This window comes from Betta splendens, chromosome 3 (assembly GCF_900634795.4).
Source record: "Betta splendens chromosome 3, fBetSpl5.4, whole genome shotgun sequence".
In the NCBI taxonomy this organism is placed as follows: domain Eukaryota; kingdom Metazoa; phylum Chordata; class Actinopteri; order Anabantiformes; family Osphronemidae; genus Betta; species Betta splendens.
Window position 1 is genome coordinate 7,696,322 of NC_040883.2, and position 139,158 is coordinate 7,835,479.

The 139,158-nt window shown below is 43.5% G+C and overlaps 14 protein-coding genes across 31 annotated transcripts; 4 read left to right on the top strand and 10 right to left on the bottom strand.

Annotated features, from left to right (window-relative positions):
- Positions 1 to 2,288: 2,288 nt before the first annotated feature.
- Positions 2,289 to 4,225, bottom strand: LOC114852414 (P-selectin-like). Its single transcript, XM_029144777.3, has one exon. The coding sequence runs from the start codon at positions 3,483 to 3,485 to the stop codon at positions 2,727 to 2,729; it is 759 nt and encodes a 252-aa protein (XP_029000610.1). The 5' UTR covers positions 3,486 to 4,225; the 3' UTR covers positions 2,289 to 2,726.
- Positions 4,226 to 7,153: 2,928 nt separating this feature from the next.
- LOC129603892 (secretory phospholipase A2 receptor-like) lies at positions 7,154 to 11,312 on the bottom strand. Its single transcript, XM_055507438.1, has one exon. It carries the CDS (start codon positions 8,657 to 8,659, stop codon positions 7,871 to 7,873), a length of 789 nt encoding a protein of 262 aa, XP_055363413.1. The 5' UTR covers positions 8,660 to 11,312; the 3' UTR covers positions 7,154 to 7,870.
- Positions 11,313 to 11,451: 139 nt separating this feature from the next.
- Positions 11,452 to 15,093, bottom strand: phospho2 (phosphatase, orphan 2). Of its 4 annotated transcripts, none has more exons than XM_029144691.3 (5): positions 14,959 to 15,093; positions 14,724 to 14,820; positions 14,185 to 14,268; positions 13,795 to 13,889; positions 11,452 to 13,704 (listed from the first exon to the last, which is right to left on the bottom strand). In XM_029144691.3, exons 3-5 carry the CDS (start codon positions 14,253 to 14,255, stop codon positions 13,139 to 13,141), a joined length of 732 nt encoding a protein of 243 aa, XP_029000524.1. In that variant the 5' UTR covers positions 14,256 to 14,268; positions 14,724 to 14,820; positions 14,959 to 15,093; the 3' UTR covers positions 11,452 to 13,138. The 4 variants fall into 4 exon arrangements, with proteins under 4 accessions (XP_029000524.1, XP_029000520.1, XP_029000523.1 ...); XM_029144687.3 differs by having other exon boundaries at positions 14,185 to 14,271; XM_029144690.3 differs by lacking the exon at positions 14,959 to 15,093 and having other exon boundaries at positions 14,724 to 14,947.
- A 65-nt stretch (positions 15,094 to 15,158) lies between these two features.
- On the top strand, positions 15,159 to 19,139 carry syap1 (synapse associated protein 1). Its single transcript, XM_029144686.3, has 9 exons — positions 15,159 to 15,360; positions 15,506 to 15,624; positions 15,872 to 15,938; positions 16,909 to 16,982; positions 17,110 to 17,249; positions 17,363 to 17,517; positions 17,977 to 18,026; positions 18,134 to 18,290; positions 18,437 to 19,139. Exons 1-9 carry the CDS (start codon positions 15,159 to 15,161, stop codon positions 18,565 to 18,567), a joined length of 1,095 nt encoding a protein of 364 aa, XP_029000519.1. The 3' UTR covers positions 18,568 to 19,139.
- Positions 19,140 to 22,858: 3,719 nt separating this feature from the next.
- Positions 22,859 to 34,360, top strand: LOC114852008 (adhesion G-protein coupled receptor G5-like). Its single transcript, XM_029144007.3, has 15 exons — positions 22,859 to 23,194; positions 28,154 to 28,226; positions 28,906 to 29,162; positions 29,368 to 29,554; positions 29,699 to 29,741; positions 29,997 to 30,090; positions 30,591 to 30,710; positions 30,786 to 30,902; positions 31,232 to 31,274; positions 31,357 to 31,463; positions 31,561 to 31,676; positions 31,768 to 32,027; positions 32,113 to 32,212; positions 32,303 to 32,577; positions 33,086 to 34,360. The coding sequence occupies exons 2-15, from the start codon at positions 28,154 to 28,156 to the stop codon at positions 33,220 to 33,222; spliced, it is 1,929 nt and encodes a 642-aa protein (XP_028999840.1). The 5' UTR covers positions 22,859 to 23,194; the 3' UTR covers positions 33,223 to 34,360.
- Positions 34,361 to 35,203: 843 nt separating this feature from the next.
- slc7a6 (solute carrier family 7 member 6) lies at positions 35,204 to 40,190 on the top strand. Of its 5 annotated transcripts, none has more exons than XM_029144009.3 (11): positions 35,204 to 35,430; positions 35,966 to 36,078; positions 37,052 to 37,641; positions 37,796 to 37,921; positions 38,017 to 38,161; positions 38,228 to 38,351; positions 38,468 to 38,571; positions 38,634 to 38,730; positions 38,815 to 38,964; positions 39,067 to 39,250; positions 39,345 to 40,190. In XM_029144009.3, exons 3-11 carry the CDS (start codon positions 37,164 to 37,166, stop codon positions 39,410 to 39,412), a joined length of 1,476 nt encoding a protein of 491 aa, XP_028999842.1. In that variant the 5' UTR covers positions 35,204 to 35,430; positions 35,966 to 36,078; positions 37,052 to 37,163; the 3' UTR covers positions 39,413 to 40,190. The 5 variants fall into 5 exon arrangements, with proteins under 5 accessions (XP_028999842.1, XP_028999843.1, XP_028999846.1 ...); XM_029144013.3 differs by lacking the exon at positions 35,204 to 35,430 and adding an exon at positions 35,438 to 35,566; XM_029144010.3 differs by lacking the exon at positions 35,966 to 36,078.
- slc7a6os (solute carrier family 7 member 6 opposite strand) lies at positions 40,186 to 43,264 on the bottom strand. Its single transcript, XM_029144015.3, has 5 exons — positions 43,028 to 43,264; positions 42,118 to 42,444; positions 41,813 to 42,016; positions 41,326 to 41,458; positions 40,186 to 41,092 (listed from the first exon to the last, which is right to left on the bottom strand). Exons 1-5 carry the CDS (start codon positions 43,214 to 43,216, stop codon positions 40,977 to 40,979), a joined length of 969 nt encoding a protein of 322 aa, XP_028999848.1. The 5' UTR covers positions 43,217 to 43,264; the 3' UTR covers positions 40,186 to 40,976.
- A 58-nt stretch (positions 43,265 to 43,322) lies between these two features.
- On the bottom strand, positions 43,323 to 48,689 carry LOC114852010 (adhesion G-protein coupled receptor G1-like). Its single transcript, XM_029144008.3, has 12 exons — positions 48,412 to 48,689; positions 48,024 to 48,084; positions 47,627 to 47,702; positions 47,296 to 47,415; positions 46,909 to 47,061; positions 46,771 to 46,825; positions 46,592 to 46,683; positions 45,779 to 45,897; positions 44,812 to 45,086; positions 44,489 to 44,582; positions 44,025 to 44,335; positions 43,323 to 43,931 (listed from the first exon to the last, which is right to left on the bottom strand). The coding sequence occupies exons 1-12, from the start codon at positions 48,491 to 48,493 to the stop codon at positions 43,804 to 43,806; spliced, it is 1,566 nt and encodes a 521-aa protein (XP_028999841.1). The 5' UTR covers positions 48,494 to 48,689; the 3' UTR covers positions 43,323 to 43,803.
- Positions 48,690 to 49,227: 538 nt separating this feature from the next.
- On the bottom strand, positions 49,228 to 55,283 carry LOC114852298 (adhesion G-protein coupled receptor G4). Its single transcript, XM_029144617.3, has 13 exons — positions 54,751 to 55,283; positions 53,665 to 53,871; positions 53,408 to 53,576; positions 52,804 to 52,969; positions 52,605 to 52,727; positions 52,370 to 52,492; positions 52,254 to 52,293; positions 52,018 to 52,124; positions 51,741 to 51,856; positions 51,222 to 51,490; positions 50,794 to 50,899; positions 50,082 to 50,410; positions 49,228 to 49,974 (listed from the first exon to the last, which is right to left on the bottom strand). The coding sequence occupies exons 1-13, from the start codon at positions 54,809 to 54,811 to the stop codon at positions 49,862 to 49,864; spliced, it is 1,929 nt and encodes a 642-aa protein (XP_029000450.1). The 5' UTR covers positions 54,812 to 55,283; the 3' UTR covers positions 49,228 to 49,861.
- A 3,138-nt stretch (positions 55,284 to 58,421) lies between these two features.
- On the bottom strand, positions 58,422 to 64,408 carry LOC114852021 (adhesion G-protein coupled receptor G2-like). 3 transcript variants are annotated; one of them, XM_055507366.1, is made up of 14 exons: positions 63,841 to 64,408; positions 63,396 to 63,484; positions 63,211 to 63,277; positions 62,883 to 63,021; positions 62,319 to 62,435; positions 61,325 to 61,450; positions 61,177 to 61,222; positions 60,958 to 61,052; positions 60,397 to 60,512; positions 60,011 to 60,279; positions 59,829 to 59,925; positions 59,542 to 59,671; positions 59,198 to 59,336; positions 58,422 to 58,801 (listed from the first exon to the last, which is right to left on the bottom strand). In XM_055507366.1, the coding sequence occupies exons 1-14, from the start codon at positions 63,879 to 63,881 to the stop codon at positions 58,695 to 58,697; spliced, it is 1,578 nt and encodes a 525-aa protein (XP_055363341.1). In that variant the 5' UTR covers positions 63,882 to 64,408; the 3' UTR covers positions 58,422 to 58,694. The 3 variants fall into 3 exon arrangements, with proteins under 3 accessions (XP_055363341.1, XP_028999868.1, XP_055363342.1); XM_029144035.3 differs by having other exon boundaries at positions 58,424 to 58,801; positions 63,828 to 64,407; XM_055507367.1 differs by having other exon boundaries at positions 58,424 to 58,801; positions 63,571 to 64,407.
- A 198-nt stretch (positions 64,409 to 64,606) lies between these two features.
- On the bottom strand, positions 64,607 to 70,943 carry LOC114852022 (adhesion G-protein coupled receptor G2-like). 4 transcript variants are annotated; one of them, XM_029144036.3, is made up of 14 exons: positions 69,908 to 70,943; positions 69,495 to 69,595; positions 69,329 to 69,395; positions 69,010 to 69,148; positions 68,494 to 68,610; positions 68,080 to 68,205; positions 67,382 to 67,427; positions 67,168 to 67,262; positions 66,716 to 66,831; positions 66,334 to 66,602; positions 66,152 to 66,248; positions 65,785 to 65,914; positions 65,431 to 65,569; positions 64,607 to 65,165 (listed from the first exon to the last, which is right to left on the bottom strand). In XM_029144036.3, exons 2-14 carry the CDS (start codon positions 69,592 to 69,594, stop codon positions 65,056 to 65,058), a joined length of 1,551 nt encoding a protein of 516 aa, XP_028999869.1. In that variant the 5' UTR covers position 69,595; positions 69,908 to 70,943; the 3' UTR covers positions 64,607 to 65,055. The 4 variants fall into 4 exon arrangements, with proteins under 4 accessions (XP_028999869.1, XP_055363344.1, XP_055363343.1 ...); XM_055507369.1 differs by having other exon boundaries at positions 68,152 to 68,205; positions 69,495 to 70,943; XM_055507368.1 differs by having other exon boundaries at positions 69,495 to 70,943.
- A 141-nt stretch (positions 70,944 to 71,084) lies between these two features.
- On the bottom strand, positions 71,085 to 79,937 carry LOC114852023 (adhesion G-protein coupled receptor G2-like). 6 transcript variants are annotated; one of them, XM_055507361.1, is made up of 17 exons: positions 79,798 to 79,937; positions 77,231 to 77,372; positions 76,598 to 76,672; positions 76,408 to 76,440; positions 76,190 to 76,255; positions 76,028 to 76,100; positions 75,585 to 75,723; positions 75,187 to 75,303; positions 73,566 to 73,691; positions 73,390 to 73,435; positions 73,161 to 73,255; positions 72,768 to 72,883; positions 72,378 to 72,646; positions 72,196 to 72,292; positions 71,829 to 71,958; positions 71,611 to 71,749; positions 71,085 to 71,465 (listed from the first exon to the last, which is right to left on the bottom strand). In XM_055507361.1, the coding sequence occupies exons 2-17, from the start codon at positions 77,304 to 77,306 to the stop codon at positions 71,362 to 71,364; spliced, it is 1,701 nt and encodes a 566-aa protein (XP_055363336.1). In that variant the 5' UTR covers positions 77,307 to 77,372; positions 79,798 to 79,937; the 3' UTR covers positions 71,085 to 71,361. The 6 variants fall into 6 exon arrangements, with proteins under 6 accessions (XP_055363336.1, XP_055363337.1, XP_055363339.1 ...); XM_055507362.1 differs by having other exon boundaries at positions 77,231 to 77,401; positions 79,798 to 79,934; XM_055507364.1 differs by lacking the exon at positions 73,566 to 73,691.
- A 71-nt stretch (positions 79,938 to 80,008) lies between these two features.
- Positions 80,009 to 100,102, top strand: mmp15b (matrix metallopeptidase 15b). The gene is made up of 10 exons (XM_029144033.3): positions 80,009 to 80,143; positions 85,261 to 85,409; positions 85,777 to 85,899; positions 86,106 to 86,413; positions 89,184 to 89,345; positions 89,431 to 89,627; positions 91,954 to 92,092; positions 94,371 to 94,521; positions 95,036 to 95,154; positions 95,493 to 100,102. Exons 1-10 carry the CDS (start codon positions 80,030 to 80,032, stop codon positions 95,996 to 95,998), a joined length of 1,968 nt encoding a protein of 655 aa, XP_028999866.1. The 5' UTR covers positions 80,009 to 80,029; the 3' UTR covers positions 95,999 to 100,102.
- Positions 100,103 to 131,086: 30,984 nt separating this feature from the next.
- On the bottom strand, positions 131,087 to 135,235 carry dhcr7 (7-dehydrocholesterol reductase). The gene is made up of 8 exons (XM_029145193.3): positions 135,084 to 135,235; positions 134,306 to 134,416; positions 133,854 to 134,076; positions 133,679 to 133,769; positions 133,343 to 133,556; positions 133,039 to 133,243; positions 132,801 to 132,932; positions 131,087 to 132,717 (listed from the first exon to the last, which is right to left on the bottom strand). The coding sequence occupies exons 2-8, from the start codon at positions 134,392 to 134,394 to the stop codon at positions 132,253 to 132,255; spliced, it is 1,419 nt and encodes a 472-aa protein (XP_029001026.1). The 5' UTR covers positions 134,395 to 134,416; positions 135,084 to 135,235; the 3' UTR covers positions 131,087 to 132,252.
- Positions 135,236 to 139,158: the final 3,923 nt, after the last annotated feature.

Here is a 139,158-nt window from a genome sequence, read left to right on the forward strand (position 1 = left end):
GGCTGGCACATACGTTGGCAGTGACAGCCATGGGGCGAAGGCTCAGCTTCCGCACCGGCGCCGGCGTGGACCCGGAGCCGTCAGGCCGCCGCGCTCCAGAGACTTGCTCTGGCACTCACCTAGATACACATCTGCTCTGATTAATCGCCTGCTTCGCCTAGTGCATACATTTCATTATCAGCTTTAAGTGGGTGAAAACAACAAGGATCAGGGCATCGAGCGTGGCTGCGACAAAAGGGAAGATGAATCAGAGGAAATGTGAGCGGAGTTCACTGACGATGCCCGTTCCACGCGGGTCCTTCTCGTTCTTCTTGGAGGAACTTTTAGTCATTTCTGACCTTTATTATCATCTGCAATATCACGGAGCTCATCTGTTACTGCACAAAGGAGCCTTTCATGTCTCTGAGCTACTATGACTTGCTATTTCCACAACTAACAGCAAAAGCATGTATTAAAGAGGCAAAACACCAAATTAGAGCACTGCTTAGTCATTGGAAATTAGAACCGCGTGTGAATGTCTTGCGTCACAGCTTGTGTGGTTGTTGCAGCGAGGCCCTGTTTAGCGCCTGCCTGAGACTCATCAGTGGGATCAGTGGAATCGAACCCCCTTAAAAAGCAGCCACGGACGCATTCAAGGTCAAAGACCGCCGCCCAAGGGCGACTTGACAGTGGGTTCTGAGAGATGATGAAGGCTGCACACAGCAACACGTTTGCTCTGAAAGCTGCATTCTGCAGGAGGGAAAGCGCTCCCGACACATTCCTGGGGCCGGTTCTTGAAGATCGTCTTGTCCGCCGGCGCTTGCATCGATTTTATGATTATTGGCGTCCTTGCCTGTCAGGAGCAAACGAGCTCGGTGTCAGAATGTGAGAAAATCTCACGAGGGGCACGATGCAAACTATTCTTACAGACTTCCTCTTCGTGCCAAAGCCTTTTTTTGGGGCTCCAGCGTGGATCAACGCTGCCACCCTCTGGCCGCCGCCGCTCATTGCGCTCCCTCATGCACACAGAGGGCGACGCCAAACCTTTTAAGACAGACCAGAGTTATGCGGGCGTGTTACGCAGCCCTCAGAGCACAGCAGTGGAACGTGAAATGAAATGAAATGGGTCAAGGAGATTTAGATCTAGGACATATTGTCAAAGAGAACAATGAGCGCGGACTTGGGAGTAATTGGTAGAAAAGGGTAAGCATTTGTCATGTTAGTTCAGACTGGGCTCGGCGCATACCTAATAGGGTCTTGCACAATTTACAGCACAATTTAAAGCGGCCAATGCAAATATGGCGTCGGCTGCTTTATTACAGCCGACGCCATATTGGCTCTTCACAATGATAATTTATATGTGTCGCCCTTCAGCTGCTCGTTAAGACGCGCTCTCGCTCATGTTTAAAATGCCACCGATGACAGTTTTTACTGCAGCGGCGGTGATTTCATATTAAAACAAATGATCAATCAATCATGAATGTTTCTCTCTCTCTCTTCGCAGCTCGCTGTCATTCAAACATCAAGCTGCCCTTTCGGAATCAACGGCGCGCCCTCATGATGGCGTTTCTGTAAAACTAAGCTCCAGATGTGCTGAATTAACTCTCATCACGTTGCAAATATACATGTCACTGAACTTGGCTGAAGAACAGGACTGTTAGACTTTTTACTGGCACTTACAAATGCTGGTTAAGATGTGGGTAAAATGATGCCAAGTAAGTCACCAAGACACTTACAGTAAATAGTATCCAGTAACTGTTACTGAAATGACCAGTCGTTAAATATTTAATATTTTTTGAGTATACAGTATCTTCCCAACAAAACTTCCCATCGGGTCCGATAAAAGCATCCGTTTACCACTGTCTCCAAATCCTGATAGACACGTTTTTGGAGGGATGAGAATGCATGTAAATATTCAGAAAAGCCTTTGTAATGAATGTCGATGTCACGCCATGCTCACTCAGCAAATACTAGTAGCTGTGGTTGCAGTTCAGTAATGGAAGTACTACTACTAGAGTACAAGGAGGCCAGTAATGTTTTGACCGAACTGTTTGGTAGGTTGGCGACTACAGGACAAAGTAAATATGAAGCTGACAGACAGGCAGCTGCTGACATAATTTAATAAGCACTTAGCGAGACATGGCCCCTAACAGATATTTTATTAAAGGATTATTGAAGTAGAAATTTAAATATGTGGGTCACACCAAGTTAGTGCGAAGCAAGGCACCACAAGTTCAAAGTAAGATGATGAAAATCACACCTCTGACAGCTCTTACTGTAAGAATTATTACATAAGTAAACATTAATATTTGTATCGAGTTTTTCACCCATAGTGTTTCATCAACGTACATGTTTGATAGATTGTGCAAAACATTAAAAATATACGTTATGATGTACGTCCTGGTGTTTGATCCACTCTTAGAAGCGTCCTTTGTCCTTTTTGTTGGGGAAATCAGGCACCAGGCAAATGATCCCTTCCTGATATTCAAAGATCTTTTTTCAAGACCAACATGATCAAGGTCAAACACAAGTGATAAGAACTGAGCCTACAAACCAACTTCAAGAGTGAGAAGGTTCAGAAACAAGTTTGACCGAACCGCGTTTAAACACAACTGCAAATCCAACTAAAAACCATCACAACATCAACAATCTGTTTACTACCAACTTGTTAAAAATCCAATCATTCGTATTTGTTAAGTTCAACTAATAAGGCATCTTAACATCCAGCTATATAAACTACATCTTCTTTAGTTTGTTGAGCAAAAGAAAAACCTTTTTGCTGCACAGTTGCTGCCTTGTATTTCTCCCCCCTTTGTAATTGTGCCACAGTAATTCCCCGCTGCGGGGCAGGAGGGCAGGTGCACCTGCAGAGGGTTGTTTTTCAACCACAGCCACGTTCCTGTCAGGTAACGGAGACCGATCCACACGTCCTGGGTCTGAGTAGTGACCATGGCATTTTGGATGGTTGAGAAGAAGTCTTGGGAGCGCATTTGGTAGAGGTCGTAGTTGTGTTTGAAGTAATTGTGAGTCAGATGAAGATTTCTGCAGGTGTCCAGAGCCTCCTCCCATGTCTTGTTCTGCCGCACTAAGATGGGTTCATCCACAAAGCACAGAAAACTGTAGTTTCGAGCACATGGTGCATCATACCAAAAACTATCTCTCAGAATAACACAGTTTTCTATCGACAGCATGTTGTTCGGTTCTCCGCTCTGCCAGTTGGTGACGTTGTTTGTTTCTCCGTCGGACCAGATCCAGAGGTTTGAGAGGTCCGCCAGCCGTTGGAGACCAATCCAACAATCAGACGCGCACGGATTCTGCAGAGCAGCAAACTCAGCTGAGCTGTTAAACGTTGCCAGGTCGGTATAATGGGCTCTGCAGAAGCTTCTGGCGTCCGTTTGGTTTTTTTGGGTTTCTATAAAAAAGTAGAACCTGCCTTGGTGAGAGACCTGAACGAGCAGAGAGGCTCCGAAGACGAGGCAGAGAGAGAGGACGCTCCTCGTCGACATGATTTCCCAGGGTCGTCGTGACTTCGCTCGGTGGCAGCCTGGACTTGCAACACATTCAATTACATTCTCTGTTAAACACCTCCTGAATGAAAACCAAAGGCAAACAAATAAGCACAGCGTGCACCACTGCACATTGGGGTTGCGGACATTGTGAGGTCCCAATACTTTGCCTACAGAAGGAGCTTAAATACTGACCGACACTCGGTGTCAGATCTCAGATCTGTGTTTAGAGCTAAGTTTACATTCAGCACTTAATACTAACCAATCCTTTTGGATAATGTGTATTAGAAAGCTAAATAAAATGCATGTACCTTGGTATTGTCTGCAACGCAGCCACTTCTCTTATATTTGTTAGGGAAATAAGAGCGGGCACATCCTCCAACACTCCGAAAACAAATCCGGGTTTGTAAATCGCAGCTCACCGTCAGGACGCCCGGGGTCAAACGGTGAAGCTAAGCAGTGTGAAGTTCCTCGAAGATGTGTTTTTATGGATTTGAGTGAATGCATAATAAACAGATTAGGCTGCTCACATGTGTAATGCGGTAAATCGCAGGCAGGTCGGCTTCCTGGTACCGCAGCACAAGCCCAGCAGCCAGACTAAACAGGAGTATTTGTTAGAATGATCAGCTGATGTGTCAAATAAATTCAGATTCCTTCATCCCCACTTCGAGTTTCTCCTGTTCTGATAAAATATGTGTGGCTAATAAGGGGCTCATCACTGCTACCGTGAGCCAGTCCATGCACACCCTAATTTAGCCTCAGCTTCTTCTATGACATCATCCACTGACCTTCCATCTTAATTCATATCCACACTAATAGGTACAATCTGACCACCCTTGGCTCGTTGGCTTTAACTCCTTCTGCAGTACTTCACTGTCGTACTCAGGATCCTGGTAGCTTTCCAGCCCCTGCCCATCCACTGCCACCTTCACTTTGAATTGACATGCTGTGCTTTTCAGTCCCACACATTCCAGTCCTTAGTTATTCACAGAGCATCAAGCAAGGCTTTTTTGTCCAGGGCCTTGTTGATGACACCAGCATTGTGTGGAGAAGTCCTTTGCTCTTCCTGCCTCTGCTACTACTGGTCCTCTATTAGTAAGTTTACAGCCACAGTACAAATGGTGGCAGCTTTGGTTACTGTACATTAAGGGGGCAGTGCCATTGACTGCTCTTTAGGGGGTGACTTGTTTATAACATCCTATGACTTCTTATCATCTTGTTGTTTATGAAACATGACGAAAAGTCAATTTGAATATGAAAAAGAGAGGGTTTGCCTTGTTTACCTAACAAATACATTAGAACAAAGGAAAATTGTCACCAGTGATGAAGACAAATCATTGCATTTGGTTTTAGTTTTAAAACATCGCTCACTGGTAAATGAAAATGATTATTGTTAAAAATCAGCAAAAACTGTGACCTAAACAATCTATTCATTTATTGTATATTACAAATAAATGTCAATATTTTTATATATATTTGCTTAAAATAGCAGAGGAACAAATTGTGTTGTAGTAAAGAGAATATTTAGTATTTAATATCTCCCTCCTGCTCTAGACTCGTACACAGAAGTGGAGCCTTTGAGTGGGTGCGTTCCATAGGTTCTCCAGCAGATGGTGTCCTCCTCCAACAATTTGCCCTGAGCTGGCGTTTCAATAACCTTGACCAGCCTGCAGTTAATGGGTTAGGATGCACAATAAAAATGGATTGGAGCCCACCGAGTCAACATCTGTCAATAATTAACAAAGAAATATATCAGTCAGAAGATGCATTTTGCTGGAATCACATGATTGATTCATTTTGCATTTCCCTCAGCCTAAGCTTATTCTCACCAAATAGGCTCGTTCTACTTCTCTTTATACATAGCCTTCCACCACAGAGACTTCGGGTTCTGTAACCTGACCCAATATGACTGACAATCTCTATTGCCATGCACATTTTTTTGAGGCAAAGTGCTTACTATGCTTTAAAGAGGTTACTGTACATCTAGCAATCATTTAACAGTCATGCTGTGGAACAAGGAACGTAGGTCATAGTCTATTCGGCCTCTAGATGTCAGACGTCTGAAAGAAGCTCATGTTTATGTTTTAATCTTGAAATGAAATTGTTCAACACTATTTTGTCAGTCCCTTTTCAGCCCAGTATATATATATATATATACATATATATATATATATATATATACATACATATATATATATATATATATATATATATATATATATATATATATATATATATATATATATATATATATATATATATATATATATATATATATTTAACGCCCATTAATAGGACAAATTAAAGTTACTTTTGACATTTGGTTGTTCAGATGACCAACACCTGTAAAAGAATTACCAGGAGTAAGTTGGAATTTAGAGCAAAAGTCTTTTTTTCTGAACAGTCGCTGAGCTGCAGCTCTGCCGTTTTTGACAATGAGCCACAGTTCCCTCCAGCTGCAGGACAGACAGGCGGTCGGACCTGCACAGATCCATTCTCTGGCCACGAAGCGCAGACCGCTCCACACGTCGTGGGCCTGCGCTTTGAGCATCACTTTCTGGGAGTCAAGTTGAAGGCATTATAGTCCTGAAGTCTGAGGTTTGAGCCAGGGGCTATAAGTGGATAAAGGTTTTGCTTAATAAGTGGTAGTTCTAGTTCATTTAAACCGTAGAGGGAACAGGTTGGAGAAAATTGTTAAATTGAATAGAATGCTTTTATTAGTTTTATTATACACTCAATGGCCACTTTATTAGGTACGTTTTTTCAGTGCAACAAAGACGCAATCATAGAGATCTAAGCATGTAACATAGTCTGAGCCAGCGTTGCCAGTACACTCAAAGCAAAGCTCACTGACTCACTGCAGAGGGATGAGGCAACGGCAGGGACCAAAGGTCAGGGAGAGGTCAGAAAACAGGATCAGACGTAAAGAGTAGAGCACCGGTGCAAAAGGTGCATTCAAGAAACGTGTGGCATCGGAACTACATCTGTTTTTTTTGTTCTATTCTCTCGTCTCTATTCTCTCAACACGAGGCGGCTGATGACCGTCCGCCCTCTTTCTGAATCTGCTGTCTTCCACTTCTGCTTAGTGCTTTTGGGATTTGTTGGGTTTTCTATAAAATTCTGTACATGAGGTGACTTTTGCTGTATGTTTGTGCTATACAAATAAATTGAATTGAAATAGAATATTAACAAGTACTGGTGTTGATGGAATTATTGCTGATGATTGGACAGATTAAAAGACAGTTGACAAGATCCAGAAAGATCAAATTCTTATGTAATCCAACAGTAAACCTTGTAGAGCAGCTTTTTCACTAATCATGAGTCAGAACACAGTAGTTTTACCTGCAGTACTGTAGCTTTAGGCATGTGATCAGTTCTGTATACAGTACAAATATTAAAATATTGAAAATATAGTATATATAATATTGAATATTCTGTCTCAATGAGAGATGAAGGGGCCGCTGTTTGTCAACATAATTCCCCGGAAGTGGTTTCGACTTGGCCCACAGGGACAAAAAGAGGGTTGGAAAGAAATGGGAATTACATACGTTACATCAACAAAATAACCTATTCAAAATGTTATAGATATTATAAGATACTTTTCTAAAAACACCAGGCACACGTATCGAGCAAAGTGGAACTTGAATGAAAACAGTCAACATACATGCATTTTATTGTTTTAATAAAGTCAAGTAAGCATTTGGACTCCTGCATCCTGTGCTCACTGAGTCTCTGGTTCCTATTTGCTAAGTAAATAGGATTCTAGTCAAATGCTAAGCGACACGTAAAGTGAAACTTAATATTATTGAAGTATAAATTAGGGCTGTGAAAACAACTTGAATCCAAGCAAAGCGTGTTTGCATTTGGTTTATTTAAACCAAACTGTGAAGTTTTAAGACTGAGGGCGTTTCTAAACTGTTACAAAGCTTTTGTAATGCCTTCACTGCAGTTCAGTAGTAAACACAGACATGTGACCAGCAATTTAAAACAGATACACACGACAAACGTCATTTGTTTCACTCCACCACATTGTGCAAAGAGGGTTCTGGTGGAAGTTTTGGGATCCTGTCCTGCTGCCAGACTATCAGTTCATTGAGCAATAATAAGGCATTATTAAGCAGATGTGTTTGACTTGAATCGTTGTTGTATAAACCTCAGAAAGAAGTGCTGGACTAGAAAACTCCGTAAAAGGTAACTAATCCAGATGGATATTTGTGTCAGATGTCCCATTCCCCTGAATTCTCCTAAGGTCATGGTGATCGTGACCTTTCACCTGCTGCATCACCAAACCCATCAGCAGCAGCAGGCAACCACGGCATCCTTACAGTGTCCCAGCTGTATATTTTTTAAATGATACAAACAAAACTACCATCTCCGTGCGTTCTCTAGTTTCTTGAGCAAAAGTAGTTCCTGCTCTCTGAGCAGTTGCTGAGCTGTATTCGTCCCGTTTTTGTGACGGTGCCACAGTGATATCCGTCCGCGGGGCAGTCGGGCAGCTGGATCTGCAGAGGGTTGTCGTTGAGCCACAGCCACTCTCCCGCCAGGAACCGCAGACCGATCCACACCTCTTGGGTCTGAGCTTCAGCGATCACCCCCTGGGTGATAGACGTGAAGTTCCCAGAGCGGATTTGATAAAGGTCGTAGACGTGTTTGAAGTAGTTGGGGTTTGAAAAGGGGGACTGGTAAAGAGCGCGGCAGTCGTCCAGAGCCTCCTCCCATGTCTTGTTATTTTGTACTAAAATAGGTTCATCTTCATAACACAGAAAAGGTTCCTCATTATGACACTCTGTGTCGAACCAAACACTGTTTTGCATCCCAACACAATTCTCATCCAAATGATTAGGTTCTCCTGTGTCCCAATGTGTGAAGCCTTTTGCTTCTCCGTCAGACCAAACCATGGTGTCAGAACCACGCGGGACCCTTTGGAGACCGATCCAGCAGTAGGAGTCTGTCCGACATGGAGCCTGTAGAGCGTTTAATTCACCTGCGTTTTGAAAGGTCGCCAGGTCAGTGTGATGTTCCCTGCAGTAGCGTCGGGCTTCCCATTGCTTCACCGAATAAGGCACGTAAATGAAGACTCTGTCTTGCTGAGAGACCGGCATGAATGAAAAGAGTCTTAAAATAAAACAGAGGGTGACGACGAGGCGACGCCTGGAGCTAATCCCTTTTAGCATGATTTGCCAGAAGTGTCTCAACTTTACCTACAGCCGATTTCACTTGCAACAACCAAGTGTGAGTGGTGTTCACTGGTTAACACCACTTAAATACCTGAAGAAGGACATTTACATGAACTGTACCTGCCCACATGTGAGTTTGGGTCAAGGTTCACTACGGTCCAGTTTCAGGTTATTAAAGTAGCTATTGGTGGTTTTTCTTTTTTTGCCATTTTGTATAATTGTGTACATCTTTTGTATGTTGGTATGTGGTGTACAGTATATGATGGCACAATATTTAAAATATTAAGAGTCAATAAAGTATTTTTATATATTATATTATTTCTGCTTATACATTTGTAATTCTAGTCTGACTTTTAAGCATCAGTAGATACATATAGAAAACTTGACCATCAATTTAAAAGTCTAAAACACGGAACAACCTACAGTATGGACAAGGATCATATAACATATAACTAAAATAATAGACCGTATGTACCCAGGGATTACATGCAGCTTACTACGCATCTTATTTGTTGTTAGGAAAATTAGGAAACCAGAAAGCCGTGTAACTATTCAAAACATTTTAATATATGCAAAAAATTCCAAATAAGCTCAGACCAACAAGCTCCACAGACCCACAGACCAGATCCTCGGCCACTAGAGGCCGACAAACTAACTAACTCCCCCACTAGGATTTTTTCAAACCACTAAGCTCGTTCACTATAGAGACAATGCCAGACTAACAAACTGGTTCAAAATAATGCAGGGCAATAAAAATAAATATAAAACATAAGGCTGAACCACAGCTCAGGTCATGGACATGTCTGAAGCAGTTCTGTCTTGAATAGGGATCTGAGAGTGAAGACGAGGTGACGCCCCGACCGCCTCCTTATCATAATTTACCAGAAGCGTCTTAACTTTGCCTACAGCAGATTTGACTTACAACAACAAAGCATGTGTGGTATTCTCTGATTACCATCCCATACCTGAAGAAGAACATTTACATGAGTTCTACCAGCTCACACTTGAACACCATTTTTTTAGCACCATAGACTGAAGGTTTAGATGTCATATTATTATTACATATAGTTTTCATTACCGATACATTGCAACAATTTCAACTAATACATTTGTAGTTGCAGGATTAGCAGCAGGAAGTAGCTGCTACTCGGGGCCCACCCCAGTAGCATGATCATAGCCCCTGGCCCCACATCGGGCCTGCAACATGAGGCGGAGGTGGAGTTGGCAGAAGAAGAAACCATCCAGGCAGCGGATCCACGCACCCTGAACAGAGAACAGATCCCCCCCACACACACACACCCACCGCACCACATACATAAACGCACACACACATGAACACACACTTCCACAAACATCAACTGAGTCATATGTGAACCCACACCATTCGCTTTTATCTCGTTCATGGGGCCCCAGGCAGGCCCCCAGCACCTCCTGAGCAGTACCCCCACCCCCCGCCACACTCAACCAGGGAGAGGCAGGGGACAGAGGAAAAAAAGGAACCCCAGGGCCACACAGCCCTCCAAAACCCTGGGTGAGTGTATATGGCTCATGCAGTTAAAACTGAGGAGCATCCTACTATTTACCCCAGGCCTCCATCAGCAGGACGCCCCCTCACAGACCTAACTGGATGAGTAATATAGTTGGGAAGCAAGGCACTGGGGTCCACAGAGCCAGGCTCCCGTCTAGCTCTGCTAGCCATCCCACTACCCCCACCACCCCCCAGTCAGAGACAGCCCAGCCAGATCCAGGGGCCACGGTACTACTGCCTGGGGCACCACAAGCTGCACAGCCAGAGCTTTAAAGCACATTTAAATCTACCAAAGTGCTGTGCAAAATTAAATACAGTAATACAATCATAAACAAACAGTAGTTAATACAGCTTATATATTTGTATATATGTTTAGAGCTACACTGAACTGATAATAAATAATAATTGATACAGCTGAATGACTAAATATTCAACAACTTTCTGAGGCATCACCTGCATCCCAGCTATTTGTTAGGTAAAGTAGAAAACCAGGCAAATCATGTCACGATTTAAATGCATATGCTACATGTAAACTGCAGCTCATCATCATGATGGTCACGTTAAAACCAGAGCAGTGACAAGACTGTGTTTGTGGTAAGGTGATAGTTCTAAGTCCGTTCTCAAAATTTCTTTGAAATTTTGAGAGTTCTTGTTTTTGAAATTTCATTTAATAAGGAGGTTCAGATATAAACTGTAGCATTGCAGCGCCAATATGTATATGACACTGCATATCACCAGTAAATCAGCTTCGTATTAGTTTCTAGACTAAACAAAAAAACCTCCCAGGCCTTGTTCCTCAACGACTTCTACGACAAGTTAAGATTAAAATACAGAGACGTACAGTAAGACCAAACGTAAAGAGGCTGATCTTCTTCAACATGATCCCTCACAAGTGGCTTTACAGCAGCTTTGAAGTGGGACATGGGAGTATTTCTCCTTAAACCAAATGGATCTACCTGTATTGTGCACCCACACATAAAAAAATTTGTCACGTTTTTATATATAACAGACAGACGATATTCCTGATGACATAACATAATATCAGTAGATAAGGTTTCAGCTGGAATGCTCACGAAATGTAATATTTAAATTTTTTAAATAAAAAACGTCTTTATTTGGCAAATATCAAATATATATATAAAATATCAAATATTCAAATAGGCCTTTGCTACTGGATGTACAACCTAAGACACCATCTTTGGGAACGTTCATCAATACAGGTGTCTCATTGAATGAGGGGAACAAAAAAGAAACACACCCACCAGCTTTCTTATTTTAATGACATTTAACATATAAACTTAAAAGTAAACAAATGTTTTCAAATATTTTTTTTGACAGCATCAGTACTAAAAGTTCTCAACGCATGCCCTCCATGAACAATTACAATCCCTTTGAAGCCTTGTTTTTAAAGTGGCAAAGTCAGTTGAGGTAATAGTTGACTGGAACTTACTAGGTTATGTAAAGGTTCTCTATGCATTTCCTAGAACTAAATAACATAGTACTACTGTAAACAAACACATAAACACTACACTTTTGTCCAATGTTGAATATCTGTGTGTAGCATAAGTCTGTAAAAAATTTAAATTATTGATTGATTTAACAGAGAAATTAGAGGCAGGTAGTTAAAGTCAAATAAGAGGAATCAAGGTCATTACTATGACGTATACAACTGCTTTACAGCACACATGTAAAACTCCATCATTACCCTGGAAGAAGACATTGATGCTGGTATTGATTAGACAACTCCTTATCATCTTATCTTCAATGTGAGTCTGATTAGATTAGTTACTGGAAACATTTAAAGCCATATAAGAGAGATTTACAATTGTCACGTCTGGAGGTAACCAGGCTATTAACAAGGATAGCAGCTGAGTGAGTGGTGGGGGAGGGACGGAGACGACCGATGTTTCTGGGATGGAAACAGGCAGACGGAGTGATACTATTAATACGGGAGTGAAAGGAGAGAGCGCTGTCTGGGACAACACCCAAGCTCTTTACCTGAGTGGAAGGGGAAAATCGAGAAATTAGATTCAAAACTGAGAAGGTTTTAGTTTTGCTTAGTGTTGATTTTGTAACAAATAGTAAAACTTCATTCTTGTTGCTGCTTAATTTTAGGAAATTGGTAAAAAAACAGGATTTAACTTCCTCAATACAATGTGAAAGGAACGAGGCTGGAAGCATATCAGATGGTTCAGACAAGGTGTTGAACTTCATGAGGTAGCGGTTATAATAAGCCATCAATTGAGGGTTTGACTTCAAACTCAGCTGCACTGAGCTGCAAACATTAAACCCATTGCAAAAAAGCTACATCATATGCTAATAAATACCAAAATTTAGCCAAGATTATTACATAATTACTTGATTAGTGTGTGCGTGGGGGGGGTGTCTTGCCCTAAAAGTTCTAAACAAAACAGAGTTTGTATTTCCTTTAAAATTGTGTAAATACTGTCTCACTTCTTTAAACTCAGTTAGTCAATTAGGAAACTTTGCGGCCAGCTCAGGGGAGACTGACATCACCTGGTAGCTTTAAGCAGGGAGAAGCTGACTCTCCTACTTTGTTCTTTAAAAAGTATAAGCCTTTGAAAGAACCCCTTCATCATTCAGGTCTAATTTAAAACACTATGTTAAAAATAACTTTAACAAAATCACAGGCTACAATGTTTTTTGCAACTTGCAAAAAAAAAAAAAAAATCAAAGGCAAATCAATAATAAGGTGCCCATGTTTGAGGTGGTTGTTTTCCTGAGCACCAATACTGTAAATAATAATAATTGAATAATAGAGATTTCTAACAAGTTCAAAAATCTAATTTTGTCATCAACATTGTACATTTGTATAGTTAGAAATACTGCTGTTTTAGGTGAGTAGGAACAGTCCCCTAAACTTCATATTTGCAATATTTGTGTTAGACCTGAGACGTCAGCTGAGCACTGCTCTCCTCGTGTTCCGGCTACGACTGTGTACTTGCTCTCACTTCCTGGAGGATGTCGGTGCCACATCTCCAGCTGACGACTCTCGCTTTCAAGGAGGAGTTTTCTTCCTGAGCTTTCAGTTTGCCTATCATTTTCTCAAGCGTGTACCCCTTCCTTGGCATCACAACATCCTGCCCTCTCAGACAGGACGTAGGACAGAGATCATTCCCGCCGTCTCCCACGTAAAACACCCGCTCGTAGTCCACGCCTCCGTTCGACTTCTCTGACAGGAAAAGCTCCAAGACCTTTCTCTTACAGAGGTTGACAGGGCATCGACTGCAGTCATGGGAGTGGTAGGGCTGGACTTCCATGTACCCGTTGTCATTGAACTTAGCAGGGTTGGAGAAAACCTGATCAACAGCCGCCTGGAGCCCAGATGAATGCAGGATCCAGTTTATGAACATGGTGTTAGAATCAGAGAGAACTATGCAGTCGATGGTGTTTTTGTTTTCTATTATGAACCTCAGCAAGTCTGTCATGCCAGGTGTAAGGGGGATGGTCTCCATCACATTTCTGATCCTTTCAGGGCTGACCTCCTGATCTCCTGCATCACCAGACAAGATTTAGCTCAGAATGACATTAGCAAGGTTTTAAACATAAGCGGAAGGAGGAAATATCACGTGATTATTTTCACCTATGTAGTGCATGACTCTGCCCATGAACTCAGTCCAGTGGCCTTTTCTGTAGGTGTTCTCCACAAAGTAAGGTAAAGTCTGATCTGGAAGGCATCTGCAGATAAATATTTATATTACATCTGCAATTTTAAAGAGTTTTTTTTACCCATGTTAAAAAGAAAAAATGTGGTCGATCTAAATAAAATCAAAGAATATCCTGCATGTTCCCAAGCAAAGGTCAAAAATAAAAGCATTTACAGTTTAGTGGCTTCTACAAAAGCAACTTATTACTATTCATTCATTTGCTGATTTAACAGGCAAATTTGCTTACTTAAGCAAATACATTAACAAAATTTACACAAGGACTAGGCGTTGTTCTCTAACTAAACACATGATAATTACTTTTTTACCTGACAACCCAGGTGTCACTGTTGTCATCGATCAATGTGTCGTCGAAATCGAAAACCATCAGAGTCTTCATTTTGAATAAGCGCCTGCTAAAATATATGAAATGTTTATGTGCAAAATTAGAAGCTAACACGTAACTCTCTGTCGTATTGTTGATGAACAAGGCGCATTTTACTTCGTATATAATATTTGATTTAAGTTACCCAGAATTAGGTTTTATTTTCAATAGTTTTGAGTAATTGACGCTTTGATTTCAGTAAAACGTTTCTCTCTATATGCCGATTGCATCATACCACTATGATTAATCCTTAATCGTTTAGTTCACTGTGTGTTAACGGCGGATGTAAAGTTTATACTCTATAGATTTTTAAAGGGCTTTTTTGTGATAAGGAATCTGGTGTAAACAACTCGTAAACACGGCCTACGAGACCGGCAAACCCTCATAAAAACCTGCTTCACGTTAAGAGGGAATAGCGGAAATCGGAGTTTCTGCACTAATGTAGATTATATTTAAATAGATAGAATTAGGGAGAAAACCTACCTTAGTCAGTCAGTTTAAAGGGAATCCAATCCGATATGCTCCCCTGATGTTGGGTCAGCTCGACGGATGTTCAACAGTTCCGGGCTCATTACCGCCTCTGCTGGTCAAGTGGTAAAACTTCATATAGGAGTAAAATGCCTTTCTTGGGTTTGTTAATAAACTAGCTCAGTACACGAGCGAGTTTTAAATTCACATTCTGGCAGGTTGACATTTTTAAACGGAACTTCGTACTTACGGAGCTAGAAACCTTGCATTCACCTTCACGCCTATATTGACCGCTGGGAGGCAGTAAACAATGCAAATCGCTCAACAACCACAGAAGAAGAAATTCTGTCGGTTCACTTCCTGGTTATGTAAAAGTAAAGAATCACCTCACTGTTCAGATTGTTGTTATTCTCGTCTTTAGCCCAAACAGGTTGTCTTGTTTCAACCACGATGTTTAAAGGCTTGGGGACGTGGTTTGGTTTGGAGAACTCGGCGTCCACGAAGGCGTCGGATGACAAAGACAGCCTGAGCGTAGAGCAGGAAGAAAAGGTGGTAGAGGTGCAAAACGAGGTAAACAAACAGCAACCAGCTGACCAGGATGGAGGACGAGAGGCCAACCAGGAAATCTCCGAGCACAGTAAAGGACTGGGCGGTGAGAAAAACAGCTGTCCACGCTGGTTTTGCGTAATATCTATGTGCCATTTAACGTGAATCAGCTAATTATTTTTGCTTGATTCCATGTGGTTAATTTCCATGTGATACTGAGACTCATCCATTTGATCCTCCTCCATGTGTAGATTACTTCTTCAGCTTTGCCTCCAGTGCCACCAAGAAGTTGTCTGAGTCAGTGGTAGAGACCGCGCAGAGCATCAAAAAGACTGTGGAAGAAGGCAAAATCGATGGCATCATTGATAAGGCATGTTGTGTTCCTTTTTCACTTGTTTGACGAGTTGTGCAGCATATAGATCACGTTTCTGGCTCCTGTGTATAATTTATTAGTTTTTTCTTGTTGCTGGTGAGGGCATCGACTTGCTCGATACCTTAACGTAATCACTGTAATATTATGTTGTCAAAGGCTGACAGAGACTTCTATACCAAATTAGTCCTTTAATGCATATCTGGTTTCTAGTTTGATTATATGTGCTTTGCTTGTGTATTTGCAGACAATTCTGGGGGACTTCCAAAAGGAGCAGAAAAAGTTTGTCCAAGAGAAGAAATCAAAAAGATCAGGTAACAAATATATGTAATACCTTAATGTTTACTCTAAGTAACATAATACTTACCTCTCCCTTATTTCTCCCAAATTAATTTTGTGCTTTTTAAGAACCCTCTAGTTTGAGATAAACACACTTTTTCACCTATGAATCCTGTTTGCTGTAGCATTAGAACGAGTTCTGGGTTTTGATCGGCAAACGGTGAAGAGGTGGAAATGAGCAAGTATTGTATTACGTAGCTATAAAGTGAAAACATTATAGTGTGTCTTTCTTCAAATGGGTGAAGCTACAGCTAAATCCAACAAACGTATACTAAGTAGAATATGACAACCGCTCCTCCATTAAGAAACCATTAAATCATTGTCATTGCTGACACTGCCCTCAATTGGCTGACTCTCAAGCCCTCAGGCTGCATTGCACAAGGAATTGTCTTGGGTATATGCAATTTGCATATTATATATTGTTATATTTCAGTACATCGCAGAAACAACTGAAACAAAGATCTAAAAGCAGTTTAGCAGCAAACTTTAGCAAAAAACTTATATTTGTGTCATTCTCAAAACTTTTGACCACAACTGTAGAGCCGCTTGGCCTCAGGGGTATTTTGCGGTACATTTTCACACAACACTGCCCACTTCTTCATCCTGAAATTCAACCTGAAACCTTATAATGCATAACAGGAAGCCTCTTAATAATTCTGTACAAAAATAAGAACCTATATAAGAGGAAGTTATTCAGATCAATTTGGAGAATGAAGTTTTTAAATAATGGTCTTTTATTTTTGACTTGGTAAAACGTTAAAAATATTTGTTAAGATGATTAAAATCTGCAAGTTTGCATCACCAGAATAAATTACAGTAATCGTTAACTATACGTTGTTCCTGTAAATTAATTTATGAAACCAGCTCATATTACTCACTGGCCAAGTCAGGCACTTTATTCCAATAGTTTGTGGGTGTGTGCCTATTGTTGATTTTTGTGTACAGAAGCTGCGGTGCCTCCTTGGGTTGGCTACAACGAGGAGGAGACAATCCAGCAACAGATCCTCGCTCTGTCTGCTGTAAGCTAATATAAAATCTTCTCATTAATCCAGGTCATGTTTATCCCAAAGGTGTAGCTCAGTGGCCCCTAAGGGATAAAGAGCCCTGTTTCAAACTCAATTCTTCGGTTGCTGATTCTTTTTTTAGGACAAAAGGAACTTCTTGCGGGACCCACCTGCTGGTGTTCATTTCTACTTTGACATGGAACACATGTATCCACTGGCTGCAGTGATGCTGGAGGAAGACCAGCTTCTCAACCGCATGCGCTTCGACCTGGTTCCTAAGCAGTCAGTAATCCTTTTGCATTGTTGTTGATTGCAGCTGTTTTAACACGGTTATTATCTGTGTAGCCCGTAGTCGCTACATTAAAATGTTTTAAAATCGATGGTGTGTTTTGCAGGGTGAAGGAGGAGGTGTTCTGGAGGAATTACTTCTACCGGGTGTCTCTGATCAAGCAGTCAGCTCAGCTCACAGCACTGGCAGCGCAGCAACAGCAGCAGAAGGACGACGAGGACAGAGGGGCCAGTGTTTCACCTGAGGACGTCGTGTTAAAAGGTCTGATCTCACCTGACACTGTACTACACTGTACAAAGACTCTCCTCATGCATGCACCTCACAGGGTTGGTAGATCCCAATTATGCTTCTCTCTGCTCTGTTTGTTTGAATGGCTGGTATTCTGCAGCCAGATGTTTAAGTGCCATAAAATGGCAAATAAAGTGTGTACATTCAAGGGTTTTATTTCATGCACGCATTTTTTTCTGATGAACAAGGAGAGAGGTTTTCTTTGGGGGGAAAGCAGGAGAATTCAAATATGAGCTATGTATGTGGGAAAACTATGTATTAAATGATTTTCTGTGTCTTGAAAGTAACTAGTAGCACGTTTTCAAGGTTTGACAGCAGTTACCAACTGCTGCCACTCAAACCAGCTCAAACTGTGGTTTTGGGAGGAAATCAAAAGGCCATGAGCAGAGTAAGACTCTCCTGCGTAAATCTCACAGTGTTGTTTCTTTATAGACAACGTCCGACCAAAAACACCGCCAGTTTCCATCAACAACATACAGAAGGTAACAGTTAGTGGTGTATTTCTGCAGATTGTAATTTCTAACGTCAATGCAAAACTTAAAAGTTGTAGAATGAGTCACCTTTTTATTCCTGTCTGCATCATTTGCAGCCGTCTCATGAAGAAGAGGAGGAAATATCAACAAGTCCTGGAGTGTCAGAGTTTGTGAGTGACGCCTTCGACTCGACGGGCATCAACCACGAGGACCTGAGGAAAGAGATGGAGCAGCTGGTGCTGGATAAGAAGGACAGCGTTCCCTCTGCCGACGGTCGGTTTTTAGAAGCAATGCTACTGTTTGTTCAACTCTGTGCTGATAGTTACATCAAGCATTCTACACTCTTTGACTGTAAATAAAAATTGCAGAGAAAGCACTCTTCTCACATATACAAAAACCCCTTGACCTTTGAATTTCAGACGAGTCAGCCGACTGGGAGAAGGAGCTGCAGCAGGAGCTCCAGGAGTACGAGGTGGTGACCGAGTCGGACAACAAAGACGACCAGTGGGATCAGGAGATCGAGAAGATGCTGCAGGCAGACGACAGCTAGTCAACAACCGAGTCTTTACTGTACATGAAGGATCTGGACCACACTTAATGAATAGTCATGAATGATGCTTTAAGGGGGCAAACCTTCACGTCCTCTAGCCCCACCCAAGCGTGGTTTCTGTCTCGCAAACAAAGTGGTGTACCTGATGATGGTGTAGATCCGATGATAGCAAGCGTGTGGTTCAAGCAGTGGATAGTAATGAGGTATTACTTCATTGATTCTTCCAAAAACAGTTTAATTTCTTGTCTCTTCTTTGGTCTGAAGGGAAACGCTCAACAGAGGGCGCTCTAGTACACGACCCTAGACTTTTATTATACACTTCAGGTTGTTGTCACTTGTTTGTTTCCACTGCAGCTTTCTTTTAGTGGGTTGTACAGTGAAGTCGAGGTGTAGCTATAGTACAAGTCTTGCCACATGTAAATAAGATTCTAACACTATACTATACAAGCTTCGTTCCCCTTTCGTCATGCGGCTTCACAATTTACATTTTGTATCTAATCTTCAGTCCTGCATTTGGGCTCCTGTGTGTACGTCTGCTTCTAACGCTGCAATTAAAATACTGTACATTTCTAGTTTGAACTGTCGTTTATTAATAATCGTTTTCTATTCGGGCAGTTTGTTCATGTGCTATGTTTGTTTGAATGTACAGTGTACACAACCAAACAGTTACGCAATACATAATACAACAATAAAAAAGCTGATATGCTAAATATGAGGAACAGGAGGAACCGTGCGAGCGCTTCCTCTGCGGCCTCATCACACTGTTTGTTAATGGTGGTTTATCAGATTAGTTACATTTTGTTTAAGATGGCCCATTTTTTAACATAAGGTCTCTTCATGCATATGTGTGGTAGAATGAGGGCAGTTTGCGGAGGCGGGTGAGAAGAAAGGCCTTCAACAGAATGAGGAAGTGTGGAATGATGGAAAGGGGGATGTTTGGGTTGTAGAAAGTCTGTAATCATAGCATAGCGTTGACGAACAGTCACTCAGACTTGTCCCAGCATGCATTTCTATCAGCGAGATGACTAAAAGGATACGACCGGTGTGTCAACACTACCCCCACCACAACACAGACAGTAAAATGAATTGGAGAATAACTGCTCATTGACATGAAGGAATCAATGAAGGGATCAATATGTTAATGGCTGCTGTGCTTTCTTTCTCCTTGCTTTATTAAAAGTGTGCTTCCAAGCATCTAATGTGAGAAAACAGATGTTTCATGAAATGAAGTAAACTCGGAGAGCTGCATGGTGCGTTGTCTTTGTTTAGTCTCTGTTTTCATATGCGCACACGTCACCTCCATCACAGAAGCTCAGCCAGAGTCCACCAGCTGGTCTCCAATAGGAAAGCCGGTCGTCGCCATGGAGACAAAGCTCAGCAGATGAAGACCCATGTGTGCATTTTATCGCTTGTCTGTGATCTTGGTTTAACAATCTTTTAATAATACATAAAGGTGTGTGTGTGTGTGTGTGTGTGTGTGTGTGTGTGTGTGTGTGTGTGTGTGTGCGTGTGTGTGTGTGTGCGTGTGTGTGTGTGTGTGTGTGTGTGTGTGCGTGTGTGTGTGTGTGTGTGTGTGTAGCCCCCAGACTGCCCTGTCTGTGTTCCAGACAAAGAAAAGGGTAAAATACAGATTTTTAGTATTTTATTTGTTCACACTTCTCAGTTGTCAGTGGATCAGAACACAAAAGAGTCAGAATGTTTTTGAGATCTTCAAAATAATAGAGGTTGAAGAGTTGAAAAGGGCATCAAGAGTGAAACAGAAGCAACGGGGAAGGGAGGATGTGAACAAGGGAGGATTTTCGACCCAGGAGGAGTTGCACGGTTCCTCAGATTATCGGCCGCTCGTAGCTCAAGCTCACTGAAACCCACTGTGAGCAGTAAAACCTAAACAAATGAATTTTAGTCCTTTCTCTATATGTGCTGCATATTTCAAATACGAAAATTGACAGAAACTCCGGAATAATTTTAACGATTTAAGGATTTATAGGTCTAATATACATATTTAATGTACAGCATTGAAATAATTAAAGACATTTTTTAGAACTAGAATTGAGAAGTTTTGTCGGTGCAGCACTTTTGTTGCAGTTTCATTGTGACTCAGTTTGCTTCTTGGGTTCCGTGATCTACTCGTCACTGCGTTTTTACCCTTGGGAACAAACAGCAGCTGATCTGTGTCATCATTGTCTTACACTAATGAACGGGTTGCAACAAAACTGGATGAATGGTGTGAATACAGACCTCCACGCTCTGCAAAGCTCTTGTTGCTATGCTAAACGCCGGACTTTCCTTTTTTATGACACTGCTGTAAAACCATTTAAAGCAAAATGGTTGTGTTGCTCCCTGACCCCAAAAGGCCCAGAGGCTGTTGTTGCTCCTGACCCTGTCCCACCACGAAAACACAAAGGTGTCTGGAAGAAAGTGAGATAAACGCGTAACTTCTGGGCAGATATTAAATGAACATCTCACCAAATGTGATGGGATTTATTTCCTACCTCACATATCAGAGGCAGTAAACAGGTTATTCTATGAATGTGAATGAACGCTGTGCTAAACCTGAGCTGGTTATGGGAAGGGTCATTTAATCAGGCTCAGTCAGTCTGCTGTCGTCTGTACATCGCGATGGCAGATTTATGTCAACAAACTTGTGTGAACTTGCTCTTCGCTTTCCAGTTACTCTCACTAAAGCAGCGTATTCTACTTGTCCTGTTCTTTTTCCTGCCATCTTTCCCCTTTTCACTCTCACTCCCGCTTTTCAGCCTCGCAGCAGATCTTTTGTGTGTCCACTGTATTCCCACTGTTGTCTCTGACCTTTGTCACTGTGTGTGTATGTGTGTGTGTGTGTGTGTGTGTGTGTGTGTGTGTGTGTGTGTGTGTGTGTGTGTGTGTGTGTGTAACTCCAAGCACACCTGCCATCGCCCAGACAGAGTCCCTTTATTACCCACACAGTTCAACTGACAAATCCAGACATGCACACACACACACACACACACACACACACACACACACACACACACACACACACACACACACACACACACACACACACACACACGCTCCACCACTCTTGTAAGTCAGACCGTTGAACAGAGAGCCAGGTGTTGTGTTGTATCTACCCATTTCCTTCTTTCTCCCCCTCCTCCTCAACCACCTCTCTGCTCAGCTTACATTTTATCTAATGTTATTTTACACGTGCAAGAGGTGAAGTTCAATTGGAGAATGAGCCTTAAATGGGGAGGAAAACGCAAACAATGACCTGATGTAATACCGTGGGTTTAAACATTAACTCTGGCTCCTGCAGCTTTAGGTGTGTCATGCATATTTGGAGCACAGTCTGGTACAAATACAGGAGAATTTTATTAGGAACAAACTACAATACAATATAATTAGAAATGCAGCACAATGAAAGCAAGAGGAGCTTTCACATATGTTCTTATCATAAAAGGAAAAAAGTACTTAATAAAGACATCAGAAGGTTTCAGTTCTCTTTTATTTTGTCTAAATATCAATCAGATGGTTAAGTTGAGCTTTTTTCACTCTGCAGCTACCTGTTTTTTTATTTATTTTTTGGGAAGTGGTACATACTACAGTTTTCCCCCAAAAGTTTAAAGATTCCTGACGTCGACGCTGCGGTTTGTGGTAACGCGTGAAAACCTGTCATGATGCCAGCGACAAGCACTGAGGTGATTTCAACAATGTGACACGAAAATGAAAATAGAAAATAAAATGAGCCTACTGAAGAAAAGCTTATTAAGACTAATATTATTCCATTACGTTTAAAGGGATTACAACATGTAATAGCAAAGCCTATTAGAATAAAGGACTAAGTCTATACCAATTATATAGGGTAAGCGAGGGCTACGTGATGCTGATGTTTGTCTGCTTGTCTGAGTGGAGTGAAATGGAAAGTGAAATGACTGATAATGGCGCCACTTGACCCAAGTAGTTCTGCCTCAGTGATCCCATGCCTTTCCACACGGCCCCCCGTCCAGCTTCCCGGCGATCACCTTGATGCCATGACAACAGTCAAGACACACGGAAGTAGCTCTGCCTTCAAATTAAAATGCCTAAAGTTTTATCAGAAAAGAAGCGAAAACCCTGCTAGAAAAAAAGGATCTTACACCAGTCATGGCTTGAAACTACTTGAAACCAGTCAATGTCAGCAAAAATATTTGCGACGTTACAGAGTAATAATGTTATTTACGCAGCCTCTTCCGTGAGAGTAGTGTATTGTGAAAGGCCTGGAACGGAAACAGCGCTGTGTTCGTGGCAGCTGCCTTCACTTCAGCCTGGTTCCCACTTCACTCTCACCGTCGCGCCGTCGACGGGAACGGGCTCCGTGTGACGGCTCCTGGCTTCTTGCTCTCCGGACTATTTTTAAGTAATCACACAGCGTCTCAAGTGCGTCGACGGCGTCATAATGACAAGAAACACAGCACGTGCACAAGGATAAATAGTTTTCCGTGCCCTCTGGTCGCGATAAATCGGTTTATCGTTTGAGTTCATTTGCGAGTTCATCCCTCGTCTCGAGTTTGGTTTTTGTTGTTTGAACCTGTTTCTCTTTCTCACTGGACCCAGTTTGTGGAACTGGAAGATTTGACGGGACGTCTGCTGACAACAGCTGCCGAAGGTAAACCCGCTCAGCCCGCACACCTTTACACAAACCCACCTTTAGGCAAAGTGCGTTCGGCCGGATATCAACGGTCTGACATCAGTTACTGTACACTTAGATTATGGCTTATAATAGAGGGTTTCCTTTTAAAATGTAAATAGTTCAGTAAAAAATAGAATTGACATCATGCATTAAATGACAGTATTTAATATGATTTGATATGATGAAGTTAGTGTATTTGGGGGTCATTGCATCATTTTCCGTATCTGCTGTAAACCTTTGCTTGTTGTGTGTTATTATCATTGGCGTTTCAACGCAGGCACAAAAGGCGACGAGGGCGCCTTCACAGCTCTGCGCACAGCTGTAATTGTGCGGTTTCCTCGCCGTGTCCTGACGCACAATCAAAAGTCTTCACTCGCCCAAAAAAAAAAGCAGCGTGAATACAGTAGAAGTTGGCGTTGCCCCAGGTAAAGTGTGGGAAACACGATGCGATCAGAGAACTGGTGGATGTTTAAAGCCAGCAAAAGGCGAACAAAGGGACTTTTTTCGTCTTCATTTTGCACTTGTCGACCTGCAAATATGAGCGTGACTCATTGTGCGCCTTTTCTGCCTAATGAGGAAAACCCGGCATGTAAAGAAGCATCAGAGCATGACCCTCACCTAAGGTCACACATGGGGCGACCGAGGCTTGTTAATATTCTGGCTATTGTCTGCGTGGGTGCGTGTGTTGTTTTATTGATTTAGTCACAGCCCCGAAGGAAACGTGTGCAGCGTTCCACCTGCTCCTCCGATTTCCCCACGAGCGCATCGAGATGCAGATAAAGGGGCGCAGAGACACTGTGTCGCCTCCTGCGTAACTATGGCGCCTTCACAAAGAATGCAGTGTCCCAATACAAACGTAGCCCAGGGAAAATTCCCCGGTGCACAACATGCAGCCTTCAACCTTCAACTTGATACTTCTATGCACAGTGAGACACTGTTGTAGCGCGTTTGCATCCGACGACACAACGAATAAGCGCTTTATGAATATGGATGCGTAGTGAATGTGAGTAGAAACGTGTTGTGTTGTAATAACAGGTGAGTTTTCCGCTGCAAGGTGAACTCCACATGTCCTGAACTGAATTTGCCCACGCTTTGAAGCGTCATTCGGACCCAGCAAGAGTGCGTGCGTGCATTTCAACTGTCGGCTTAAACAGCCACTGATCTTTGACCCTCATTCACACTCGCCGGCGCGTCAGCCCCGAGCTTTTGTTCGCAGAATTACTCGTGTGTGTGCATTGTAGGCGCCCGTCCGTCGTACTGCCTTGCCTGCACAGGAGTCAGGTGAACGCAGCGTCAAACCCGCAACCAGCCACGAAGTCAGTCTGCTCGAACACGTCTCGAATGTGAAACCGAGACATGAAGAGTGCAGATGACGGAGACAATTCGGCAGACGGCATGGGTTTCCAAACCTACTGTCTGCTGAGCATTCAGACGCCTCGGAACTCTTCAGAAGGGGAGGGAAGGAAGTGGTATAAAGTCTTCAGCAAACAGGTCCTGTCTGATCTGATCTTTGATATTTAGATTTGATGTCCCAAAAGCCAAATGAAAGGGTTTGATTTGATTTTTTTGTAGTGTTTTTATCATCTCTGTAAACCTTCGACGCTGCACATTGAATTAATTGAATTTATTTTTCCCAAGTTATGGCATTAAACGAAAAGTTAGTGAGTCAAGAATATTATTTACCTTCACATTGTAGAAACCGGCCACCCGGTTACTAGTTCAGTGAATAATGTGGTGAACACAACAGATGTTAAAAAATGGGCAGCGGTTAATGAACCAGGCCAGTTTGGTTATGTCGGCTTAAAAACTGCAGGCATGTGTGGTTTCAAAGAAAACAGAAGGTGGGTGTTGAGCTCATGGGTCCTCTTTGGGCAACTTGCTACAATTTGCAAAGATGATTAATATACTGTATGTGAGTGAGTCATATATACATGGGGAATTTTACGGGTAAAGCACAAAGCAGCAGGCTGAGTGATCATAAGGGTCGTGGCTCCCAGTGATGATCGCGTCTGCTCACAGGGTCCACTGCTGTGTGTGATCCTCCAACATGTTGTGACTGACACATTTACAGTACAGACTCCGCTGAAGCAGCGCGTTTCAGAATGACGTGTTTCAGAATGCCTGCTGGAAAAGGGGAAATGCAAAATTGACGGCCGCATGGCACGCACACGCACGCACACACACACGCACGCACGCACACGCACGCACGCACGCACGCGCACACACACACACACACACACATGCCAGGCTTTGCTCAGCGCCTCTGGCTCGCACACGCTCAAGAGCTGGGAAGCGAGAGAAAAGGGGAAATTCTTGCTGCTGAATTGGTGCCGGGGCGCTGTGCTAAACAATAGAGAGGGAGTGGGGGTGTGGGGGTAGAGAGAGGCCAGCGCAGTCAGTTAAAACGTGTCGGAGGGGCAGAAAACACAGGCCTGAGTCAAGAAAAATGAAATAATCGTCGTGTCATTAATGTCTCTTTCTGATTTGAGCCACGCTCTCATACACATGGGCAGAATATTCCTACACCGGCTTTAAAAGTGCTCTTCTTACTATAAGTCACATTTGCAGATGTGCACAGAAAGGTCCTGTGTCGATGATGGGGGTCGATCGCTCGTGCCTTATCTCAAAACAGCGCTAAAGAACTGAGCCCTCGACTGTGCGGTGGCACTGAGCGTGGGTAGGACGACACTGGGGCCCTGTTTGGCTCCAAACAAGTGGACGTCTCTATCAATACGCCATCTATAGTCTGAGATCCGTCTGGCTCAAGCTGATGTGAGTCACAAACTAAAGCTAGGTGCGAATTCAGCCGCAGTGAAATTTTGACTGTTATGTGTCATTGCTTCATTTGGAAAATAAAGGTGAGTTCTCCTGTCTCAGTCTAAATTTAGCTGAGTATGTGAAGCTGTTATGCTTAAATTACTCATTTTACCGACGAACTTACTGAGTTTATGTTACTCCTTTTACTAAAGCAAATCTAAACTGACTAGACTGACTCAGTGATGATCCATCTTATGCTGCAACGGTCCTCTCAAATCCTCTCAAGGCACCTGACGAAGAAATTAATGAATGAATTTATTGTAAATGTTTAAGTTTTTTTTGAATCATGGCTCGTATGTGCGTAAAACCACCACCAGACTGTGTCTGCTTGACTCCGGAGAAGGAAGGAGAAGTTCTGTACCGCAAGCTCGTGTTATTAAAAATGAGCAAAGTCTGGAGTTTTGAATAATGAATGCTGCCTGTTTCACAACAGCTGCAGACTAAAACTGATGTCATGTTTGTCCGTTCTTATTAGAACAGAATGAAGAATCAAAGACATATAGACATAAGCAGCTCAATCCAAATTAGATTATTACCACTAAACCCGCTGAAATGAATGTTTTGTTTTTAAATGTAGTGAAAGTAAAAATGGCGTGTGAAAAAGAAGAAATGCGTTTCGCATTTGGGATGATTGACTCATTTTTAGCTCAATGAGTCAAATTATTCAAAAGCACAATACAAGAAATGAGTTTAACCTGCACGCAACAAGGCAGATGCCGTGTGAGTCCGGTTGGTAAATGCTGACACTAATACAGTCTGGCTTCAGCTGTGGCTGATGGAGCCTCGGCCTCATAGGAGCACGTCTGTAAAGCCTGAACATATCTATCACTTCGCTCTCCACAAATCATTCCATCTCATGCATTATTAGAAAAAATAATCTGAAGTGACCTCAAACTGCAGTTATGTGCAAAAAACTCCTGAGTTTGCATATGTTCCAAAATACATTGTTTGCTGATATTGATTTGAGGAGAGATTAAAATTAGCTCTGCTCACTTTGTTTGAACAAAATAATATCTCATTATTGGACTGTTTGCAGTAAACACCGCTGCAGAATGGTGAAATGTTTGTGGTTAATGTTACAGTGTGGAAACATCACACAGCACAAAGATTCTTTGCAGCTCGTCTGTGAGTTACGCAAACGTCCTCCCCCTGCGTGTGCTTGTGTCCATCACTGTGTCCAGATCTCAGGTTTGTATCGAGTAGCAGGTGTTTTGTTTCAGTGTGTGAGGTTAAAAATAGCCCTTTGACCACTCGAGGCCGTGCAGCGCGACGTCCCTCTTCCCCCGGCCCGGTTTCTTTGTGTTCTGGTGTGACTCTCTGCCTGCGCTGTGGTTCAGCTAGTTCCTGTGAGTGTAGGGGTGCTGCGGCTGACACACACACACACACACACACACACACACACACACACACACACACACACACACACACACACACACACACACACACACACACACACACACACACACACACACACCGGCGCCCCTTTCCACGGGCCTCATCTTTCTCACAGCACTCGTCTCTGTTTCTTTCACTTCGACGTCATGAGTGGGAAGTGGGTCGTCATGTGGAAGTGTCGCGCGTGATGACAGCCGTCTGGAATGAGTTTGCGCCTTTCGTCGGAATAGAAACGAAATGCGGGTGATGTCACGTGCGCGCGCTCATCTCTCGTGATCCTCAACATTATTTAACATGATGCAAAGTTGTCGTCATTGTTTTTTTTAATGACGGCCTTTAATATATTATCGTGTGTGCGCTGGTGTTTGGCAGAAGGAGTGAATTATTAGCGTGCAGGGAAGTTAAAAAGGAAGAGTGTTGCCATTGATAACGGCACAGAAAGGCCACTGTGAGTATTTTGAGCCTGAACTCATTTGTATTCTTTAGAAAGAATCCTTCTGATAACGAGGCCGGGGTCCATATACCAATAGTGTCATTACAGCGGCTGATTAAGTCAAAGGTGCCGCCTTGTGATATGCCCAGCTTCTGTTGTACATGTGATACGTGTCTGCACATTTAGCCTGATTGGGAGAACCCTCCGCTCCATCAGAACCGTGTTCTGCTGGTGGATCCAATATGCTGTTTGCTGATAAACTGCACTGTGCTTCGTGTTTCCTGTGGCAGATGTTACAAGTGGCGCCGGCACTGACAGACGGCCTGACGGCTGTGGTTCTCGTGGCCGCCCTCCTCGCCTTAGGTAAGTAATTATATTAGACTATACTCCTGTTAACACTATGGCTGTGGATTCCCTTTCGAACTGGTGCATCACCAGTAAAAGCAGAAAACTGGAGGAGGTGCTGACAGGGCGGGTTCTCACTGAGAACAGGACCCGGGTGCTGAGGCCCGGAGCTCGCCGCTGTTCCAGACACATGACAGAAGCCACACAAACCTCTGCGCTGCTTTTGTGTGCGACATTGTGCAGCCGCGTTCCTCGTCGAGCCGACATGTGATCACACATCCTGTTTTTAGAATTATTGTCAGCTTAACAGAACCGAATTGGTGGTCGATTTGGTGAATCAGGCGCCTGAGCAGAAACCGTCGGCCATTGAATGTTGACACCAATGAATCCATCCCGATCCATCAAGTCTAGCTTTATGAGTCACCGTCCAAAGCTTCATGCTTTTACATGCAGTGCAGTGGGAGTAGACATGACTGTGGCTATCATCATCGTCATAGATCAGGTGACTCTGACTGGTAAAGAAATAATAGTTTAAATCGCAGGTGCCAGAATTATGTTCTGCTTAGTTGCAAATACAGATAGATAGCAAAAATAGCAGATAGAGCATTGGAACAAATGCTTTGTGAAATTAGAACAAGCTGCTGAATCCTTCACGCTTCCTTTTTGAAGTAGTGAGTGTGGCCTCTGTCCCCCTCAGGTTCAGGTGAAAACGACTTGGACCTGAACTTCTCTGGGACCTGGGTGCACGGCGCGGGCCCCCTGAGCCTGCGCATCAACCTCTCCACCGGCTGCAACAAGCTCTCGGTCTCTGCCAACAAGGGCTCTCTGACCATCGAGGGCCAGATCACCTCCCAGTGCAAACGCTCCGACGTGCTCCCCCTCCACCTCCCGTCAAAGGAGAAAAGTGACTTCTCTCTGTACTGGGACCCACTGCTGGACCAGATGAAGCTCGAGGCAAGCTGAATATGATCTGCATTCCTGAATGTGTGTGTAAAATGGAATGTGTCTGACTGAAACATCAGCACTTGCTCTGACTGGTCCTGCCTGTGTTACTGGTGACACTGGGATGCATGTGTACGTGGACGCGGAATGAGCATCACTCATTCTACTACCGGAAGCCTAACAGCATTTGTTGGTGTTTTTCTGTTTTCTTGCACAGATCGGGGGAAAGAACCTGACTCTGTGCCGGCCCGTCAGCCTGCAGGGCTCCTGCTGCACCGACCTGTCTCTCGGTCCCAATGCACCAGATGCAGATTATGGCATCGTCAATGGATCCATCAAGAGTGATGTCATCACAGAAAAAACTCGCAGAGCCTACACGTTTCTAGGACAGTCCATCAGCTGCTGTAAGGAAGCACTTTGAGGCTAAGATATTAGCAAATCATTTTTCATCTATTTTGTATTTAGACATCATGAAAAGGCCTCGGGGTTCTGAATTCTGAATGCGGGGTCAAATTCAAACTTGTTCTTGTCTCTTTGTTTGTTTGCAGCTGTTTTATGTGAACAAGCGCTCAACAGATCCAACACCGACAAGTAATTTTCCTTCCTTTTTTTTTATAAGTATCACACTTGTTTTTTCAACATCTTCCTTCCTGCGTTTATTGCAAAGACCACTGCTCTGAAACTTCATAGGAAGCGGCGGTCTGTCAACCGCAGGCTGTCGCTTTCTATCCGTGGCGATCTGAAACCGGTTTGAATTGTGTAACACTGGGGTGACGGGTGCTTCTGTGTGTGTGTGTGTGTGTGTGTGTGTGTGTGTGTGTGTGTGTGTGTGTGTGTGTTTCACAGAACGCGAGGCAAAGCGAGGAACGAGCATCTGTGCGCTGGGACGTCTGAGGTGGAGATGAAGGACGACTTCAAAGGCTACGTTGTCACGTCGCCTGTAAGACCGTAATCAACAGAGCTGTAAACTTCATCCACGTTTACACTAGATTCAGAACACACACTCTGGTGCAAACGTGACGCACTTCTCAGAAAGGGACTCGACTGTAAAAATACCGTTGTTCCATTTGTTAGACAGAAAAGGCAGCGAGTACTCTTCACGTGAGAATCTAGGCGAGAGGTTGGCCACATGAAGGGGAGTGATAGCAGCATTTAGCCGTCAAGTACAGGACGGATGTTTAGCTGCCAGCCCTGTTTGTGTATGCACCCAGGCGTCTACATGCGCAAGTCACCAATTAGGTCAGAAATATAAAAAACGTTGATTCTTTTACATCCTGAATTTCCCTGAAAACTGAGAAGTGATACCTTGTGATTAGTGAGTCTGCGGTCAGGCGTTTCCCCGTTTACTAAGCAAACGTAATCGCTTCAAAATAAAGGTTCCCAGGCTCCGACGGGCTGCTCCTCATTATAACCGTGCCTTCTTTCTTCTTCTTCTCTTAGATTAAAGGTGCATCCGCTCAGTCCGCTGCCATCGTTCATCTCCCGCCTGCGCTTAAACAAGCTGCGAGACAGACCAGCAAAGTGACCCTCAGCTTCTTCAGCGACAACCACCTGTTCCAGGTGAGGCTCCGCCCGGCGGTCAGAGGCGCCGGCGTGGATTCACGTTCAGTCGCTCACGTTCAGTTTGTGTTTCAGGAGGGGAACAATGACGTTAAGGTCCTTAACGATGTGGTGGAAATTACAGTGGAGAATGAAGTCATTGCTAATCTGCCTGAGCCAATCAAGATCACCTTCCACCATGAAATTATAACTGTAAGTGTCTATATTATTATTCATTTTTTGAGTTTGTGCATAGGAGAGGACACGTATCACATCAACCTGCCAAATGTGTGCAAATCTCACATTGCAGATGCATGTGCTTCTGCTTCACACAGCGAAAAACACAGAAACCACACGTTTCTTGTTTTACCTCACGTACCAATAGGTGCTTTTCACCGACTTTACTTGCATGACTTAAAACACGAAGGCGATGTGTTGATTTGCAGCAACCCGGCTGTTTTTTTAACGAACGACAGGTAAGTACGCTGTTTGGCATCGACTGTGGACCGCTGCTCATGATCGTGTCTCCCTTTTCATTTTAGAAAATGTATTCAAGGAAGTGCGTTTCATGGGACGCCAGGAAAGGTAAGCGACATTATAGAAGCCAAGCGTCGAATTTTCTCCCACTGTAATTCGGAGAGATGATAATTGAGCGCTGCTTTTGCAGATCCACTGCAGGTCAAATGGTTGGAGGACGGATGCGAGACCAAGCAGGTCGGAGGAAATCACACCGAGTGCCAGTGCAACCACCTGACTTACTTCACTATACTGGTGGTAAGACGAGCCAAAGACGAACTGCTGAACTAGAACTAAAAAAAAAAAACTACCACTGCGTATTAACATGCTACTGTAACTTCTCTTCCTTTCACAGCAACTGAAGCCTCGACCAGTGCGCCACCTGCTGGCACTCACTGCCATTACCTCTCTGGGCTGCGCCGTGTCTGTGATCAGCTGCTTCGCTCTCATCATTTATTTCTGCAGGAAGAAGTAAATAACCCTGAGCTCTTTTCAGCACCAATTCACCATAACATGACACCTTTACGTTTTAATACCCGTTCCATCCTCCCCGCACCCACAGGCAGCTTAAGGAGCAGTCCAGGCCCATCCACCTCGGCCTGGCCGTGTCGCTCATGTTCCTCAACCTGCTCTTCTTCTTCACCGGCGTCTTGGCCAACGTCGCGGGGGAGAGTTTGTGCACCTGGGTGGCGGCGGGCCTCCATTACGCCCTGCTCAGCTCCTTCACTTGGATGGGAATCCAGGTGTTCCACACCTTCTGGTTGGTCTACAGAGTTTTCACCCCCTCCCCCAAGACCTACATATGGATGGTGGTCGGCTTCGGTGAGCGATGCTTCTGAAACCAACCGTTGCAACTCATGAAGGTAAATCAGGAATAATCAGCATTAACCTCTGAACTGTTTCCCAGTTCTCCCAGCGGTTCCTGTTATAATTCTGACGGCACTGGGCGGCATTTACGGCGTCAAGAAGGTGACGCCCAGCGATGATGTCTCCAACCCATACCTGATGTAAGCGAGCTCATTTAGACAGAGGTTCTCACGTGTGTTTGCCTGCTCTAAAGTTCTACGTCTTCATCTGCCACCCCCGGCTGTGTCCAGGTGCTGGATGACGGACACAGAGCAAGCCCTGCTGGCTCACTACTTGACCAACATCCCCATCATGATCGTCCTGGTGCTGTCCGGCGGCGTGATGCTGTTCGTCATCTACAGGGAAATCAAACCCAGAGCCGAGTGGAGCAAAAATCGCGTGGCTTTTCTCAGCATCTGGGGCCTCAGCTGCCTCTTCGGGACAACCTGGGGTTTGGCCCTTCTGGACTTTGGGCCCCTGCCTGACTTTGTCTTGTTCGTCTCCTGCACCCTGAACTCTTTCCAAGGTGAGTTCATGCTGTTAAGCCTGAAATTATTTATATAGTTTATCAGCTTTCAAGTCAGATTTGCTGGAGGCTACTTATAGTATTTGTGTTATTAGGTTTTATTGGTCAGTGGCTCAGAGAGTGGCTGTGTGTCTGGATCCAGTGGAGCCATTGTATCAGTGTGGGACTGAGACAGTGTCCAAGGCTAATCAAGGCTTTGTGGTGCTGGTGCCTATCAGGAGAAAAGCTGTTTCCTCCCACAGGCAGCTTGTTTTTCATTCCACAAACCTTTCTGCTTAACCCCAATGTTGCTGCACGTTTGTACTTAGGGAGGACAAGTTAAGAGTAAAGGGAAGAAAGAAAGAGCCTAAAATAATTTGTTTGCTATTAAATACCGATATCACTATGACTGCACATTATAACAGGGTTTAGTATCGTGGAGAATGGAAAGGCTCTGAATGTAGCATGGACCTGCTTTCAGTGTGAAACAGACAAAGCAAATGAGTGATTGTCATGTGTTCCGGCCCAGGCTTCCTTCTGATGCTGCGGTTCTACATGCTGAACTGGATGAGGAAACAGGCCGGCCGCTCCGGACTTGGCAGCACCAGCTCGGGCTCTGCCAGGCAACACATGCTCCAGCCCCAGGAGAAGAATGAAATGAACTGAAAAGACTTCACGTTTCACATACGACAAGACTCACAGCTTTCAAGCTACCGACTATTTGATAGTAGAATGTCAGAGTAACTCTAAGGATCAGTGTGGAAGCTCTCTGTACAACTTACACCTCTCACTCGTCCGGGCAGTTCACAGACCTACTAGACGCCTTTTATACCCGCTTTAGTCAGATGTCAGATCCGCTCTCTGCCTCGTGCACCTTTAAGCCTTGCCCCTTGAATACTATTGTAATAGAGGACAAGCGGAACCACTTAGTCGAGGTAAAGGGGCTTCGATGACTCTGTGGTTGTTGAAGGAGCGCATTGTGTTCATCGGTCCTCCACCAGCTACAGACGATGCCCCGGTTCTAAAGCACATGAACGAGCTAAATATAATTAAAGCCTTGTTAAAAGGGAAACTCCATCCACACGTGGATTAAGATGATATGTGATTCTTGTGGGGGGGCAGTGAGGAGGACATGACCCCATCACTCAGGAACTAATAATAAAGGCCTGGAGCCTACATTTGTACAGTATCTAGACAGGGTCTGGATGTACTGGGAGATGAATTTATTTGACCTTTGACATTGTAAGCTGGGGACAAGCTCTGCTTTCTTTTTTAATGGACAGAGTAACATGTATGACATAAACTCTTTGATTGCTTATAATGTATGTAAAGACAAATGATCTATTATGAAGCTTTCTTTAAACCCTAGCTAAGCTTTAATTTTCAGTTTTGTACATTTTTTTAAAGGTGAAGGTTTTTGTAAGTAGCACTTTAGATTTTCAGTTCTGTTCTTTAACGTGGACCAAAATGCATTCCAGGATTCCACACTTTGTTATTCCCCAAGGTGAAGGTTTGCAATTACTCTCTATTTAAATGTGAAACCACTCCGTACAAAATAAGATAAAACTTGCAATAAATGCAAAAACACTGAATGATAGTTTAAACCAACTTGTGTCCCATTTAAAATGGCAACAAAAATTCCTTACTTCTTTCCTCCCACAAAATCAGACAAAGGAGATTTTTCTTAAATGTTTGCACTGTTTTATGTGGTTAAGTGAATTTGAATGCCACGTTTTGTTGCGTTTGTATATATGAGTTATTGTGGTGTATATTTTGTTTTAATAAATATTTTTCTTTAAAATGAGTGTGCCTGGTTCGTACTGTAAGTGTGTCAGCACATTCAGAGCCTGTTTTCCTGTTTTGTTGTCCCTCCTTATCTGAGCCTGTGTATTTCCTCCCCGGGGGGTTTACATTTGTTGTTCACTCCACGAACCCGCTGCCTGTTTGCCTGTGAATTCGTCATAGTCTCTGCTCCAACACATACACATACCAACACATATGCAGAGGGGTTTTATTTAGCTTTTTACCAAGATACTTTGAAAGAAGAAGCTGATCCATATGATCCAAACCAACTGCCTTTCTCTACTTTGCTAAACGGACTCACAGTGCCACCTAGCGGTGACACGTGGAAGGTCACAGCCCACAGCTCAAACCACAGCTTCAGTGGCTCTTCAGTGACCTTTCACAAGCAATCTGTTTTCCTGACTTCTGAGAATTCACACGTTTGTCTGTTGAAACTCAACGTACTGTATCTCAAACAGAAAAATGTCAAAAAATGTCCTCAAATAAGTCTTTGAATAAAAAGACAGGAAAGAGACGCACTTACACATAATTCACAGACAGAGTGTCGCTGGCTCTTAAAGACGTTTGCCTTTCGTTTAGTTAATTATAATTCTTTAATTGTGTTACAATGAAAATAAGCAAACAGTAATTTGTGAACCATGTTGTGTTGGACAGTTTTACATCTTTTGTGTGTATTCCCTAACACATAATTTACACTTGGGGCCTATTGTCAAAGGGCCCGTGCCCCGTGCTCCTGACAGGTTTATTCTAATTGCATCAGTTCCTCACACAAGCACCGTCGGCCTTTAATGAGTCTAACTGATGCCACAAGCCAGATCTAGAACCAAGTAACTATTTAGTGCAGTGCTCGAAGACCTATAAAACAGGTGAAGTCAATTAGACAAACGTCCGTGAGACCTTTCCACTGTCCCGTAGCTCGGGGCTCGTCCCAGGAGAGACAGGGCGGCAGCGTCACGCGTGACGTGACTCCGAGCAGCAGCAGCAGCAGCAGCAGCTGCAGTCGGTTGTTGAGCGGCTCTGATGCGTTTGTCAGCGGACACCGCCGCAAAAGGAGGAGGCGACCCGGCGCAGGTGAGACCCCACCACCGTCACCGTCATTCTCACCAGCAGCGCCGGCGGCTCGTTCCGCCGAACACTGGGCGCGTCCGCCCGCGTTCGCCGCCGCCAGGACTTGATGTTTGGACCCGGCGTCGCGAGGAGAGGAAGGGTTGGTTGTTTGCGCATTTATTTACGGGCGCGACGAGCCGCCCCGGGACGAAGACGCGGTAGTCGCGGAGGTGACGCGGTTTCATCACGGGGAACGGGAGCAGGACTTCTATGGGATGGGGTTTAGCATCGGGTTATGGGTTACGATGCGCTGCCGCAGCCCCGTGCGGACGAAGACTGAGCTAAGCTATACGGCGCAAATAGCGAGAGTAGCATGTGCAACAATGCGCCAAAACCTTTAGAATTAGCACTAACACATTATTAGTATTGAACAGAGTAAATTTAACCCCATTCTGTTCATACAAAATGTTGCGTTCCTATTAAACGACTAGACTATTTTCATAAAAATTACAAATAAGCACATGCATAATGAAATAAACGTATTCCACTGTGATTGCAGGTCTAATTAGGGCTTTGTTTCGACAATCTAAAGCGGAAGTCGGGGAGATTAAAGCAGCGAACCCGGCCCGTGACCGGGACCGGATGCTCCATAACGGGGGTTCGTTGCTTGTTGTAAGTGATAATATTTATTATTTTTGCTAAAGTATGTTTTAATGTGGGTATCTCTTGTTTCTTGCTGACAACACCTTGTGGGTATTTGACAATTTGGAAAACACCTCAGTGACACGAGTAGGATGTGGTGAGTGAAGGCAGAGCGGACGCGCTTCTCGCTGGGAGGGAGCGTTGGGTGTTGATTACCTGGTGCTCCCGGACACGTCTCATCCTCCTCCGGTGCCGCAGGTCTGTCTGGCAGGAAGCCGCCCTCTTGTTTTTGTCCGACGTACACGGTTGAGAATGTCCAACCTGCAGGTTGAATGCGGGAAAAAGGAAGACGGGCGAGTTAAAGAACGCTCAGCAGCTTTTGCTTGGAAATGACCTGGATTCATGATACAGTCGTTATGTGGAGATTATTATTCTAATAATGTTATTCAGCTTTTCCCTTTTATTCTCGTGACCTTTCATCAGCAGACTAAATGACCACACACCTGACTTTCTGCATTTCACATCACGACGCACGCAAACGCGACTTCACACACACCTGCTGACTCACCCCCGGGCCTCACCCCCGCCCCCTCCCTCCAGCGACACGCTGTTTGTTGAGGTCTGGACAAACAGGTCGCCCGACGCCGCAGCTGCTTTTTCGCCTGCTTGTTGTTGCGTGACGGGCGCCAGGTAAACGCGCGCGTGATCGTTCGGATCCGCCTCGTGCCGCGCCGTCGTCGGACAAACAGGCGGCGCGTGGGGGAACAGCTGTGTCATGTTTGAACAGAAGCACGCACACTCTCAGTGTTTCTTCGCTTCTATTCACGATTCGATAGTACAGTTGCAGAACACGCTTTGAGGCCAAACTCTGCATTCAGACTGTGACAAGCGTGTTCGACTGTCAGCTTTGAATTGATTGATTTGGATAAAATATTGGATGAACGATCAACATGATCAGATATGGGTGCTGTTGCTGCTACTAAATGGTTTCGCCTGTCTCCAGTTTAACACAGGTGAATGTGTTGGATCGGCCCCTCCACGGGTTGCCAGATAAGGACGGGTCCCAGTAGCTCCCACAGCCCGTCCTCTTCCTCCTCCTCCTCCTCTTCCTCAGCATGGACGACCCCCGCGGCTCCAGCAAGGCGACCGGCGGCCCGGACCACGCGGCGCCGCGCGTGCAGAGCGTGCGGCTGAAGAAGGAGATCTCGCTGCTCAACGGCGTCAGCCTGATCGTGGGGAACATGATCGGCTCCGGCATCTTCGTCTCCCCGAAGGGCGTGCTGCTCTACAGCGCCTCCTACGGCCTGTCGCTCGTCATATGGGTCCTCGGAGGCCTGTTCTCGGTGGTGGGGGCCCTCTGCTACGCCGAGCTCGGCACCACCATCAAGAAGTCGGGGGCGTCCTACGCGTACATCCTGGAGTCGTTCGGCGGCTTCGTGGCGTTCATTCGCCTGTGGACGTCGCTGCTGATCATCGAGCCCACGAGCCAGGCCGTCATCGCCATCACCTTCGCCAACTACCTGGTGCAGCCGCTCTTCCCCACGTGCGAGCCGCCGTACGCGGCGTCTAGACTGCTCGCCGCCGCCTGCGTGTGTGAGTAACGACTGGCTCCGTGACCTGCTGCTGCTGTCTTTTTATTTTATTTTATTTCTTTATTTTATTTTATTTTATTTTTTATTTTATTTTATTTTATTTTATTTTATTTTATTTTATTTTATTTTATTTTGAAACCGCCTCTCCCCCGCAGGCCTGCTGACGTTCATCAACTCCGCCTACGTGAAGTGGGGGACGCGCGTGCAGGACGTCTTCACCTACGCCAAGGTGGCGGCGCTCATCGTCATCATCGTCACCGGCGTCGCCCGGCTGTGCCAGGGTGAGTCGAGTCGGCGCGGCGGGGACCGGATGACGTCACGCCCCGCGTCACCATCACGGGCACCGTTCCCCTTCTCGTTTCTGCCTCCTTTGCAGGGTACACGGCCAACTTTGAATCCTCCTTCCAGGGCTCGTCCACGCGTCCGGGCGACATCGCGCTGGCGCTCTACTCGGCACTCTTCTCCTACTCTGGCTGGGACACGCTGAACTTTGTTACTGAGGAGATAAAGAACCCTGAAAGGTGGCGTGTGTGACACACACACACACACACACACACACACTTTAACCTGCCGTCCCGTCCTTCCAGGAACCTGCCTCTGGCCATCGCCATCTCCATGCCCATTGTCACCGTCATCTACATCCTCACCAACGTGGCCTATTACGCTGTCCTGGACGTCACCGCCATACTGGCCAGCGACGCCGTGGCCGTGGTGAGTGGACCATCCGTTAGTATGTACATGTAAGTAGGCACATGTGGCCTGTTCCTTCAGTAGTCTGAGATTACTGTGTGTGTGTGTGTGTGTGTGTGTGTGTGTGTGTCACTCAGACGTTTGCCGACCACACCCTCGGCGTGATGAGCTGGACCATTCCCATCGCCGTGGCCCTGTCCTGCTATGGAGGCCTCAACGCCTCCATCATAGCTGCGTCCAGGTAGAACCTACAGTGATTCATTCCGAGCAGTGGGAGTTTCCTTATCGGTGCGTCGTGTCCAGGCTGTTCTTCGTGGGCTCCCGTGAGGGTCACCTGCCCGACGCTCTGTCCATGATCCACATAGAGCGCTTCACTCCCATCCCGGCGCTGATCTTCAACGTACGAACGCACGCGCATCCATTACCTTACGTCGCACCGCCTCAGGTGTGCCCGCGGTCACGCGTGTGCTCTGTCTCTGTCCAGTGTGTGATGTCGCTGATCTACCTGACCGTGGAGGACGTCTTCCAGCTCATCAACTACTACAGCTTCAGCTACTGGTTCTTCATGGGCCTGTCCATCGCCGGGCAGATCTACCTGCGCTGGAAGCAGCCTGACAGGCCCAGACCCCTGAAGGTCGACCGACCCGCGCGCCTCCAGTCATTCACTCGCTGGGACGTTTAATGGGGCCAGTGAGCAGTACGTTTGTTGCAGTTTTCTGCTTTCTCCCCCCTTCAGCTGACGTTGCTGTACCCGGTGGTTTTCTGCCTGTGCACCGTGTTCCTGGTGGCGGTGCCTCTCTACAGCGACACGCTCAACTCTCTGATCGGCATCGCCATCGCCCTCTCTGGCGTCCCCGTCTATTTCCTGGGCATCTACTTGCCAGAGTCCAAGCGACCGCCCATCATCACCCGATTGCTCCGTGAGTTCGTCGCGCGGCGGTGGTTTACTTTTGAAGGCTCCGTCCGTCTGATCTGTCAAACTCAGCTTGTGTCTTGTTGTGTGTCTGATTGCAGGTTCTTTGACTTACTTCACGCAGTACACCTGCTTTTGTGTGCTGACAGAGAGCAGTAAAGGTGAATAGCATCCCACGGTCGCCCGGTCGTTACCCAGCAGTCTTTGCGGCATCGCCATGGGGACCAGAGGCGCTGATTCTGCTGAGAGACAGAAAACAAGCGAAAAGAAACACGTTACACTTTGTACTGTACACTGAAGCTCAGACTTCACCCACTTGTTTACAACAGATTTACTCTGGAAATTTAAAACAGGCGGGACTGATGTGTTGCGCACGATGGACCAGTTCAGTAAACTGTTTACCTCTAGTACATGTATTTCATTGCCACAGGGGCCTAAAGATATTGAGAGATGAATAGTAAAACTTCCTGAACTAATAACGATTTCTCTGCTGCTATTTTAAAGGAAGGAGGGACTCATCACTTTATGCTGTTGCATTCATGAACTTCTTGTGCCACTGTATGCAAATGTTTTGGTTTCCCTTTATTGCATTTGAACTCCTGTGAAGGGTGTTTACACTATGATTTGAATGCTTTCAGTCAAACCTTGTAAGAAGCCGAAGGCTTCATGAGTTTTGAATCTAGTGCTCCCTCCCGTTGCATTGATTAGTTTACACATTTACTCGTCCTTCACATGAGGGAGAACATGCACCTGCTGCTGCTGCCCCACAGAAACACTGCAGTGCCTAAAGGAAAGAATCTGTGCTAACCAGCTTCAGGCCTGCTGCAAAGAACACACCTGAACCCAGGTCTTTGTTTTGTTTTGATTTTGTACAGGACAAGCAATACATTTAAAAATATATATATACAAGATTGTTTTTTTTTCTGCACAATAAACACAAAATTTCAGACCAAGATGCTTTATTTTGAAAGATTGCCTTTTATACACATCTACATATTTACAAAAACAGTTTCATTAAACAGACATTCAGAACAGAATCAGAACTTCAAGCTGAGCCAAACTTATACCCCAAAAAAAAAAGACCACGCTTCCACATATGCAAAAAACTAACACACCGTTCTATGAACACACGCGCACACTATTCATGCACAAATGCAAACACCCTAGATTGCAAACACACGAGCCGAGACGTCTCACTAACAGAAGTGTTAACAGCACGAAGCATACAAGGCATAATCACGCTAATGTGCAACATTTCTAACACACACATCCACTTTGAACAAACACCCAGACACAAATTTCACTCCACCACACACACACAAAAAGACACTGGACCCTTCTGGAAATAACACCTACTCTTTCAGTCTGTGGAGCTGAGAGCATGGATGGATGGATGGATGAATGAATGAATGAATTAACTGCACCTTTACTGGTGGATGCTGCCCTCTGGTGGTGGACATGATTCATTTTTAAACTTTGTAAACATTAAAAATATACAACCAGATTACTGGTCATACACAGAACCAGATGCTTGTCACATAACTGTAGTCCTAGAACCTGATGGTGCAGTTATGTCAATTGCTACACTTTAAAGTGGGAGTTTTTTGTTATGCATTAAGTGCTATGCTCTTTTCCTCCTCTCTTCTCTACACAGAGGTCGACAGAGTGCGGTGCCATTTGCGGAGAAGGTGTTTGGGAAGAGCCACTAACAGGTTGTGTGTGTAACAGATAGATCAGTCAGAATCATAGTCCTCCCCCTCATCATCCTCATGGTTCAGGTCATTGAGAACATCTTTCTGGTAGCGCTCCCAGCTCCTCCGGCTGTACGAGTGTTCCTCCTCCCAGTAGCCTGTAAACATGTGGCAGAAATAATCGGCCAATCAGTGACAAGAAAACCTTTAAATTGATGTACAGGTAGGAACTTTATTATAAAACAGTGTTGAGTCTATAAATACAGTGGCATGCTTGTGTCTTGTAATAGATGTGTCAGTAGATTAAAACTAAACATATTGTCTGACCAGCCACCAAGGAGCTTCACAGGCATTAAGAATATACTATTTAAAACAGGTGTTTACTACATACCACCATAGCGCTCCTCCCGGTCACTGTCCGCATCACTTTCTTCATCAGGGTAGTCATTCCTCCAGTTGCCTTCCTCGTTTTCATCATCCTCATCTTCATACACCTCTTCTTCGTGAACCACAAGGTCAGGCACCTATCAAACAACACACATTTAGCCCCACGTCTGACTTCTCCAGATCTGTCATGGTTCAAATACAAGACCTGCTGTAGGTCTTTAATCTAATTATTAAAAAGCAGAGTTCAGGACTGGTCTCGTTTCCTCTGTCATTTGGAGTTTTAAGGGATTTGTACACATCACTGCAACCAGGCATTTAGCATTTTATATTATATTTGCGACATAAAGGCAACATACATGAAAAGGTAACAGAAAATGAAGCTATTCATAACCTCCATGGCTTTCAGTACCTACTCTTTTTACCCAAGTCTTCATTCACTCACTCCAATTTTCAGCACTCATTCATCTGTCCGTCCATCCATCCACACACACCAGTTCTCCCTCATCGGCGTAGGCTCTGACAGACAGAATGTCTTGAATCCAGCCTGGTGTGACCGTTTCTTGATAGTAGAGATCATAAACGTAGTCGTCATCCTGCTCCCGGTGTTCTTCCCCCAGTTTTTCTCCAGATATGCTCAGGCGCTCACGTAGCATCTTCATGTTGTTACACAGGATCACTTCTGGGTCCAAAGCGGACTATGAGTAGAAGGAAAAATAAATAAACTAATAAATCCATACTCAGCAATCAACTTATGCAACACAGGTAACTGATTTGCAAAAGAAAAAGTGTCATTTACCTTTCCAGACTTGTCCTGATCATCTAGATTCTCATGTACGAGATCAACCACCTGGACTTCACAGAGTCCCCAATGTTTGTCCTCCGCTTTCCCACTTTCCTCTGCATCCTCAGGAGCGTTTGTCTGAAGGTTTTGCTGCTCGGCTGGATTTGGTAAACCAGTGCGGTGACTAGACAGTATTCTGTAGCGCTCCTCTCGCCGGGTGCTCCACTTCGTGTTCCGTAGGTCCCCGATTATCCGCTGAGAGCTGGCAGCAGAGGGGCGCAGTGCGTGGGCCATCCTGGGTCGGGCCAAAGCCTGACGAACCTGCGTCTGAACCGGAGCATCCTGGTGACGGGATTAAACACATCAGAGTCTACAGAGTCTAGGTTTTTCTGATGTATGGAGGCTGTAGGAAACTCAAATGCACATTTATTTTGAGATTTTCTGAACGTAAAGACCCTGATTTACCAAAGACACAACGCTTTAAAGCTACTTAAAAAATACCGTATATTCATCAGGAGAGTTGATCGACCTGTATAACATGCAAGAAACTTGGAAAATCCCACGTTGAGTGTTCAGTACACGGCAACAAGGAAAATACGACCTTTTGTAATTTGGATGATGTCACATTTCTGGGCCTGTAAACACGTCACGGCTACGCTAACTCAAAATGAGCTAACGATAGCAAATGCTAGCCCGCTAACGGTGGCTAGCTGCTATGCTAACAACAACAAAAACTAGCGAACAGCGGCGAAATGGTTTCCCACGGTCGCGATCGCGTCAAGTGGTTTCATCTTTACCAAACTGTTCCGCATGTACCACCGCACTGGGTATTCGTCTTGTGCCACGAGCGACCTCCGAGCGTCGCGGAGGCGCGTTAGCCAGCGCGGCGGCTCCAGCAGCAGCAGCAGCAGCACGGGCCTCTCACCTGTGTCGCCACAGTCGCCACGAGTTTGAAAACAGAGTTTTCCACCTCGGCTTCATTGGGCTCCGGGACCGGCTCGCCCGAGCTCTGCGACGCTTCCGGCCGAATGCGTTTGCAGGCCAGCAGCAAAGCGTCGGCGGGATCGGTGCCCCGTTTTCTCTTGACTCGCAGAATCGTGGTGTTTGGATCCATATTGTCCCTCTGTCTCCTCTGTCTGGCACGCAGCACCGAAACGGAGAGGTCTCACTCCGCTTTTATTTCCGGGTACCACAGGCGTCAAATGACCGTCTGTCAACAATTTGTCCGTGACGGAAACCATCTTTAATGAAATTAATTTATGTTTTCAAGAATACTATATATGTATAATTACATTTCATACGTTCAATTTGTATTTATTAATTAAGTAACTAGCATAAATTAGAATTATTAATCTTTGTTGTCTGAATCAAAGCTAGAGGCACAGATCAATCAGGAGCCATCAGGTTCTACAGCTGCTGCTCCAGATGTGAATGGCAGCACTTTCATGTCCTGCTACTGTCCTTTAAAATAAGTCCATCATTTTTTGTTTGTTTTTATTACAACAAGCATTTTATTTGTACCATGTTTATTATAAGAATCCATCTTCATGAATCTACAACACTGTAGCTGGTGATGCTGCTAGTTATATGTTTTTGACAAAAATCAATGACCATCCTATGTGGTTCTGTCTGCTGGCACTAGTGTCCACATCCGGGAAAATACCTAATATAGGCAATAGACAACACTTGATTTAGCCGTGTTTATGCTGTGTTTGAGTTATTGAGACTAGTCATCATCATTTTCTGAGTGGAAGGGTCCTTGACTGAAGAGTTGTTGTCATCTCGAGATTTGCAGGTCTGAGCCACAGACCACAGGAATATAAATACACCTGTAAGAGACGAGACAGATTGTGAGAACGGTCTCTGTCAGAAAACCATAAAGCATCACAGACATTTTGTGTGATGATGTTGAACACACTGACCCTGCAGGGAGTTTAATACAGTGAATATGTAAATCCCAGCAAGGGAGACGTAGGTTGTTGCTGTTAAACCCCAGGGCAAGCCCAGCACAAAGCTGAGTCCCACCACGGTGGCGCAGTCCTTCCATAACGTTGTCCCTTTCTCTTTGTGTGTTTTATTCCAGCCTCCGTAGGCTCTTCTCAGCCCCCAGAGCTTAAACACAACAACTCCAAGCATGCAGGAATTACACAGTATCACCAGGGAGGGGAAGCCCACCACAGTGATGTAGCTGACGACATTAAGCTTCTGCGGGAACTGGCTGCTCATCCAGCACCTGTAGGTTTTAAGAAACAAACAAAACAGGAAACAGGAGAACTCACTTTAAATTGCAAAGCATCAATGTACAGTACACATGTGCTTGTACATGTATAAACATAGCTGGGAATCCTAGGAATTCTAAACTTGACAAGAAATTGTGATTTCTTACATTGTTAAGTTGTGATTGGTGTCAGTCAGTCCAAGTTTGTATTTGCCATAAACGCCTGAAAATCCACAGACTGCGGCAATCAGTGTTGGAAAACCTGCAGAAAGACACAAAATGAACGCACTGGTCTAAATCCACAGATCTAATTTGATCCAGAGGTCTTTAAAATCTTTAATACATAATATGTTTATTATGGTGTCTGTGCTGCATGCTTGGTTTTCCTGACTATATACAGATACTGTAACAAGAACTGAATCTAAAGACAGTACATGTCAGATGAAGTTGCTCCACTCAAGGGCACTTTATGACAGCCAGGCCTCACTCACCCCATCCCACCAGGCTGAGTTTGAGCAGATATCTCCTGACATAGATGTTAAAGACGCGGACGAGGAGAAGGTACAGGTGGAATCCCTCCAGGGCCATCCAGGTGATGGAGGCCAGCAGGGACCAGTGCAAGAACAGGCCGAACGCCTGACACACCTTGTCCTCGTCCTCATCCAGACGCACCCAGAAGCTGCACAGCAGGAAGCTAAGGTGGAGGCAGAGCAGCGCTACCGTTAGCTGCAGATGCACACCGATGGCCTTCTCCGGCCGCTTGCGCCTGAAAGATGAACAGAACGCAGGTATATCATCAACACAACCAACTACAATACTTAATATTTAGCCCCTGAACACACACCGATCACCTGTAATGCTCAGATACAAGCCTCCTGCTCAGTTATTTTGGGAGGATTTTAGCACACTGACTTGAGACATTTCCTGATTCTATTTCTCTGCCATCAGTTTTGTTTTTAATGCTTAAGAGGAAGTAAATAATGTGACTTGTTATCAAACCTCTCCAGAAGGCAGAAGTGCTTCTACAGTACCTGTTAGGTTTCACTTACAGACAGTTGCATGAACTCTTTTTTCTCATCTCAGTTGGATATATACTTTTACACTTTTTAAACAGTACTTTTAGCTGACACTAGAATCACGACACCCCTAAATCCACTCCATTTCATCAGCTGCATTTTATCTTCCCTCTTTCAGATGAAGCATACGAACTTTATTCTTAACAATCTATAAAAGTTTGCAGTATGACACAATATACATATGCTGAAAATAAAACAGCTTGAAAAATAGCTGTTAACATGAACCTCTTTAAACATATAAATAACATTTCTCTTTAAACAGTGTGTGCAGTTGTAGGTCAGGGGTCACGTAACCCGGTCCCTGAGAGCCACTGCTTGTTTCCTGCAACCGTCTATGCAAAATTGACCTGTAGAGTGGACACAGCCAAACAAAAGAACTCACTGTAGACATATATAGATGATCAGGGTGATGATTGTGAGGAAGGCGGAAAGTGCTGATCCAATGTAGCTTAAGTAGCTAAGGTATGTAGCATTATGCTTATCCAGCTTTATTGAAGGGTTCTGGAACAAAAAAGAAAGCAAGGAAAGTTCAAACTCAAGGCACAGCAGGAGGTATGCATTGGTTTCAATCTGTACACGACCCTGCTGTTCTATGTGCATTTTCATTCTTTTCCTATTTTTAGGCATTTTCAGTTTATGTAAAACCAAGAATAATGGCTTAATACTGCATATCTAGACTAGAGTTTTATGTCCACCTTTGTTGGCAAACTTCAAAGTATTGTGTATATAATTACTAAATAAATGTACTGTTATTTGTCATGTCTTAGGATAGTGATCTGAAGTAAACACATCTAAATGTTCAACTTCCGTGAGATAGAGATTGATGCACGTAGACACTGCTCTGACACAACTTTACTCAGTCTCTCTCTCTCTCGCTCTCTCTCTCTCTTTCAAATCATCAGCCAGTTTTGAGGAAGCTACACCAGTTTCGAAGCTTGCACTAGGAAGGACCTTGTTTGGTAAAATAGCACCACTTGGCTGCTGCCAACTATCATTTTAGTATTGGATTAATTAAACTGTCCTTGATGCTGATCTTTTCTGAGAAATGATTATTCTGATTAGTACTAACTATAACTTCGGTTTCTGACTGGATGTGTGTTTGCATGTGACTGATCAAGAGATACTGAGCCTCGAAGCTGCTCTGACAATCTGCCTTTCATGTAGAACAATGTTCTGTAGGGGGTTTATTTTTTACCACAAGAACTGCAAAGAAGCTCAGGTGGTTGCAGCTGCAAAGAAATCCTGTTCCCACGTAACTGGTGTTACAGCCCTCTGTGCTCCAATAACCTAAAGAGCACAAATGATGTAAAGGCTTATTGTACTTAATGATTTGAATTAGTTTACAGCAAAATGATTACAGAATTTGCAGCTCACCTGTCCCGTTGATTGGGTCTGACTCATGCCAAAACACACAAGTTCCATTTTTCACCTGAAACAAATTCAAAATAACATCACAGACAGAAGAAAGGAGATCTTTTGGCAAATGTTGGTAGAGTTAGTTGTGTCTTTTACCTGACTGCTACTTTTGAAAGTTAACGTGATGGGATGGTCGAGGTTTCTGAGAGTGTAGTTGACTGTCTTGACTGCCAGGACTAAGTTATTCATAACAGACCCGTCCACACGAGGAGGCTGGTTTATTTTACGTAAGGACCTCCTTTGCGCGAGCTGTAACCACAGGACGTGTCAGCGTCGGGTTCAAGTAACGTGAGAACAACAACATTATCCATTCAGTAAATGTTCACCGTACACAGAGGCCGGATACACATGTGGAGAGCTCAAATGAAAAATGAATGAAGAAGAAATGGAACAAATGCAAATGTAATGCAACAGAATCTAGAGCTACTCAACAGGTTTTTGTGAGTTTCAGCCAGTCAACGCTGTATCTCCTCAGTTACTGACCTTGAAGTGCTCGCTGCTGATGGTAGTGACCACCACCATTACATTTCTCCGCGCTCTGCCTCTCCTGAACACTGTTGATGGAATGTGAACGTGGTGTCCAGAAGGCTCCTCCACATTGATCTACAAGCCCCAAAAGTAGATACAAGGAACACATTTTGAATATGAAGCTGTAGGAAAACTATTAACTGTTGGGATTTATACAGTGTACAAGTGTAAGATTGTATACACTGTACTGTATGTAGTATGTGAATGACGTCAATAGAAAAATGTATATATGTGCTAAAGAACAATGTGAGACAAGCGCTGTCAACTACTCTAATTATGATCTCACCGATTGAGACGAGTTCCCCCAATTGGACCCCTCATGCATTCTTGGTTGGCAATTTGCGCTTTGCTCCTCAAAGCACCTAAAGACACATTTGAAACAGCCATGAACTCATACAGTGGATCGTACTATCAGCTGCACAAACAAGACATTTGTTCCTGGTCGTATACAGTAATAGTACAGTAACGTAACACCAGGTGATCGGTAATGCATTGAAGACGAATGAACACAAAGTTCTGCTTCTGAGTGGCGGACACTGAAAGTTGACAGTCTACAAATAAATTGTTCTTGACGAGAGCAACATGTCACGTCAAGGGATCAGGTCACAGCCATCTCATTACAAAATAATAAGAGACAGAAAACTAATTTTAAAACTGTAACATGTATTTATTGTATAAGTTACCTGATCCAGGTAATATTTCCCTTGCGGCACATTTTGGGGACATTTTCACAGTAGACAGGGTCTGACACAGAAAAGTAGAGTGAAGAAATAAACACACATCACACAGCTGAGTTGGATACAATCTATACAATGTACAAAGTGTACTTTTGGTCCAGAGGATGGTATGAGGCATTGGTTCTGCCGTAACCATTTAATCACCACGAGTTTAAAATAACTGGGGGTTTTCGTGTTGCATAAGTGCTTGGGTAAATGTTCCTCACTGTGGGTGACCTGACCTTCCCTTCCTCCTTGTCAAACAGGTCAAAAGCTCGATACGTTAACAAAAAAAAATCCTATTCATCACACAATCACACATCTGAAACTACAACAAACAGGTTAAAAAACTCACCGGCAGCTCGGATTGTTGAAAACCTGATGAGTGCGATGAGGAGAAGAGTAACAGGCAGCATTTCTGTTCCACAGACGCTCATATGATGTGACAGTCGCTCACACACTGTCGTTGTCTGCCTGTGTTTGTGCGTGAGCAGAGAGTTTCACATCTGCATCACATGGTAATGTCGGGCGGGGGTGCAGGGTAGACAGGAAGTGACAGATTTCTTTCGAAGTTGCAGTTCACTAGTTTCTCTAATTTTTAAGAAAAATGTTTTATCTTTTTTTTTTTTACATCTCAAATAAAATAGAAAAACTATTTATTTAAAATAATGCTATATTGTATATACTTGTATATGAGAAAGAAATGAGTGAGGTAATATTGGTGAGTACTGAAACAACACTACATTTAAGGGTAATTGTTATGTAAAATAAAATCTAGAGTGAAATAGTGCCGTAGCTACTTTTACTCCAATAGTTGACCTGACCACTGGTTGTTATATCGGTCTCCCCCAGTTGTCGTCTCACACTTCACACACCAACCTTTCTATATTTAATAGGTGACGTAAAAACAGTGACAGCAATTTCAGCTTTTGATGTAAAACTTGTGGCTTGGCACTAGTAATAAATAAATAATATATGTAAACGAGGCCAGCTGTATATAAGCCACTATATATATACCACATATATATATATATATATATATTACTTATATTTATATAATATATTATATTATATTTATATATTTACTTATTTTAAAAGTATAATAACAAATAATAATAGCTATACACTATATTGCACTGATCTAGGTAATCAAGACAAAGTAGAAGGTAAATTCATAGTGTCTGATATATTTACATGTTATCTACTTAACTAGCAAGTTTACTATTTTGATCACAAAGCAAAGGATGAAGCATCATGACAGTGGCTTAGCAAAAGTGGAAGGGAGACATTTGACACGTCTGCTGACAAGTTGTGCAATCCCCTCTGTTTCCTTGCAGTCAGTTAAAGTGGTGTCTGCAACAAAGAAAAACCACCTGCTTTGATTGTGTGACAGGAAACTGCGTGACAGTAGATCATATGTAAACAGAGGTCTCTACATAAACAAACATTTTAATCAAACACTCAATAAAGGCTTCAAATCAAAGAGGAAAAACTGCAGTAGATGAGTCTGTGTTGATTTAAAAAATAACTTGTGATGATTCTATATATTCTAATTCTTCTGCTGAAGGAAGAACATGTGTTTACATACAGCCACCTATTGTGTTCACCTGGGTTAAAGTAAGTAAGTAAATAAGGAAAGGTTAAAATAAGCAAAGCTTCAAGGCTGATTTGTGAATCAAGTCCATTTCTGACAGCTCTTATGTCAACAAGCAGTTAGAATGAGTGGATGTCTGGGCAGATTCTATTACTGAGCAATTAGTTTTCGACTCGGCTTTATCATCCAGACTAATGGCAGGATGGAGATTCTAATTAGTTTTGGTGTCTAAGGTCTTCGCAGGAGATGAAGTCATCCTGTCCTCCATGTATTTCTTCCTCTGCTTCTGGGCTGACAGACAGATCCATAGGAAGATAAGGAAGCCTTGATAAAGGGACACATGCTGGGTTACAAGATGAACGGATGGATGTCGTTGTAAACTAAACAAACATTACACATTACATTCATGTGGTCAAAAAGTGACAGAACACCTTGTAAGGAGTTGAAAATGCAGAAAAGGTAGAGGACAGGATAGTTGACGTATCCTGAGCCCAGGAAGGCCAGACCCCAGGTGGTTCCCATCAGGCAGGTGAGACCCATCACAGTGAAGGCACTAGTGCAGGAGACCCTGAACCTCTCTGAGGAAGTCCCAGACTTTCCTCCAGCAGCTGCTCCACGCTTCAAGTTGCTCCTATACGCCTGTTTCATTTTACATATGCTGGAGGCCACTGTGACCAGGATGCCAGTGTTGAAGATGAATATTAGGGTGAAATACACCAGGTTCACAGAGTAGAAGAAGGTGTCGTCTGTGATCCAGCAGCTGTGGGACAGGAAGGAGATGGGGAAGAATGTGGTTTCAAAATATTAATGTCTTAAATATTAAGTGAAACTTTACTACACTTACTCTACTGCGACGTTCACATCATAACAGGCTGTAATAGGAGACCTACAATTTGTTGACATCAACAACATCACCATCATCTGATTTATCTCATCAACTCTAAATTGAATGACCTGAACTTTTATACTGCTCTTTGCTCTGTCTTCTGCCATCACTATGCTTTTATTTTTTTAAATGTTACTTATATTCAAAATTGCTTGGCACAAGGCCACCTTCACCCGTTGAGGAGCTAATTTGAATCACGTGAGTCTGTTAATACTGAACATGAATCTCTTTTGAAAAGGAATTTCGAACGCACTCACATAGCGTTAGTTTGGTTAGTGTCAGCCATGGTCATTTCTGTAACACCGTAAAACTGTTTCATGTCCTTCACTGATAAGGAGACGGCCACAATCACTCCAGGGACCCCTGAAAGACACAGTAAACAATAGAGACACCACGTCTGCTGCTGCTGATAGACTAAACTACACATAATTATGCCATCATGTCAAAATGTTTCAAAATCATGATACCATGAAATATGTTGAAAACATGCATCTGAAAAACTGTCATTTTTCTAGCTAGTTTCAATGGAACAGAAGCTGAGTGTGTTTTGTCATAAAAGGTTACTTTCATGACAAAACTAAAACATATACTTAGAAGTTCCTCAAATTCTTTTCAACTTTAACCACAATGACCTGGCTGTTCATTGCTCTCTGACACACACCACAGTGCTGCAGGAAGTACTCACCCCAGCCAACGAGAGACAGTTTGACCAAGTAGTGTTTGTAGTAGGTGTTAAACACCTTGATCAACAGTAGGTACAGGTGAAGCGCCTCAATAGCCATCCAGGTGAAAGAGCAGAGCAGGGAGTAATGGATGAGAACAGCAATGAGCACACACACCCAGCCTGGCTCCATCGTGGCCCCCCACTCGCTCAGCAGGAAGGTCACGTTGAGCAGGAACAAGGCCCCGCTCAAACATACGTGAATGAAGATTGAATAATCCCTTGACTGGTGTCTGAGAACAGAGCATCGGGACATACAGTAGGGCTGTTAATGGACACGGTAAATGGACGGCTCTTACAAAATACTGATTTCTTGTTGTCATTCGCACGCTGATGAAAGCAGAGGTGGGGGGACGTTTTTTTTTTCATCTGAAACTTGAACAAGTAGCTAGAAGGGGCACGAACCGAAGCATTGAACCCACCACAGAGTCGTTCAGACACTAAAGCCACAGAATATCAACATGGTACTACCACTGTACCCACCGGGTGAAGACGTACATCACGACGGACAAAGCAGTGAAGAAAGCAGACAGGCCGCAGCCTATGTAACTGATGTATGATAGTATTATCCAGTGGATCTCTGCAATTGGGTCTCGTATCTGCAGAAAAGACAGTTTGACGGTTAACAGTCAGCAATTTAGAGGTCAACTTTGATGCTGTGTCCCTTTAAGTGAGGGATACCAGCAATAACAAGCACACAGATGTTGAACAGGGATAATTTCATTTGTATTCATAGTTAGCAGATCGTTAGGAGCCTCACCAATAAGACAGCAAAGGGTGTTGAGTGGTTGCACCTACAGGTGATCTCACTGTTTTTAGAGAAGTCAGTGCTGTCAGTCTCACAGCCATTTGTTTTCCAGGTCAAGTCTGAAACATACAAAAAAACCTTTTATGCCCATTTATGGATAATACAAATGGATTTATTGATAATGTTGTCCTCAGTTGTGAAGTCACCATGATTTTCTATCCATGCTGTTATATAGTAATTGCTCTCACCTTTCTCATGAAAATAGTGACACATTAGCCTGGTCTCATTCTGTAGAAAATACAGAACTACATTGTTAGATGTCCTATGCAACTTTTCTTTGACCAGCTGTCGCAAACACACTTACATCCATAGCTCCGTCTGTATCGACCCTAAAACGCATTTTGATGGGCGGAACGAGATTCTGAAATGGGTGTTCGTCTAGTGGTTCTATCCTCAGGATCGCTGATGAGATCTCTTCATTTCTAAACTAGTGGAAGGAAACATATTGCAGATCAGCCAACGTGCACGTGGCACGATCTGTAAATACTTTGCTCGCAAATGATGAGGGGATGAGGTTGAATAAACAGAGTAGGGTTTACTTGGTAGGGGCTGTGCTGCAAGTAGTTGACCAAACTGATGACCCTCTTCTCCTCGGGGATGGAGCTCAGTGCATGTGTTGGCAGCCATACTTTAGGGATACGTGAAGGATTCTGAGGCAAGAGCTGAGGAGGATACAGGAAGATGATGAAGTGAAATGCCTGCCCAGATGTGCACCCCCCCAACACACAGCTCCATTACCTGTGGCACTTCCTTCTGGATACTGCCTGTGGTTGGTACAGAGCTGAGTTCACCCTCACTGATGCTCAACACGTTTAGAGCTAGAAAATTCAGATTGTAGTTTATGGTGTCCCCAGGCTTGGGTTGAGAGGTTCCCATGATCTCATGGATCATACTTTTTTCCACTCTGTAACAAGAACTAGTTAGAAGATTTGGAAGAACGTCAACCTCGACCGACGCTGACACTGTCCCTTTCTGTCTTTTAAAGGACAACAGATAAGCGTTTGGTATTTGAGCCTGCTTGTTATATCGCCACCTGCTGGGTAATTGGGGTAATCCAGTGGGTCGCCATCTAGTGTTTAGGTGGCTATAGAAAGTAATAAGGCATTAACAAGAAGAAATACAGCAAGGAAACATAAGGGAATATAGAATTGTTTGATTGAATGTTTGCTTTCAGTCTGCTCATGGTACAAAGCTGACTGGAAGCTTGCAGAGTATTTGTCAGTCTTCTTATTTGAGTTCAACAGTGATTCTGTATCGGAAAATTAGAAGAACATGCACTAACGTGACCAGTACATGTTACTGCCACTATATGACCAGAAGGTCAGGCAGCTGCAGCCCTTACGTTATAAAGGCTTCCTTGATGTCAAGGTCCTTGTTGAAGAGGTCTGGACATGACGCCCTTACATTGAAGAGTTGCATCATTTCCTTCTGGTCATCGCTGTTACAATGCAGTGATTTAATCATCGTCAGGATGGTCGTCTTGTTGCATAGGAAAATGGTGCAGTTGGTATCTAGCGAGAAAGGAAGGTGAGCTACTGTAACATTGACTGTATGTACTGTACTGTACTCATCAGTATATTTTAAAGACAGAGTATTTACTATTTTTTAAGTGATAGTCAATCTTGTCACCGGAATTTTTAACATCAGCCTCTATGCAATCAACCGATTCGTTGAGCTTCTTTATGAACGTGCACTGAAAGTGGCAGGCCAGTCCTGTGATGTCGCACGTCATGTAATCTTTATGTTCGAGAACCTCCACATTTGATGCAGTGACATTGATGGCACTGTTTGAAAAACTGAAACAAACTGAATACAGAAACACATCATGAGAAAGAAACACTTACATTAAGGATGATGAAGACTAACACCGTACCGTGTATATATATATATATATATATATAAGTGTGTGTGTGTGTGTGTGTTACACATATTGGCCTGTAGGTGGAGTGCAACTTACAGTTTAGCACAGAAGTTTAGACAGCTTTTTCATAACGTCTGCTAAAACAAGACTTTATGTATGTTCCATGCAGACACATCCACGGTAGTTACATTACAGAGAGGTCATTATTGGGCGTTTCTTCCCATAATGTGGTAGGATACTTTCAGTTACAAATGTAAATAGAATACTTCAGTGTCTGTTCACAGCTGCTTTACAGGTGAGGCTTTTACATCCTGGAACAGTATGATTTGAGTTGACTAAGAGAGGTAACTTATGAACTTTAGTTGTTGATTTCAATGACATATTTTGGGTCTGCAAAACGATGCTGAGAATCAATGCATAAAATACAGTAAGTTGTTAAATACAGCATAACTAATTATTGTGATGGTGAATTGGAGCATCCACAATATAATGCAAAGACACTGCAACTTTCATTTTTAATAATTTACTGTAGCTGGATATATACAGTATGTTGTTTTAGCAGCAACATCATCCATCATGTTTGGCCAGTCGCTTCACAAAAACATATGTACTGACCAAAAATATAGGAGCAGCTCATGGTTTCATGTAGACTGGACACACAGCTGCGACTACAGTTGCAGTAAAACTGATGTTGAAAGAACTGATGTGCTGCGGTTAGCTCGGCTCATGGCAAGTTGTAAAAAATGGAGGGCAGAGTTTAAACTAAGCCAGAGGAGCTGTGTCATAACATCTGCTCATATGTATTGGGTGAATGACTTTCATACCTGTATCTGTTTCAGCCAGTGATCCCGGCAGCAACAGTAACAGTAATAAGGGGACCATCATTCTCTGAGCTTGTGACTGATAAAATAAAAGGCAAACACATTTTAGTGTGAAGATGATCTTTGTCTTATGTCAGAAAACCAAATCCAAACAAACACAATACAAATGCTGTACTGATGACAGACATTCCTCTCTTCACATGACCAAGTTTTTTAGGTTGGATGGAATTAAATGATGATTAGGTAAAATATACAATATAAATTCGGTTACGTGTAACAATAGAACGACTATCCAACAAACAACTTGTTTTCTACCATTTTTACAGTAAAAGGAAATAATTAGAACAATCCCATTCTTACACTAATGGAACAGTACTGTTAGGTGGTAACATATGTCACACTTACCTGTGAGATGAACAGGAAGTGAACAGCACTGAACCGTGAAGTCTGGTTATGACTGCGAGGCTCAGAAACGTACAATCAGGCTTCTGTACAGTCAGCTGGGGGTATTTGTTTTATGCAAACAACATGACTGCAGTTAATATTCTGTATGAAAACAGGTGTCACAGTCTAAGTTCCACTGCTCTCACTGAACTAATCCTGAACTAATATATATATATATATATATATATATATATATATATATATATATATATATATATATATATATATATATATATATATATATATATATATATATATATATATATATATATATATATATATATATATATATATATATATATGTGAGCGTGTGAGCGAGACATCGACTCGCTGATCCACACCACCAGGATTTACAGCTCGGACATCGGGATGTCATTCGGACTCGAGAAATGTGGGAGGATGGTGACAAAGAGAGGCAAGGTAATCCACACAGAAGGGGTCTCACTCCCAGAAGGAACAATAGCAGACATTGAGGACAATTACAAGTACCTTGGAATACCACAGGCAAACGGCAACCTTGAACAGGCAACAAGGAATGCGGCAACAGCCAAATACCTCCAACGAGTAAGGCAAGTCCTAAGAAGCCAGCTCAATGGCAAGAACAAATCCCGGGCAATAAACAGCTACGCTCTGCCAGTGATCAGATACCCTGCGGGAATAATAAGGTGGCCAAAGGAAGAGATACAGACCACAGATGTTAAGACACGAAAGCTCCTCACCATGCATGGAGGGTTCCACCCCAAATCCAGCACCCTGAGACTGTACGCTAGCCGCAAGGAAGGAGGCCGAGGACTAGTGAGCGTGAGAGCCACTATCCAGGATGAAACATCCAAGATCCATAAGTACATCAAGGATAAGGCCCCGACAGATGACGTGCTGAGTGAATGTCTCAGGCAGTGGAGAACAGAGGATGAGATGCTGGAAGAGGGACCATCATGGGAGGACAAGCCCTTGCACGGGATGTACCACCGGAACATAACTGAAGTGGCTGATCTCAACAAATCCTACCAAGGCTTGAAAGGGCTGGGCTGAAGGACAGCACAGAGGCACTCATCCTGGCTGCACAGGAGCAGGCCCTGAGCACCAGAGCCATAGAGGCCCAGATCTACCACACCAGACAAGACCCAAGGTGTAGACTGTGCAAAGAGGCCCCAGAGACGGTCCAGCACATAACTGCAGGGTGTAAGATGCTGGCAGGCAAAGCATACATGGAACGCCACAACCAAGTGGCTGGCATAGTATACAGGAACATCTGCGCGGAGTATGGACTGGAAACCCCAAGGTCAAAGTGGGAAACACCTCCCAAGGTAGTAGAGAACGAGCGAGCCAAGATCCTGTGGGACTTCCAGATCCAGACTGACAGAATGGTAATGGCGAACCAACCAGACATTGTGGTGGTGGATAAAGAGCAGAGGAAAGCCGTAGTGGTGGATGTGGCAATACCAAGCGATGGCAACATCAGGAAAAAGGAACATGAGAAACTAGAGAAATTATATATATATATATATATATATATATATATATATATATATATATATATATATATATATATATATATATATATATATATATATATACGTCCCTGGGTCTCGGCTGTCCCTTCCTGGCTGGGGGTTGTGGGGGTGGTGGGATAGGTAGCAGAGCCAGTCGGGAACCTGGCTCTGCGGACCCTGGTGCTCTGCTTCCCAACTACATTTCTCCGCATTCAAGGGGTGTCTGCAAGGGGCGTCCTGCTGATGGAGGGAACGGGGCTACTGGGAAGTGGTTCCGTCCCTTCCAAGTGGGATGCTCTGCAGTTTTAATTGCATTAGTCATACACACTTGTCCAGGAATCTGGGGACTCCTTCCGGGGGGGCCAGTAGACGGAGCCTTCCCATTGATGGCTCTGTCTGCTGGACCCCTCGGAGAATTGGGTATCTCCCAAAGTTCCTCATACTTAGCCACATACACATACATTTAGGGCCGGGGGTGGGCTCCTTCACTGGGGCCTGGGGCTGAGGCCAGTTGTGGCCTTGGCCACTGGCCCTGGTGGAAAGATCACCACCCAGTTTTAACTGCAAAAAGACATTTAGGGCGAGGGGGGGCACTGTCCGGGGGACACACCGTCAGCCAGCAGTTGTGCTCCTGGAGGTGTCACCCACCTTCAGTGCACTTTAGTTCCACACACTCACGTCCAAGCTGGGTTGCAGGGTTCTGGGGTACCTTTTTCTGCTGCCCTCTGCCTCCCCCGGGTTGGGGGGGTTGGTCGGGGCTCGGGAGGAGCTGCGGTCCCTGCCTGGGGCCACATGGACGGCAGGCCGGAGACCTACCCTCCCCACGAATGTGATCAAGCGAATGGTGTGGGTGCGAGAATGTATCTGAGAGTGCATTGGTTCACGTATGATTGACTAGTTTGTTGTGAGAGAGTCTATGGTGTTTGCGGACAGCGTTGACCCCCGGTGGCCCACTCTGGCCTCGGGTGCTGTCTCTGTGGCTGCTGCAGCTCTACCTGGGGGGCTCTGTGTGGGCGGCTTGGTGTCGCAACACCTGCCCTCCTGGAACTGAAGGTGTGTGGGCTCCCTGGCTGCTGGGATTCCTTCCTCTGCTTGCTGGATGGGCGTAGTGGCCGAGCCCCTCACATCACCCTGGCTTCCACAAGTGGCATTGTTCATGCACCAACGTCTGCCTCACCCTTTGGGTGAATAATGTTAAGCTACAGCCTTACTAACCTTGTAGTGGGACACTTACCAAATCCAACTGTAAGTATTATTGATATTTATCACTACCAATATAAATAATGTGTGAATATGGAATTTGTGGTGTTGTATGTCATGACTTTATTAAGTAGTATGGGATATGTATAATAATGCACATATGTATGTATATTGTATTTATATGTTTGTATTAGTATGTGCACATACCTTAGCACTATTATTGGAATTAGTATTAATCTCCAAGGTAAACCACAGTACAAAAATTGTTTAGTTATGAATGTGTTAGCCTAAGGTACATCCCTGCTTCTTATTAATTTTTTTTATTTTTTTTTGCTCCGATTGTTTACTTAACAGATTTGCTTGGTTTCAGCAGCTGGTTGCACCCCATTGTGTTTATATACTGTGTATATATACACAGTACACAGTATGTGTGTGTGTGTGTGTGTGTGTGTGTGTGTGTGTGTGTGTGTGTGTGTGTGTGTGTGTGTGTGTGTGTGTGTGTGTGTGTATAGTTCACTCTCAGATTGTAAAATTCATGTAGTTTGTAGTAGTAGATTGTAGTTCATGGTGTGTATATATGAACAGGAGTAGAACATAAAATAACCACGGAAATACTTTAATTGTTGCAAATGTACAACAAAATGTCAGCATTTATCAATGCAACTGACCAACAGAAATATACATAACTGAGAATGTTTTACAAATAATAAATTCTTTGCATTACTGTTTCTTCTTATAATGCACAGTAATAATAAAGACAAGCTAACATTTAGATTTTTTACTAATAATTGCAGTCATCCACCTGATGTGTTACTTGCTTTTAGGTCCACTGGTGGTTTGTGTGTCATTTCTTATTTCAGCAGCTGCTTTTTGTGCTTTTCTTAAAGACATCACAAACCACAGAAAGATTAAGAAACCTGTGAAAGTTATAAAAAGAAAATGCTTACATTAATATTGTTTAAAGGAGATAGAAATTAAACTGTATCAGGCCACTGTTAATACAACAGACTATATTATCAGCTGTAACTGTAAAATTTCCTCTTCATGATGTAGCTGATTTTCCTGAAAAGAGACCTAACTCCATTTTGTCCAAAATTCACAGTTGTCGGTTATTTACTGCCTGAAGTGCAGTGCTCAATTATGAAAATGAGTATTTCCATGACACAGTTATAGCGGGAGAGTCCTGAGTTGGTCCAAACAGGAAATAAGATATTTCCTGTTCCTGGATCAATTACCCAATTCAGACTTTGCATAAACAAGTGTACATTGTAGGTATACTGCCACATAATACTGTTGTGGATGTATGTACTGACCTTGCAGAGAGTTCAAGATGCAGAAGACATATTGACCAGCAGTGGTTACTGAGAAGAAGCCCACACCCCATGTGATGCCGAGCAGAGTGCTGATTCCCAGCAGAGTGAAGATGTCTTTTGTGGTACTAGAACGGTTTGTCTGCGCACATTTGACACATTAACACAACAGATCATAGAAAATTAGAAACTACCTAATAAAGAATAACAGTTGATTGGATGTACAGTAGTCCAGTAAAGTGCTCATCATATCTGTTTGTTTCACAGTATGTAATCGTTCAGACTGGAATGTATCACTTTAACAAGATCTAAAAACATAATGGAATAAAGAGACAATTGGCCCTTACCTCTTGGCCTTGTCTCAGACTTATCAAACGTCGAACTGTCACCCCCAACATGATCACATTAAAGAGGAACACCAAGCAAATCATTCCCATTGTAGTCACCATCATCGCTGTGGTATTGGTTACATAGCATCTACAGTAAGAAGAGTATCAATTAGATTTTGATATCATGCACTGAATTATCTAACCTTCTGTAGTATGGCTGTAAAAACAGGAAACATGTATTTTTTTGGTAATTATTAGTCCAGACTGTACATACTAATTTGTTACCACTTCTCTCATTGCATTACATTGCGGTGCCGTTTGGGTTAGATGAGTCCACAGGGGTATAACCATACGCTGTTTGGTCTATTATGACCACCAGGGACACAATGACAGCAGGAACACCTGCAGAAAACACAGAGAATATGTTTTTAAGTCTACAGTCCTTCCAAATGTTGTCACATGACAACCTGGTAGTGACTCTACTCACCCCATCCCACCACACTGAGTTTGAGCAGGTATCTCCGGATGTAGATATTGAATACTCTCACTAAGAGAAGGTAAAGGTGGAACCCCTCTAAGGCCATCCAGCTGAAGGTGGCCAGAAGAGAGTAGTGAAGAGCAAGAGCCATGTAAACGCAGAGACTATTGGAGGAGAGTGCTGCCACCATCTCACTGGGGAGAAAGTGGACGTTGAGGAGAATCAGCGCGAACACAAGGCTGATGTGAACCTTCATGGAAACATCGGCTCTGAATTTCCTGTTGTAGAAGAGAATTGATCAGTAAGTGAAATATGCAAAGTTACAGGAGCAAAGATTTTAAAAGAAACAAAAAAGTTATGAGGCTCCTTGTTAATATTAAGGATTAATGAATTACTTATGTGTGATGAAAAGCAAAACCGCGATACTTAAGCCAAAGAGGGAAAGACTGCAACCAATCAGTGTGATGTATGACAGAATCTTCTGGTTACTTGGTGAAGGAGAAGAATTCACCTGAAAGAGAACATTGTGAGAGATGTTCAACTGTCTTGTACTAATAGAACCTGAAGCAGTAGAGAGTAGATACTTTAAGGTACAAAACTACGTGACATCTTAATGTTTTAAAGGTATTTATGATACCTATAGAAACTACATGCAAAAAATCTCTCAGAAACACAAAGCAAATGACAAAATAACATCTCTTTAGGAAATTATAAATCTTTGTTGTAGTCAGTTTCCATGTTTTTACAGTCCCATTGGCGTTTATGTGGACAAAGTTTTGCTGAATATTTTTTGAAAATCACTTGTACTGTATGTTTTTGAGTGGGTCTTTTACCTGAACTCCAGTCTATATGTCTTTATTTCTAACATTTTAGCATTGCGACAAATGTCCTTTTTCTTCACAGAAGGTTATCTGTTTATTCGTTTATGTAGTTCTACTTTGTATAAAGCATATTACTATGAGAACGGTGAAGTACGTGAGGTGGTCACAGGAACAGGTGATGTAGGTCTGATCACGTTCCCACAGGGTTTGGCAGCCTTCACTACTATAGTCTAACCAAGACAAAACAGACAGATTAAGTAAATGATGACAAGTTAGATTCATCAACTACACAGTCACAAAACATTTTTCATAAATTAAATTAGATGAACGTAAATGTGATGCTGGTTTACTCACTCTTAGTGGTAAAATTGAGGAACACACACATGGGTTCCTGGGTCTCCTGTGACAGTGATATAGCAGGTTTAGAATAGTTTGTACTTGTGCAAAGTGTACACTTCCATAAAATATTTGACAATGACACAATGTCTGAAGCTGTAATTACATTTATGGTTGTGGTCATGTTTATAGTGATGTTCACACATTCCTGTAGTCCTGAGACAGGCGTCCCACTCACACTCAGGCCGACCAGTCTGCCATCATATATCAAACCTGGGCCTCCCCACGTGAGCTAAGAAACAGCATCAGTACATTCAGTCAGGAAGCAGTTAATTTAAAACAACATCTTTATGAAATCAAAATAATATAACCCTTTTTACTTTTTTTGTATCAAATCTGCTGCACAATTTTCCACCGGAATAAATTAATACCTTTAGAGTTATATGCACAAAATGTGTGGTTTGTATCTAAATTTAACATTTACCAAAATTTACAGCAAAATGAAAAAATGAAATGTCCCATATCTCATTTTCATTTTAGAAAATAAAATGTTCATTTTTAACAGTATACTAAGTTTAGATCATCAGATTTCTACTGTAAAGGACAATTGTAAGTAACTAAAGAGCAGCTACATGTACTTGTTGAATAAACTGACAGTTGTGTGTTCCTCTTACTAAAAAGAAGTCATGCAAGTTAAATGCTTTTAGGGACATTGCCTTTTGTTTCAAATTTGCATATCTTCCTCTTTTGTGGTACATTTCTGTCTATGTCAACTGTTGTTCAAATGACAAAGACAGGCCTTTACTACTTTTGCACTAAGGCATGAACAAATCGAGTCAAATCACTATGGGCACTGATTGGTTTCATTAGGTGCATTACAAACATCTGGTCATATAACACACGTACAAGAACATAAACAGAAGTCACACAGTTGTCTAACATAGTTTACAGCCACAGGTCACTCATTACAGATGACTTGTGTACACTTTTGTTTCTGTTTAAAAGTAGAGAAGTATAGAGGGTAAATGAACAAAAAGAATGTTAGTTTCTGACTCAGTCCAGTTTGTGACTGATTCTTGATTGTACTTAGATTATTAATGTAAAAACACTTTAGATGTGAATGTAAACCCTGAGCCCTTCAAACAAATGTAAACACTAACCCTATTTTGTTCATTCAAGATGACCATGCAGAACACAACTGTGTTGGTTGGTCCAGCACCCAAACCTTTTGGCAACTGAACAATCACTTTGCTGTTGGAGACAGCCTCTAGCTTTGCCTGTGTCAGAGACATGGTGCCAAGAACACAAATAGAATGATGTTAATACTACTGTAGTTACAGAAATAAAACTCATACAGACGTTGCATCTTTCATACTGTAGGTACAGTAAATGTGTAAACAAACCTGCCTTAAATCATTTTAATATCTGCTAATGACAGTGACTGATGTGGCTGATTGATAGAATGTGACATATTTCAGATATAATGAACATATAAAAGATTCACTGGGTTAAATGTTGACAAACACCCAGAACATACAGTACAGTATCATGACTATAACAGCAACATACTGCTTTATAAAGCTACTCTGATTTTGCAGAGTCAGATGAATTCATCATATGGAACTGAAAAATGACTTTATATTAACTTACTTATCCAGTCAGTAATAGATACAGCATACCCATCAGTGATTAAGTGACGTTCAGTGTAAAAAAACAATGCTTACCTCATTATTATTGGCGTGAATTTTGAGGCTTGTGGAGGGGTTGGCTTTGTTAAGAAGAGCAACCAAATTACCAGCAGACATGGATGTAGTGCCCATCACATTTGTATTCTCTAGTCCTTTTTGCAGGCTGTCAATGACTCTGATAAAATAATAGAAAATATGATGTTTTTCTAAATCCCGGTTTATTCCCTTTTGTTAGGGTAACAAAGAAAATATGCTCTGGATTTTACCTCCGTGTAAATATCTGACGTACTAATCACCACTAATCACACAATAATTCACACAATAAAATGCATATAGACAGAAAGTATATAATTAAAACATTTACTTGATAAAATTTTGAAAGTCTCCTTTAGTCAAATTTGTGCTTACATCTTCCATACAATGTCGAGGATCTGTGGCAGAGCAAATCAAAATAGTCGTTATTCATATTTATTGTACATAACGTGACGCTTGTACAGAGACACTGACCTGAAAGGTCTGTTAAACTATGTGTTGTATGTTTACAGTTACCTGCCGAAATTTCTTCAGCATCAGCGTTACAGGTCATTGCATGACATATCAAAAACTGAACCAACCACCAGTGCAAACACCAGGTCATTCTGTGAAGAGAAGAAAATAAGCAATTGTCTTTTTCAAGCAATGTAGAAAAAGGTAGCCATCAAAGTAAACACAAGTGTTTTATTACCGTTGCTAAAATGCTTTTTTAAAGCAGAATTGGTGGTAATATCTATGAAGGCAATGATTTAATTAAAATAAATAGTACAAACACTGTAAACTACTGTAATATCAAGTGAAAGCAGAGTACAGGACAGAAGCAGACACATCAAGCTTGATGACCAACAACATACACTCAAAACACAAACAACTTTTTTGTAACAGCACTGTACAGACACAGTAGCTACGTCTGGTGTTTGAGGTAATTACAACCATAATGTTTCCTACCTTCACTTCTTACCGGGTTTCTGTGAAAATGAACTGCAGAAAATACACAGTCATTTGTGTGACAATAAAAAGAATCCAACTGAAGGAAACCTGTGCATATAAGCGTCATATATCACAGTAAAAAAAACATGTAAATGACTGTGAATAAAATGAGGAAGCTTTTAAAAAGCTGCAAAAGTGTCTCCTGAAAGTGTCTCATAATGCAAACAGTACATCTTATTTATTTACAATTGGATATTTTGCTTCTATACTTGACTCACTATTGGTCTGTATGTGAACTAGACACGTTTCAGGGGCGGTTTCAGGCTACAACTGCCTATCACCATTTCTATCAATGGGAAAACCAACAGAAAGAATGGATCCCAAAGCCTGAGACCAGTTCCTCTTCATTCACAATTTCTTCCTCTTTGGAAGGAAAATGCAAACCACACTCTGGGTGGTTAGATAACTGCAACATTTTCCAGTTTGGTCTAATGTTTAGATGTTCAGTATTTGTAAATGAAACTGATTATGTAAACCTGAAAAGTTACTTTTTCCAGAAAAATATTTTTATTTTATTTAACCCACTCTGAGTTTGCTCAACTCTTCCATTCATCAAGGCTATTTTAATCCATGAAAAATTATTATTATTATTATTTTTATTATTATTATTATTATTATTATTATTATTATTATTATTATTATTATTATTATTATTATTATTATTATTATTATTAATAATAATAATAATAATATGTTTCATTCAAAATAAAATACAAAACAATAATATGAAAGGGCTTAGTGGGGTGGGGTTTTTTATTATATTTCAGTTGAATAAAATAACGTAGCAGCTATGGAACATTTTTTCTAGTAACAAATATACAAAAATAAAATGTACAGGATTCAGCTAATGGTGGGTTAGTTGCTGCTAAAACCTAGAAATAGCGGGAAAAATGCAACCAACCAGCCAAGGAGGCAGGCCAGCTGGCCGGCCATTGTCATGGGTATCAAGCCACTAGTGGAACCTTCTACAGCTGCAAAGTATAAATATGCTTTAAGGTTGGACATGGAGGGACATGTTTTACTAGGATGACTGAATGAAACTCTACCATGAAGATCTTTTGATGTAATGTTTAACATTGACAAGACACAGACAACAATATAATTGTGGGGATGTTTTACAAGTAGTAAGTTCTTTTAACATTTTTAATATTGTTTTAGTGATAATCCCATTAATCCTCTTGACGTGTTACTTCCTGTTCTTAGGCTCAGTGGTACTTTGTGTTGCATTGCTCACTTCAGCAGCTGATTTTTGTCCCTTTCTTAAAGACATTGCAAACCATAGGAAGATGAAGAAACCTGAGAAAGTTAAAAAAGAAAACAGATAAGTAAATTCAAGGACAAAAAATAAACTTGCACTAATAAACACACGTACTGTAACTATAACAGTGTTTATACAATACAAAATTTAAAAGTGTAGCTATACACTAGCTAATATGAAGATTTTACCACACATTTTACACAGTATTTAAAAAAAATAACTCTTTCTGTTATTGAGAAAGTAGGCTTCCCCATAATACTGTTGTGGACGCAGGGCCAGCCCTGTGTGAATGTATGTACTGACCTTGCAGAGAGTTCAAGATGCAGAAGACATATTGACCAGCAGTGGTTACTGAGAAGAAGCCCACACCCCATGTGATGCCGAGCAGAGTGCTGATTCCCAGCAGAGTGAAGATGTCTTTTTTGGTACTAGAACGGTTTGTCTGCGCACATTTGACACATTAACACAAAAGATCATAGAAAATTAGAAACTACCTAATAAAACAAAACAAAACAAAACAGTTGACTGGATGTACAGTAGTCAAGCAAAGTGCTCAACATAGTTGTTTTTTGCACAGTATGTAATCTTTTAGACTGGAATGTATCACTTTCACAAGATCCAAAAACGTAATGGAATGAAGAGGGAATTGGCCCTTACCTCTTGGCCTTGTCGCAGACTTATGAAACGTCGAACTGTCACCCCCAACATGATCACATTAAAGAGGAACACCAATCCAATCATTCCCATTGTAGTCACCATCATCGCTGTGGTATTGGTTACGTAACATCTACATATAGTAAGAAGCAGATCAGTAAAATTTTAATATCATTCACTGAAAAATCTAACATTCTGTAGTATGGATGTAAGTTTAGGGACCTACAGTATGTGTAATTTTTAGTTACTGTTGACAGGGATTAAATACAAAGAGACTCCAAAAAGTAATGCAAAACAATTTATAATAACAAATTAATTATTAGTTCAGACTGTACATTGTAATTTGTTACCACTTCTCTCATTGCATTACATTGCGGTGCCGTTTGGGTTAGATGAGTCCACAGGGGTATAACCATATGCTGTTCGGTCTATTATGACCACCAGGGACACAATGACAGCAGGAACACCTGCAGAAAACACAGAGAATATGTTTTTAAGTCTACAGTCCTTCCAAATGTTGTCACATGACAACCTGGTAGTGACTCCACTCACCCCATCCCACCACACTGAGTTTGAGCAGGTATCTCCGGATGTAGATATTGAATACTCTTACTAAGAGAAGGTAAAGGTGGAACCCCTCTAAGGCCATCCAGCTGAAGGTGGCCAGAAGAGAGTAGTGAAGAGCAAGAGCCATGTAAACGCAGAGACTAGTGGAGGAGAGTGCTGCCACCATCTCACTGGGGAGAAAGTGGACGTTGAGGAGAATCAGCGCGAACACAAGGCTGATGTGAACCTTCATGGAAACATCGGCTCTGAATTTCCTGTCATGGAAGAGAATTGATCTGCTGTAAGCGAAGCTAACTCATGAAATCTTCCTCTGTTCTACTCTGAAGTGTACATGTATGTGCAAGGTGACCAAATATTAATAAAGTACTTGTGTGAGATGAAAAGCAGAACCGTGATGCTCAAGCCAAAGAGAGAAAGACTGCAACCAATCAGAGTGATGTATGACAGAATCTTCTGGTCACTTGGTGAAGGAGAAGAATTCACCTGAAAGAGAACATTGTGAGAGATGTTCAACTGCCTTGTATTAATAGAACCTGAAGCAGTAGAGAGCAGATACTTGCATTAGGTATAAAATGATGGCACTTCTTAAGGTTTATCTTCCTTTCTTTAGATTAACATCAAAACAACACAAAAGCTTTTTATTTATGATACCATATTTGTCCTTTAAGTACATTACATAATTTATATCATTATTGCAACAAATTAATAAACAGAAAATGGAATAAAAAACACAATAAATAATATCTTTTATCTCTAATGTCGAAGGTTATCTGTTTATTTGTTTGTATAGTTCTACTTTGCAGAAAACAAAACAATTACCATGAGCACGCCAAAGTATGTGAGGTGGTCGCAGGAACAGGTGATGTGAGTCTGACCACGTCTCCACAGGGTTTGGCAGCCGTCACTACTATAGTCTAACCAAGACAAAAGTGATGAGTTAGATTCATCAATTACACAGTCACTAAACATTTTTTATAAACTTGTCTCAGGTCAAATGTAAACGTGCATGGAAATGTGATTTTGGATAACTCACTCTTAGTGGAAAAATTGAGGAACACACACATGGGTTCCTGGGTCTCCTGTGACACAATTATAAAGCAGGCTTAGATTAGAATAAATTTGAGTGTTGGAGTACCTACCTGTTTGGCTGGGATTCAAAGTCCTATGTATAGGTTAATGTGTAGACACTAATGAATCAAAGTACAGAAATGTACCTAAATGTACCTGTACAAGACTACAAATAGTACAAAGGTACCTGATAAGGGGTGACAACAATAATAGGCATTAGATTATTTGAAAAGATACAAAATCCGACAGTCAGCAAAGGTGCAGTGGTCGGACTGCACACTCACACAATTATACTAAATCATTGTTAATTGTGTGTACATATGTACCGTATACATATGTATGTATATATGCACTGTATATATACTGTATATATAGTATGCATTAATTTAATTTAATATGGAGTGTTACTTTACTTTATATTTTGTTTACTCAGTATAATTGTGTGTATGAATTGTATCAGTCTGTATTGTACTAAATAATTGTATGTATATATGTACTGTATATGTAACAGGTTTGAATGTATACTGTATATGCACTGTATGAGTACGAGTTTGTGTGGGAGTTCTTTGAAGGTCTCTTTTTAGTTGTGTCTAAAGTTGAATTGAATTGGATTGAAATGATCAGAATTGAACTGATCTGTACAACGACTGAAGCTATATTTACATTTATGGCTGTGGTCACATTCATAGTGATGTTCACATGTTCCTGTAGTCCTGAGACTTTCTTGCCACTCACACTCAGGCCGACCAGTCTGCCCTCATAAATCGAACCTGCGGCTTCCAATAGGGTCTACAAAGCAGGACCAGTACAGTTATATATTAAGATTGACTAGTTTAAATTAAATTGTCCTTACTAAACTGTACTATAGTGGTTATTATAAATAATAGAAGGCTACAAGAACAAGAGTGAATCTAGACCCTATTGATGACATGTAAACAAGAGTAAGGCAAAATATACTACAGGTCTAGAGAACAAGAAAACCAGGACTAACCCTTTAACTTATGTTATGTACTGTATACTGTATCATTTATTGTTGTGATAGCACTATTTTCTACATTAACAAATATAAACTCTGACCAGATTTGTTTTAGGCACAGTGACCATGCAGAATACAAGCGTGTTGTTTGGTCCCGCACCCAAAACGCTTGGCAGTTGAACAATCACTTTGCTGTTGGGAACAGTGTCTAACTTGGCCTGTGTCAGAGACATGGACATGAATAGGAGGATATCATGCAAATACTGGCTACAGAAAAATAAAATTTATACAGCTGTTCCATAAGGTAGGATACATGAATTTACAAACAAAGCTGGTTTTAGAGCTAATTATAGATGGTAATGACAGTGATTGTTGTAGCTGATTACGTAGGGTTAAAAGGTTAACTGGGTATAATGCTAGCAAACACCTGCAACATTTTAATGATCATAATGGCTAACAGACTGGTTTAAAGAGCTACTCTGATGCTGTAGAGTCAGCAGAATTTATCATGTGGGACTGGCAAATTATATAATATTGGTATAATATTAACTTCTACGCTTATCCAGTCAGTGATATACAAGTGATTAAGCAATGTACGTGTGAAAAACAATGCTTACCTCACTATTATTGGCATGAATTGTAAGGCTTGTGGAGGAGTTGGGTTTGTTTAGAAGAGCAACCAAATTACCAGAATAAATGGATGTCGTGTTCACCACCTTTGTCATCTCTAAAACGTCTTCCAGGTTCTCCATGGCTCTTGTAAAAGGATAGAAAATATGGTTCTGAATTACAGCTGATTTTTTTGTTCTTAAATGGTTCAATTCTTTATAAAAATGTCTCAACCAAGATTATATATTACATCATATATATTAATCATTAAATTTCAACCTTGATTAGCTGACGTCATGTAAAAATAAGGGGTTGTTTACTGCTTACTTCACAGAGTCCTGAAAATCTCCATTAGTCAAATTTGTGTATACATCTTCCATACAATGTTTAGCATCTGTGGCAGAGAACATAGAATACATATAATATGTGACAAAAAACATACAGAGTGTTTTCTACATGGCATATATACAGTACCTACTGTACAAACACTGACCTTCCCCTGAAACACTACTTGACAATTGACAGTGGCTTTCTCCATTAATATTACAGGTCATAACATGATGAATCAAAAAGAAAACTAAGCACCAGTTCATCCTGTAAAGAGAAAATTATGTGTTTCAAAATAAGACATATTAAAAAATGTCAATAAAAGACAAGTAAAAGACTTGTCTTTTATTGACATTGCTGAAATGTTTTCTCAAAGCAGAATTGTTATTATTATCCATCAGGACAATGACTTAATTCAAAACAATAATATAACCGTAATATCAAGTAAAAGCAAATTACAGGACAGAACCAGACATATAAAGCTTATTACACAAAGCCAACAAATATTTTGTAACAGCACTGGTACAGACACATTTGGTTATTATGACCTACAGTAAGTAAAACCTTAATGTCTCCTACCTTCACGTCTTACTGGGCTTCTGTGAAAATTAACTGCAGATAATACACTGTAGTTTGTCTGAGAGCAAAATAAAATGCAACTGATGGAAACCTGTGAACATCAACTTCATATCATAGTAAAAAACATGTAAATGACATGTAAAAATAAAAGTATCTCTATGGAAACACTTCTTTGAATCTGTTTTGGTCATTTTGTTTCTATACTGGATTCAGATTCAACATTTATAATTTTTTTAATAAAAACTTTCTGTATTAGTAGTTTATTGGTTGTACGTGATCTAAACTTTTTTCAAAGCATCTTTCAGGTTATGCCTACATATCACTGGTTTCGCCAACAGTGGGAAAAACAGCATAAAAAAATCAAGCAGAACAAGGTTATGCAAGCCTGATACAATCTCTGTTTTTTCAATATGCAATTTGGTGGTGGTGATTTGAAAATGCAGTTCACATTTTGCAATTCAAAAGTAAAAGTGGCAATTCAATATTCAGTTTTATTAATTTAAAGTTTAAATAAAAACTGTAAATAAAATCAATTGTGTTCCATCTGGTCATGGCTTTTTGTGTTCAAATTGCAATGCATTTTGCTATAGACAATTCATTTATTGACAATGCATATTTAAAATGCATTTTGCAATTGATAATACAATATTAAAAAGTCCCCAGTAATAATCCCCAGTTTCATTTATCAAAATATAAAATCAAAATATAATCCCCAGTTTCATTTATCAAAATATAAAATGAAAGTCAAATCAATTGTATTCTACTTTCATATTGTTTGGGGGAGTAAGTTCAATAACATTTATGTCTCTCACACCCACAAATGCATAGGACATTTCCCATGAAAAAAGTCAATAGTCAGTTACTATTGTGCTGATCCTAATTTTAATAAATCAAGTGGTTTTTAGTTTTTTTATTTTAATATTGTGACAACCTCAGGTTTGGCACCTGCCACAAGTAGTTGAAGCGCTACTCTGCCTAACTTCATTTCCTTGCATACGCCATTGTCTGAGAGCTTAAGAGCTTACTGTATGTGTGCACTGACAGGAACTAGTTTAATGACTCAAAGCCATGGATGGCTGTTTGCAGTGCAAAAGCCCAGCCAAGCATCGTCATAGGTCAGTAGTGGCAACAGTTCAACTTCAACAGCTATAACGTACTGTTCAGTATGCTTTAAGGATTGAGATGGCTGGACATAATTTATTCGGATGCTTGGATGAAATTCAACCATAAAGATTAATTTGATGTAATATTCTGGCATTAATTTTTTTTAAAAAGACAACAATATAATTATGTAAATGTTTTGCAAGTACAGTAATATCAGATTGGTTAAACATTTAAGCAATTAGCATACTGTTTATAACATTAGAAGGTATGTACAGTAAGAATAAAGACAAAACAAAAGCAACAGTTCGATTTTTAGTAATAATCCCATTAATCCTCTTGACGATTTACTTTCAGTTCTTAGGCTCAGTGGTACTTTGTGTTGCATTGCTCACTTCAGCAGCTGATTTTTGCATCTTTCTTAAAGACATCACAAACCACAGGAAGATAAAGAAACCTGAGAAAAATTTAAAAGAAAATGATTAGGAACAACTTTTTCACTTTAAAACATTTATAGCGGGAGATGTTGATGAGGTGAGATGTTCACAGTATTTCGAAATGAATGAATTTCACATATTACTGTTGTGGACGCATGTACTGACCTTGCAGAGAGTTCAAGATGCAGAAGACATATTGACCAGCAGTGGTTATTGAGAAGAAGCCCACACCCCATGTGATGCCGAGCAGAGTGGCGATTCCCAGCAGAGAAAAGATGTCTTGTTTAACTCTGGAACAGTTTGTCTGTGCACATTTGACACATTAAGACAGCAAATCATCACACCCAAAATCTTGTAGGAATGGAGAGAGAATTGGCCCTTACCTCTTGGCCTTGTCGCAGACTTATGAAACGTCGAACTGTCACCCCCAACATGATCACATTAAAGATGAACACCAATCCAATCATTCCCATTGTAGTCACCATCATCATTGTGGTATTGGTTACATAGCATCTACATATAGTAAGAAGCATATCCGTAAAATTTTAATATCATGCACTGAAAAATCTAACATTCTGTAGTATGGATGTAAGTTTAGGGAGATATACAGTACAGTATGTGTAATTTTTAATTATTGTTGACAGGGTTCAAATACAAAGACACACCAAAAACTAATGAAAACAATTTATAATAACAAATTAATTATTAGTTCAGACTGTACATTGTAATTTGTTACCACTTCTCTCTTACATTGCGGTGCCATTTGGGTTACGTGAGTCCACAGGGGTATAACCATACGCTGTTCGGTCTATTATGACCACCAGGGACACAATGACAGCAGGAACACCTGCAGAAAACACAGAGAATATGTTTTTAAGTCTACAGCCATTCCAAATGTTGTCACATGACAACATGGTAGTGACTCCACTCACCCCATCCCACCACACTGAGTTTGAGCAGGTATCTCCGGATGTAGATATTGAATACTCTCACTAAGAGAAGGTAAAGGTGGAACCCCTCTAAGGCCATCCAGCTGAAGGTGGCCAGAAGAGAGTAGTGAAGAGCAAGAGCCATGTAAACGCAGAGACTATTGGAGGAGAGTGCTGCCACCATCTCACTGGGGAGAAAGTGGACGTTGAGGAGAATCAGCGCGAACACAAGGCTGATGTGAACCTTCATGGAAACATCGGCTCTGAATTTCCTGTCATGGAAGAGAATTGATCTGTGGTAAATGAATTCTGCACATTTATAGGAGCAAAAACTTTAAAAGAAACAAAAAAAGTTATGAGGCTCCTTGTTAATATAAAAGATTAATGAATTACTTGTGTGTGATGAAAAGCAGAACCGTGATGCTCAAGCCAAAGAGAGAAAGACTGCAACCAATCAGAGTGATGTATGACAGAATCTTCTGGTCACTTGGTGAAGGAGAAGAATTCACCTGAAAGAGAACATTGTGAGAGACGTTCAACTGTCTTGTACAAATAGAACCTAAGCCAGAAACAGTAGATACTTGAAGTAGATACTGTACACTGTATAAAATGATGGCACTTCTTAAGGTTTTTAGCTAATATTACTTTCTTAGATTTACATCTAAATAATACAAAAGCTTTTTATTTGATAGCTCAGTCTTTTAGGTGCATTACATTATTTGTATCTTCTTTTTATCTGTTTATTTGATTATATACTGTAGTTCTACTTTGTATAAAGCATATCACCATGAGCACGCCAAAGTATGTGAGGTGGTCACAGGAACAGGTGATGTAGGTCTGATTACGTTCCCACAGGGTTTGGCAGCCTTCACTACCATAGTCTAACCAAGACAAAACAAAGAGATTAAGTAAGTGATGACAAGATAGATTAATCAATTACACAGTAAACATTTTCTATTAATTTATTTCAGGTCAAATGTAAACAGGTATGGAAATTTAATGCTGGGTTACTCACTCTGGGTGGAAAAATTGAGGAACACACATCTGGGTTCATGCGTCTCCTGTGATACAATGATATAGCAGGTTTAGATTTGTTTGTAGTTGTGCAAACACATCAATTAAATATTTGATTATTACACAAGCTCAGAGAATCCAGTAAATGATCTATACAGTGATTAAAGCTGTAGTTACATTTATAGGTGTAGTCACATTCATAGTGATGTTCACACGTTCCTGTAGTCCTGAGACATTCTTGCCACTCACACTCAGGCCGACCAATATGTTCTCATATAACAAACCTTGGGCTCCTAATACGGTCTACAAAACAGCATGAATGTACTGTATTCAGTCAGAATTGCATTCAGTGTAAAACAATACCTGTATGGAATCAAAATAAATTAACCTTTAAAATCCATTTGTATCATATATATACTACACAACTTTCAGAGAAACCTGCTTAACAAGTTTGAAAATGTTATGGGCGAAATTATCATTGTTATGATATACATAGCAAACAAAAAGCACAAAATCTCTATACAGGATGTGAGGCCATTTGCAAAAAAGTTAAACTATCTAGCCATTATATTTTGTCATTTAAATTGTAAAAAATTAAATTGTTTATCTATAACAATATAAATACTGACTTTGGATAAGCATTTTTTTCTACTGTAGAGGGCAATAGTGTGAGAGCAGCTACTGTACATGTACTTGCTGAAGAAACAGACAGTTGTGTGCTCCTCTTACTAAAAACAAGTCATGCAAGTTTAATGCATTTGAGGACAATGCCTTTGCTTCAAATTTGCATATCTTCCTCTTATGACAAATTTCCTTCTCTGTCCACTGCTGTGCAAATGAAAGAGAGCATTACTACTGTACCCTGAAGCATGAACAGATTGACAGTCATTTATGTGTCAAATCACTATTGGTTGTATTGGTGCATTACATCTGCTCATATAACAGGTGCTAAAACTGAAACAGTACTATTTTATTAAAATTAAGTCAGTTAAAAGGTTTAATACTATCCACATTTTAAATTTAATGAATGTAGTTGCTACACCTCTTTCCTCTGTGCTGCACGTCCTTGTACTCCTGTCTATTTCCCTTAGTTTCTTCAGTATTTTAGGTCTTACTGTACCACTTGGTGTTGGATTCTGTCTTTTCTCTCTTCTTATTTTTGACCACTAGAGCCATCCTAGTGATTGGCATGTTTGGTTTTTGGCAAACTTTATGCTAGATGCCCTTCCTGACGCTACCCTCTCTACTTATTTGGTCTTGGGACAGGCACAGAAATCATTGGCTTGCAACCCATGTGGCTAGATTGAGTACAAAGTTATATAAGAAATTAAATTGACTTTAATTTTTATTCACACCAAACCGCTTGTTTTTCACAGAGTTGGCAGGCGACCACTGACAGTGTTAAAATTAAACTTTAGTAAGTATATTCTAGCTGTAAAATTATAGACATGCCAATAGATTAAAAATAAAGGATTGCTATATAGATAAGATTGGATAGTTTAAATTATATTGCCCTTTCTAAACTGTATTCTGGTGATTAATATAAAATAATAAAAGACCAGTCACACAATTAAGATCAATGGAAAAGTACTACTATAGCTGTATTCAAGCTACGGAGTAAGAATGAATCCAGTCCCTAGTGATAAGAGAAAGTAAGGCACAAAGGCTTAGGCCTATTAAAATACCCTGTATTTGTAAACAATACCCTGTATTTGTAAACTACAACAATTTTATAGTTGTTTTTTTTTGTTGTAATAGCACTTAGTGATTTTTTTCATTAACAAATTTACATTCTGACCCCATTTGTTTCAGGCCAGGTGATCATGCAGAACACAATTGTGTTGTTTGGTCCAGCACCCAAATCTTTTGGTAGATGAACAAGCACTTTTGTGTTGGGGACAGTCTCAAAGTATACCTGTGTCAGAGACATGGTGAAAGAACAAAAATAGTAACATTTCATGCAAATACCTGTTAAAGAGAAATAAAACTCATACTTTATTTTGCATCTTACAAAAAAAAGGCAACAAGCTGCCTTTATTGCGGCTGTTAATGACAGTGATTGTTGCATTTGATTGGTAATATGTGATATGTAATATGTGACATACTTCATATTAGAACATATAAAAAGTTAACTAGGGAGTTAACTGACTACCTGTCAGTGATTAAGTGATGTCTATTGTAAAAAAAAATGCTTACCTCACTATTATTGGCATAGATTGTAAGGCGTGTGGGGGATTTGGCTTGGTGTAGAAGTGCAACTAAATGACCAGAAGAAATGGATGTAGTGCTTGTCACATTTGTCGACTCTAACACCTTTTCCAGTTCCCCAATGTCCCTTAAAAAAGAATAGAAGAACATATTGCTCTGGCTCTTACCTCTGTGTTCTGACATAGTATGTGTCTGTGTGTCTGTGTGTCTGTGTGTCTATCTATCTATCTATCTATCTATCTATCTATCTATCTATCTATCTATCTATCTATCTATCTATCTATCTATCTATCTATCTATCTATCTATCTATCTATCTATCTATCTATCTATCTATCTATCTATCTATCTATCTATCTATCTATCTATCTATCCATCCATCCATCCATCCATCCATCTATTTATTTATATATATGGTAGTAAACTGTGTACTTCCAATCCTGAGAGCTTTGAGATTTTCTATTAGTCAAACGTGTGTTAACTTCTCCCATAAAGATTTCAGCATCTATGGCAAAGTAAAGGCAATTCTCATTATTAATATTTAAACACAAATCGTATGTAACATAGCAATCTTTTTATGTTAGAGACACTTACCTTTTGTGCTACATTTTTTTATTTTTGCTGAAGTATTGCCAGGCACTGTCCTTGTTGTGGATGTACCTGTTTCATGGGTCATTGCAGGACATATTGAAAACACAAAGCACAAATGGAACCAGCAATTCATCTCGTAGAATAAGAGATTTACAGTATGGTATAGAATTATTATTTTTGTGTATGAAGACAAAAGCTTAATTCAAACCAAAGTGACCCACAGCAGACAACACCCCAAACCACTGTATTGTATACTAAAGAGAGAAAGAAAGAGAGAATCAGGCACATCAAGCTTACTACTAACCAAAAAGTTATTTCTATACTTTAAATAACCAACAAATATTTTGTAGCACTGGTACAGATAGTCACATTTGGTGATTCTTACATAATGAGAATTATAATGTTTCCTACCTTCACTTATGTTGTTTCCGTGGAATTGAACTGCAGGAAATACACAGTAGTGTTTGTGACAGCAAAAAAGTCCAACTGTAGGACACAAGTGAACATCAGCTTCAATACCATAGTAAAAAAACATGTAAATGACTTTGAATAAAAAGAGGAAGAATTAAAATGACTTTATAATATTGCCTATAAAGCAGACAGTATACCTCATTGAATCAGTATTTTGTTTTTATACTGGATTCAGAGTCAACATTCATTCGTGGTTTTTAATAGAAGTTACTGTACAGTACTTGTATCACAGTTTTTCTCAGTCGCTTTAGTACAATTCTCAGATCAGAATTGAAGTTTTCAAATATGTGTGTGCATTTCTCAAAACAATTTGTACAAACAGCAAAACACTGGATTTCTTGCAAAAAGCCTGTAACCTGCTTAAAATCTTTAGTTCATCTCTCAAAACTAAGTTTTTATGTCATTGAACGTGTCAGTGGCGTCAGAATGTCAAGTCCTTGTGTCATTGTCTACGAACGAGACAGTCAAATTACTTAGTCATGTTGTCAATATTACTGTGTACTTTAGAGGGAGGTTCTGAAATAAACTATGGCTAAAGTTTGGATGAAAATTACTGTAAAATGTAAGTTACACCTTTTTGTTTGATTGCAAGAGACTGGACAATGGCAGCCAGGAGGGTCATTTGTTTATGTTGCTGGTAACTTTCCATCCTGATCACATCACATACGTTGGCAGGTGATCTCTTCTTCAGGGTTGAGATCTCTGTAGAGAGTTTCTAGAAAGGTGATACGATGCTCTGTTGCTCTGTTGTATGGACCAATTATGGGAATATGAATAAGCACACCATTGTCAGACATAGAACATTGTGTTGTGCTATAAGAGCAATTTTTCAAATCAGGACAGATTTAGAAAAAAACATATAATGGAGATGTATAGAAATATGTTTGTCATATTATGACAACTTGGTCAACCATTTTGCAGTTATAGACTTATACGATGAACTACTGACTAGATATTTTGAGAAGTAAGACTAATGCACATATACATTTTGATCAACATGACATAAACAATTGATAATGTAGCAAAAAGCAGGGAATTGTACTTAATCATTTCAATGCATGTACCAAAGCATTTGCAACTTGTTCAAAGTAGCGAGAAACTGCTTATATGATGTGCACACGTGACATTATGATGTGAAGATTGAAGAAATAGTTTTGAGAATTTCATTCTGATCTGAGAATTGTATTAAAGCGACTGAGAAAAACTGTAGTACATATTTGGTCCGTATGTGGATTAGGTGATCTTTAAGGTTATGGCTGCATATCATCACTTTCACCAACAGAGGGAAGAATAACATAAAACATCAAGTGGAATACGTCCTCGAAGATCCAATTTAATCCATCATTTTTATCATTCAAGTTGTATATGTTTTAATTTTGTCCTGCTTGAAGGGAAAATAGAAAGCAGACTAATTAGGTAACTGCATTGCAAATGCGCAATTATTTGTACATGCAAATATTTAAATGCCACCTCTCTTAGTTTTGAAAATAAGAACTTGTATTGGATTCTTAGTCGCATATGCTCTCTAATTCTCTTATTTCTTCAGATGAAATGACTGTACTGTTAGATTGGATTTGACCTGATTTATGATGAAATGTTCAGTATGTGTAAGTTACACTAATTGCATAAAAAATAACTTATTTTACTATAATACAGATCAATATGTCTTACAGTTTTTCTCAGTCGCTTTAGTACAATTCTCAGATCAGAATGGAAGTTTGCAAATACTGTATGTTTGTGCATTTCTCAAAACAATTTTTACAAACAGCAACAACTATGGATTTCTTGCAAAAGCCTGTAACTTGCTCAAAATCTTGGATGGATGGACGGAAGGATGGATGGAGAGATTAAAGTTTGTAAAGTAAAATAGCACCACTTCTCTTTCATTTTCTCGGATGTGCCATCGTCGAAAAAACACTAAAACATAGTACCTGTATGTGTGCACTGAGGGGAACTCACAGTGATTGTGTGTTTGTGTTTGGACTATAGCAGTATCTACACAGTCATGTCTCTCCACAGTCTCCATCACACAGAGCTTCAGCAAATAATTACATTGTTGTCTGCTATCCTATCAGTCTGCAGTGATGACACTTCCTTCCTTCCTTCACACCTTAGCACATGGTGACTGTTTGTCAAAAGATTTATAGCCTATAGTGCAGTTATAAAGCAGAAAATAAAATATATATGAACTAAATTCACAATGTATTGTCTAAATACACTAAATGCATTATGAATATCAGGTTTATTGTTACCTCATCACAAAAAAGAATCTTACTTTTTAAAATTTTCTTTCCAGTTTTATTTAGTTTTGAATGTGGTCTGTTACCTTCCTGAGGACAAGGAGCGGCGGGACGGGTTTATGTTGTTCGCTTGACTCTTCCTTTTATCAGCAGAGTTATTGTAAAGCAACATAAATTATTTATTTATTTATTATGTATTTCATAAAATAAGCAGTTACATCATCCTAATAGTGTTCATGTGTATAATCCTAAAGTTCCTCATCACATCACATTCTGTACTTGTTTTGAATAGGTCCATAAATTCTTGTGAAATTGTTTGCAGCAAAAAACACTCCGTACGTTTTATTCTGAAAGTCCGCACCGGAACACCGCGCCAACGTGCTCTGCGCTTGACGCGGACGCCTCCACGTTAGGTACCGAACCACGATGATCAGAGGAGCACTGTCCGTCCCGCTGCGGCTGGCAGAGAGCTCCTGTCTCAGGACCGGACTGGGAGCAGCTAGGCGGGGTCCGGCTTCCGCGAACGTGCAAGGGAAACTGGACTGGGAAAGCAAAGGGGCTTCGAATATAGAATTTTCCTGCTTTTTAAGAGGTCGTGAGGTAAACCGAGCGCGCTCGCTGTCCGCTGCCACGCCGTGAGCTGCTGCTGAAGGGCGAAGTTTGAGCTCAGCTCCCGCGTGCAGTTTTTACAGTTGCGAACTTTCTCAGGGCAAATTGAAGCATCGCGCAACGTCCCGACGGGAGGTCAACGCACGCAGCGCGCGAGCACGAACAGCCGCACTGTCTTTGGTAGATCAACTTTACTGACGACTGAAGACGCGATAGCGGCAAAGAGAGTGAGGCGGCGCTGAAAGTTCAAGTCAAAGTCTGACAGGGTCTCGTGAAGTGAAATCCACTCACCAACGTTCACGGAGGCTCACTTTTCCGCGCGACTTCGACTGTAACTCCGGGATGGCGCGTGTCTCCAGAATGGGAATGCATTGGTGAACACCGCATTTCCACTAGGGCCCAGTTTACGCGAGTCAAGTGGGACTTCGTATACCATAAAGTACAAATACTGCGAGGTTACCACTCGTGGTAGAGGAGCCCAACAGACGCGAAGGAACGACTGAGTTGCAGTCGCGCGGGGACAATGGCCGCGCGGGAGAGCTGCTTGTGGTTGCTCGGGAGACGGACCCTCCTCGCGCTCTGGCTGTGCGCGCTTGTGGCGCGTGGAGCTGAGGATGACGGCACCTTTAGCGCAGAGGTAAAAAAATAAATAAATCACAACACAGCACAGTTCTTACTGCATAAATGGACTATATATGTTTTACAATGAAACAAGAAGCAGTAGTGGTTAAGCATGTACTTTATAATATTGCTGTTATCAACATTATCTTTTAAAAATGACTTTTGAAAACAGATTTTTCTACACAAAAAGCAGGAACTGACCACTCTGATCACTGAATCACAAACTTCATGGGCTGATTTGCAAAAAAGTCACTAAAATCCTCCAAAGTCTATTATAAACGAACTATTCTATACAGATGAGCCTCAGTATATCTGTTTTATTGTTCCAGATGTTACCAAGCCATTCAGAAATATGGTAGCGCAATTCACTGCACAGTATTTAGCTCATACACATACATGTATAATAACACCCTTTATTTCCCATGTGTCTCATTCGACAATGCAAAATATGTCTTTATGCTTGTACATGACAATGTAGTAAGAATAACAGGAAATCGCATCACAAGGTTTTCTTAATTTATCGCAATTACTCAGCTCATAACTTCATCCAATTATTCCTGTCAGGCATTTATCACTCTCTCTCATTTTACAAGCATCAAGTCTAAAGCATGCGTTCTTCTTCCACCAGTCCAGCAACAATCACACATATGCTTTTAAGAGATTACAATATGAGATAAGCGCATTATACCTTTAAGAAGGTGGTGCGCGGTGCGGCTCCGGTGTCTGTTTTTGTGAGTCAGAGAGAGAAAGTCAGCGACACCTCCGTTCATTAGAGACAGGCTTGCATTACCAAACAAGACCAGGTTCTAGCTGCGAATCAGGTTACAACACAGTTTGATGGGGTATTAACATAGTTGTGGTTTGTGTAAACAGGTGTGCGGGTTAATGCCTCTTACTGAGACAATAAAGGGATGGAGGAATTCCTAATCATTTGTTGTTTTTAAGTGAAAGCATACTTCAAACAGGCATACCTTATATAAAAGTATAGTTTTTTATGTCTCTTGGATAAATGTGCGTGTATCAATTAGATGTAAAACTTCAAGTAACCAACTATTCTCCAAGAAGTGGCTGATGACCCTGCTGTCAACAAGTAAGCATACACATAGTAACATGCTGCTTGGATGTTGATGACAAAGAATTACCCCATTGATAATTTACTTAATAAAATATTTGTTAAGTGATAATTGGAAGGATGTGGAACTATTGTTTCACTGCATCTTACTGTTTTATGACATGGAGTTGCATGTGTTTGCTGACAGTCACACCTTATTGACGTAGAATGAAGTAAAGTTTGCGCCCACTGTGGGATGAACAATGTGGCAGCTGACCCCATTTTAGCCACAGTATGTTATGCTATTTGAGGCTCATACTAATGCCAAACTTCAGCAGAGGTTCTGGATATTAATACAGCCTTGGAGCTGAGTATTAGACAGCTCAGAGGCCGAGCTCTCAACATCAGAACGAAAGTGCTGAACTTAATTACCAGCAGCACTGAAATCACTGAAATCTGTGACTGTACTTGTTTAAATGTATCCTGTATCTGTAAATGTAGACTTTGTTACCGTAGATTATGTTGCAACTACATTATACACCCACTCTACAATGAAATCACATATTGAAAGCAGCCACTTGAGATCAGCTTGGTCCCTGCTGCAGAGAGTTGGTCTGAGGACTCAACTCCTGCTTTGTCTGGACAAAAGCGAAACAGTGAAAGGGGAAATAAGAAAGAACATGTCACCAGGAGAAACCAGTGATTTGTTGTCGCGATTTTAATGGAAATGAGAAAAAAAGGGCGAGATGGAGAGAAAACGTTGACGGGGATTGTAGCAGCCAGTCTCAGCGGCGCAGCATGTGATGGCTGAATGTGACAGCTGTTCTCTAGCCGACACACACACACACACACACACACACACACACACACACACACACACACACACACACACACACACACACACACACCACACACACACACTTTCACCGTGCACAGGCATGCTGGGCTTTGGGACCCGAAGGCATCTTAACTAATACAATGGGTCCTGTTGTCTGCAAAAGAAAGCTGTGAGAAAACACTTAGGACAGAGAATAGGAGAGGATAAACATACACGTACTGTATATTGTAGAAAGGCGGACATGATGAGTCCTGTAGCACTAATGTACTACGGCATTTTGCACCTAAGCTGAGTAGCAGAGTGGTGAGACAGCACATAACTGGACAACTTCCTCAGTCTGTATCCTCTTTGTATCCGTGTCATCTGCAACATGTTGTCGCTCCACATTCACATTCCAGCCACTCCCCACCGGCTGCCACCGCGTCCGCAACGATGGCTGCGGCGATGGGCCGAGGCGGGTAGAGGGCAGGAGAGGTATCCCAGAGTGTGCGTGACTTGTCTGAAGCAAGTGCGCTCCATAAAACCTTCGACCTGAAGAAATCAGATCCTGCTCCTCTCATCTGTCTCCGTTTACGTATTCATCCTTTTGACGGCACATTTGGGGGGTACGACGTGGCAGCGGGCCAAGTGTCAGAACAAAAGCTGTGTTAGTAACTTGGCTGACTTTGTGGTGGACACACACACACACACACACACACACACACACACACTCTTGGCAGGTTTTATGTCTCCTTGTATATTGCTTGGTCTGGTTTTGGCAGGTAGGCTGAAGGACTCTTTGAAAGACCATTTAATAGAGGAGGCCCAGCGTGCACACGCACAGACACTGCCCCGTTTCTCCCGTTGTCTGAGTGGTTTTGTATGCAGCCCAGCTGATGAGGCGAGGTGGGCGGCCAGACTGAATCACTTCACTGTGGTGGTGACGGAGGTGAGGGCAGGCGGGGACTCACGCGCCGTCATACATCTTGCTAAAAGTATTGGCGCGCTGCCCTTGTACCTGACTGTAGCCTGCTGTAAATATTTGCTCAACGGAGACAGAGTCAACAGACACAAAGGCATTTCCTGTCACGTAAGACAACACTGTAGAAAAGCCCATCATGACCAAATGTCAGAAGAGCTTTCACGCGACAAGGTCTTGTTTCTTTTTTTCCCTAAACTGCGTTTTTCATAAGGGATTTTTTGCCTGTTGTGGTTGAATGACCGTTGACTGGCTGCATCACTGCATTGCTAAGTGCTTTGTTCTCATCCTCAGACAGTATGAAATATGTACAGCACCAGCAGACACGAAACAGCAATCAATACTAATAGGTTCTTGAAAGATTTTGCCCTTTGTGGACATGTTTTGCCATTCAGGAAATTCATTTATTTTTCTTAACTCACATGAAGTCATTAGCATTGAGCTTTAAAAGGTTTGTCAATTGGATTCAAGCGCGACATCTTTGATTGTCAAGCTTCAGTTTTCTCTATATGAAACTGTTTTTTGTAGATTTCACCTGAGAGGCGCTTGGTGGAGGCGAAAGCGCTTTGTGAACTCCACCACCTGTTTCCCTCACCTTGAACCGTGGTTGTGTATGTGTGTGTGAGATAGGGAGAGAGGGTTTTCAGATAGCGCTTTCAGGAAGTGCATATTTGTTTTTCAGAGGTAGTGTACTTTTTACTCAATGGTGTGTTTGAAGCTTCCCTATCTGAAGGACGAGGCGGGTCAAGTCCAGCTCAGCCTCCACCATGCTCCTTCCTGCTCCCACACACACACACACACACACACACACACACACACACACACACACACACACACACACACACACACACACACACACACACACACACACACATTCAATGCGTGTGTGTGTCACAAAATGGAGAAAAGACAACACAACAGGTGTTTCTGTTTACATCTGGAAGGATCTTTTTTTCTATAGTTTTACTGTAATGAATGTATAAAACCTTCAAGGCTAAAAGAAGCACCGGCTGTGCATTAAATAGGTGTCAGCGGTAATCTACTACCTTTAATTGATTGGAAAGAATGAGATGCTGTCGGGATGTGTCAGGCTCAGCTCAGGCTGTGACATTGACTGATCGGGCAGGATTTGTTAACGTCACGATGATTAATCACAGCAGCACTGCAAAGACTGATGGGAAGAAGGTTACAGGATGTAGCTAGGTACAGATAGAAAGGGTTTTGTTTCCTATCACCAGCGAGTCTCTTTGTGTTGACCAGATCAGTTCTCCTGCCCTTTTAACCTTTGAAGTACATCCAGTCATATTTAGTTTCACCATAGATGGTGCAGGATATCTTGGAAGCGTAAATCAAGGAACATCTGGGACACCCTTTGCAATTTGTTTTTATTGGACTGTGGGGACATTTTCTCTACACACATACACACATAAAAGCTTTGTCCTGTCTTTGTGGGCCTGTCTTAGCTCCACTAATGTGTAAGGGAGAGAGAAGAAAAGAAAGAAGTGTGTTTGCTTTTCTGACTAAAAAAGGAGTGGGTATGTACATACAGAGCTTTATCAAGTAGTATTTTGCATTGTGAAAGATGGGCGTACACTCACACACACACACACACACACACACACACACACACACACACACACACACACACACACACACACACACATACACACACACACACACACACACACACACACACACACACACACACACACACACTCTCTTTTATGTCCCCTGTACCTTAGGGAGTGTGGCTGGGCACCTAGTAGCTCAGACTACCCAGCATGCACCCTTCTGCATGTGTGTGCAGTATTGAATTTCTACTTAACAGGTGGGGTAGACTTTGCGTCATCTGTGATTGGGTCAAGTATCATGTTTTCTCCCTCTCGTCTGTCATTAGCCCCGACCCCCAGTCCAGTTCTTCCAGTTACATACTCACTCAGTGCAGTTGGACACGGCCTCACAGGGCTTTCAGTCAGACTGAGCTCCTCCCAACTTCCATTTTATGTGCATCACACATGCTGGTACATAATACAGCTGAGAGGGCAATTTCTGCTAAATTTAAAAAATAAAAAATAGACATGTTAAGAATTTCCTCATGCCATATTTAACTGAACCAAATCTTAATTTTAAAAATATAACTTTTATATCCGTAAATCCTTTTGTTGTCAATGTCATTGGGAGCTTTGGTTTAGGTGAATCTGTGTCACGCCAGTTTATTATTTCTTATTTCCTTTATGTTGTGCTGAGCTCAGTTTCTGCTCTGATTTCCCTCATATGCGCCTGCAGTCATGGCTCAGAAGGTACGGTTACCTGCCTCAGGCGAGCAGACAGATGTCGACAATGCGATCGGCACAGATCTTGTCCAATGCCATCGGCGACATGCAACGTTTCTACGGCCTGGAGGTCACTGGACACATGGACCCTGAAACCATCAGGTCAGCAGGGCTTAACTGGGCTGTTTTTGTATATACAGTAACGCCTTACATTGGCTCTCTGGGTTCAGTTTTGTTGTTACATTTTGCTCAAGCACCTACATAAAAAAACAAGCATTTTTTTATTATTATTATTTGTCTTGGAAAATTGGAAATATGGGAAATCCTCAGCAGTTTCCACACAGGAGCTGTTCAGTAGCCTGGCTGCACTACGCAGCGCACAGGTGCACTTAAATTTAAATAACACAACATACAGACATCAGGAGCAGAGAGTTTTACCATCATCCTCCCCGCTTCGTCTTTTCCTCATGGGTCCTTCTGCCTTTTACAGTTTACTTGTCTGTTCTTGACTTTTTTCCATCTCCTTCAGCGCCATGAGGAGACCCCGCTGTGGTGTGCCTGACAAGTTTGGAGGGCAGATCAAAACCAACGTGCGGCGGAAACGCTATGCACTCACTGGACATAAATGGAACAAGAACCACCTCACTTACAGGTAAAAGACAAAGACATGACATTTACCTGCCACAAATGTACACTGGGTACTGTAAATACAAACAGCCTTACTGATTTCAGGTTTGGTTACCCTATTAGCCATGCATTTCTCTTCACTTAGTTTTTTTATGATTAAACAAATTGATGGGTGTGAAACTGATAGGGGACACTGGATTTACTTTCCCTGTCCCCTCTTTGTTCCCATAGCATCCAGAATTACACTCCTAAGATCGGAGAGTATAACTCGTATGAGGCCATCCGACGGGCCTTTAAAGTCTGGGAGGGCGTCACCCCATTGACCTTTGAGGAAATCCCCTACCAGGAGATCAAATATGGACGCCGCAAGGAGCCCGACATCATGATCTTCTTTGCTTCGGGCTTTCATGGAGATAGTTCTCCTTTTGACGGGGAGGGGGGCTTTCTAGCGCATGCCTACTTCCCTGGACCCGGGATGGGAGGAGACACACACTTTGACTCGGATGAACCATGGACCATAGGAAACCACAATGTGCAAGGTAAATGACTACTGCCAGATCCGCAGTCATCTTGCTCTGTGACAACGTCCAAATTCTACAAATTAGTGAAGACAGTAACAGATTTTCCAAGCACATGACGATATTTCCACACAGTCTGGTGGATGGTGAGTGTGTGAGATGCCCTTATTTATTTGTGTGCAGCCAGACGTTATCGCCTTCATTTTTGTAGGTGGCTGTAGTTTGCAGTTCAGCATGTCATGTTGTGTAGGTTGTAAATGACTACAGTATGTAATGGATTGCAAATGCAGCTGCCCCCGTCACTTTCTACCGTACATGGCGACAGTTGGCATAGTTCAGCTAGCGACGTCATCTCTAATCCGTCAGTTGGTGCTACTCCATTTACAACTATAAAAGCTCAGAATAGAAACTTGGTGACATCATGAAATCTGTTTCCCGGTTGAACCTTGACAGTACTCAGATTTAACCCCCACAATCGCTGACATCAGTGACATCCAACCCACACATCGGCTATTGAATCTTCAGTCTAGTCTTTTCATGAGATGAGCACTAAACTGAATAAAAACTGCAACATAAATTTGTAGCACTGAACTAATTATATGAGGAACTGATAATCTCTAAATCCTTTTTCAGAAGTTTCCACTACCTTGTCTTGCTGTGCACCCATTAACCCTAATGACCAGAAAAGGTTCTTTTGCAACAATGGGCTTCCTGCTCTGTTATCTACATAACACGCAGCAGACTCAGAAAGCTGAGCTTTGTGTGTGCACTTAGGGCTGTGTGTGTATGTGTGTGTCTGTATCTGTGTAATCAGCTATGTGGGATGTGTTGCAGGACAGATCACAGGGACGGTGGAATGCCACAGTAAGTGGGAGTGTGTTCCACTCAGTAGACTGGTCCTTTTGTTGCTTTGCTTTACCTTTTTGGCTTAAAAGCGACTAAATTACAGTCGGGACTGATTTAAACTGGAGACACATGTTTAACTATCGCAGCTATTCATGGGTTGAACTGTTCTCTACCAATTACATTATTCCTAAAATCCCTTTGAGGGATTGTGTCATTCCAATTAGATGAAAATCCCCAGACTGAGTGTTGGACTGACAGTTAAGAGTGTGTTTTTTTTTCTTTATGAACTGAAATCAAGGCTAAAGTGGCCTCTTAAGCCAATCAAAGACATAATTCAAAATATATTGTCTTGACTTTGTTTGTTTGCTTTGGTTTTGCAAAAATAAGTACGGTATTTGTGAAGCCAGTTCTGACTTTAGTTAATGGATTTATTGTTACATATAAATAAATTAAATTGATGGCAAATCAATCATATCTTCAGCTGTCGGGGAATAATTAAGCAATTATATTAAATATCTTAATATGACTTGTGATGCATGATGTGATTAATCAACAACAAAACATAAACAATATCTACAGAGTGTCCAAAGACTTTGCACACATGCTTCCTAAACATACTGCAGGAAACGCTCCAGACTAGTTGGGGTAAAGGGTCCCACGTCTTTGTGGTGAAGTGAGACACAGGCAGAGGCAGTGTATTGTGGTTGTCAGGCTTTATAGTGGGGGTTTTGGCAGTGGAAGTTCCCTTAGTCGGTGCTGAACAAAGTGTGAGACACGATGAACAACTCAACAAATCTTCACAGGGCTGAAATATGACTTGAATGACAATGCGTGCGCAGGGTATTCAGAATTAGGCGGCTTTGCTGAACGTCAAACTTTACTGTGTTTGAAGTTTACCCCGTCTTTTTTCAGTCAGGCTGAATAGTTGTCACGGTTACCTAACAGAGACCTCTTTATCTGCTCGCTGTCCCAGCGCTGTCTCTCTTTCTCTTTTAATTCATCCTCAGCTATCTGTAGCGCTCCTTCTTGGCCTCTGTTCGCTCTCCGAGTCTTCAGCTGAAACCTAGCATGGCACGAGGACATTCATGTGACTCGGAAATTAGACATGGTTCGGGAGGATAACTGTGTGTGTTCTTTTGTCTGCTTTGGGTGAGAGTGTGCGTTGAGGAAATGGGTAGATGCACAAGGACAGGCATCCAGAGCGTTCCCTCTTCTGTTGAATGCGCTGCAGTGACATCATTAGTCCCAATTCTCTAAAAGCATGTTGTCGTTGGCACAGATCTGACCATCTAGCATCAGCTGGGGCCCTTGGGTCTGACAAAATGGCTCTCAAGTTCAGGGTTCACAGCGAGCAGGGTCTGGGCAACAAAGAGGCATTGATGGAAGGGGAAATGCCCCACTGTGTACTGGCCTCACTTTAGACACAAGCATATAGGATGGTGTTGGTCAATGCTAAACCTGGTTTCCTTTGGTTTGGAAAGGAAGTTGATGGAGGGGTCAGTGTGTCAAAGTCGTGCTGTGGCCTTGCCGATGTGTCATTTTTGCAGCGGCAGCGGACAACGGAATCTCTTTGACTAGTTAGAAGTGTGGAAAGATTCATATCAGCATACATTAGCGTGCCTTTTTCCATTCAAATCTGTGGAGGTTTTATTCATATCACATTTCTGAGAGAACAATAAACAGAGACTCTGCTATGTTAACCGGGGACTATTCTATTTTCCTTTAGTCATATACATTCTTTTTATAACTCACATAAATGAATCTACGGGGACGTGTGTATTTCTCCTCCTGTACAAATTACCAAGTAATAAAACTGTATGTACGATGCCTCCCACCTCCCATGCTGCTTAGCACGATAAGAGGTTTAAATGAAGGATGAATGGACAATGTCTCTCCTGTGTCCCCTTATCTTGACTTGTCTATTTGCTCCGTCCCATCCATTCAGGTAATGACCTCTTCCTGGTGGCAATCCATGAGCTTGGTCACGCCCTGGGCTTGGAGCACTCCAACAACCCGCTGGCCATCATGGCTCCATTTTACCAGTGGATGGAGACTGAGAACTTCCAACTACCTGAGGACGACCGGCGGGGCATACAGCAGATATATGGTAGGGAGGTTGTGTATGTAGGGTTATATACTTATTTCTAATTTGTTGTAATGTTTCTCTTACCACACAATGTTTCCTTCTGCAGGTCAGCCAGACAGCGGCCCCACCCAGGCCCTGCCTACGGTCACACCCCGTCGTCCAGAGCCCAGGCCCCCTCAAACACCTCCTCGTCACCCTGACCGCCCCAGGACCACTGAAAGGCCAGACCACTATGGACCAAATATCTGTGAAGGAAACTTTGATACTGTTGCCATGCTGCGAGGAGAGATGTTTGTTTTTAAGGTACTGTGAATGAGGGCCTTTGTTATGCCTGGTTTGGTACAGCTAATAAGCCTAGAACATTAGAAGTTGCATGTTCATCTGTACAGTGGTGTGTTCAGTGCCCTTACTTGGCCTCCAGCAGTGAGGCTGTTCTGCTACCTATATGTGCCAGTAATTATTAATTTCTGGGGAATCAGTATAAGACAAATAGCGTCTGCAGGGCCAACAAGAGGTCTGTTTTTAATCAGGTCCTTGTGGATTGTAAACCAACAGGGCTGATGTTTTTTATGAGATGGAACACTGTTAAACGCGCAGGGTGTGGTCAGGTGTTGGCTTTAAAAAGCCTCTGGACCCACACAAACATTAAAAGGGACTGAAGCAGCACTTGGATTTGATTTTCATCTTCTAGAGATATAACTTACAAGAGAAAGCACTCATTTCCCTCCTTGGTTGATGTTGCAGACCCGTGGGTTTTACCAATCATAGTGCAGTCACTGTCATTTAAATGAGTAATGTACGTAAGCACGTAAAATACAAGTCTGGCCTGTGTGTTTACTTCTCACAGGCTGCACAAAATGTAGCTTTACAATGATAAGTAATAATGTGTTTCACTGGGAGGGATTAGAGGAGGTGTCCACTGATGATGATCTGGAAAGGTTTGCACGTACAGCTGCAACCTCACGCCCAGAAACGCTGCCGTGGTATCTGCAATCTTGATATTTCTGTATATCTTGATATACAGTAGGCAGTAAAACATCTGAACATACCCCGCGTTATCTTGAACAGGATCCCAGAAACCCGCTGGCACGCACATACAGCACTGAAGGTGATATTTAAGTCGGACGTGTGTTTCTGTGAAGCTGCGTATGAGAACTGTTGGTGTCGACGCCAGCCAGCTTCACTTTTCTCTTTAGTTTAATCTGAAGAGCCAGGAATGTTTATGTTCCTGGATTACAGCCCAACAGAAACATTATCCAGAAGTGTATCTAGTTGGAGAATGGGCCTTTTTGAAACATTTCAGAGAACCTGATCAGCATGAAAGCAGAACAATAACAACGCTGGTCTGTAACAGAGACAGGTCGACATCTCACTCCACATTCACTCCAAACATTCATGTCAGAAGAAGGAATTGTAATGTGTGGCCGGCGTCAGGCTGGAAATGCTGCTATTGTCAACCTCTTTCATTTGTTGTTGGTCTTTAGGTGACAAGAGTGTCAAAAACAGGAAGGACCCTGTTGTTATTTTCTGTTTTATTCTAATTCATAACTTTATACTTTGAATTTTATAGGCCTGATGCCAAATCTGGTAGTTCTGCCTTAGCTCTTATATAAATTGTAGGTAGCGATGTCAGACATTTCTCTTCTCTGTTGTTATTCTGTATAGGGAAAATCCTTTACAGGATGTGCTGTGTGAGTGGGAGTTATCTGCAGCCATCAGGACCACTCTCTCTTCTCTACGGAGTCATGTCCATTAAAAGAAGAAAGGATCTGTCTTTCTACAGGAAGATGCTTCCTTTCCTTTATTCACTTGTAGTATCCCTCCCTAGTGCAGGGCTGGACAGGCAGAGAGCCAGGGGAGGACACTCACTGCTTTCAGTATTGACTAAGACCAGGTCTGCTCTGCTGAGGACTAATATGGTCAATTGAGTTTTAATCTGGTCCATGCAAGGAGCTGTCAGACCACACAAATTCAAGAGCATCCAGTCAGCTCGGTCCGACCTCTGTTTCTCTCAGCTATTGCCAACCCGTCCTCGTTCTGTTCCGTTCCATAGCATGCGCCGCCGCTCTGTCTGCCAGCGTGTCCTGCGCGAAGGACAAAATTAGTCGCGCTTGCCAGAAAGAAGCAGCACCGATCATTGTAGTGTTACATTATCCAGGACGAGCAGGACTACTGACTCACCACTTATGAACGGGTCTGAGGGCCTCTAGAGTAAATCTTCCCGGCGGCACGTGATGAATTTGAATGTTTCCAACACACCCTTGTTTCTCCGCTGGTGCTGCTGATGTGATAATGGAAGCACCCTTGCTGTTCTTTATAAAAGTTTCCTGTAGCAGGCTGTGATTAACAGTGAGAGTGCAATATGAGGATGTGATAAAACCACCAGAGCAGAGACTGACTATTATTAGCCTGCTAATGTTCTGCTATTGTTAGTTTACTGTACGTTCTGGTCTGGTTCTCCTGCAGAGCTCAGCTTGCACTAGACCACGGTGTTATCTGACCTGAGTGGGACAAATAATTAAAACCAGTTTAGACATAAAAGTGTGACTTTTAGCCATTTTTGAATCCTTTCTACTTTATGTATGCTATGCTATCAGTGCTTAAAATGAGTCATATTTTGTGTCCTCAGGGCCGTTGGTTCTGGCGGGTGCGTAGAAACAGGGTTCTTGATAACTACCCAATGCCTATCGGTCATTTCTGGAGAGGTCTGCCTGGAGACATAGATGCTGCCTATGAGCGACACGACGGCAAGTTCGTCTTCTTCAAAGGTAAGGAGCAAATCTGATTTACAATGGCATGACGTCAATCTTTGCTGCTTTCGCAATACCTGTTTGCTTTTGAACATGGTGAAAGAATGAAAAAAAAGACTTTACATTTAAATCAAAACATCTAACTTGTTGATCTACACTTCCTCACAGTTTGTCGTGCTGCCTCTTTATATATACATATATCCATATATCATAAAGCAACTCAACTTCGTTGTCATTGTCAAATTGCATGAGGCAAGGCACCAAGGCAGCACCAGCCTGCGATAAAGAACACCTCTGGTTATCACATCTGTATTTGGCTGAATGGGTCCTTGGACTGGATGAGCACTCAGTCTTTGGCCCGATGGCGTTTCACACGTACAGATAATAGAAGTGCCTGGCCTTTAGGGAGCAGGAGCAAGCTACGAGTTGTAGTTAGCTAAATTAGTGTAGAAGCTGCCTCGTGGCTCGCTGCCCTGCGATGATGTTTGCATGTAACGGTCCTGCTGGGTTTAAGCGATAGTGACAAACTATTTAAGTGTTTATAGTCACTGTCCAGTGTAGCAGCACTATTTACTATTAACACGTGCCAAAACACAAATAAAGCCCGTGTGAGGTTTATATTGTTTTGAAACTGTTGAAAAGTATCCCCCAGAAAGTTTGTCCTTAACGTAATTACAAGTATATTGCTTTGTGGTAATTTCAAACCATCCTGTTTTAATAGTATTAGATGTAATAGTAAAACCAATTCCTGAGCTTTTTTCATTTTCTGCAGATAATGGTTGAGATGTACAGTGTGTACCACCACCTCCTCCCCTAAGCAGCGGTACATAATGTATTCTACATGCAGTATAAATCTCTTTTAGCTCACCTCATTATTTATACTCTGAGTCGCTCGAAGCAGCTTGTCTTTTACAACTGTGAATAAAGTTGTGGAACGGTAAAAGAAGGACTCTGCCTTTAATGCAGCTACCGTCTGCAAGCTTTAGGCTTTGGGGAGGCTGTTGATGATCAGGAGGATGATGTCATCTGCAAGTGTCTCTGTCACACATGGCTTTGGGCCATTAGCAAACGAAGTGAATGTAAGAGGGGGGGGTAAAGAACAGAAGGGGGAGGGAAGCGCAAGAGAAGGGAGATAGAATCAGCAGCACCTTTATGTAAAGCTACCAAAATTCTACCAATTACTCTATTGTGTCTTTCTCACACCAATTGTACAAACATCAATTTGGCACCAATAGTCCAATTCTTGACTGTTCTTGTTTGAATAAAGATAAAGGTGGACAAGTATCCCAACATGCATTTCATAATCAAAGTGATGATGATGGACAACAAAACCCACCACGATCAAAGGCTGCGTTAATCTATGAAGGATAATTTATTCATATATATTCATCCACTTGTTTCACAAAGCTGTTTTGTTTTCCTGAGGTTTCACAGCAGCGTGTGCCAAACAAGCTGAAACCCCTAATATAAACCGCACTGTTCATCCTGTCATCCTGTCCCACTTTGAAAAACAACACAGCAGGAAAGGATCAAATATTTGGGCAACTGCAGAGCTCTGGCATAGTTAGGGAAATTCATGGAATAAGTCATGGGATTTTACATGCATGCTGTGCACCACAGGAACCCGGGGAAGCATTGCGTCAACCTCTTGTTCTCTCCAGATGCTGAGTGTAGGGCTTTCAGTTTAAATGCGGTGCAAGGGGCTGGTGGTGGGGGCGTGGGCGGTTATGTCTATGGATGGATGGATGGATGGATGGATGGATGGATGGATGGATGGATGGATGGATACGCAGTTAGAGGAGAAGGGAGGGAACGTCAAGCCGAAGCCAAGAGGGGGACGTAATTGCGCCAGAAAGTACGGAATCCCCCTCTCTGACACAGTCAGAAACAATAAAACCTTCCCTTCAGCAAGAAATCTGCTTCAGCCTGACATAACACAAGCCGCTCCTAATGGATAATTACAAGCCAAACCCAAACTCAGACGTTGATGTCGTTCTCTGCTTCTCCCGTGTTTTTCATTGCTTGCCAAGAAATCATTATTACATTCGGATAATTTACAAGCGCATATAAATGCTGTGTTGGTTCCTTGGGTTGATCTTATTCTGTTTTTATTCCATAGTCACTTTCAATTATTGAACCTATTGTGTGCCAGCAAATGAATTGTGAGCAGAATGCACATGCAGTACGTCAGTGTTTGCCTGTAACCATATGCTTGTATGATTTTTGTGGGAGTGGGTGTCATAACTCATCCAGCAGTGTGGGTCACACATTTTTCTCTGCTCTCCACTCCTCTCAGGCAACAGATTCTGGCTGTTTAGAGAGGCCAACCTGGAACCAGGCTATCCACTGGAGCTGACTGATTATGGTCAAGATATTCCCTATGACCGAATAGACACGGCCATCTGGTGGGAGCCATCTGGCTACACGTACTTCTTTCAGGGAGACTGGTAATATAATCTATGATCCCTCAGAATCCAGTGAAACCACTTAATTGATTTGCTTGGATATTAATGGTGTATGTGTGTGGAAGGCATGTTTTCCATGATAACTGATGATGAATCCCGACAGACATTTACATGGATTCCAGGGCAATTTTCAAAAATGTTCTTGCTTTACAGTATGTCTACTTAAAGTAAGAAGATATAATGGTGGATGTATTTGAAATCTAATCGCTGTGAATGTTTATATTTTCGATCAACTGGGAGTTGTTTTATTTATGTTCTGTTTGTAGAATGAAATTCCTCAGATAAATGAATAATTAATGATAGAAATTCTCAGCTTTCCCTAAGAGTATAAAGCAAAGACAGCAGCTGTGCGTGTGCAGCTCTTTGTTAGAAACTTGTGCAAACAATATAAACATATATTTGCTCTTCACAGGAACATAAATTGTAGAAGATTTTGCAAGGGTAAAAAACATAATGATAGGTACAGTACAAACATCTCCTCTGCGTCTGCCTGCAGGTACTGGCGCTTCAACGAACAGTCGCGAACCGCCGACAAAGGGTACCCGAAACCGATCAGCATCTGGGGAACGTCCGTGCCCTCCACGCCCAAGGGGGCTTTCCTCAGTGATGATGGAGGTACGCTAACAGACACAGTGGTCTGAGTGTGTGTACTGTACTGGGGAGGAGTGGTGAGGAGTGCCTAGACAGACAGTCACAACCCAGACAAAGAATGTGGGTGTGATGGTGCAATGGCCAGAGGGAAGGGGCTGCTGTGCGTGCTGCATGTAGTGCTTTTACTGTAGCTCTGCTGTTTTTGGTTAGTAAGAGTTACGATGAGAGAGTCAATGGAACCTTTGTTAAAGCCATTCTAACAACAAACAACCCGAAAAAAACCAACATCAAAACATGACTGAGTTATAATTTGTGTGATCATTGTGACCGTTCACATTTTCTGTTGTCTTTGTTTCTCCCAGCTTACACCTTCTTCTACAAGGGTTCCAAATACTGGAAATTCGACAATCACCGCATGAAGAGCGAACCGGGCTACCCCAAGTCCATCCTCCGGGACTTCATGGGCTGCAGCGTGGACCTGGATCCGGACAGGGACGCGGACGCGGGGCGCAAATACCCCGATGTGAACCGCCCGCCGTTCAACCCAGACGCAGGACGAGACGGCGACAAGGGCAAGGACCGGGACAGAATGGACAAAGGCACGGACAGCGACGCGGGCAAAGGCGCCGACAAGGACAAGGACGAAGACTACCGCGAGGGACGCGAGGAAGACACCAACGAGGTGGACGTGGTGCTGAAGGTGGACGACAGCGAGCAGCGGACCATGAACATCTTGATGGTTACCATCCCACTGGTCCTGGTGCTGTGCATCTTGGGACTGATCTACGCCATCATCAACACGCTGCAGAGCAAAGGGGCGCCGCGGCTGCTGGTGCACTGCAAGCGCTCGCTGCAGGACTGGGTCTGAGCCTCGACAAGAGGGGACACTTTGAAAACTTTAAGTCAGACTTTAGACGCCTCCTCTAACTCCTCCCACTGATCCATCTGTCTCAAGTCTCTGCTCAGTGGCTCTTGCATCTCCTAGTACAAGCGGTAGTAGATTCATGCAAACACTGTACTGATACGCAACAACAAACTAGACATGACATCACACACACACACACACACACACACACACACACACACACACACACACACACACACACACACACACACACACACACACACACACACACACACACACACCACTCTAACCTCCTCTAGTCTCCCATGGTGCTCTACAATGCGTTGACTATAGTCTATTTATATGAGAGAAGTTTGCACATATTTTTGTTTGTTTGTTTTCGTTTTGGTTCATTTCGTATGTTCTTTTTGTCGCTCTATTCTCCTATGGCTGCACCGCCCTCGTCCTTCCCCTGATCCCTGATCTCAGTAGGGGCTTTTTGCTCACTGACATCTGCTTGTGCTATTACTTGTGCCACACGCGAAAAAAAAAAAAACAGCTTGAGGAAAGAGAGAGTGATTTGTTGCCAGACCTGTATCTTCAGGTAACTTCTTCATCTCACTCCTCCATGGGTTGGGAGGTGGGTCAGAAACAGGGAAACAGTTCAGGTTAGTACAGAAGCCCTATGTTGTAGCATACAGACAGTGGAAAGTGACTCTTCTATCTCCTTCATTTACTTTGTGCATTTTTCTAGGCCCTATCGACCTTCTGACCCAACTCATCTATGCAACAGAGCATTTTCTCTTATTATGATGTATTGCCCCAGAGCCTGTGTGTGTGGCCATGTCAGGATTTGTGTCACCTTTAGGGAAAATGGCTACATTCTGTAGGTTTTCCTTCTTTATGCTCAGCCAGCTGGACGTTTGAACTACCTTCTCTCATTTCCTTATTTGGAGACCTTTCAATGACTTCAGTAGTTGAAAAGGTAAACAGACTTTAAAGGGGATCTCTTCCTTTAACCCTCGTTAATGTGTCTGATTCCCAGAGAACCTCTTTTATGTCAACAGTAAGACCTTTCCTCTGTGCTCCGGGGGAGACGGGTAATGGTTAATTTAAAGCGTCAGCTCACTGTGAAACTGCACGGGGAGAGGGGGCGCTCATTGCGTCCGCGTGTTCGTGCCATAAAACCGGGGAGAAACAAAGCGAAGCCGCGGCCTTTAGCTTTGGGACAGGATGTGACACCACAAATGCAGCGGTCCGTCGCCGGGCGCAGCTAATGTACCGTGCAGCCTGTAATGGGCTTTTTACTGCTTGGGCTTTTTTAAAAGAACCATTGAAGAAGAGTCATTGATTACCTGTGGAGGCTCCGCCGTAAAGATAGCGTGGCTGGAGGCTGCAGGGTGGGCTCGCGACACGCTGGCTGACGTGAACAGAGACTAATCCTCTTCATTAAAACACAGCAGGTGTGTGCAAATGCTGTTAACCCCCGTGACCCCCAAACTAAACCTTTAACTCCAAGAATCAAACCGCCACCGATGTCTTTTCATCTTCTGAAATCAGATGAAAAAGAGTGTGTGCCCGGAATAATGTCCATCTCCACTAATGTGACGGTTTTACATTCTAGTTTGCAGAGTTTTCTTAGGTCGGGTGCCTTCATTTAAACAGTGCAGCTCCATTTCAGGACATTAAAGGAGTCTAGTCCCAATTGAGAAAGTGAGCTGTCCTCATCCTTTTTTAATGCAAGTACAATGGGCCTGGGAGCCGGCCTGGGTTCGTGCAGACTTGGAAGCGAGTGTGAACTGAGGTGGCATCAAGAAGTGAGCTCCCGCTCCGACCAGAGGGGGCCCAGCTCGGGTTACGCACATGTGCACGCAAGGGGTGAGGAGAGACCTCATTTCCTGCAGCTGAGAGAAGGGGAGGGGGTGGGAGAGTGAGCTGACCCCGACTCCCTTAGCTCGCAAAGTTTATATCTCAGGAACAAGGAGGGGTGGGAAGCGAGGGCGGGGGGTGGGGGGGGGGGGGGGGCTTTGATGGCTCTGTCCCGCTGGCAGCAGCCCATGTGACCTACATTCTCCTGCTACAGTAGCCCCACAGCAGAGAGAGGAAACTTCAGCTTTACAGTAGGCGACCCAGGCTTTTATGGATGTTTGCTTTAAATGCTTGTACACGTTTTAATACCCCTGCACTGATTGCACCCCCCCCCCAACCTACAGAGGTAGCGTGCGTCCTGTTTGGCCTCTGGCTCGTTGAAGACAGGTTAGAAAAGGAAAAGCAGAACAATCAGCAGATCGCCTGAATCTGACGGGCCAGTCAATAGCGGTTGCCAGGAAACCGTGTCCTGTGGCCGTCTCTCACCTCCTCATCGTCATCATCATCTGGCTTGGGGGGGGGGGTGCGGTCACAGCTAATCGCTGTTAAAGCGCCCCCGCCCTTCCCTGCTCGCTCTCCCTCCGCGTCCTGCTCCTCCATCGGTCCCACAGACGCTGTCTGGGCTCTCGTCTGCAGACTCGCTGCTCGGTTCTCCTTCGCCGGGTCTTCGCCACTAGAGAAACCACTTTAGGAGTAGAAAAAAAAAAATGCGTTTGAGCGCATCCGAGTTTGACTTGAAATTGCCGTTTCAGTGATTCGGCGCTTTGAGGGGTTCTTAGGTGACGCACGCCGGGATCGAATTTAGCACAGTGCGCCGTCGCAGGAAACCAAGCAGGAGATGCGTCCTGAGCAGCTGCGAGAGGAGCTGCCAGGTCTGAGTGAGAAATGCGTGTTTGTGTGAGTGCTGCCCTGTCCACAGGCAAGGCCCTGTCTCTGACTGTAAATCTCCTATCTCTCCTTACTCCCACCCCCTTCACATACTCAGCTCAACCCTCTAAACCCGAGGGGATCATAACAACAACAATGGCCTCCTCTCTCTTTCTCGCTCTCTTCCTCTCTCAGCTCTATCTTTATCTCTCTCTCTCTCATTTCTCCTCCCCCTATTCTCTTGCTCTCTAATACGCACACAAGCACGTTATTGTTTTCCTCCCGCCTCACCTTCCCCTCCTTGCCCCCCCCCCCCTTAGGAAACAATTACAGTCCGGCCTCACGTAACAGGGTCCGTTTCCAAATCCGTTGATCGGCGTTCTTTCCCATGACGTACAGCTACATATGATGGTAATATACCTGTCAGGGCTGTGGGGTTTGTTGCACAAAGACGTGGCACATGCAGATATACATGCAGTGATGTTGATTCCTCGCTCCCGTTGAAGCAGAGTTTGAAGTGAGGTTGGGATAGTGCTGAGCTTTCATCTTTCTCAGGATGTGATTGTGTAAACACTGCATGTTAAAGGGCCTGGTTCAGCCCCGCTCTTCAGTCCTTCAGAAGCCCTTTCCTTTTGGTCCTTTATTTAATGGACATTTTGTTTGTTAAAGTCTCCAACAACACCCGTGTTTCCCAGCACATTTGACAGAAGGATAATTGCATCAATCCTGAAAAAGAGGAAGAAAGGAATCAATTCTGGTCAAGTGTGGCTTGTAGCTGCGCCCTGGAGGATTGTGGGTTGTCAGGATGCTTCTCTCGTTTTCCCACAGTGCTCACACAGAGCCCATCCACTCTGAAACCACTCGTGCTCAGTCACCACTCGACCGACTCCCTCCACTCACTGCGAGGGTGGGAAAGAAAGAAATGGACTGTGAGCGTCCGTGTCAGCTCGTTAACCTGGACGAGTTCAGCAGATCTGTTCTGCACCGGAACTGTTGAACAGCATCCTCCAGGAAGCTGTCTCCATCCACTGAGTGCAGCTACAGTGGAGAGTGGACTTATGTTGGGATTCATCAACTGTTGAAAAATGTCAGCTTCCCGTCATTACAACCTGGAGTTAAATGTTTGAAAACAGATGATGTTAAAGTTCGTCTTTGATCATTTGTCTTATTTTGATTTTATTTTGTGCATTTTCTCTCTCCAAACTTGATATTTTGTGTTAACATTCCAATTAATTTGTGTTTGTTTTTTTATTTTTCTTCTGTAGAAAATGTAAGATTTTATACATTTGTTGTGTGTTCACCTCTAGTTGAGTGTGTTAACAAACCATGCTGGACATGTACACATTAAAAAAAAAATTGCTCTGAAATAAAGAGACGTTTGGTTTGACGGTGTATCAGAGTGGCTCGTGTGGTGCAGAAAATATGGAATTACGACGGTAACACACCCTCCGCTCGCTTCCTGGGCCTCGCTTCCTGTCTTACACAGAGAGGAGAGAGAGAGAGAGACGGGTTTGGCCTGTAGCCAGGAAGCCACATGATGCGCGAGGAAGTTAGCAAGCAGATTGTAGAGTTCACAACAGAGTGACCAGGCAACAGCATCGCCCCCCGGGGAGCTCACGTTCACGTTTTCAAGGATTCGTAATCAAACACTAAAACACCGTCCTTGACATGAATCCATTCAGGGTTTTTTGGCACTGGCTTGGATTTTTCCAGACAACAGAACAAGGTTAATGATACGTTCACAATGACTAAGATCATTTTAAGATGATCTAACCATGCTCCTATGACAAAAAGACAAAGCTGTTTTTAGGTTATAAACAAATGTAAGCACAATTTAAGTTTCTCTCCTGGAATCAGCTGATCAAACAAAACCTACAAAACTATAAAAAAGAAAAAAATGATGTATAGTAGCAGACCAGTGACTGATAATGTAGTTTAGGAGTGTTTCTTCAGAAACAGTCATTTTCTGGAGAGTCTTTCTTGTAAAATATTGCTGATCAACCACATGCCGTAACAAGAAGTTCAGAAATGCTGACTGGCTGGGACTTTTAGAGCATCAGCAGTCTGTTGTGCCTTTGAGCCTAAAACGAGCTGGAACAAGCTACGAGCCCCCGCTCGGGTCACAGCTACTGTACAGTTGGTCCAAAACTACAGCATCTGCTCAGGACTTCAGGTCTTTAATCAAAATGCGCCATTAAAAACAAACCGGTATCAGTGTTTGGCAGATCTCAGTCTAAATGCTGTGCTCCGAGCTCCTGAACAGGGCGTCTGTTTGTTGACTACTAAAGAGAATGGACTCAAACCCTTCCACACCAACATCCGCTTGTGCGAGCTGTGAACCGCCACCGGTTTGTGTTGCAAAGCGCTTCCCTGGCGCATGTGTGCGTGCCTATGTGAGCTATTCGAGTGCGTGGCCTGGTTTGTGTTTACGCGTTTTAATGCGTTCCTGCTGCGCATGTTTGGGTCGGAGCTTGTTAAATCTACCTGCCCCAGTTATCACCCGCTCCACCCTGCGGAGTAAACTAATTGCTTGCAGTCATCTCTCTCCTCCAGGTAGAAAATGAACTGAGCTTTCAGGTCCGCCACACACACACACACACGCGCGCACACATGCGCAATGTTAATCACTTACAGCTACGTTTAATGACTCCGCTGCAGATGTCACCACATGGTGCAGTTAAACCACCTGTCGAATAATATGTTTACAGTCATACACCTGCTGGCCTTCCTGCGCTCCTCCGTTGCTTCATATTTTCACAGCTTGAAATGAGGCATCACATGAAACAACTTCCTGGGAATGTCAGCCAATCAGCACGTTAGATATTTCTTTAATTTTGGTCAACGGCTCACTGTGGTGTCACTAGGAAGAAGATAAGATTGTAATAGTCTCTAGATGAGGTGGGATTATTTCACACCAGCTGCAGCCAGTTATTGACCAGTGATCCTCTGTGCAGCATCCATCCAGTCAGAGTACAGTCAGTGGACATAGAATATTTGCATATCAGTATTGTCAGTATGTTAATGAGGTCTCGAGCTATATTCCGATGCTGAAGGTGTGTAGATATTTAATATATTAAATATTTAAGGCTACAAGGTTGTGATGCAGCAGTTTATTTCTTTTACTTTTTGTGCTTGTCTTTTGGTGGAACCCTGTGTATTTCCATTAGCTAATTATATTAGAATAAGACCTATGACGTGAAGCAGCAGATAATTAGATAGAGCCAAGGAAAAAAGGAAGAGCGACGGGTGGCCGTCAATTCAGTGAAGCATTTATAGAATTACAGCGTGCGGCTGGACACAGAAATTAAAACGATGACAGAGGAACGTGAATCGTGGTGATGTGTTGTGTTCCTGTTGCTGCATTTACAGGCGGCCGCATCAACAGATGTACGTAAGTGAGTGGGTTTGAATATTCTTTTTTTGGTGTTTTCCTTCCTCGCTCTAGTTTCACAGTGAGCTAATGCTGAGTTAACATCTGGAGCTGGGCCACGGCTTGTGTTTTGGTGCTACATCTGGCACATACCTATCACCCCGGTGCAGGATGTGGTTGGGCTACAAAAAGGCCGCGTGGGTTCATTCACGAAGGCCAGTGATCAACACTGTCTCCTGTTAATGATGTTTCTGTTTAACTAATGCCATTAAACATCCTGTGTGAAAGATCCTCTAATAAGATTTATTATTAATAGATTATAATACATCTTTATAACACAGGTTTTCATCCAGGTTTCCTCCAGCCATCTTTACTTACAGTCGCAGTGGAGGAGCGGTGACTACGAAACTGAATGGCTTTTTCGCTGAAAGGAGAGAGAAGTATTTTTTGCTTCTCGTGTCAGAGCAGGATGGTGTCAGAGTCCGGTGAGAGCTCGCGGGGGGTCGACTGCCTGCCAGTCAGCAGCCGGGGCAGCTCGCCCAGCCTCCCGGTGCAAGGCGCAGGTACGAGTGGAGTCTGCGTGGGCGAGTCGCAGTACAGCCTTATCTCCGTGAAGAGAAGATGAAGGTCACATACCTGAAGGTTCACGCGTCCTATGAAACACGTGGATGCGCAGCTGAGTGCGTGTGAAGCAGATGCTCAGTTTTGGATCTCATGGCTTTGATCTGAAAGTTCAAGACTGCGATGGTCAAGAGCGGTGACACCTGTAATATACTGCAGGTCTGATGCAGTTCGAGAGTCTCCTCCATGTGAAACTTATTATTTATCAAAGCATGTTCTGTGAGATGGTACAGTACGTTTAAATAGAGGTGACCTGAAACAACAAGTGCGTCAGACTGGAAGTCAGTGTTCATTATGTTCCCCTAAACAACATCGGCTGATTACATTAAGTAAAGCATCTTCTGTCAGTAACTGGCTACAGCTTTACTGCACTGGAGCTTCAGTCATATGTCAGATAAGACTGCTTCTCTGGTCGCCTCCGTGTATCATTTGAAATCATAACCTGCTGTATCTGAATTCACGTGATCAGCGGTTCACTCAAAATGAGCCAGACAGGAGAAAGCGCAGCAGCATTCAGTGGCACGTAATCATAAGACCATAAGACGAGCTGCAGCCGGGCGAGTATTACTGCACACAGGTGCAGCTGCAGGTGCATGGATGAGTGAATGGCCGCACACGTGCAAGGACCCACATAAACAGACTTATTGTTAAACTTTCACGACAAAAACACCCCGTGCGGTTCGCTTTGGGTTCGTGGCCCTAAAGTGAGACCGTCCAATCAAAAGTGTTTACTGACGATGTCGTCCTGATGCCAGACGCACGCAGAACTCGGACGGAGGTGGGGTTTTACTGAGAGAAAGCTGTGGCCTCGTCTCCGCAGCAGCTGGAGCTCAAGGACAACCGGCCTTTTTACTTCCCATAACCCCGTCTGTTAGGACCTTTGACCTCTGACCTCTGCAGACCCAGGGAACAGGAGACACAATAGCAGACGTACAGTCTCAACATTCTCTGGAATCTAAATCTGTCTCAAATCTCATACATATTTTAGCATATTTGTGTTATTTGGATTGGACTATACATTGAAGGGCTCCTACAGACTAACCTCACTATCTCCTGCATGAACCCTCATGTTCTGTGGGGAACATTCGCAGCCTCCGACGACAAGCGGGCAAACTGTCTCCACGCGGCCCAGGCATCGGATCCACAGGGACCCGCACGACTGTCACACCAAGACTTAACTGGTCGTGATTCTCTCTCGACTCTATATTCCTGTCTCTAAACTTTTATTACATCCTACATCAGCTCTCTGCAGCAGAAGACGCGCAGTGCCGAGCGAGTGATGTGCACTACAAAGAGAACCCCCAATGAGGTGGTGAAATTTAATGCAAACCTGCTGCGTGTGTGTGTTTTATTATGACATGCTCCTCTCCCATGTGTACACTCAAGGCTGAGGCTTTGTGGAGCAAAGTGTGTGTGTGTGTGTGTGTGTGCTCCCCCTCTGATGTGTATGGACTAGAATGTGTAGGCAGATAAAACCGGCTCTGTTTCTGTTTCACGCTGATGTTAAACCTATTTTTTACAACAACACACATGAAAGCTCATAAAGTTATGGGATGTAATTAAATTAATGAGCAAAGCCTCGCAGGAGATACACAAGGCTGTTGTTGTTGATGTTGGTGTGTGTGTGTGTGTGTGTGTGTGTGTGTGTGTGTGTGTGTGTGTGTAGACTCTGACTGGGCCTTGACAATGCAACTCAACTGTACTGGTGTCATTTCACATATTGGCTTCAGACCTCATCAGCGGCTCCATCTCTTACCCTTTTTTTCTGCATGTGTGACACAACCGCCTCTGTGCATCTTGTTTACCACACCACAGGACTGACATGTGGTGTGTCTCGTATCAGTTTGTTGAATCATCGCTAGACAGGGCCGTTGCTGTGTGTATCCTCTGAGGCCAGATCAACCTACAGCTCCCCGGGTGCCTGACCTTTGCATCAGGTCGCCCACAGCCCCTGCAGCCGACCACACCCCGGACACACGGGCAAAAGCAGGCGCAGATTCTCACGGCTGTGGAATTTAGACCCTCTTCACACGTCCAACATGCGCCCTGGGCGCTCACATCACAATTAGACAGCTGACACGCATCACCGCTGACACCTGTCAGCACACACACACACACACACACACACACACACACACACACACACACACACACACACACACACACACACACACACAGTTCAGATTTCGTCTCTGCCTTGTCTCTTTGGACGTAACGCACGTTCAGGCTGTCAACGTGTCCTGGGACCAGTTGCTCCCGGTTGCAGACAGACAAGGTGTGGCACAGGGGGGCCAGCGGTCGGGTGGGCTGTGTTATGAGATGCATGTGTTAGTAGTTAAGCATTCTTAGGCTTCTATAACAAATGCTGAGTAATTAGTGCCGTGACGATTAGTGCCGATGAGTCGATCTCTTTCTATAGTAACTTTCTATCTCAGGAACGTCTCGACTTTCTTCACACAAGGCACAAGTGTGAAGCTGGATTCGGAAATGCAATGACTGGATTTCCGTGGCTAAAGGTCAGGTTGGTGAATGCTATTCACTCTCATCTGTTCTCCCAAAATTCAATTTTGGCTGTGAGCCACTGCACCACAGAGTGTTGAATTGGCCAAAAGAGTCCACATGACTTTAAAAGACACATTCGATTCTGGTGGTCAGAGGTCAAAGGTCAAAGTCACTGTCGTGTGTCTGTGTGTGATGGAGTCAGCCTAGTAAATAAAAACAATCTTATAATGTGTACAGTATTATACACACACACACACACACACACACACACACACACACACACACACACACACACACACACACACACACACACACACACACAGCTGAGCGCCTGGATGTAAAATTAGTCAAACATTCTCTGTCAACGATGTGTGGGAGTCTAACAGCTGTTAGGGTTGCACACACACACACACACACACAAACACACACACACACACACCCTACTTTCATGTGGTGAGCGTCTGTCTTCAGCAGGGCAGGGACACCTGGAGCTGTCGGAGTCCAGAGCGAGGCAGCGTCACTGGGCCCCACAGCGGGAGCGAGGCCCCTGGTCCTGGACAGACGCTGGGGCTAACGTCATGTTTTCCAGGCAGCTGGAGCAGGACCGAGGCGGGCGCTAACTAGCAGAAGACAAACAGATGCCTAATAGAGAAGTGCTTGTGTGTGAAGCAATGAGAAGCTTTTATGGACCAGGTGGATTCCCACATCCCATTACCCTAAAATACTCCAGAAAAAAACAGAAACACAAGTTTATTGGATATTGTCCAAAAATGGATATAATTCGTTAATGTCAAGACTAAAGTAACACAATCACAGACCACAACAAAAATGAGCAAATAAATAGACAGGGAGTCAAGTTACAAGTCACAGTGGATGTCATGTAAAGTCTTGGTTCTGTTAATAATTAAGAAGGAAAAAAAAACATTCTGGAGAATCCTCAACTATGTTGAGTTGTTGTTGTTGATACCACAGAAAGGTCTCAGCTAAAAATGTGCTGTTGCTGTTGTTGTTGCGCATGTGTTTTTGGCTTTGCATATTGTGGAGGTCGTTGTCTTTGCTTCCAGTTTTTCCGCGCTAAGCTAAGTTAATGGCCTCCCTGCTCCAGCTCTGCACCTAATGAACGCTATCGATCTCTCACTCAATCCTTGGCAAGGGGGCGCTTCTCTTAAAGCCGCTTCTTTGAGACTCACTTGTTGTGCGAACTGCTCGTAGGTGCAACATTAAGCATTTTGACAGTAATGCCCCCATTAATCCAAAGAGCCTGAATCGCTGGATACAAACAGGAGGCGTCCCACTGCCAGATCGCTTCAAGGCACAATACTCTGTGAAGCTACACTTCTTTTTAGCACAAACAGATTCCAAACATCCTGTTGACAAGAGCAGTCATGGATGGTTTTATAAAGCCTCTCAGTTACTGTATTTAAGCAGGTGAAACCACTGTAGCCAAATTCTTTTCCAAACTTTTCTTAGTAATTCTTGATGTGCAGTAGTGAGATGAGCACACCCTCATGCTGACAGCACAAAAGAACCCCATCCCGCTCGCTCGGCCACGTCTCAGCTCCCATTCTCCCCCATTTTCATCTCTCTCCTCGGCGGAATCACTTCTGGGCTCACTTCATCTCCCTCCATCACTCAGGCTCATTCATCGCGCTGTCGAGGCGAGTCTGTTCTGTCTGCGCTCCGGCTTCTCCATCAGATCCCGCCCGGGGCCAAGAAGGAGCCCTGTGATAGCATCCTCAAAGTGGAGATACGCCTGCACACTGACACACATGAAAGACGAGACGAGCCGGCGAGAGAGCGAGGGAGAGAGAGAGCGAGAGAGGGTGTGAGTCAAGGAGGCTTCAAGAGGCAGGTCTCTGTGGGTTGCGCGGCTTCGGATTTGCCTCGTTTAAACGGGTTCAAAATAAAACTGCAAATTGCAGCAGAATCGAAAATTAGAGAGAGGCTGCGTGACTCGGAAATGAAAAAAAAAAAACAAGTGTGGTTTCCATTTGAACGTCCAATCGAACGGAGCCAAACCTCACGTTGTCCGGGTATCAGTCTCGTCCCTCCACCGGTCTGTAACCGCTTTGTTTTGCTCTCATAAACCGGACCCTGCAGCTCCAGAGCAGCGTGACCCGACTCCCGCCTCTACAGTCACTCCGGCCTCCGCCTCATCTCAGCTCGGGGGCAGCGGCTCCAGCTTTGATGTGCTCCTGGCTGGCCAAGTAGGTAGTAGGTGGCCGCTCGTCTGTCTCGAGCCCGACGTGACGCGCCATCAGGCCGATGGGGTTCGAGTGGGCGCTGCACAGGCTCGATTCTAAACATGCACCCACCTGGAGTCCAAAGAAGAGCAATAACTATGCTCAGATAGACAGAATATTCTCAATTTAACAGCCTGTCGGACTCCACATTCGGACCTTTATCCTTATCCTCGAGGTAACGTTGCTAACAACTACTACTGTGCAAATACTGTGCTCTGGGGCTGTGTGTGAGTCACAGACATGGGAGAAATTTCTCGCCAAGAGGGTAGAATAGATTCCAGTAAGATCAGTCAAGGCTGGATTGTAAGGCCGCGCAGACAGACAACCTGACTCAACCCACCTGACTGCTCCGTTTTCCGTCCGGCGTAATCGGACATCTGAATCTTGATTGTCTTAAATATGCATATCGGGGCTGACTGGCTTTTTGTCCTCGAGCATGTCTGCCTGCTCAGCAGCCTGAATGACAACATTGTCCTTGCAGTGTGACATATCCAAATTACATCCTTGAGCTCAGCAGGGCCACGGGGGAATACCGCTTCAAATGAGACCTAGTCTATATTAAATATTATACTTGGGCTGGAGTCTGCTCGGAGAGAGGGAACTACAACAAAATGAAACCTTTAATTCCACTTTTATGATGGAATTAGCATTTTAATACTGGAAAGCACTGGGGAATGGGCTTTTTTCACTTTTCAATCCTCAACAAGAAGCCGAGAGGAGCAGGTGAATAGGCTGCAGGCTCTGGCTTTCAGCTCCATTCAGTCCGGTCTATCCACCGCGCCGCTACGAACTTAACCTACTTTCCCGCGAACATAACAATCAGAGTCAAGAGGCTCGTTCTTAGAAGATATCTAAACTTGGTTTCACCCTGACAAACTGTTTCTCATTCCAGGGAGAAAGTAAACATGCGAAATTACGAAAAGCAGATAAACATCCTGGCTCATGTCGAACACCAAATATTTACCTTCTGTGGCTTCTGTACAAATACTGCGGGATGATATTTGGTTCCGAGCGCAGACCCCAGCTGATTGTTCCTGCTCGCTGGTTTTTAGGCACATGTCACCACAGCAATAAGACCAACACTGGATCAACGAGTTTCTCAACTGATAGAACGTTGGCAGCCATGAAAAAACACGAGATGAAGTGAGACTTGAAGGAAAGATTATACACGGAGGAGGTCAAAAACGCATGGCTTGGTGTAAAACCATTTGTTCTTCATTCATCCTATTTTATGAAACAGAAGCAGTAATCTGACGTAGCAGGTTGAAAAGCGGCATCAGCACCCAGAGATGCCTAAATGCATGCTGGGTAAAAATTTAAATGAGACGTTCTGTAATTCTCTGAGGCAAGGAATGTGTTTGCGTTGGTAATTGCATTGTGTTTTCTTGTTATTTGATCCAGCTCAGGAATGCAGACAGATAGTCAGTTAACGACTGCCTGTGTTTCGGCCACTTACCGGCGTCCCTGGGGTGATGCACACACACACGGGCTCGCGGCAGGCAGCGCACTAGATTTATAGGGCTATTTATCGTGCCTGTCTAGTCCTCATCTATACTTGTCATGCAGCTGCGTAGGTGTGAATTAAACCGCTTCCTGGATGATGCACTCCCCAAGCACTTCTCACGTAATGAGCCGAGATGAGAGTAAATGCTGCATGGCTGTGACTGGTCAGGAGCGTCCGGGACCAGGTCATATATAGTTTTCATTGTGCTCCCCCGGTGAGACATCCAGCTGCCTTTGCGGCGCATCTCTGCCTCCTCCCGGTGCGCGGTGACGCAGGAGTCCCCAAAAATAGTGAGGCCGAGGCGGATGCGACGAGCGAGGCAGGTACAGCAGAGCAGAAGCAAATATCAGAGGGTTGTGGTTTTAAAATAACGACATCGAGAGAACAATAAGTATAAAGCGGGAGGGTGAAGTGAACAAAGCCAAGAATGAGCCTGAGGATGTAATGAAGTGGGTCCTGATCCGCGAGCAGAGCGGAGGTGGGGGTGGTGGGGGGTAGTTATAGACCTCCTGCCTCATGAGGGAAGGCTGCATCCCCCAGGACACAGGGTGTGTTGCGTGGTTTGTGTCACAGTGTGTGCGCTTCCTCGTGATGTTTCTCTCGCTGGCTACAAGTTGCACTTGTCTGACAGTGACAGATATAGCGCTGTACGAACCAGCGACGGCGCCTCCAACTTCACGGGCCCCTTGAAGATGAAAGACGATCTCGCCTATGTGAAGAATCTTCGACATGAATAATTCCATCTGATTCCTCTCATGTCTCGGTGTGCGGAGGAACCTGCTCCGACAAATGCTCGGCTGTGTAGCCACTCCCGCCGGCCTAGCCTTAGCCCGCCGGCCTAGCCTTAGCCTAGCCTCAGCCCACCAGCCTAGCCTTAGCCCGCCGGCCTAGCCTTAGCCCGCCGGCCTAGCCTTAGCCTAGCCTCAGCCCACCAGCCTAGCCTTAGCCTAGCCTCAGCCCGCCAGCCTAGCCTTAGCCTAGCCTCGGCCCGCCAGCCTAGCCTTAGCCTAGCCTCTGCCCGCCGGCCTAGCCTTAGCCCGCCAGCCTAGCCTTAGCCTAGCCTCGGCCCGCCAGCCTAGCCTTAGCCTAGCCTCAGCCCGCCAGCCTAGCCTTAGCCTAGCCTCTGCCCGCCGGCCTAGCTTTAGCCCGCCAGCCTAGCCTTAGCCTAGCCTTAGCCTAGCCTTAGCCCGCCAGCCAAGCCTTAGCCTTGCCATTGCCTAGCCTTAGCCTTGGCCAGCCTAGCCTTAGCCTAGCCTCTGCCCGCCACCTAGCCTTAGCCTAGCCTTAGCCTTGCCTCAGCCCGCCACCTAGCCTTAGCCTAGCCTTAGCCTGTCGGCCTAGCCTTAGCCTGCCGGCCTAGCCTTAGCCTAGCCTTAGCCTGCCGGCCTAGCCTTAGCCTGCCGCCGCGTTATGCTGTGCTAACGCGCACTAAGCGCCTTTGAGGTGTTTCAAACACGTGCTCGTCTTCATTTGCTCGGCTGTCGCACTTCAGACGCGTAAGACAAATAATGAGGCAGTTTCAAACACAGGCAGACAATAAGCTGCTCACATGCTTTCATTCTGTTTTGAGGCGACGACTGAGGTTCTCATTTCCTTGAAGCCACGTTCTCTCTGCACTAACTGAGCTTCTAAACTCATTTAAAGGGTTTGAATTAGTAAAGTTTGTGATCACATCAGTCATCTTTTGTTCTTTTCTTTCGCACTGAGCTTCACTGTAAACGATCTGGGACAAAGCTTATTTGAGAAACAGAAACTGTTTAACTCTAACCCTTCATAATCATCGTGCACGAGGAGAAACGGATCACAAGGGATTCTCCCAGCTTTCAAACCTCTTTCCACCACCGAGCTTTGCGGTGATTGCTGCGATAGCCGTCCAAGTTGTTTTTAATATTGCAGATTGCAAGCAGCCACTTCATATTTGATTAAGCTCTGATTACACAGAAGCACAGTGTTTTGGTCAACATCGTAAAAATGCAATCTGCATAAATATTGCTGGCGAAGGTAATAAATGGCCCTCATCAGTGCGGGTAGTTCAAGTCGAGCTGCTGTCACTATAAACTGTGAGGTAGCGGAACCACAGAGTTCTGGTTCTGCACAGTCCTGTCGCCTCCGCCACCTGCGTTGGATCCTGTGGTATCAGGCTCTAGAATCGTGCAGCCAACCATTTAAGGCCTGACTGAATGAGTCTCGGCCCTTTGTTGGTTCTGGGGATTGTCTTACTTGTTGTTCCAGTCGCTCACAGATGAATTTGTTGCAACGCTGCCCCTGTTGTGTAAATGTGCACCGGGCAGAATATTAAGAGCACTAAACCGATTCATGAAGGGAGTTTTCTTTTCTGATATTCATACCAAAGCACAATACGTATGGTAACAATACAGCCCCGTTGTGTCAGGTTGACTTTGATTTGAACAGAGAGCAGCGGTGTGCTGAGCACCATGCACTTAACAGGTCAGCCGTGGAAAGCATGAGGTGAAGGTTCACAGTCAAAGGCTCTCAAAGGTTTCTCCACTCAAGAAACCAAAATTAACCTTGACTGGTCAATCATTAGACTTTTAGCCAATGGAATTGCCACAAAAAGAGATGAACTCCAGGTCACAGTTTCAGTTTTTAGTTCTAAAAATAAACAGCAGATTCATTTTACAGTGTACATGACCACAATAAGCTCAGACACCAAAGGTACAGTAAAAATACTGGAGCTGATGTTGGAGGAATCAGTTTTCCTGGATGAGACAGTTCTTTTGTTTTGATTTATCACATTTCGACTTCAGTATAAACACTACAATTCGATTTCAGCGAACAAAAAAGCGATTAAGTTGGAACTGGATGATTTTCTGAGTTTCAGTTCTGCTCCCTGAGTCACGCAGACGAGATGGGTGGGCGTATTTATATCAAAATCCTGTCTGGCATATCTAATTACCTTTATGTAAGACTGCTCTGTTTTCAGTTAGGTGTTTCTATGGAAGTGCTCACGCCAGTGGCAACGTTTTCTACTGTGCAATTGAATATTTATAAAAGCATCGGGAATGAGACGGATGCTGCTGAAACCTGACGCTTCAAAGGCTGCATCAGGAAGGTGAGCCCAGTAATCCAAACAGCCTCTGTGGTTCCAGGCCACCAGCTGATGGACACTTCAGCCTCCGCGGTCCAAACCCGTCTGAAAAAAAAACCCACTTCCATTACAGCAAATACCAACCAATAACCACACTGTGCAAACAAATCAAGTTTTTATCAATTTACATATTCTTATGGTTGCAGTTTTTGAAGACTTACAGTAGACTTTCAAAATCCTTATCAATGCTTTTGTCTACATCTCTGTTTTAAAAGAAGGTGTCTGTGCACAGTTTGAGTCTGAAATTCCATTCAGTTTGTTGTTTTCTGCCCACATACACATACACATACACAGAATACACAGCCATAACCCCGGCTTCAGAAACCTAATGAGCCCTACAGGACATATTTTTAGCTCCACTGTAGCGCTGCTGCTTGCTAGGTTCTGCAGATTACAGTATGTCTGCATGTGTGAGTGAGAAACAAAGGAAGGTTGACTCATGAAACTCCTCCTGACCCAGAGCACTGTACAGTAGGAGGTGAGCCAGAATATTGTCCTGGGTGGAAATGCTGCTCTCTCTTCAGCAAAGGTTGCTCTAGTGCACACCTGTGCCAAATTTACCACAACCTGATTTGACCCTATAAATAAAAGAAGAAAACGGATAGTGTGGATGTGTTGTTTTGGAAAAAAGTGCGTTACATACATTAGTATTATTTCAATTAGAGAAGAAACACACGGTCGTAGACAGATGGACTTGATCAATGAGATCAAGGATAAGGCAAAAAAGGATTCTGCATTTAAACAAAAACAAACATCCATCATTTTTATTTCAGGAGATGAGAGAATAGCTCACTGTCCACGACAGCTACAATGCGGTGCATTTGAGAATCTGATCAGGGCTTTGCGTTGCGTCAGAGTGTGTGTGATCCTTTCTATTAAAGGTAAACCAATAATTATTTTTTGAAATGTCAGCATTCAGCATGTGACCGGTGAGAAGGTGGAAACCGGTAAACAGCCCCTGAAAAGTGCCTTCATAAAATGAAGCAACATTTGAATTTATAAAGGGCAACGCAAAGAAAACCTGGGAGGAAAAATAATAATGACACTTCAAAACAGAAAGTTGTTGAGCTTTTTCCTAGCTGATTCATATTTCATGCATATGTTCACTGTGTTACTCACATTATGAGGATTATTTATTTCCTTAAATTCATTTCCTCATTCAGCTCCACTGTCTTGTGCCCATATAGACAGAGAGCCAGACAGAGTTCATTACGAAGATCCCCGAGGAAACATTGGTGGGTGCACGTCATCCAATCGCTCTGAGCAGGAAATGAGTCCATGCTACCAAAGGGACCAGTTGTCCAGGTCGCCTAAATGTGAGAGCTGACGCTGGTGTTGTACACGTCTCCTGTCTATGTACACCACATATGGAATTGTCTGTAGTGGAAAGCTGGGTTCACTCACGCCTCTAATCGTCAGCGTCAACCTCTGTTTTTAGTCCCCATTTGTGCAGATAAGAGATAACATCAATCCACAAATGACTGGATTCATACTCTAATATGCTAGGGATCAATAGGGATCAATAGCTGGACGTGTTTTGGATGTTGGGCTCGTATGATGTGAAAGGAAAAGGAATGTGTTGGAACACAGGCTTCCTCTGATCCCTTATTCAAACCTCCATCTCCATCCTCTCCTCCGTCTCTGCTGCGCGTAGGTGTGTAATTACGGCCTCCTACTGCGTCTCGCGCACGCATCGGCACAACACGGGAGGCTTTTCATTTCACCCTCTCGTGTCTCTATCTATGTAAATCACAGAATTACAGGGCTCCGTCCGAGCCTGCCCGCCTCCCCCCCGCTTTGACCGCGGCGATCCTCCTGCGCTCCAGAGGATTTCCATCGGCGTTGGGCGATTATGGACGCGCGCCATGGGTGGTGGACCCACGGTTCAGCGAGAGGCCAACAAGTAAACAGGCGTCTCGTCTTTCCCCAAGTTCTGCTGCCTGTCGCGCTCTCGGGCGTATCTGGTGCCGTACAGTGCTATGTGTGGCCTGTGTCGTTCATCCTAAAACACTTTTAGCGGGATTGACCAATTCCCGGGAGCCACGTGAAGAGTGGAAGTCGTCCATTGCGGTTAGCAACCCAACAGTTTAATTCAATGGCTCTTTCCTCCGGAGAGATCAATGCCGTGATTCATGGGCTATTTGTCAGCGACAATGGGGGTTGGGACCCAGAGGTCAGAAGATGAAAGCTTTCTGGGCACATGCGAAGAAACTCGGCGGTCACACATGTAGACTGTGGATAATCACAGTGGGACACGCTGCAGTGAAACCTCCAGTCGGTGACTATTATGGGACACACTGATGATTTCGCCAAGAGCTTCTATTACAGCTTATTTAAAGCCTTTGCAGAAGCGACAATCTCAGTGTGTTGTTTTTTCTTTCAATCACTGGCTCATTGACTTATTGCTGCGCATTAATTGCTGTCATTTCTATCTAATAGCATATTTGAATACATCATGGCTAAGCAAAAAAAAGGGCAAGATCCTTTGACCTTTCTTTACCCTTTGAAAGCCACGCGGCCAAAGAGCAGAAAAGAAACATGATGGATTGGATGATGAGCAGGAGAATAAGAGCCTTAAGGGGAAAAGGAAGCAAACAGGAGGTGAAGACATGTGGAGCTGGATGACAAATAAAGGAGGGGGGGGGAGAGGAAGGGGAAATGGTGGCTTATTATGTGACCACGACCGCGGTTCCAGAACAGTAGCTCCGTGGAAGTGGAAGTTCCTCAAGCAAAATGAAGAATGGCTGCAATTCAGTGTAATGATCCCTTTTAGCCTCTCGCTAATCTTTGCTCCCGTCTCCTTTTTCATCACCTTCTATGCGTCTCAGTGCGGATCAGACTAGTTGGGAGAGATCTGCGAGAGACAAACACGAGCCTGGAGTCTGATACTAACATATCTGAGTTGGCTTTAGGTTCAAGAAACGCTTCTCCGACTGGAACAAGAGATCTGCAATGTTCTCCGACCACTTTCAGCGTCTCCCTTTTGTTTTGCATAGAGTGTTTAGTAATGCCAGTTGCTTATAACAAGCTTTATTATCTACTGGATTTAATCTGTGCCTTTAAAGTGTCTTCCAAAGTTCTAAGTCTGTTCAATGTGCGAGACCGCTGTAACGGTATTAGATGTTTCTACTCAAATCTCTATTCCTGTCTTACATGGTCGTCGACAACTATTCTTTTTTATCAGTGCAGTATAATGAAAGCCTGTTTTATGACTTTTTACTTCAATAATTCTGTTAGTAAAGATGGGCATATTTCACTACCAGCTGTTCTGATGAGGGGTCAAAGGTCATATTGTTGATGTGTGTGAGGTAGAGTGTACACACACACACACACACACACACACACACACACACACACACACACACACACACACACACACACACACACACACACACACACACACACACACACACACACACACACACACACAGGTAGCTCTTTATGCAGATTTGATTGGTTAGAAGTGCAAACTCAGCATAATGTGTGACCCATGAGTTTAAACTGAGGTCAATGCTACTGTAGCATTTGTCTCTCTTACATATTTGCTACTTCATACGATGTTATTCAAGCTTATCCGAATCTGGCTTGCTGCAGTAAATAAGCGTCAGGGATGCAAGTAGAGACCGGAGGTTGGAAGGTGGAGAGGAGCCGGGGAAGTGTGAACGCGTGGCTCGCAGCAGAGGAAGCAGAACCTCGGGTGACATCACCCCTTCCTCTTACAACGAAGGCGGCGACTACGTGAGAGCTGAAGCGTGTGGCGCGTGGGGGGTTTGTGTGCGTATCGGGGATGGGCAGAGGTGGGACAGGATGAGGTGAAACAATGTTAGTCAGCACCTCAAACATCGTTTCTCACACTTCAGTCATGTCAAATACTGGAGAAAAAAAACACCCAAACATCACAATCCAGTAAATATCCTCCCCAAAGCAATCAGTCTTACCGGGAATTTGAACATGATTGACTTGTGACTAACTTGTTGCAGTTATCTTGGTTACAGTACTGTATATCCAGTCATGCAAATTACTGCTACTACAGTGCAGACAAAAAACAACACATTTGATTTAAACACATTTAAACACAATGAAATCTGTTCTAACAAACTATAACAGAATAGTGTTATTTCAAAATTTATTACGGTTGCTTAGTTTTCCACATGCTGCAGAGACACCAAGGAGCCATGGCCTTACATTATAACACACCTCCGCTTGTGCCTCTGCCTTCAAAACAACAGCATCAAGCACTAAAGTGTCTCCGTACATGTCCTGACTTTGTGCTTTGGTCTGCACCTTGATCTGCTCTTGATGATGTTGTTGATGTTTTACAGTGTCCTTTCTTTCTGGTACAGATGATCCATATTAACATTGTTTTGATGTGCGTCTTTAACATGAGACTGAGCTGGTACGTATGTGAGTCACACACCCCTGACCTGGGCCTGATAGTGCAAAGCGGAGGCATCCATCACACAGACAGTCCGAAGGCCCAAAAGCATCAGCATCACTCATCCTGGAAGGATAAACTCAAGACAAACACGCTTACAGGTCCGTGGCACTGGCAAGCAGTTGTAAACAAAGCTGTGAGCAGATAATGACTGTCAGAGCTACATAAGTCACTTTTGGCTGATGAAAGCCTGAAGTTCATAAATAATTGCTGAACCGCTTCATCATGAGAATGTTTCTTAGCCCCAGGTTACAAGGTGTCTACGCTGTGTCTCTACTGCTCAAGACAGACATGCATCCACACGCAAGACACAAGCTCTTACCTCGTACAAAAGGCCAACAGGAGCCTCGTGTTTATGAGACAGATCCAAGACAAGGGACGTTGTGTGTCTACGAGCATTCGACAACCAAGAGGCTGCTGGAACTCTTAGTCAGTCCCAGCAGGTGTTTTTGAAGTCACTGTTAGCAAAGAAAAGTGAGGAAAATTGCTTGGAATGGAGTGGGACAGAGCAGGTGAGGCTAATTCCTGGCCCAAGGGCTGCGGCTCTGCTTGTTTTCCCAACAGCTCCCACAGCTCACGACCTTGATCGGGTGTGTTTGTTCAGTCAAGAGGACAGAGACACAGCGACGCTTGTCCTCAGGGACCTTCTGCAAAACTGAACTCCTCGGTCAGGAAGATCTCGGTTTAAATGTGATACACTGGATAGTTTTATATGAAGAGTTGAACAAAAACGTTTATAAGTGGCTGAAGCAAAGAATTCAAAGGTAAAATATGAAATGATGCAAAAAAGGATGGTTACGTGTGTTTTATTCTGAAGCTCTGGTATATTTCACAGCTTGTTTAACCTCACAACTGTTAATAATCTACCAAGAAACAAGAATGTGTAACATCTAACACGGCCCCTGCTGATCTTTGTGACTGATCTACCTTGTGCTTTGATCACACTGTGAAGTCACTCTTGGCTGAACTGACCGTGACCACATGCAACCTTTACAGTAGCCCCCCCCCCCCAGTTGACCTCAGCTGTGTTTACTGTCTGCTACTGTTTTTGATTCCCAGGACCCAGAGACAGGGGATCCTGGGAGAAACAGTACACACACACACACACACACACACACACACACACACACACACACACAGGCTGGTATATGTGAATTAGAAGGACAGTTTTCCTCAAGCAGATTTTTTACTACATTAGTAGGACACCGCTTTCCACTTACTCTGCAGCAACATATTGATATTCAAAAAACGTAACCGTTGAACTCTATAGCAGAACGCCAGAACTCGGAAGACCTACAGCGACTCATTCTTGCAGCAACAAGTTTGTTCCTACATGTTTACTCTGTGTCCACTTCAACTGGAAGACTGAGGATCAGTGATGTCATCGCTTACAGCAGAACTTGCTACAGTGGACATAGTTTTATACATAGATTTCACACCAGTTGCCAACATGTGGTTCATTTTATTATTGCTCTCAGAGTTTCACTGGAAAAAGGTTGTTTAGGAGAAGTCCAACTCATAGTGTTTCTGCCGTTTCTTACATCACTTCCATCAACTCACTTCAGTGTTCTAAGTAAATGGTTGAGCTTTCCCCCACGGTTACGTATTCACAAACACATAGTTTGGATTAAATCCTCTAACCTGCACTACAGGCCTAAATGTCTGATAAAACCACGGACAAAGCACCACAGACAAATCTACTCCTGCAGACTCGTAGCTCAGCCAGACAATGATACAGCGACATCTGGATAACGGTTCAAGTAACATGAAGTCTGGAGAGTAAGAACCTGCTGCGTTTTCCCACTGTCTGACTGGTGTAGCTTGTGGTGTTAGCTAACTAGCATTAGCATTAAGATGACCACTTACAACTTAAACGTTGTTTAACCAAATATGACCTGTCATTTTCAAAACTAACTCCGTGTACCCATGTAAGCTAAGTGACCAACAGTATCACCAGAATCTTTGTTAGGTTTAATTTCTGTAAGGACAAAAAAAGGTAAAACTAAATTAGTGAACAAACTAAAATATGTAGATCTCCGCATTCTGACTGCCGACAATTTGCACTTATTCTAATAATAATCACGAGTAATTAATGAAGTAACTACTGCAGTTCCTAGATATTATTCCGGTTTGATATGTTTTTCAACTGAACTTTCAGCCGAGGTGAGAATACATTATCATATGAATGCGCCTGTGCATGTGGGAAGGGATGTGATGAACTGAATGATGAAATATGATATGTTTGAAGGTTGTTCATACTGATCTTCCCTTGGTCATCTGGCATCTTGAGCAATCCCATCATTGTTTTTAGACTGCTGCATGACTAGCATCATCAACTGCTGACTTTATAAGGTATTTTCTGCATGAATCAGTTCTCTGAAGTGACTGTCTGACTTTCAGAACTAGGCACATAGTCCTCATCCATTTTCTTTTCACTAGCTTTGGTCATCAGAAACCTGATATATAAAAGCAGATAAAATAAAGTTAAATGTTTTGCCGAGTCCATAACTTTAAAAATAATTCCATAAAAATGCCAATATAGTCTCACCATAACATCAATCTTTAATCTTTTTTACAACACGATTTGTGCCAAACGCAAGATCAAACTAGAAAAGGTAAATGCAATTTAGGAAAAAATATATTCAGTGAAAGGATTCATTGACTAACCTAATTAAAACGAACACATGACATTTGTTTATAAGTGCATAAATGCAACTAGTATATTCATAAAAACATTAATATTTCATTCCATTCAGGCGAGTATTTTTTACTTATATAGCATTAAACAATAAAGTACATAAATGGTACTCACTTTTACGTCTCACTCCAGCCCACTTAAATAAAGTCACACACACACACACACACACACACACACACACACACACACACACACACACACACACACACACACACACACACACACACACACACACACACACACAAACTCCAGTGTGGTTGGATTGACGGAAGGACATGGACAAAGAAGGCCGACCCAATATAAAGATAATAATAAAGGTCCGTGTCCCACCTGAACCTGCTCCATGATGTAGATCATTGTACAACATGTGGATAACAGCTTGTCCTCCCACTGGAGTTCAATATAATGGAATGGAACAACAGAACAATGTAAAAGAGTCAGTTTAATTTGCGTTGAGGTTTGTAGGAGTTCAGGAGTAAACCTGAGCGTTAAGCTCTTGTGACGGGTAAATGGGCTTTATCTTAATCGACACGCTTATTGTCTTCCCACATCTTGGCAGACAGCTGTAACGATGCCAGCTCCCTGAGTGATATTGTATTTCCTCTTTAGAATCAATTTCACAATCTGCTTGAGGGAAGTAAAAAAAAGATTGACACACATTCATTTGGTTAGTTGTTAATAATCATCCTGAGGAAAGTTAGATCGGTGCAGCAGAGCTGTGGCAGGATATTAAGCAGGAACATAAACACAAAAACACAGAGCAGAAAATAATTAGTCAAAGGATGAAATAGTGCATGAGAGGACAAAACATCAGAGGACGAGCGCAGACTGCTGCACTGTGAGTGAACTGGACGAAAAGACTTATGCTTATGTGATGGGTGCATGATGACATTTCAAATGTAATAACAGGGGAAAACAATTAAAACCAGCTGATGCTGAGTTCAAAACAAAATGGAGGGCCTTCGACAACAAAGGGAGCAGAGAACAAAGAGAGCGGCTTCATTATCAGGACAGACGGTAAAAAATGGCAAAACATTAACCGATCACAGAGGAATGAGGTCAGTACCTTTAACCACTATGGCCTTGAATTAAATCCCTGCACATAAATGATTTAGAGTTCAGAGACTGTTCCCTGAATCCATGTGCAAGTGCATGTACAGTATGTTTGTATGAGTGTGTGTGTGCTTTTACTGTTTGAGCTCACATGCGGGATAATTCAATACTTCAATAGTTTTTACGTACAGGAAAACAACGCAGATGCTGTTTGACTCAACTGAAACAAACCCCCTTGAAGTTTGAGAAGTGCAGCATAAGGGGATGTGTGCATGTGTTAAATCGGACAATTTAAAAGGTATTTGTACATAAACACTCAGGGCAGACGCCACAGCTACATTAGTTTGTCTGTGACTGAAGCTGCTCATTATTAGAATAATTGCTGCTGATGCAGACCTTCATTTAAACGCGGCCAACGTCCCGCTGTCGCCGGCACACACCCCAGCGCACACACACAATTATACGTTCCAGGGACACATTGTCTCAGCGTGGCCAGTCTCCGCGCAGTCTGTGTCTGTGCATCTGCTGTCTCCTCACCCACCACTTTGCTGTGATGGATCCCGATGGCGTCCTGTCACTCGAGGCTAACGGAGACCAAGCAGGTAGAAAGAAAATGTTTGTTTTACTTTTTAGTTACGGGAAATAAAGTACTGCACGAAAACTAGGGTCAAGGTCACAAGAGAAACAAACCAGCTGCTTCTGCACTGCAGCCAAACCAGGTGAGCTGCATCTAAATGATGATCTGACTCCGCCCACCAGGTGACAGACCTTCCCTGTACCAGTGCTGTTTCCATGTTACCATGCAAACCTTCCAGTTCAGTGAGGTCAGTGAGGTCACATTTACACTCAACCCTTACATTCTTGTCCACATGCTTCTTTGTGTTCTTGCTACTCTAGGCTAAGTGTGATGATGCTTGTTGCTGAATAATTACTGAACAGGCAAGTCAATAATTTGTTCCTTATTTTGAACTAATCTCATCTAATTCCATTGTGATCTCAGTCCCAAATTTAAATAGACCACTGCAAAAGTAACAAATTGTTCACAATCTCTGCTTTACCGAACACTGCTCATTAAAATCACACACACACACACACACACACACACACACACACACACACACACACACACACACACACACACACACACACACACACACACACACACACACACACACTCTCTCTCTCTCTCTCTCTCGTTCCTCAGTGCTGCTTTTTCTTATCAGGCAATTAAAAGATCCCCTGAGTTGTTGAATGATTCAACATTCAGGACAATTGAAAAGTGAAACTTATCACACACATGGATCCATATATAGCAAACACACAGTCACAGGGTCACAGTGCACACACGCACACGTATATACTTTGGTGCGTAGACTGTCTGCGTCCTCTCATTTATACGCGCGTGTCCTTTTTCCTGTCCGTTTCCAGATCATAACTCCACCCCTCACTGCCTGCACAGCCTCCACAAATGAGATAAGAGCACTAATGGGATTGAGGAAGAGAGAGAGTGAGGACGAGAGACAGACATAGAGAGAGAGAGAGTTTCTAATTTAATAGAAACTCCATCAGGCTAATGGAAGTGTGGGCTGACCACCCAGCCTCCTCTACACACACACACACACACACACACACACACACACACACACACACACACACACACACACACACACACACACACACACACACACACACACACACAGTTGTTTTACTCCTCACTACATTGTACAATAAGAACCTATTAGCATTCCCCACCATATGTTTGGTCACAGAGTTGAATGAATACGCAGAACAAGGGTACATGGGAGGTTGAAGGGAGAGGATAAACCAGTGAGTATGATAGATGAATGGGCGGGGAAGAAAAATGAAATGATACCATGAGATAAATGTCCCAAGACAAACGAAAAGACACCCAAATTACAGGGAACAAGAGCAAAGCGAGCCGGAGCAGGGGCTGACGTGACAGTCGCTAAATGCAGACAGTTCACCAATTATGACGGTGCAGGTTGGTGGTCGTCGAAGATGGGAAGCTGTGAATGGAGACCCTTCCGTGGGGGGAGATGACGGATGGTTTTTCACTTACAATGTGTCTGGCACAATGGTAATAAATGGGTGTGAGCTCCTTCCCCAGCTATCACACACACACACGCACGCACGCACGCACACACACACACACACACACACACACACACACACACACACACACACACACACACACACACACACACACCACACACGCACGCACGCACGCACACAAACACGCACGCACGCACGCACACACACGCACGCACACAAACACGCACGCACACACACACACACACACACACACACACACACACACACACACACACGCACGTTGCTGATTCCCATTCACACACCGGGCGTCTGCTGATTTATTTCCACTTGCGCTCTCAAGTGCGGAAATTTGGACGGGTGACAAAGCGTCCAAACAGGACGTGTCCTTGAGCTCCACGGTCCCTGCTCCTCTCGTTTTTCTTCTTCTGTTCCTGTTAGCTGCAGTGCCTCTTTTCACCACTAGTCCAACCTAAACGGGACGTCATCGCTCATGCTCTGCTCGATGACCCCACTGGAACAAATGAGTAGTTTTGAGCAGCCATCTATTGTACAGTCCATAATGCTAACAAAGGCAGACTATGCCGAACAGCAAATAACTCATGCTTGAAGAACCACCGACAGTCAAGATGACAGACAGATTAAATTAAAAAGTAAATGAATCTTTAAAAAGCTAAACAAATGGCTACAATTGGGAAAGAGCTTTTAAAAGGATGACTTTTTCAGTTTCTAACAGGTTTCCCATGCTTCTAGTTGGAGGAGTATGTGGCTAGTAATAAACTCCACTCCCTCGCCACATGATGTCATCTGGAGGAGTTCCTCATCCTGAACCAGCTGCAGTTTCACAGTCTAAAAGTACAATACACCCACCATTCACACCAACTACCACCTTGTGTCTGCTTTCCATCAACCAACATACTTCCAAAATAACTTTTATGTCATATATTTCTACTGTAATCTCGCTACGTCTGCCAACTAGCGGCGAAACAGCGCCCCCTGTGGCAGCAGGTGACTGAACAAACAGCACCGTCATGACTCTTCCTGAGTCTTTCTCACGAAGAGAACAATAAGACGAAAAAAAAAACAGATTATTTTCATGAAACCAAGAACGATCACCTAAGAAGATTTTATCATTGAATGTTTTCAATGACTGAGCGGAAACGCTGCAGCTCATGGGATGAAAGCAAAAAAAAAAAAAAACACACTAAATGTGTCCTAAACCTTTAAATTTACCTGGGTGCATAACTGGGTCCTTGTCAGGGTTTAAAGAATTAAAGCTATGAGAGCAGGCCCTGCAGGTACACTATATCATCTGGCCAGACAACACGGACTCAGACATCTTCAATCCCACTAAGTAATGCAATTACGCTGATCTAAACAAGGCCAGGATGAAAGGCTGTCTCCACGCACAGCTGCTCCACTTTCTCTCTCTGCCGCTGCTGCTTTTGGTTTGCAACATGGACATATGAGGAGAGATAAGAAGGCCGCTGCACTCATTCCAGAGTCAGAGTGATTGCTGCTCAAATCACCCGTGATCTGCTTTCAAGAGACGGCCACATATTGAATCACGCCGGGTCCGCAACGGCAGCTAAATAGATTTTTGCATGCGTGTGGTAGTGGTGGGACTGTAACATTATCCGTTATATCTCCCATCTCCTCTTAACTGCCTCGATTTATAAAGTGATTCATAAAGCCACGTATGCAGGCCGACACGCCAACCCCCACCGGCAACCATTTATAGTAATGCTAATATGTCACAGTGACACTGGGATCTAATTTTATTGCTCTTCATCTTCAGATCTGTCTTTTTTTATTTACTAAACCCTCTGAGTAGATTTTAGGTTTGTATGACGTGAAGAAAAACACTCCATTCCACTCAAAGTCATAAAACCTCCAGAACGTCACTTGCAGTTAGAAAACAAATCGTGTCTTTGCAGACTTTTCGCTTCTGTTTAGGTCCAATCATCATGCGGCCATGGAAGAATTAACATTATGTTATTGAACTAGCTTATTTTTACTTTTTTCTCATTTTATTAACTAATAATTAAAAACCATCCCTCATCACTTCACTCCAACCACTGAGCACTGATTCCGTAACCAGGCGGCTTTCGTGCTCGGTACCGCCCCCTTCTGGACAGGAGTGAAGCTGAGCTCCTGAGAAAGTACACTTCAATCAATAGCCACAAATGGAGCTACTCAGAAAACCACAGACATCTGGAAACACTCTTACAGTGACATATCCGCATGCGTATGAACTCATAATCATAATCATAAAAATCCAATGACACGCTCCCCACCTGCACAGAGGCGCCAGGTTCGGCCAGCTGAGCCGCGTGTGTGAAGGGCTATGACGGTGTGAACTGGTGAATGAGGAGGCGTGCGGATGGGGCCGTGTAGGAAACGGGTGTGGAAATGTGATTATGTGTGCCAGGGGACCGGCCCACAGGAAGACACGGGCACACACACAACACGGGAACGTAAAAGGCTGCCAGGCCCCGGAATGGACTCGGACCGGCCCAGTGCCAGCTGGCCGGCGAAGGAAGCCGGTGTGTGTCCGTTGGGTGTGTGTTTGTGTATACAAGACTTTATAATTCACTGTTAATGGCTTTTAACAGTTATTATTTAGTGTTTGGAATGCTTATTTTTTTCTACTATAGTTTTTAGCCTGTTTCTGAATCTTTATGTTAATGGGAGAAATCTTGGACAGGTCGTCCGTCCAGTCCGATTCATTGGTTTAACAAACAAATTTAACAACTTGCTAGATGCATTTGGATCAGGCGACAAGAACAGAGAAGTTGTAGCCCAGATGTACAGTCTCTAAGAGGTTGGTTGAAGAATAAGAACTAGTCACAGGATATTAACACACTCTGATTCAGTGATTCACCGCATCAGCTGCTTTGGCACCGACCACGCGGCTGCGCTGACATTCCCTCCGTCTAAAAACAGCCCGTCCACAGAGCGGTTCCACCAGATCACCGTGGCAGCCGTTGATGGGAATCTGCAGCGGCGCAGGAGGCGAGTGTTCTACAAACGTGCATAAAGTACAGTAGTATATACAGCAGCTACTGTATGAACAGAACAGAGGTATCTGAACACGTCCAACAACAGATTATGTTAAGTCACTGAGCAGATAGTTTATTTAAATGTTAACTAAACTGGAGAGGTTGTGGATGGATTTAACTGGAGTAACAGCAAAACCTGCCAGAAGTGTAACAGTATGAGAAGTGAAGCACAATGATTCAGCCTGTATCAGTGTAAAGCCTCATGTCTCATCACATTCACCATCTTCTGACATAGTTTACACACACACACACACACACACACACACACACACACACACACACACACACACACACACACACACACACACACACACACGGATGCACGTATGCAGCTCACTGCCTCAGACCGAGGTAAATGAATCAATAGAACGCGAAGGGAAAGTTTATTCTCAGCACTCAACAGAGGAATATCCTAACATTGCAGTGAGTGGCCAGACAGGAAGTAGGAAGTGGAGAAAGGAAGTCCAACATGGCTCATGACAATGGTGTCACATCCTACTGGACATCTGGGTCAGGGTCTGCTGGAAGTCCCTGCGTCCATGCGGGCCACTGTTGCTGTGACAGATTTAGGGACTAATATTAAACGTGAGCAGCGATACACTGCTCAGGGAAGGAACCAGGCAGAAAATTGCGTTAAATGTAGTGTAAAAGTAGCCGTTATCAAAGCAATTAAGCTCATTCCAGCGAGATTCAGTGAAAAGAAATAAGTTGAGCGCAGCGTGCGTCCTTCCATTAGGCATTAGCATGCCAGCGGCGGCCTCACGCTGTAATCAGAATTACATTTAAAAGGGTATTAAAGTTGCACTCGAGTCGACCTGAACGCGTCACTGGGAGCTGTCGGAGGCAGAAACGGGAAACACTGACGGCACAAAGAGCCTGAAACACAGGAACGGGAGCACGTCCGGACAGAGATCAGTGCAAAAAAGGAGGACGGGCTTCAAATGAGGAATGAGGCGGCCGCTTGAACGCGCGGGTGACAAAGTGAACGACCACACATTCAGACCTTCACACCTTAATTGGCAACAAGTCGCGGTAAACAACATTAGGTGTAAACCTCATTACATCTAGTGTAATCAACCTCCTCCCTTATCCTTTAATTAAAGCAGAAACTAGTTATTGACAACGGCCACTTTTCATTTTCACCACCATCGTCGCTCCCTTTATATTTTTCATTTTAATAGACCTTTAGAAAAGATAGCACCAAAAGCAATCATGTGGCAGGAAAACTCAAATGGTGACGGGTTAATCTATCTCTTGACAGCGCGCGGCACCCTGCTGTTACGGACGCTTCCTGTTGATTTTCTGCCACAGCAAATACCAACAATGCAGTTTCCTCATGGCTGCGTCGCTTGCTTCGCTCAGTGGGACATTCCCTTCGTAAAAAGGAACTGGCTTTGACGCTTTTAAGCTTTGCCGATAATAATATAAGGCATAAAACATGATTATTCAGATGAATCACGTGCAGACATTGTCTTAATGCAGCAACCGCTGGTGACCAATCACTCTCCAGCTGCTGAGAGTGCAGGAACGAGCGGAGCGTCACACCTTAAAGCTGGAGGGGGGGTGGAGGTGACCTGATCACCAATGACTTTGGGCGGTGATTGAATCAAAGGGCGATTCATGGTACCAATAACATCAGAATCACTGCGCGTGAGGCCGCGGCTTTTATAGTCAGACGAGCGAGCGAGAGCAGTGTGAGGGGTTCAGGGGGGTCAAGTGGAGGGCGGGGACTGGAGGACCGTCCCTGAGGACGAAGGTGAAGACGGGAAGGGTGAGAGGATGGGTGACAAGTGGAAGGACATGCAGGGTGTGGCCGGGGACGGAGAGAGAGCCCAGCGCGCTTTCATGCTCCCCACAGACAGGTACTCGTCATGCACGAACGACGGCGCCGTAAAACCCAACATGTGTTAGCCCTTTACTTCTGGCTCGGACTTCCTCTGGCTCCGTCTCAGCGCCGCTAGGAACGGGTCGAGGCCAACAACGCGGCGAGGAAGAGCTGTGGCTAGCAGAAACGACGCGGAACCAGGCCCCGCGACGCGGCAAGGCTGCCAACAAACGTCAGGGCCCGATTATTACGAGGCGCACGTGCGGCTGAAACGCTGACTTCACACCAGGCGCCGCTTCACGCCCGGGGTTCTGCCTGGGATAATAGAAAAGACGGAGAATCAATGCTGTCATCGTATATAATCTATACGGAGCTGCATTTTAATGGCTTATGATTCGAAGGCAACGGACGAGCAGTCGCCTCATGTGATTTATTAAAGAGAGAGACGTTCGCTGCGGCGGCGGCTCCAATTATCATTAGGTCCAGTTCAGGCCAGTCAGCTAATGGTTGGGCTCATTGAGCGTCTTTGTGCGAGGAAAAGCTGGGAGTCGAAGACATTCCGCTGTATTTGGACTTTACTCATCTACAGTTCGGGGAAGTTGATGATGAGGGGATGTTGTAAACAGCAGCCTCTGAGCTGTTGGGAGTCGGGATCTTGCTCAACCTCATCTTCAGAGGAAAACGCGCCTTCAGCTACCAAAGCTATTTATGCACTTTTAACAACCGGCTTCGACCGAAACGGTTTGTTAGTTTGGACGGTCCTGCTCTTTTAATTCACTTGGTTCTAATTTACAAGCAATTATAGAAGCTGAAGCACGTTGAACTAATGGCTGCACAGAAAACAAAAAAAAAAAAACAGCCTGTTAAAATGTCAGAGGTTTTACTTTGCAGATGTGACGCCTTTGTGAGTTAAGCTGGGATTAATTCTTCAAAGGAGCCGGTATCGCGTTGTGTTGTGACATCACAGTTGTTTTTCTCTAGAGCGAGACATTGGCTCCACAGCACCGTCGGCCAATCGAGCCGTCACTCCATCCATCCGTCCGTTCGTCCACTTCTGCAGCTTATCTGAACTCACTTTGAAGTCCACACAGGCCGTCGAGGCCTCGGCGCCGCGGAGCTGGATGAGCCCCATCAGAAACACGTTGACGCAAACGAGCAGCGGCCCCGTCCGTGGCCCCTCCACGTCTGAGGCGCTCACAACGCAGCTACACTCACTGCAACATTTAAAGTCAAATGCATTTTACGTTAGAAACATCTCCAATGATCGACAGCGGCTCTAGAACTGTTGGGTCTGTGAGTTTAACCACATTATGGACGACAGAGAGAAAAGGTGCTCATGTGACCTCCAGTGATCTCCCTTACACTACTGCTCCCCCCCCCCCCCCCCCCCCCCCCCCCCCCACACACACACACACACGCACACCATCTCCAAAGCAACCAAACACATCAAACATCAAACAAATCTCCACTTTCTGGAAAGGACGCACCTGTTTCTTGTCTATGAGCTGTAACGGAGAACTCATCTGTGGGTGTCACACTTTTGCAATTCATGATGTGCGTACAGTGTGTGTGAGTTCTGCAGCGGTACGTCACGCCTTCTGTCCTCTGGCTGTAGTGTGTTTATTAGAGATGTGTAACTGCAGCCACAGCAGGTCCCCAGCTGGAAGTCTGATCAGGATTCAAGCAGAGTCGTGATGAGTCCATCTCTTAAATACCACAATCCAAACATGTCAAACGTGTGTGTGTCGGTGCCTGGGCTTCTGTTGCTTGGGATGCTGAGGTGTGAACACTGCGCCTTCACACCTCACAGACCTCGTTAATATGGGACTCGACATCTACAACCAATCATTTTTGCAGCATCGCCCTGTGAATCCTTTTTAATCCCTCGAATTCTTTCTCGGCTCCTAATCCTTTTTTAATTCAACTCTTTGAGTGACTTACAAGGAGTCAAGCCCAAAATGCAGGTGTAGGATTCTATCAGCTTATTCTGGCAGAGCCGTTTTCTCGGTTTAGGGCCTGAGTCAGTGCGTCTGGAAGAGACCAACAGAGGAAAATGTTTTAGCGTTGGAACCTATTGTCTGACTTCAGCCTAAAGACAGATGGGTTTGGTCCAAGTAGCTGTGGAAAACAGAAACGCCACATTATGAACTGATATGTTGCTACATAATGTCGATTCATTTTAAAACTGTGACAACCTGAGATCAGGACGAAGGGGTTCGATTGGGCTGCGATCTGCACGCTCACCTCTAGATGCCACTAGTTCTGGCACGTGGGGTCACGTCATGAAATGTATGCGACACACGACTGAGGGAAAACTTCATCTAACACAAACTTGAGATATCACCATTATGGCCGTTCCAGTCGCTCCTCCAACCACAAGCAGCCAGTGACTACCCTCACCCACCACAATGATTATTAGGTCTATTGCGGCCTGGAATGCTCACAATGGTGGTCTGCCCAGCTTTATGGTACAAGTGAATTGTTAGCGCTTGGAGTTTGCTGACAAATCATGTATTGTCCTCCCTCTGTGGTGCCCCTTTCCTCGCTGCTTACCCACAAGTCTCTTACCCCCAAACTTCCAATAAAAACTAATTTGGCCCCTCGGGAAATAAAAACCAACTTGAGCTGAGGAGTGGCTCCAGCTCCAACTATGCCATTGTGCTTTCGCTGTATCCTGGTCTATTGCTCTCCGTCTGTCTTTGCCTCTCATTCTCTCTGACACTCGCGCCTTTTTTTCCCTCTTTGTCCCCGACATGAATGTGCAGCTGCATAACAGCCTTCCACAATACGCCTTTTGTGTACACTGGACACTTATGGATAGGTTCATAATTTCCACCGGCGAATTCAATAGTCTAAATTTCAGTGTCATCACTTTGTTCAAATTGATGCCTTTCTCGCAGCTATTTGTCATCACGGCCATGGGAGAACCCATCCATTGCACATTAAAGGCCCTTCAATCTCAAGCAACACTTCCTCGCCTTGGGGCTCTATCGGAGAATCAATTAACCTGGAATAAGAATGAACGCTAAGTTGGTTCCATGAAACGAAATATAATGAATCGAGTGCACGTTGCATTAGCGTGGAACAAAGGCAAGCGCAATCAATGAACTTTCCATTATCATAACCGATTTACATCCATAACTCGTATCATTACACTTGGAGGAGACCTCTTGATGGTGAGGTTCTGAGAGCAGGCAGGCGCTTACAAGGCATAATAGGCATCCAGGTCGGATTGATTAGCGAGACACTTGAGGACACCTTCACTTATGAGCTACATTGTACATGTAAATGTATCTTGGATCATAGATTTATATATAGATTTTAGAGTGTTTCAAACTTTTTCTAGATGGAAATTTCACATTCAACACCAGGCGGTGGAAGTGCCTCTAGAGGTGGGATATTTATTGTTTGATTTTGATGGTGATATTATATTCCCCTAGTTTACTTGTAATTCTGATGAACAACCTCTGCATCATCATTATGCTAAAATCAAATGGAGATGTGACTGCACGAACTCCATAATGAACATCAGCTGAACGATAACATTCTACTTGGATTGCTTCAAGTTTGTTGGTCGAAAGTGCGTTAATGATAAAAGATTGCATGAGTCTTCTGTGTTCATGAGGCGGAATTACAGGAATACAATCAAAAGTTCCTTTAATGTCCAAATATTGCAAATGAAACCTGCACAGCTTAATTTTTACCTTACTATTGGGATTCTGTATCATCTACTGCCCCCAGGTGTTGATTTTTAGAATTACATCAAAGCCTACAAGCAATCATTCTATTTAAACTGAGCATTAGTTTGAGCATTAGCTATTTGATCTTAATGACATTTAAGCTTTTTGATCCTAAAATATTTTAACAAAGAATGAAAACCATGATTAAAATTGAAAAATATATATTTTATTGGTTTATTACTACAAAGGCAGTGCTGGTATGAGGTAATAAAAAGACAAATGTGCTGCAAACAGATGAGCAGAAACGATCAAGACAGTTTAAGACAAAGCGATGAAACCACTGCTAAACTTGCACTGTTGCATTTTAGATTGCTTGACAGGAAATAAACACCAGTTTCACCAATTAAGTAAATCAATGTCCCACAGTTATTCTCTGGTTGAATGTAAAAATGTGTGTGATAGACTAGAGAGATGAGGATTCATCATGTGCTCATTGGCTGCTTTATGAGGCACACACTATCTGAACAATCAAATACAAACCAACGCGTCAACTCTGAGCTCTTCTTTTACAAGGTTGTGATTTCTTAGTTTGTAATAAGATGAGGTAAGTTGCATTAATCCCTGAGGCAATACAGGCTCCATTTTTCATTTTAAACGTGTTGGCTAAAACAGTCGAACCACCTCAATAAAACACAATCTCTCTCTCTCTCTGACAGCTTTGAGTTAAAAACAATATCACCTTGTAAAAGTAGAATGTCTTCACAGGTGTTCCTAATAAAGTGGCCAATGAGTGTTGAGTATGTGGTCAAGTTGGGGCAGCAGCGAAGCTACTCTACTACTTGGACTACTTATTATGAACCTAACAGCTTCTAGAGTCACAATGACATCAAACAGATTTAGTATTCTATCAAAAGTGAAACACGTTTTTTTTTTTAAACTCATCTAATAAATTAAACAGGTTACCATAGCAACCTACAGTAGAACCTATTCTAAACTGAATTATGGGAATGTTGCAGCCTTGTGTGGAATTTACTAGTCCACTACTAAACTGGCTGTTTCTGTTCCTGGTGTTGTTTGAAACAGTTCATCTTGTACTTGGTCCTAATAGTTCTAAAGATACACTGAATGGTATAAACTGCCTTTGCTGAGGCTGTACAGTATATAAACTATACATATACTGTAAAAAGAAATATCATTCAGAGAATGTATAAAATGCAGCTGTGTGTTGTTTCGTTCTTTGTAAGTTTAAAACACATACATAACGATAACACACGTATTTGTCTTTCTCCAATTCATAATTGCCATATTTATCTGGACATGTGCCTCACCCCCACCTTTCTCCTCACTCTCCTCCTCCTCACTCCCTGTTTTTAAAACACTCCAGGGATCAGCCGGTATGGCACCGCATCAGTGTAGCGCTTCCAGTCCCTGCCATACTTGCTGCTGCAGCGGTGCTCGTCGCGCACACACCGGTGGACCAGCAGGATGCTCATGTAGACAATGTAAAAATATGGCAGGATGTGAGCGAAGCCGCAGGCGGCACAGTAGGCCAGGGAACCCATCAGGTCGCCGGTGTAGTTAAAGTGGCGGGACACGCCCCAGAAGCCCGAGGTGAGGAGCTTGCTGCGGTGGACGCCGCCATCGGCCGAGCGGTACGAGCACTCGATGAACGCCGGCTTGCGGCCCCAAATGGAGCAGGAGCCGTCGGTGCGCCTGAACACGTCCTTCTGGTGGTTGGTGGAGCGGAAGATGTAATATCCAACGAGGCCAAGCAACAGGACGACGAGGGCGTGGGGGTCGGAGAGCTGCACCGGGTGGTACACCAGGTACAGACCCTGGGGAGGAAAGAAAAAGATTTTATTGTAGAGCAGTTGAAGTTGTCACAGGTGTGTGTTTGTGTTTGTGCACAGTGCGTTACCTGTAGCGTGTAGAGGTAAGGCAGCCAGACACAGTCCCCCCAGCCCAGATACCATCCAAAGTGGTCGTGGCAGATATCAATAGTTTTTAGGTACCATGCTTCATTCCAGAAAAAATCCACTACGTAAATGGCCTAGAGGTAAAACACAACACATACCCAATAACTTCACTAAGGACAATCTCAAATCAATGTTTTTAATAGAAACCAAGTTAAATTAGATCTTTCTATGCCTTCCTACCTGCAGTACATTGACCAGGATCATGGAGTTGGTGACGTGGCCGTACAGTTCCTGCTGCTTGGCCATGTAGGATAGATTGATCAGAGTCCAGGCTACGATGCCCGGGCGGCCATTGAAGAACAGCTTGAAGTCGAACCACTTCCCGATGCGCGGGTTGAACTCGATGCCCATCATGTAATTGTAGAAGACGTTTCCCGTGAACTTGCTGTAGAGTTAAAACACGAAAGCGAAAGAGGGAACGTTAATGAACTGGGATTCCACGGCCGACTTCACGGGTATAGGCTCCAATTACACCAGCACTCACCAGTCCTCGGAGTTTGTGGGGAACAGATAGGCCTTTATAAAAGCAAACGTGGCCACGGTGTAGCCCAGGATGTTGCAGCACCACATCAGAGGGATCCAGTTGTCGAAGATGATGGTGGGCGAAAACCAGTGGAAATAGTGAGCGTTGGCAAACCACAGGGCATGAGTGATCAGCCAACACTGGAGCCCGTTGATCTCATACTTGTTAATCAGGCCTAGTGAATTGGAACAAAACACACGAGGATAAATCTCAAAACACACGATGTCATGAATGTCTGACAAATGTCACCCTCAGTCAGATCACGGCAACGCTCTGTCTCAAGTATTAATTACGTACCAGCAGGGGTTCGCGCTCCATCCTGCACTCCACCGACATATACAGGAAGAAACTTGTGAACAACGTCAGGAATGCACATATAGAGGAAGACCTGTAGGAAAACAGAGCTTGTTTCAAAACGGTGCGGTTTGAAAACAGCTAAATCGAGTTGTCGCTCCTCCGCGCGTCCCCTTACCTGGAACGACACCCACACGCCATAGATCTTAACAGCTGCCCAGCTGAAGGAGGGCGACCGGGCCCAGATCGTGGGCAGGCTGGTCTCTCCTCGGTACAACTCAAGCAGAGGCTGGGTTACCGAGCACTGGTACTGATCACAGGCCATCACAAAGTAGAAGACGATGAAGGGGGCGAAGCACAGGAGGCTGACGACGCCGAACAGGGAGAACCAGTCCACCTCCCTGAGAACCAAACAGGTATGATTTAATAGTAAGACATTCAACATATACTGTACATCTGGTTGTGACTGTCTTATAAAGATATACAATAAAAGAAATCGAAATGATTCGATTCATTCTCTGTCGTTTTGTACCTTAATAAAAGCCTTCAATACATAACTGTGCATGCGGTAGCAGTAGGTGACAGGTGAGTAGCAGGTCAAAGTGTGTAGTTCAAGTGAAGCGTGCTCACCATGCTCTGCCCCACTGTGCTGTCTGATCCCTGCGTCCAGAGGCCGTCCCTTTGCCCCTGGGGTGGACGTGTCTCCTGGTGGTCTCCATGGCAACAATGCACTATTAAACACTGGGTGGGTAGATAAAGTGATCAGGTTTATATGTAACACTGATGCAGCCGCACGTCCAAGGTTCAATACACTGGCCACACAAGACGCACCACGGGCGACGCTGCTCACAACAACACGCATTCACTGGAGTTATCTACCTGTCGTCGCAGGTGAGAGCAACATTTACAGCGTAAAGCAGATAGTGTGAGAATTGAAGTGCACGTCTATGGCGGATGTGAGATAAGCAGCAGAACCACAGATGGAGGTCAGTGCGATAAGGACAACTTAGCCCTGGATGTGTTCATGTGTCACAGCGAAGCACGTGCTGTTCCTTCGCTACAGGAGCAAAGGTGACGTCAGGCCAACCTGGACTATTAACGCTGACAGCTGCTGTGGACGCGTTGAGCACACGCACACGCACACGCACGACCCCAAATAGAAAGTAGGTGCATATGTTGCATAACGTTAATGAAAACCGGCCCCCGTTCCTCTTTTCAGTGTAAATGTGAACTGAACGTATCATCGCACGCGCACCCCCGTCAACGTTAACAAATGCTAAGCTAACGTTGGCTTAACGTTGGTGATGAACAAGGAAAAGAGCTCCTCGTATCCTGATCGGTGCCCCGCGCTATTAACGTGAAACGCGATGCTAACGCCGCTGCATATGCACCGACACGCCTCGCTCACCTGCGCGTGACACACAGTCGCTCCGACGAGCAGCTCGTCTCCTGTTTCCTGCCAAACCAGGCGCTGCTGGCAACCGCTGGACGCCAGGCGACGTATGGCTTCAAACCCCGCCCACAACCACATTACGTGTCCGCTATTAAGCCAATGGAATCCATCCCACAGCGGACCGGAAATGAATGCTGGCCTCTAATTGGTTGACAACAGCTGGAGCCACAAACACACGACGCGTGTGCTAGTTGTTGAATGGTTTAGCCAGAGTACGCGACGAGCGCGTTATAGCCCTTCAGCTGACAGCAGATTCACCGGTTGTTATGATAACAGTAGTCATCGATGCGAACAGCTAATATTTCATATCTTTTTACATTTCCAAAAAAATACTACTACTGTAACCAATTGTGATGTAACACTTTCCGTCTGACACTCGTGTCAACTCAATGAAAGGCATATTTCGCATATTTTCGTTGCCCCGCGATATGCATTATTTTGTGTAATTCATAGTTGGACAGAGTGGTGGACACTGGTTATTTTCGACCATACAGAAGCCGTTTGTTAATAGACCAGTAATTAAGCCTAGAACACTTGCAATGTAACCCCTAACGGTGAGTTCAGGTGTATGTACAGAAAATGACCGCTAGATGGCGGTGTTCGGCTGTGTTACTTAAATCGTATGAGGTAAAGCCACCCAAGGCAAAGCAGGAACATGCCACTATACCAGTCACCGGGGGAAAGTGGATGGCAGTGTTCCTTCTGCCATCACCTTGAGAACATATATTGATTGAATCTGCGTCCAATGTAGGAGCATTCTTTCTCTTTTTTCCTACTGACTTACATGCGTCACGAATGCTGCACAAGCAGAAGAAGAACTTTTTTTAATATTCTCCTTGGGACAGTGTTGAAATATGAGCAGTTGTTGAATTTTCCACGAGTCACTCTAATACTGTGAGTAGGGAAAACGTATTATGGGTTGCTTTATTGGCCAATATAGACATACGAGCATTACACGATCCCCTTTATGTACTATAGTCAACACCAAGCACACTCCTCTGGACAGTATTCTGACACTTTTAATAAATATTTTACCTGTCCATGCACCGAACTGTACTCAACCTAATTATGTTTTATTCAAGAAATATACTGTATAGATCATATAAAATATAAGCTAGACTGTAAACGATGAAAACAAAAGATGGTTCCCTGCAGAAGGCTCCCGCGGCATCACCCTGCGCCCTGGTCTCAAACATTCTCCTGTTTCCGTGCATTAACCTTGTTCCTCTCCCCTGCTGTGATTCCCCTTGTTTTTGCATTCTGTCAGTTTTCTCTGTGCCGCTACTGTTCGTGTTTCCCTTTTCTCCTGCCATTCTTCTATACGCTTTGATCAGGCGCCTTGTTTCTGCGCCAGATCCAGACAGTGTGATGTATCTGGGCCAAGCAGCAGACAACACTGTTGCACAGTGCGTCTGAGGCGCAGAAGATATTTTGTGCTGATTGTTCTTTATGTTACCTTGTGGAAAAATTCAACAGGGAACTTGTTCTGAGGGGTTTTGGTGATCTTTTTTGACACTTTGGCACTTGGCCCTTATGAACCACAGTATAGAGTCTGGAAATATCACTGTGGTTCTATAATGGATAATTCTAGCAGAAAGATAAATTGTAAAGTTAGCTCATTATTTTTTTTTAATCGGGCAGCTACTGTACATGTGTGTACAACGTACTGTATGTCTGAATGTATCAAACCAATTGAAGCAGCAGCACCAGCAGCAGTTGGACAGATTTCGGTCCATGTCTTCTATTCCGAGCACCACTTTACCCCGAACTCCATATAAGGATAACTCAAAGTCATGTTATATGATGTTACAAGTACTTATTCAGTCAGGGGTGTTGTATTTTTGCCCAGGCCTGTTTCATTGGGTTATTTTGTAACCTGTTTTTGGTGAACCACAGTTAAAAAGTTTTAAATTTTCAATACTTAATATTTTATTATTACAACTGTCATTCTTTTAGGTTTAGAGCAACATTTGTGTTTTTTGCTACTTTAACGGCAGAATACCAACAAATATGCCTCTGTATATGATTATTAGCTGCAGTGCTGGCGTGTATGTCTAGCAGACGCTGTAGGAGGGCAGGAGGGGCGGGGGTGGTGACAAATCTAACTCTAATCAGCTCCCCGGGGACCACGCGCGAGTGTCTGTATGCAGAACAGCGTGTCTATGTACGAATTCGAATTTATGAATATTTGGCACACATTGTGATTTTAGATGTGCATAGTCAATGTGCGGCTGCGTCTCTTTATTGGCGTTAGGTGTCTCTGTAAATGCAAGGGTCCATTGTGTATCAAAGTCATGATGCAACTCGCCTCTTAAATAATTTAATATAAATGAAAGTGAAAAATTCATGAGAGCAGAGCCTCTTGTCTCTTTGTCCTCTTCCTTCCTTGCTTCCTGTCCTGATGTGTCTCATCTCAGTTGGACTCACCATCATCTTCATCGCTTACATGAAGATGCAGGAGAAAGTGTGCATCGTATGAGTGAGTAAGTCATTCTCTCGCGCTACTGATTTGCTGACAAGCTGGAGCTGTGTGTCAACTTTCAATCGCAAGTGTTACAGTTCTCACATTGCGGCCTCATCTTGTTCACTTGACTTGTGTAGTCTCACAGCTTTTATAGCAGTCACCGAATGCCTGAAGTCTGGACACATGGGAATCACTGAGCTGCCTTCATTTGAACAATATCCCTCATTGTTTTGTAGAACTACTGTGTTTTCTATGACGGTCTTTCTAATGTACATAATTAAAATAGGACCAGGAGCTTCATTCTTGGTCCTGAGAAACAAACATCACAGGAGGGTTGGGCCCTTTTTTTTTTTTTTTTTTTTTTTTTGTTCTGTCCAGCAGTTAAGCAAGCAGCATATATTACGCTGAATGCCATATTGTGATGGACAGCTTTGCTTTAACAAGAAGAGTATATATAGAATATATATACTCTTCCTGATTTATGGTTTATTTAATGGTTTATTTAGCTAATCCAAAATGTGTGTGATGTTGCTGTGTTGGTGGACAGGTTAGGTTCTGCTTTAGGATGTGTATGGGGGGGGGGGGGGGGGGGGGGGGGGGGGGATAAGGGGTGCAACCAGCTGCTGAAACCAAGCAAATCTGTTAAGTAAACAATCGGAGCAAAAAAAATAAATAAATAAGAAGCATGGATGTACCTTAGGCTAACACATTCATAACTAAACAATTTTGTACTGTGGTTTACCTTGGAGATTAATACTAATACCAATAATAGTGCTAAGGTATGTGCACATACTAATACAAACATATACATACAATATACATACATGTGCATTATTATACATATCCCATACTACTTAATAAAAGTCATGACATACAACACCACAAATTCCATATTCACACTATTCATATCGGTAGTGATAAGTATCAATAATACTTACAGTTGGATTTGGAAAGTGTCCCACTACAAGGTTAGTAAGGCTGTAGCTTATCATTATTCACCCAAAGGGTGAGGCAGACGTTGGTGCATGAAACAATGCCACTTGTGGAAGCCAGGGTGATGTGAGGGGCTCCGCCACTACGCCCATCCAGCAAGCAGAGGAAGGAATCCTAGCAGCCAGGGAGCCCACCACACCTTCAGTTCCAGGAGGGCAGGTGGTTGCGACCCAAGCCGCCCACACAGAGCCCCCCTGGCAGAGCTGCAGCAGCCACAGAGACAGCACCCGAGGCCAGAGTGGGCCACCGGGGGTCAACGCTGTCCGCCCCATGAGAACCAGGGGCAAACACTCCCCCCGGCGGGAGGGTCGGCCTGAAAGAGTAGAGCCCGAGGACCCACGGTCCGTAGGGAGCCCGCCAGAAGATGCCCCCGCGCCCAGAGTGGGGCCCGCCCCCAGCCCACCCACCCCCACACGGGCGGAGCGGGGCCTACCCCATCGGCCCGACCTCATCCCCTGGCGCTACAGCCGCCTGCAGCACAAGGCCAGCAATTGGTGGGGTCAGCAGAAAAGAGACCACCCAGGCAGACGATCATCGTACCCCGGGCGAAAAAACCGGACCCCCCCACACTTC

Coding starts and splice junctions, on each gene's coding strand:
- LOC114852023 (XM_055507361.1), bottom strand. CDS start 77,306: ATGGAAAGTTACCAGCAACATAAACAAATGACCCTCCTGGCTGCCATT. Junction 75,304..75,584: donor TCTATGCCAATAATAGTGAG/GTAAGCATTTTT, acceptor TCTCTGACACAG/GTATACTTTGAGACTGTCCC. Junction 71,466..71,610: donor CATCTTGAACTCTCTGCAAG/GTCAGTACATGC, acceptor AATTTTTCTCAG/GTTTCTTTATCTTCCTGTGG.
- phospho2 (XM_029144691.3), bottom strand. CDS start 14,255: ATGAAGACTCTGATGGTTTTCGATTTCGACGACACATTGATCGATGAC. Junction 13,890..14,184: donor AGTGACACCTGGGTTGTCAG/GTAAAAAAGTAA, acceptor ATTTATCTGCAG/ATGCCTTCCAGATCAGACTT. Junction 13,705..13,794: donor CAGAGTCATGCACTACATAG/GTGAAAATAATC, acceptor CTGGTGATGCAG/GAGATCAGGAGGTCAGCCCT.
- slc7a6os (XM_029144015.3), bottom strand. CDS start 43,216: ATGGATCCAAACACCACGATTCTGCGAGTCAAGAGAAAACGGGGCACC. Junction 42,445..43,027: donor TGGCGACTGTGGCGACACAG/GTGAGAGGCCCG, acceptor TCCCGTCACCAG/GATGCTCCGGTTCAGACGCA. Junction 41,459..41,812: donor ACGCCGATGAGGGAGAACTG/GTGTGTGTGGAT, acceptor GTTGTTTGATAG/GTGCCTGACCTTGTGGTTCA.
- LOC114852298 (XM_029144617.3), bottom strand. CDS start 54,811: ATGATGGTCCCCTTATTACTGTTACTGTTGCTGCCGGGATCACTGGCT. Junction 52,970..53,407: donor ATCAAGGAAGCCTTTATAAC/GTAAGGGCTGCA, acceptor TTCTTGTTACAG/AGTGGAAAAAAGTATGATCC. Junction 52,294..52,369: donor ATACAGACGGAGCTATGGAT/GTAAGTGTGTTT, acceptor TATTTTCTACAG/AATGAGACCAGGCTAATGTG.
- LOC114852022 (XM_029144036.3), bottom strand. CDS start 69,594: ATGAACTGGTGCTTAGTTTTCTTTTTGATTCATCATGTTATGACCTGT. Junction 66,832..67,167: donor CATACTTTGGCGTGCTCATG/GTAATTGTTTTG, acceptor GTTCTCTTTCAG/GTGAATTCTTCTCCTTCACC. Junction 65,915..66,151: donor AACCCAAACGGCACCGCAAT/GTAATGCAATGA, acceptor TACTATATGTAG/ATGTTACGTAACCAATACCA.
- slc7a6 (XM_029144009.3), top strand. CDS start 37,164: ATGGACGACCCCCGCGGCTCCAGCAAGGCGACCGGCGGCCCGGACCAC. Junction 37,922..38,016: donor CGTCGCCCGGCTGTGCCAGG/GTGAGTCGAGTC, acceptor CCTCCTTTGCAG/GGTACACGGCCAACTTTGAA. Junction 38,572..38,633: donor TCCATCATAGCTGCGTCCAG/GTAGAACCTACA, acceptor CGTCGTGTCCAG/GCTGTTCTTCGTGGGCTCCC.
- mmp15b (XM_029144033.3), top strand. CDS start 80,030: ATGGCCGCGCGGGAGAGCTGCTTGTGGTTGCTCGGGAGACGGACCCTC. Junction 94,522..95,035: donor TACTTCTTTCAGGGAGACTG/GTAATATAATCT, acceptor GTCTGCCTGCAG/GTACTGGCGCTTCAACGAAC. Junction 95,155..95,492: donor TTTCCTCAGTGATGATGGAG/GTACGCTAACAG, acceptor TGTTTCTCCCAG/CTTACACCTTCTTCTACAAG.
- LOC114852008 (XM_029144007.3), top strand. CDS start 28,154: ATGTTACAAGTGGCGCCGGCACTGACAGACGGCCTGACGGCTGTGGTT. Junction 30,903..31,231: donor TCCACCATGAAATTATAACT/GTAAGTGTCTAT, acceptor TTTTCATTTTAG/AAAATGTATTCAAGGAAGTG. Junction 32,578..33,085: donor CACCCTGAACTCTTTCCAAG/GTGAGTTCATGC, acceptor GTTCCGGCCCAG/GCTTCCTTCTGATGCTGCGG.
- LOC114852010 (XM_029144008.3), bottom strand. CDS start 48,493: ATGAGCGTCTGTGGAACAGAAATGCTGCCTGTTACTCTTCTCCTCATC. Junction 45,898..46,591: donor GCTTCTTTGCAGTTCTTGTG/GTAAAAAATAAA, acceptor TTTTTGTTCCAG/AACCCTTCAATAAAGCTGGA. Junction 44,336..44,488: donor ACCAATCACAACTTAACAAT/GTAAGAAATCAC, acceptor TAAAACCTACAG/GTGCTGGATGAGCAGCCAGT.
- syap1 (XM_029144686.3), top strand. CDS start 15,159: ATGTTTAAAGGCTTGGGGACGTGGTTTGGTTTGGAGAACTCGGCGTCC. Junction 17,250..17,362: donor TTCGACCTGGTTCCTAAGCA/GTCAGTAATCCT, acceptor TGTGTTTTGCAG/GGTGAAGGAGGAGGTGTTCT. Junction 17,518..17,976: donor TGAGGACGTCGTGTTAAAAG/GTCTGATCTCAC, acceptor GTTTCTTTATAG/ACAACGTCCGACCAAAAACA.
- LOC129603892 (XM_055507438.1), bottom strand. CDS start 8,659: ATGCTAAAAGGGATTAGCTCCAGGCGTCGCCTCGTCGTCACCCTCTGT.
- LOC114852414 (XM_029144777.3), bottom strand. CDS start 3,485: ATGTCGACGAGGAGCGTCCTCTCTCTCTGCCTCGTCTTCGGAGCCTCT.
- LOC114852021 (XM_055507366.1), bottom strand. CDS start 63,881: ATGACTGTGTATTTTCTGCAGTTCATTTTCACAGAAACCCG. Junction 61,223..61,324: donor ACATGACCACAACCATAAAT/GTAATTACAGCT, acceptor TCACTGTCACAG/GAGACCCAGGAACCCATGTG. Junction 59,926..60,010: donor ACTCAGTGTGGTGGGATGGG/GTGAGTAGAGTC, acceptor TGTTTTCTGCAG/GTGTTCCTGCTGTCATTGTG.
- dhcr7 (XM_029145193.3), bottom strand. CDS start 134,394: ATGGAGACCACCAGGAGACACGTCCACCCCAGGGGCAAAGGGACGGCC. Junction 133,244..133,342: donor CCCACAAACTCCGAGGACTG/GTGAGTGCTGGT, acceptor TTAACTCTACAG/CAAGTTCACGGGAAACGTCT. Junction 132,933..133,038: donor TCCTGGTCAATGTACTGCAG/GTAGGAAGGCAT, acceptor TTTTACCTCTAG/GCCATTTACGTAGTGGATTT.